At 32.5% G+C, this 144,179-nt stretch overlaps 1 protein-coding gene across 1 annotated transcript; it reads right to left on the bottom strand.

Annotated features, from left to right (window-relative positions):
- Positions 1–58,568: 58,568 nt before the first annotated feature.
- LOC114326224 (venom peptide BmKAPI-like) lies at positions 58,569–97,916 on the bottom strand. The gene is made up of 2 exons (XM_028274522.2): positions 97,812–97,916; positions 58,569–58,806 (listed from the first exon to the last, which is right to left on the bottom strand). The coding sequence occupies exons 1-2, from the start codon at positions 97,885–97,887 to the stop codon at positions 58,613–58,615; spliced, it is 270 nt and encodes an 89-aa protein (XP_028130323.2). The 5' UTR covers positions 97,888–97,916; the 3' UTR covers positions 58,569–58,612.
- Between the last annotated feature and the right edge of the window lie 46,263 nt (positions 97,917–144,179).

Here is a 144,179-nt window from a genome sequence, read left to right as displayed (position 1 = left end):
AACAAGCGGGATTTGTAAAGGGTAAAGGTACAAGGGAACAAATCCTGAACCTGAGACAACTCATTGAAAAGTCTAGAGAATTTCAAGTACCTATGATTATATGCTTCGTTGACTACCAAAAGGCATTTGATTGTGTAAGCTGGATAAATCTGTGGTCAATTTTAATAGAAATGGGCGCACCAATGCACCTGGTGACACTTATTAAAAATCTATACCAGTCTAATATAGCGACAGTACGACTAGATCAGAAGTTCTCAAACCAATTCAAGACCGAGAGAGGTGTTAGACAAGGATGCGTGTTGTCACCTGACTTATTTAACATTTATGGTGAACATGTCATGAGGATGGTTTTAGAAGGATGGGTCGGTGGAGTAACAGTAGCTGGTAAGAAAATCTCCAATTTAAGATTTGCTGATGACACTACACTTATAGCAGCAAATGAGCAAGAAATGTTTGATCTTCTGCGAAGAGTTGAGTACGAAAGCAATAGAGTTGGTCTGAAAATCAATAAAGCTAAGACAAAAATAATGGTGGTCGACAGATTTGACACTATTCAACTGACTAACATATTACAGGAATACCAGATAGTAAACACCTTTGTCTATCTCGGGTCTAGTATAACTAACGATCGTAACTGTGAAGCAGAAGTTCGGAGACGTATTGGTATGGCAAAAAATGCGATGAGTCGCCTAACTAAAGTTTGGAAAGACAGATCTATCTCTCAAAATATCAAGATGAGACTGGTGAATGCCCTTGTATTCTCAATATTTCTATACGGAGCAGAGACTTGGACTCTTCGCGCATGCGAGCGCCAAAAAATTGATGCCTTTGAGATGTGGTGCTGGAGAAGAATGCTGCGCATACCTTGGACAGCTCATAGGACAAACGTTTCCATTCTAAACCAACTCAATATTAAAAAAAGGCTGTCCACAATATGTCTGCAACGAATTCTGCAATTCTTTGGTCACGTAGTTCGCAGAGGTGACGACAGTTTGGAGAGATTAATTGTTTCTGGAAACGTTCCGGGGAGAAGATCAAGAGGACGATCACCAACTAGATGGTCTGACCAAATAAAGCATTCAGCTGGAAACTCATTCTGCGCAGCTCTTAGAGCAGCTGAAGATAGAGACCAATGGAGAAACATTGTTAGGAATATTGGAAGAAATCACGATCCTCAGTAATGGGGAAACGACAGGAGAGAGAGATATCCTAAAGTATAAAACAATCATTGTTTAACCAATCAAAACCAAATTTTACCCATATTAAAGTTAACAATGTTTTAATATAATTTTTGACAATAAGGGGTAGTTTACACCCCTAAAAATAATCAACGCCCTTAAGCATGATATAGAATATGAAGTACAGGGTGAGATGATCCTAATCCCAAATTTTTATATAAATCGATGCAAGCCGAAATTATTCTTTTAGGATAAGTAAATTTTTTATATATAGCTCCAACAAGGGTGGTTTTAAGGGTTGAAATATTATGATAGTATATGTTAAAGCATAAAACACTCATTATGTAACTAATAAGAACCAAATGTTGACAATATTAAAGTTTAAAATGTTATTTTATATTTTTTTAAAATAGGGGTAGTTTTCACCCTTCCGAAACCAAAAGCGTACAACGGCTCAATATATAAAATGAACTAGAGGGTGAAATGACCCTAATCCCAAATTTTTGTAGAAATCGATGCTGGACGAAAAACATGCGAGGTTTTGCCATTTTTTCAGCTTCATTTCCTCGACTAAAAGTTTAAAAAATTGATATTGCCTTTTCGCCGCTTTCTTTCCCTAAATAACTTCTACGTTACGGTAATATATCTGTTTCTACGTATCCAAAACATTCGACTACGCTTGTGTAATTGTCGCATGTCGTATCTATCAACTCGCCTTTTTCTTAGGCAGGCACAACTAATCTGAGACGTGTCTCTTAATCCACATTTTTTTTCTTTTAATTAAAAACGGATCACTGTCTCCGCCATTGCTGTTACGGCTGCTTAAACAATTTTCTGGGGACTTTTATTAGCTGGCGGTCATGTCAGTGTCGCCCAAAGCAGAAGGTGAGTGACAAAAAAGTAATTTCATCTGAATACAATTAAACTGGAAGTTATAACGGTATGAATCAGCATGCTGAATTTGGCAATTCTTTTCATTTTATCTCATTTTCTTAACCATTTTTATTACTAGTCCATTATCTTCTGTATATTGTTGTCCATAAATACTCTGGAAATGTTTATTAGTCAATTATCTCAGATATAACAGCTATGTGTTGCAAAATTTTCATTGTAACATTTTTCTGCAGTGGTCAAAATAAATGTAACTGTCCGTATTTGTACCATCCTTGAATAAGATTGTTTTGTTTTAATTGTGGTTTATGGCTGTTTGTAACCATATCAATCAGGATATTTTTGCGTCCTTTATTGACTATAATAAAGCATTCGATAAAGTACGACATGAACAATTATTAATGTCTGTCCTGAAATCAAAGAAGATACACTCAACGAAAAAGTACGTAATATTAATAAAAATGTTAAATTCAGAAAACAAAAGCGATGCTTAAAATTTGTCCAATTCTTGGTTTTATTGGAACAACAAAGCGATGTGCATCAATTCATTATTTTCGTTAGCTGATCCAATGTATTACGTTTATTGAATGGATGAACATCCATTTATTAATATTACGAACACTTCACTGAGTCAAAGAACACTATTCATTGAAACAACAACGTCGTTAATTGACGGACGAAGACTATTCGTTGTGTCAATAACAGTGTTATTTCTCCTAACGTATTTCGTTTATTTCTACAATTATTTCTGTTTATTCTTACAATTAATTCCTTTCATTCCCACAATAAATACGGTTAGTCTTACAAGCAATTCTATTCATCCCTACAATCAGTTTCGTTCATTCCTCCTATGAACGTATTTTATATTGATAATTACTGAATGCTTTAGCTCAAGGTATAATAGTAATTGATTAATAATAATTTTGCAAATCCTCCTTTTTTGTCGTAAACCCAATTGACTTTACGCTGTGTGATTTCTCATATGATTTCACTTATACAGTGCGCTGGAAAAAGTGTTGCCCCCTTATTAACTTATTTATTTTTAGCACATAAGCAAAACGCTCGGACAGGTCGATTTTAAAAATAATCAAAGTATATATTACAACATCAATGTTTCGAACTTTACGCGATCCCTCTTTAGGTCACAGCCACAACTTTGGTTTTTTTTTAATGGGAAAGTACATCATGTGACAGCTCATTTAAAAGCGTTTGAAATTGTGATTCCAATAATTTCGATCGAATTCTTTTTAAACGCATTCATTTTTTTTTAATCCTGAGAAAACTAATAAGTATTTTTGAAAAATTTAAACGCAGAATAAAAGATTACATAATTACCGAGGGCTGAAAGTCCCTTAGAATAAACAAAAATTTTCTTTTGAATGGTATATTTGAAATTAAAAATCATACTAAATTTTCTCTTTTTCACCATGTGACTTATTAAAATAATCATTATAGAAGTTCTCAGGCACCTCAGACCCTCGATAATACTGTAATATTTTATTTTGCGTTTAAATTTTTCAAAAATACGAATTATTTTTTCTTAGGATTCGAAAAAAATGAATACGATAATAGACATACGAAAACTTCCTTCCAGTACGGACTACACTTGGAAACGAAATGAAATTATTCGGCACTTCGGCAGAGGTAACAGCATTGTTTAACAAAGAACTATAAGGAAAAGCCGTTACATTTCAAATGGTCAAGCAAAACATTTGTTGTTTCAACAATTTCGTTTATTGTTACCATGAACGCATTGATTTTGGTTATTAAACGCAGTATTAAATTGATTAATGCATTCGTTATCACAACAATCAGTTTACATCTATGGAATAATCAAATATTACTCTATATTAACAACATTTGTACATTGTTTTAATGAAATCTGTACGTTGTCACGATAAACCAAGGTAATTGCTTATCATATACGAAATCAAGAAAGTGCTTTGCTGCCAGAATTACCAATATTTATTAAATATACGAAACTAATTTATTGGCTGAATAAATTGAGTGTTATTGATTAATGTACTCTAGTTATTTTCACAATTATTATTCAATCATTGTGACAATAACCAAATACATTGATCAATGTCTAAAAGTTTGTTAAAACAAAAAATTAAATTGTTGTTACAACGAAATACTATTCAATAATCACTGTTAATCAATATTACGAACTAAATTTTTTGAGTGTAGATTACAATACCTCAGGATCATATCGAATTTATACTACATATAAGCAGCGCCCAAAGTACGTGCCAACGAACAGCGGTCAGAAGAAATGAAAATTACGCGTGGGGTGAGGTAGGGATGCATATTGTCGCCAATTATTTGGAATGCCTACTCGGTAGAGATCCTCAAAACTCTTAAGGGTCAAACAGCTGGAATAAAGGTAAATGGAGTTCCCATTAACAACATTAGATATGCGGATGACACTGTCATCTTAGCCGAAATTATTGAAAAACTTCAGAGACTGGTGAACAGAATAGCAGTCTATAGCCAAGAATACGGTCTAACAATGAACATCACGAAGACAAAATTTATGAGAATATTTAAAACTCAGAGAAATAACGAGAATCTTCTCTTAAACGGAACCAATGTCGAACGAGTAGACCAATATGCATATATTGGAACAATTATCAACTCCAAAAATGATTACTTCCAGGAAATTAAAATTAGAATAGAAAAGGTTAGAGTAAATTTTAACAAAATGAGAAGAGTTCTCTGCATAAGAGATTTGAAGTTGGAGCTAAAAGTTAGATTGGCTAGGTGCTACCTTTTCTCTACTTTGTTTTATGGTATTGAAGCTTGGAACTTGAATGCGGCAGATATGAAAAAACGAATCATTTGAGTCGTCGGTAACCTAGAATCTAGAAGAATTCTGAAAATATCATGAACAGAACTCATGTCAAACAAGAGGTTCTGAGAAAGATAAGGTACATTGTAACTGCCCAAGTAGCACAATAAAAACATTTTAGTTTTATTTAAGGTTTATAAAGGTTTTATTGTGGTAAATAAGAAGATAGTGGTTTTAAAGTTACCTTGTAGATATACTGCCGGAACTTTAAAACTGCTAAGCATTTGTCACTAGTTTTAAAGTATCTAATAAGGGTATCAAATAAGACTAATTATATAGATAATTAAATAGATAATTTGTCTTACTGTAGTTTTAAAATGGTTTATTCTCAGTTCACTTTAAAACTAATCAGTTTTATGAAGAACTTCCGGACTGTTTGGTTTTATTAGATTCTACTTTTAGTTTTATTGCAGTTTTAAAGATTCTCCTAATATGACTAATAAAACCTATTATGAAAACTACTTGATCTTAAGACTTTTGTGTCAGTAAAACATATGCCTTAAAACTATTTTTTTAGTTGTAGTTTTAGTTTTCTTTAAAGTTGCTTTCTTAAAAGCAATTACTAGGCTATATTAAAACCAAACGCTCTTAACTGAATCAATTTGGTTATCGTAAAGACAAAACTATTCTTCTTGTTAGAAACAATTAAACTAAACTCATCCCCTCTTCTTTCATGTTCAAAATGGTCGGCCATTTGTTTTAGAGCGAAACAGTGGTGTAGTGTGTTGTAAAAGTGGAAGTACAGTTAGTATGGAAGAAATAAGTTGCAAGTACTTAAAATATTAACGAACTGGTCATTTTAAAAGAAAAATACAACACACACCGCACTACGACGCCTCGATTTTAGGTTAGATTCACATTAAAACCGGGTGACAACATTGACAGCAGCATTAAAACTAAATGGTTTTAATTCCAAGGCAACCTTGCTTTTATGTAAGATATATGCTCTTGGAAAGTTATAAAATAAAACCATTTGATCTTAACAATTCTCTGTCGATAGACCAAATAGTTTTATTTGGGTTTCGGCCAGATTACTTTCTGGGGATGTTGAAAGCCATGATAGATTACAATATAAGGCTTACACAAAAACTATAAATAAGCATCCTAAAGACATAAATTCGATTTATTTTAACATTAAAGCATTAAAATTGTAGATAAAATTATTTTTATTTTAAATTAATATTTTTCGGATTTAATTTTTTTTATTATGTTTATTTTTTAAGAGCCAAAAGTCAGAAATTTTAGGACACGTGAGTTATTTAGATCTATTTTTGTTAACATTATCAATAAAGTTGTGTGCGCAAGTGTTTTTCTACCTTGACAGTCCGAAATAACCAAGTACTTTTTATTATTTTATAGTTACAAATATCTACCTCTCTACCTCTCACCTCTCTACCTATCTACCTCTCATAACACATGTAAAAATTTGTTGGCCTATATGGAGTATAGGGTTTCAAGAATAATTTAATATGGTAAACTGTCTTTAAAAGTCTCCATTTAAGAAACCTTTTTAAGTTTGCTATAAAAGTGCCTGCACTTAAAGTGTTTTTTAACATGGTTTTAAAAGCACCTTTACAGCAGCTTTAAAACCAGTTGCTTAAGAAAACAAAGTTTTAGGGTTTTTATTTTTGGTTTTATTGACCTCTTTCAGAGTGGGCCCTTTTATGCTGAAAGCGGTTTTATTGCAACCTTAAGGTTTAAAAACCAGATGGTTTTAATATTAGTTTTAGTCTACAGTTTTAAAGCATCCTTAAAAGACTTAATAAACCCGTTCCGTGCTACTTGGGTGTTCACAATGATCTACCTCCTCAATATTTTCTCCCTCTTAAGGATATAGTGGCGTCATGTAATTAGTTTGACTATTTCTGTCCAATTATCTCTCTCCTGCGTGTGTTGTTTTGCTTCGGAGAATGAGTAACCAGTCATGTTCTTTATTAGGTCCGACCATCGTACTGGAATTTTTTCTCTGGATATTTTGCCTCCTACGTTGCCTTCAATTATCATTTTTTCCATGACTTCTCTTCTTCTAGTTTTATGTCCAAATTATCTCGGTATATTTTGGTTGATAGTTGTGGTGAGTCTAGTTTTTATGTTAAGTTCTTCTAGTATTGAATTATTTGTACGATGTGCGGTCCATGGTATCCGCAGCATTCTGCGGCAGAACCACATTTTAAATGCCAATATACACTTGAATCGGCTGTTTTGACGGTCCAAGAATTTGAAGCGTAGGTGGCGATAGGAAATATTAATGCTCGAATAAGGCGTAATTTTTATCACAATCATAGATCTACTTTCATTTATTATGCCATGAATTACAAATTTTAATTTACTTTAGACAAAATCTTGGCCATTTTTTTTATAATTTCTTAAGAATCCTATGGAGATATTAATTCCTGTTATATCTCTGAACCCGACAATAGTTCACTATCTGCAATCCAAGTTTATTGACACTGTGTACTCCTCTGTTTACTATGTAGCATAAATAGTGCCACAAAAATAGTTTAAAAATTATTTCCTCTCGTCAACACATATTGAAGATTCTAGTTTTAGATACTAAAAATAGAGATAAAAATTATTAGCATGGAAATGGCATGGAAATTTAGAGGTATTGTAAAAATGAGTTTATTTGACACTCAGGAATATTCTGGTTAATTTTCATACCATATTGGAGCTCAGGTGTTTTTGAAATAGTTGGTAATCAAAATAATTTATTGTACAGATAGTAATATTGAAAATATATATTTTAATTTCACCAGTACGTCGGTGTTCCACAATAAGTCCACATTTTGAATCCTTTTATACTTTCCAATAATAATCAATGGAAATACAGTATGTCCCAGAAGTTGTCTAAAAGTGACATTTGAATACTCACAATTAGAAAAAGAATTACTCAAAGAAAAGTTTTAATCAATTAGCAAATATTAATATATTTATAATAGTCAAAGAAATGAAGCTTAAATAAGACAAAATCTCGCAATTTTTACAGAATAGACCGATTTGCATAAAAATTTGGGTTTAAGTTCAGCTTACCCTCAACTTTAAAATCTATATTAGGCCGACGGCTGCTAATTTTTTTTTGGTGTGAAAACTACACCTTATTGCCAAAATCTATAAAAAAAGCTTAAAAACAGTGAAATTAGTTGAGGTGAATTAAATAATGATTGTCTAATACTCTAACTATAATTATTGACTATTTCAACACATCAAAAAAAAATTTTAAAGGTAGAAACTACAACTAATTTACTCAAATTTATAAAAAAAAGCTTACGGAGGATATCATTTTGATAGGATGATTAAGGTAATAATGGTCTTATAGTCTTGTAATTTCAAACCCTTAAAAATTTACTTTTTAAAGGTGAAAACTACCCCTCATTCCGACCTCTACAAAAAAGTTTATAAACCTTCATAAAACTCCAAAATTTAGTATTTGACGAAGAACATAATAAATTATAGCTCGGTTACTATTGGTTTTAAAGAAAATAAAAAAAATGTTTATTTTTTCGAAAGATACAGGGTTTCTCATTATATTTTGACCCCCACTTATTTTCCCTAATTTCGGGAATAAAAAAAAAGTTTCAAATAAAAGTTGTATTATCTTATCTGTACCGACCAACAGTGTAGCAACAGACCAAATTTTGTATACAGGGAGTGCCCAATAAAATGCATCTTCAATATTTAAAATGGGACACCCTGTATTTTTTATATTTTTGAGTAGCCCTGCATTTCCTGATTACAAATATATAACATAGTGTAGCATTAGTTTTGTTCTATAATGGGGTATGATACTACTATACTATACTAAGATAAGAAAAAAATATATTTAGAAAAAATATATTTAGAATGTCAACAAAATTAATGACTTACGATACTACATTTAAGATACAATACTACATTTAAGATACGATAATACATTTAAGATTACAATAGATGCTCAAAGTGTCCTCCATTGTTATCAATGCACAAGTAATATCTTCGTCTCAAATTTGCTAATGCGTCAGATATTGTGTTATTATGACCATTTAAATTTTCAATTTCCGCACGAACTTTTGCCGTGATAGCGTTAATATTTGTATTTGAATCAAAATACACTTTTTCTTTTAAAAACCCCATAAAAAGCTATCACATGGTGTTAAGTCGGGACTATTTGGTGCCCCTGTAATGGTACCCTTATTGCCGATCCACACATTAAATTGATTATTTACATGTTCTTGAACGGCTACGATATTATGTGGCGGTGTTCCATCTTGTTGCCATATCATACTATTTAATTGATTTTGTGTATAATTTTGATTTAATAACTCATCCACTTCTGTAATGACTGTGTCCAAATATGATTTCCCAGTTAATTTTTAATCATAAAACAATGGTCCGTTTTGTTTTGAAATATTCTGCACCATACATTTATTGATTTTCTTCCTGACTTTTTTATTTGCTTAATTTTTCTTTTTCTATTATTTTGCTGTTCCCACGAATACCTATTTCTTCTGAAGCTGTCCCTGAAACTGTACCTATTTCATATTTTGATGTTCCCACGAATACCTATTTATTAAAATCCCTGAAGTTAAAAAATTTGAATACCTATTTCTTCTGAAGCTGTTTCTGAAGCTGTACCTATTTCTTATTTTGCTGTTCCCACGAACACCTATTTATTAAAATGCCTGAAGTTGAAAAATTTGATTCATCTGTCCATAAAATGTTATAAAAATAATTAGGACCATTGTTCAAATTTGTAAGTATGTCTTGACAGAACTGTAAACGCTTTCTCTTATGAACATCGGTAAGTTCTTGTACCGCTAACATTTTGTACGGCTTATAGTTGTGTTTTTTTAAAACTCTATGTATCGTCAAGTCCTCTTTTCTCTAATGCATTAGTAGCATTGTTTATACTAGTTTCGGAATTTTCTAAAATAAAAATGTTATTATGGATTTAATCTATTATTTAAGTATTTAATTTTTACCTTCAAAGTAAAGCAAAGTATTAAGATCTTCATCATCATTTCCTACGATAGTACGTTTCTTCCGTTCAAACATTTTTTCATTTATGACATGACGATAAATATACAGGGTGTCTGCGTAACTTGGAACCATATGGGAAAATTTTTTAATATCAATTTTTCGAAAAAAGATCATTCTTTATAAAGTGCTTTGCATAGTCTAAAACCTAAGACGGAATCATCAGATATCAAATTTTGTCAACAGTATACGAGGTATGTCAAAAAATATTAATTTCGCTCAAGAGCAAACTACCTTTATATTTCAAAATATCAAAAAATTTTATTATGAAAAGTTATTTGTAATTAAAAACCATATTCAAATATGCAATAACAGCCTTCTACGTGAAAAAAAAATTCTGAGATTTTCCTGAATTATTGATTCCGAACATCATTTTTATTTATTAGACCTATAACTCTTTTATTAATAATTTTAGGAAAAAAAGTTATTTTTCATAAAAATATGTGCATGGTCTAAACCTCAAGATGCAACCATCAGTTATCCAAGTTTGTTAATTTTATACGAGGTGTGTCAAATAATATGAATTTAGAAAGAATTCTTTCTATATTCTTTCTAAATTCATATTATTTGACACACCTCGTATAAAATTAACAAACTTGTAAAACTGATGGTTTTACCTTAAGGTTTAGACCATGCACAGATTTTTATGAGGAATAAGTTTTTTCCTAAAATTATTAATAAAAGAGTTATTACATGTCTAATAAATAAAAATGATGTTCGGAATCGGTAAATTCGGAAAATCTCAGAATATTTTTTTTCACGTAGAAGGGTGTTATTGCATATTTTAATATGGTTTTTAATTACAAATAACTTTTTATAATAAAATTTTTTGATATTTTGAAATATAAAGGTAGTTTGCTCTTGAGCGAAATTAATATTTTTTGACATACCTCGTATACTGTTGACAAAATTTGATATACGATGCTTGCATCTTAGGTTTTAGACTATGCAGAGGACTTTATAAAGAATGACTTTTTTTCCTAAAATTGATATTAAAAAAGTTTCCCATATGGTTCCAAGTTACGCAGACACCCTGTATACAAATGTATTTGCAGAAGGAGTCTGTCGATCTGGATAAATCAGCCTATATTCTCTTCTTGCTGCTTGCTTGTTTTTATTATTTTTTACATAAATTGAGTATATATCTACTTTTTCATCTGCAGTTTAACCCATTTCGGTATAAGGACTGACAGTTTATAATAAATTAATAATTGTTTCATTTTGAAATGTCAGTTGCATAGCCTATGGTTAGCCTTTTGTATTACCATACGCCATTATAGAACAAAACTAATGCTACACTATAATATATATTTATAATCAGGAAATGCAGGGCTACTCAAAACTATAAAAAATACAGGGTGTCCCATTTGAAATATTGAAGATGCATTTTATTGGCCACTCCCTGTATACAAAATTTGGTCTGTTGCTACACTGTTGGTCGGTACAGATAAAATAATACAACTTTTATTTGAAACTTTTTTTTGTATACCCAAAATTAAGGAAAATAAGTAGGGGTTAAAATATAATGAGAAACCCTGTACATTTTTGTTAATTAGAGTTGTTTTGATAAAACGAATAATTTTTGAGTTATTAGCAGAAAACTGATTAAAACATTGATTTTTCGATATAAAACTAACATTTTCGATAGCGAATAAATCGCAAATTATTAATTTTTTTCAAAAAGTGTATAAAACATTTTTTGCTTATAATTAATTTTTTTCCCAATTTTTGCGGTCAAAGTATAATAAAAAAATTCTACTCCCGAGGTGAGGTGGCAACTATTTCCTTGGTAACTATGCTTTATCGGCATCATATAGATTTTGATCCATGGACTATCCACCACTTATTCTCAAATTTTCAAGCTAATCGATCTATTCTGTAAAATTGCGAGGTGAAAACCTTCGATTTCTGGACTAATTTACATCAAATCTAAAATCATGTGATCCACGAGCTTATCTACCAAAAGTTTTTGTATCTTACATAAGACATTTCAATGTATATTTTCCAGAAAGGCTCCTGTTGCTCAATATTCACATTTTTGTGAGTAACGTGATAAATTTCGGCTGGTAAATAAATTATTAAACAATACCCAATCGCTTGAAGGTTCAATATTGCAATCTAACATAATATATTAAATACTAGATTTGATCATAAGGTCAAAATATTCGGGTTCATATTTAGCGATTTTTTTGCCAGTATAAGTCAAAATTATAACAGTATCCGCTACTTCTCAAAAATCGCAAAATTTGTAGCGGAATCGAAAAAACCTACTTCCTACCGCGGAATAATTTTTCCTAAATAATAATATAAAACGTTTGATGATAATCGTAACAAACAAAATTTAAATTTAAAAAAACCTGCAACGACTTTTTTACAGATTCATATTCAACTGAATACTGAAATGCTGCACATTTTAATACCGCTCAGTACCATATTTACAGACCATATATCCTATTTATAAACCAGTAGAATAAAACTTATAATTACTCATGACGATTTAACAATTCGTTTTTAACAAGACGTTTATAATTTTTTATGGAAAGGATATTCGAAGTATACCTAATACAAAAAAAAAATTATGAATCAGTTTACTACAGCCTAAAATATACCTATATGAAATATTTTTCTTAAAATTAAAACAAATTTTAAGGGTTGAAAAAATAAATAAAGTTTTCAGTGATCTATAAATGGGACGCTAGCCCATAATAGGTTAATTCTAACTATTATTCTGTATTACCGAGTTTGACGATTGACCAGCAATTTACAATTTTTTCCAAAAGACTTGAAAACATTCTTCATAAACTCCGTCTTTTGTGAAAAAATCTTTACAATTCTATATAACTTTTGCTCCATTTAGAGTCTTACACATAGTTTGAATTAAATAGAGTAAATCAGAATGGAGCTAAACGAGAAACTTTGTAATTTAACTTTGAAATATATTCTTATACAGGTTCTTAAACACAACACAGATAAAATTTCTGCTTGATTTGAATTTTGACTTGAAAACTTTTAATGAAAATGGAAATAACTTTGCAGAATTTATATTTGAATGGGTCTCATTTTTACACCCAAAAGAAATATTCGTAATAAATGTTTGAAATATGTAAATTAATAATCACAGTGGATGAATTAGGATACAAAGAGAAAATATGTTGAATTTTTTCAAATGATCCAGTGTTACAAAGCACGGCTGTATCGTCGCCCCCGTTAGCCAAATTATTCTGATTCGATTTTTTTTGTACAAACTTACTCAAAAAGAGGTCCTTATAACAAATCCACAGGGTGCCAGGCGATGCCGTGTTCGAAAAATTAAACAACTTTTTTAAAACAAATTCATAAAAATATTTTTTTCATTCCGAACAAATTTTTGAAAAGGGCCATTCTGAACAAAAAACGTCCCTTGTTATTTTTCTCTAAAATTGATTGTTGTTGAGTTATACGCGATAGACTTATTTATTAAGCCTTGAAAATGACTATTTTCGCATTTTTCAAATGTTAAATTGCGTATAACTCGACAAGAATCAATTTTAGAGAAAAATCACAACAGGTTTTTTGCTCAGAATGACCCAAGTTATCTAAAAAATTTGTTTGAAATGAAAAAAATATTTTTGTTAATTTGTTTAAAAAAATTGTTTAAACAATTTTTCGACTAAGGTACCACCTGGCACTCTGTAAATTTGTTCGAATCAAAATCTGATCTAGTGCGGCAGATTCATGCAAATATTATAAGAATTGCACATTTAATGATACAAGCATATAATTTGGTCAACATATACTTCACATATAAAGGTTCAAATTTAGATATGAGGCCATCTCAGATTTTGCCTTTTACAAATATGGCGGTCATTTAAATTGGGCGATTATACATATGTGACTAATAGCACGATATCTTTTGAATGAAAAGTCCGATTTCAACCAAATTTACATAATATTCTTTTTGTGATTTACAAGATAGATGTCGTAAACTGGAAGAATCGGTTTACCAGAAGTTGTGTTTTTCCTGGTTTTTTATGTAAAACTATTTTATATTATGTAAATAATTTATTTTCAATTTTTTCACCCTGTATATATTAATTTTTCAAAATGGTAATACCACCATTAAAAAGAGCGTAAGAATATGTTCTAGGAAATATTTTGAACTTTTTAGTTGTGTTAATTACCATTTAATAAATGCATAACGTATCTTCACATATACCTATGTGTGGCAGATTCGTGCCAATATTATAAGAATTATTTTGAATTTAAAGGTAGAAGCATATAATTTGGACCACATATAACACACATACAAAAGTTCAAATTTAGATATGAGGCCATCTTAGATTTTGCCTTCTACAAAAATGGCGAGCATTCAAAATGGCGGCTATACATTTGTAACTAATAGCACGATAACTTTTGAACTAAAAGTCCGATTTCAGCCAAATTTGGCATCAATGTTCTTTTTTTGATGAATAAGGTCGAGGTCTTGAACCGGAAGAATCGGTTTACCAGAAATTGTGTTTTTACTGTTTTTTATGTAAAAATATGTCGTTCTCTTTTTTTAATTCTTTCACCCTGTATATATTAATTTTTCACAAAGGTAATACCCCCATTAAAAAGAGTGTAAAAATATTGTTTATGAAAGATTTTGAACTTTTTAGATATGTTAATTACCATTTAATAAATACATAACATATTTTCACATGTACCTATGTGCGGCAGATTCATTTTGAATGCCCGCCATTTTTATAAAAAACAAAATCTGAGATGGCCTCATATCTAAATTTGAATCTTTTTATGTGTAGTGTGTGTGGTCCAAATTATATGCTTTTACCATTAAATGCACAATAATTCTTATATTATTTACACGAATCTGCCGCACATAGGTTCATAGGTGCATGTGAAGATACGTTATGCATTTATTAATTGGTATAAAACATAAATAAACTAAATAACTAAAGAGTTCAAAATATTTCCTAAAAAATATTTTACGCTCTTTTCAACGCCGGTATCAACTTTTTGAAAAATTAATATGTACAGGGAGAAAGAATTGGTAAAAAACAAGAACCTATATACTTTCGTTCAAAAGTTATCGTGCTATTAGTCACATATGTATAGTCGCCATTTTGAATGCCCGCCATTTGTGTAAAAGGTAAAATCTGAGATGGCCTTATATCTAAATTTGAACCTTGATTTGTGTAGTATATGTGGTCCAAATTATATGCTTCTACCAATAAATTCACAATAATTCTTAGAATATTTGCACAAATCTTCCACACATAGGAACATGTGAAGATACGTTATGCATTTATTAAATGGTAATTACCATAACTAGAAAGTTCAAAATATTTTCTACAAAATATTTGTACGTCTTTTCAATTGCAGTATTATCGTTTTGAAAAATTAATATATACAGAGGGAAAAAATTAAAAAAAAAACATTTTTACAGGAAGAGCCAGTAAAAACACAACTTCTGATAAACCGATTCTTCTGGTTCACGACATGCATCTTGTAAATCAAAAAAAGAACCTATATACCAAATTTGGTTAAGATCGGACTTTTCGTTCAAAAGTTGTGGTACTATTAAACACATATGTATAGCCGCCATTTTGAATGCCTGCCATTTTTAAAAGGCAAAATCTGAGATGGCCTCATATCTAAATTTGAACCTTTATATGTGTAGTATATGTAGTCCAAATTATATGTTTGTATCATTCAATGTGCAATTGTTTCACATATCGGCCGTACTAATCGAATTAATTTCGCTAACGGGGTGACCATCTCGGAGTAACCTAGTTGAGTCCCAGAATTTATAATCCGTATTTTTAATAGCCGAGTTGAGTCCCGAAGATGGGTAAATTGAGTCCCATGTCTACCTGGGGCTTAGTCGGTGTACGCAATGATTTCTAGGAATTAGAAAACAATAATTTATTTTAGAGCATATAATTTTATTACAAGAATGTATACCTACAATATTTACAAAAAGCAATATAAGCTAGAATTACATGCTAATTCATTTATTTAACTATTCTAAATTTTTCACCTACACTTTTGAGGTAATCAAATTTTGTTATTAATCTAGTATTTAATTTTAAAATTTGTTTATCTACAAATTGTTTTGATGTAAGGGTTTGTGCAGAATAAATTTTTTTTACTTTTTTTTGTACACTTCTAATTTTAACATACGTTTCACTTTGAAAGTCTATTAAAACTGTTAAAAATTGAAAAATATGAGGATGAGCAAAATAAAATGACGAGTTAAACCTGGAATGAAAACTCTCACATGCGTTCGTCGTCCGTTGTAAACTGCTTGACATCTCCGCCCATAGTTCTTGGGGGCCGTCCATTAATCACGTGATGTTTTTTTGGCATTTTTTAACATCCCTCCCCCTTGGTGATACATGGTGAGGTTTAAAACTAACCCCCCCTATCCCCTATATCACGTGTATTTTTTAGTATCTACAAAAATTCTTCCTTTGTATATTTTTGTTTCCCGTTAACCCACAATTCATTAAATTCTTTTTGAGCAACACCAGGATTTTTTTCCTTTCTTATACTCTGTAAATTGTTCTTTATACAGATCACCTAGCTTAGACATTGTGATGAAAAAAGTACGCAGTTAAAAACAGTTTAAACGCATGTACTTATTCAGTGACAAAACAAGGGAATAAAACTGACAGGATTTTGAGAATTTCCAATTCATCAGATAGTAGGTAAAACACATGTAAGGCTCATAAATAAAAAGTCGGAGAGGCCGACAGAGTCCCGGTCAGTATTCCTATTTAGTGGAAACATATACTACATTCACAAAAAAACGCTTTGAAATGAGTCGCTTCTTATCATAACATTCAACATAATTTGGGTGGAACCAATTTGCTGGGTTGTGTATATTATGAAAGAGAAATGGATTTTTTTTAATATCAGTCACAGCAATGCCGCTTTCGATTTTTGTACGCATTTGACGAAAAAATAAATATACGTAACGGGTTAAGTATCGGGCATTTTCCGAAAAAAAAAATACACGTGATATATTACTACACCCCCTACCTCCTTGTGATGTTTCGTGATTTTTTATGGACCCCTCCCCCTCTTTCGAGCATCACGTGATTAATGGACAGCCCCTTGCGGAAACTTAGCCGATTCTGAGACATAATTATCGACCAGATAGTCGGCAAATTCTACTATTCTATGATTTTGTGGCTGTATTGATGATAAAGCTTCAACAAAACAATCTCCTTCATCTTCTGGGTTGAGAAATGGCATTCCAAAGCAGTATGTTAAATATTTTCCTACATCACTCTCTTTGTCTTTTTATAAGGATGTTAAACCTAGTGCCTGAATTTTGCGCCACCTGAAAAAAGAAAAAAACATCATTAGAATTACAACAGTATGACATATGGAAAATAAGTAAAAAACACCGGAAAACAAAAAGCATATATACACATCATCATCATCAAAAATACAATTCAAATACTCGTATGTTAAATATGACTACTTATCAGGACCAGGAAAATTACAACAACGTGACATATGGGAAATCAGTAAAAAACACCAAAAAACAAAAAGTTTACATACACATCATCATCATTCAAAAAAGGATTCAAATATGACTACTTACCAGGATTGTCCTAAATGGAATGGGCAGCCCTTCAATGAAACATTAGTCCAAACTTCAGTGACACTTTGCTGAATTTCTTATTCAAAATCTGCAAATACCGTTCTTAAAGCGAGTTTTTTATTGCATTGCTCAACTTGTTCTGTTAGGTATTTAAGTGCCAGTGTATATGTATGTTTTTGTTTATTTGGCAATAAGAAGAAAACCAATGGTATATAATGATCTTCTTTTAGACCATGGATGGAGAACATTTGCTTAAAAAACTTTGGGCAATATTCAAAAGTCCCATCTATATAAATGGTGTCCAAATCTGCTAAAAATTCTAAATTGCTGCTACAGGAAAACATAATAATTTGGTTTTCTATGTCGTTCACCATTAGAAAATCCTCGTTTTTGTTGGTTTTCACTGGAAATGTTTTTAATATATCATGAGTTTCCTCCATATTTTTTGGTAATTTAGGCAGAAGAGATCGTCGGGCGTTATACATATTTTTTCGAACCAATGCCACGTCTTTGGTAGTCAAGGTACTAATATCTCCATTTCGTAATTTCTTTTGCAAAATTTTCATAGGTCTTTCACCGATGTCTTCTACGGCCTTTCGTTTTAAGGAGTTACTTAACATTTGACGGGTAAGTGCATCTTCGTTTAATTCGCTATGGTTGTGTTATAATTTTTCTCTCGTCTGCGCACAGTATATCCAACGCTTGTCGTTATTCTTTAAAGATTTGTGAAAACGATATTTGAAGCCATTTAACACAATCAATTGTTTTCCTTTTTCACTAAGAACAATTTTCACTGAACTCATTTTGGCAATCAACTTAACACCGTATCGTATACAGATAGATCGCACCATACTAAATATTTTGTAGGATATTGCTTTTTTATATTTGATTACCATAAATGCATAACCAATAAAATCATTTCATTCCTCTATTGTTATTCCAGGTAATAACAATATTTCTAAATATGCTTAAGTACAAATTAGAAAGTACTTACAAATTAGAAAGCTATTAAAAGGTAATTAGAAGGATTACGATGCCCGGGACTCAATTCGACCATCTAAATATTTTGACCCTTCTTAATTCAGGTATATGGGACTTAATTTACCTATGCCCGACCATCTAGCCTGAACTATAGCGCTAATTGTTAATAATTAAAAATAACCGTTTATAAACATTTTCAATTTTTTTGCAATCCGAAAATGCAGCAGCATTATACTCTAGCTAAATCGGAGAGTGCAGGAAGAGTCTATACCGGTTTCGGGTATATTTTTACCCTCATCAGTAGTCCCATATCCTTCTCTCTCCAATTTAACCAGGTACCTCGCTTTGGGCCGTTCCGAATTGCAAAGAAAGAAATGCCGCGGATATCTTAGAGACATCTACCGAGAAACAAAATAAGGTATCAATCAGATACCTTATCAGCACAGAAAACGACAATAAATATCGTTCCGTTCCACCAAATCGATAACAGGTGGAACTTTCTCTGGTTACTACCTCCCGCGATTTTCAAATATTATAAATCATGCGGGTGCTGAGACGAAATTAAGATGAGGGAATTTTAAATAATTCACGTCCCATCTGCTTAGCGTGGTAAAAGTTCCAAAGAGAAAAATTCCGTAGTACTCCACAAAAGAGTAAATGAATTAAAAATGAATAAACATTTTCAATTTCTTTGCAATCCGAAAATGCTGCACAAATCAGGGACACTAAAAAATTAACAATGATAATGTAGACATTCCAAAAATAAATGCTTTCATATCTTTACCATTTATTAGAGAGGTTACACCAAAACTCACACGAATTGTAAAAAATTAGTTAAACATCAAAATAGCTAGTAAACCAGTGTTAACTATTAATAACCAGTTTTCAAGAATGAAAGATAGATCACCTAAGGAACTCTTGTCTGATGTAGTTTACAGTATACCATGTATTGATTGTGACAAACAATACATTGCCCAAACAACTAGACGAGTTAAAGGTGGTATTACAAGTCATTAAAGTGATTGTAGATTATATCCAGACAGGTGTTCTTTAGCTACACATGTTGTAAATGAAGGCCATAATATGGACATCTGTAAAAATTTTAGCAAATGAAAAGAACTATCACAAATGGACTTTTCTTGAAATGGCATTTATTTATCAGAATGAACAGACAATTAATAGAAGAACAGATATTAAACAATTAACCAAGATCTATTAGTTCCTTCTTGAAACTTACAAAAACTTAAATATCAATAATGATTTTAGTCTAGGTCTAGATTCTAGTTCTACCTCACACTAATCTAACTCTTTTCTGTCAAAATATTGAGAATATAGTGACATAATTGTCTCTAAAACCTTTCTGCGTGAATATTTTAAGAAGAAACAGTAGAATAGAATAGAAATATGCTTTATTGTCACTGAAAATTTTTACAATTTTATGGACAAAGCTTACATACAGTCAAAAGAAAAATAATATCAACAAGAAATAACAAATAACAACTACAATTCAATAAAATTAGATAAATCGTCAATATACAGTAAATAAGATATAAAACCAAAGACAAAAACAAATAATTGCAAAATTTATATACATTGCAAATTGAAAGTTGAACATACTTACAACAACTAAAATACAACATTAGGAATTGACAGTTTAAGCTACTGCGTATGAAACCCAATTTTCTTAGTTATTCATTAAGAAATTCTTCTATTGAATAATATGGTCGTTCAGATAGATAGGCTTTTGTCAGTTTACGGAATTTTGGGAAAGATGTTGCAGATTTAAGTTGTAAAGGCAGATGGTTGTAAAGTTTTTTTGCGAAATATAATATAGATTTCTTTACTAACTCAGTGCATGGGATCGGTAAATAAATATCAAAGATTGAATTTCTGGTGGAGTAAAGATGATTGGGCCTTGCTGGAAAGGCATGAAGGTGTTTACGAATTAAACAAACCGTTTCTAGAATATATAAAGATGGAAGTGTTAAAATTCCGTGATTCCTGAAGTAACTTCTGCAATGTGTAGATCTTCTGAGGCCAAACAGATACCTTATTGCTCTTTTTTGCAATTTAAAAATAACCTCAAATTGAGCAGCTGTACTAGAACCCCAAAAAGGAAGACCATCGAAGGTGAGACTCGAATAATGAAAAATATGTTATTTTAGAAGATGCTAAATTGAGTTCCCTTGAGACAGATCTTATTGCAAAGCAAGCTGAGGCGAGTTTCTTACTTAACGAATCGATATGAAGGGACCATTTGAGGTTGCTGTCTAAAAAAATACCAAGAAATTTTACAGAATCAACGGTACTGATCTGACTGTTATTAAGAGGCAAAGGTTGAAGAGCTCCTTTATAGGATAATGCTACTGTTTATCTACATTAAAAGAGAGTAAATTAGAGTCAGACCAGGTCTTTATCGTCAGTAGATCCGAAGTTATAGTTTCATGAAGAGATGCTATAGTTGAGTTGCTCCAAGTGATACTGGTATCATCAGCAAAAAGAAAAATTTTCCCATCGATTTTTAAATTAGTGATGTCATTTATAAAGATAAGGAACAGAAGAGGACCCAATACTGAACCTTGCGGTACTCCACATACAATGTTTTTGAGACTAGAGTCAGTATCATTTGCTCTAACTAGTTGTTTCCTATTATTCAAGTAGGATTGGAACCAATTCAAAGAAATACCTCTAATTCCATAGAAATTTAGTTTTTTAATCAAGATGTCGTGATTTACACAATCAAAAGCTTTGGCATAGTCACAGAAAACAGTGGCAGTATAAAAATTATTGTTTAGTGCTTGATAAACCTCATGTAGTACAGAAAACATGGCATCAGTGGTACATTTATTAGTTAAAAAGCCGAATTGATTTTGAGATAAAATATTGTTATCAACGATAAAAGACATAAGTCGAGTTTTAATGAGTCTCTCAATAATTTTGGAGAGTACCGGTAGTAAGGCAATAGGTCTATAGTTGCAGGCATTAGATTTTTCGCCACCCTTATGAAGAGGAATAATAATGGCTGTCTTTAGGCACTCTGGAAATTGACCTTTTTCGAAGGAATCATTAATTAGTGAGACGAGGATTTCCAACACATTTTCTGTGAGATTAGAGAAAATTTTTATAGATAGTCCATCAGTACTACAGGATGATTTGCTTTTGATACTATTGATTGTTTGGGTCAGTTCAGAGTTATCAACTGGTTTTAAAAAGAATGAATTCGAGACCTTTCTTGAATTAGGGAGATAGGAAATGGGATCTTTTTGCGGCAAAATAGTTGATGTTATATTTTTACTGACATTAACGAAGTAATCGTTTAGACTTTGGATTTGGAAGGGAAAATGATTGAGCTGTGTGAGTTTTCTTTCGAAGATCGTTTATTATAGACCAGGTTTCTTTTGCAACACTTTTAGAGCTTCCCAGACGATTTTGATAATAGGCTTTTTTAGCTGATTTGACAAGTTTTAGATATGTTGTCCTGTACTTCGTGATATATTCAGTGACAGAAACATTGGTAGTAAATTTCTTGATGTATAGAAGTGAACGCATATTCTTGGCTGATATGCGGATACCTTTCGTAACCCAAGGTTTTCGATGTTTTGGCTTAATAGGAATTAAAGGAAAAGCTTTATTGAAGATGCGGATAAGCTTATCTAGAAAAACACTGAAACTATAGTCCACGTCCATAGAAGGAAACTGCCACTCAGAAGTTAAGCATAAATTTTGGAATTTACGAAAATTCTGGGCGGAAAAAATCCTACCCAAACGTCTGGGTTCTGAGGAGGGTTTGCTGAAGATGTTAAACTTCGTATACACTGCTTCATGATCAGATAGTCCCGCATTAATAACTGTAGAGCAGACATCAAGGGGTGAGAAATCTGAGACAATATAATCGATTATGGTAGATGTAGTTTTTGTAATCCTTGTAGGAGAATTAACGTGCATTGAGAGACCATACGATTCAAATATGTTGACCAGGGATACTTGGGTAGCACAAGCAGCAGCATAATTAATGTTAAAGTCACCGCATAGAATTTTTCTGCTTTAATGAGGCAGGTCATCTAACAAATTTAGCAGGTTCTGAAAAAATAGTTCCACGGCAGAGTCAGGTGATCTATAAATGCAAATAATGTAAAGATTAAGATTTTTATTATAAACTAAGGAAAACTCAAAGACGGATTCACTTAACAAAAAGTCGTATTTTGTTACTGGAGAAAAATCATTATATCTAGAGAGAATTAGGGTGCCTCCATGAGCCGAACTTCTGCGATCATACCTGGCAATTGTGGTATATTTTTCTACAAAAAAAGGCTCGTTGACTTCAAGCCAGTGCTCTGTAACCGCAACTATCGGGGGAAATCCTAATTCCTCCAGAAACAGAAATAATTCATCAGTTTTATTTCTTATAGAACGAATATTAATCAGAACCATGCCAAAGTTGTCATCACTAAAATAATTTGAGGTTTCTAGTCCCTCAGAACACGTCGTGATGTTTAAAAATTTCGCTTTGGAGAGCCAGTGGAATAATAGCTTCGGTGGCATTCCCTTGACTTTTGTAGGTGTATAATTCTTTCCGAACTGAGGTAGGACCTATAAGCGGCAAGATCAGCTTCCACTTCAGCTGGACCAATTCCGTAGGCATGGTTAAATTCTAGAAGAACTTTTCGTAGTTCTTCGGTCGTAGTAGGTAGTCCTTCGGAAGCCAAAAAGAGTTTCACGCTGGTGTTGGTGTATCCATCATAAAATACAGAAGAAGGCTGGTCGTGAAGAAAAGCAAGATGTAGTTTAATTGCTTTTAAGATATCCGGTTCCCTTAATCTTGCAAGAAGGTATCGACTGTTCGAGTTATTAGTTAGTCTAACTCTTGGTGGTGTTAAAGGATCCAAATTTATGGATGGTTCCAAAGTATCTTTCTTAATAAAATTGATACGGGAACGGAAAGGCTCTTTGGATTTGCAAACTGTGATGGCCTGCTTGTCTGTAAATATATTTGTGTTTTCAACTTCATTTTTGTTGTTGCTTGGAATGGTAATTGGATTTTCCAAGCTAACCGGGCTTCTATTGTACTTCGGATTCATATTTTGTTCAGATGAAGTCTTTGGTTCAGAGTATGATGATTCTGTGGACCATTTAATGTTGACACCAGGTGGCCAAACTTCCTTATTAAATAATAAGTCGATGGACGTTTTTGATTTTATGCCTATTTTGAATGAGGAACCAGTTGCTGTGTTGGCGTCTTGAAGTAGGGCGTAACATCGAATATATTCCTTAATATCTAGCTTCTCTTTAATGTAGTGAACTACTTGAATAGGGGTGTAAATTGGGGTTAAGTTGCTAATAACGACAAAGTGACATCTATCTTCTGCAATTTTTGATTTTTTGACTGGACCTGCTTCGAAATGAGTGTCTTCAGTTTGGGTACCTGTAGTGGCATATACTATGTTTCTCTTCACTACCTCTTTCTTCGTTGGTATAGCAGGTAGTTTGTTTGAAAGGTTACTCATTTGATTTGATATTTCACTTATGTTTGAAGAGAGCCTCTCTAATCCCAATTTGATCTCAGATGAATTTGAATCTTGGACTTGGACTTTAATTGTGTCAGTGGAACAGCCGAAAAAAACTGACGATATATTGAAGATATCTTGTTCCATCTGCCTTATCGATTTTAAAAGATATTCAGGATTTAGCAGGTTATTTAATTTATGGATCTCGTCAATTTTTTTTGTCAGATAGTCTAATTTGCCGTCATTTTTGGTTAATAAATCATATGTCTCGATGAAAATTGGCAAATTATCATTAAGTTTTTTTGTCACATGAATTAAGGCGTCAAAATTCTCTTGTGGTATTTGATTTTTTGATAAATCATTTATTTTTTCATTTAAATATCTGAGGCTAGGAGACTCACATAAAGAACAGAAGAATCTTAAATGACAATTTTTTGGGTCCAGTAGAGTTTTTGCCGTTGTTTTGTTGAGAGTAGAACATTTGAGGCAAAAATACCGTTTGCAATCCCCATGGCAACGTAAAATATATTTTTCGTTTTGGGAAAATTCAGCTAAGCAAATTTCACAATTATTATTGTACGCCATGGTGTCAAGGTTGAAATGTACGCCATGGCGATACAGGCTCGTTTTTTTAATATTTTATTTAATTACAGAGTAATTTCCACATATTAATATATTTTTCAAATTGGGCTCTGTACTGCCATTCTTTATTATATTACGAATACGTGTGCCAAATATCTCGAAAAAATATTCAAAATTACAGCCGCAATCTTGGAACGCATTTTTGCTACCTGTTGATCGTTACTGTTTCCTCTTAAAATATCTCACTAATTAGTAGTTTTAGAGTAGATATTTATATTTAAATAGTTACATTTTTTGTATTTTTATATTTCTGCTTTAGTAATATTCATTGAAATTCTCTTTTTGTCAATGCTGCTTTTATATTGTATGTATAGAACACCTCTGACAAAAATTTCGCTCTAATGAGTTATTTTTTAATGCCTAATTTCACCATTTTACCTTTTATAATTTTTTAGCGTCCCTGATGATGTTAGCGACTGCTAACGAAATATTGCATCCGTAGAAAAGAGTACACGTAGTCCTCCATTTGAGCTGTTTACCCAATAATTTAGTGATTTTTATAATTAACTAAACAGCTGTGGTCGTACCTAGTTTTTATATAGACATATATACATAAATATATACAGCCTTTCGTATATCTATACCCATATGTGCCTCAATTGTCTATGCAGAAACCCAACATCCATAAATTGTTTTGTTTTGAATTTCGATGTAGCAAATTCTATTTACCCGATAAAGCACACGTTCACAACAGAATTAACGATTCATATCTGCTTATCCCTGAAAAATTAATGACCATCAAAATTTCAACACTTGAACATCATCCTCATTACTCTCCTGATATACTAGCGGGTACACAGTTCCGAACTGACTTTATTGTGTTAAGGGAAATGCAATATTGGATTAGTGAAATAACGAAATATCCCATAAATTCCCCAACAAATTACACGATCAATTTTATGTGCTACATGGTAATGTACTGGTCCATGTCTTGTATTTTTTGTATTCCTGACCCGGCAAAATACGTTGCGGAGGCAGCTGAAGACGAATATTAACAAACAAAAATTAAACAAGGGCTTATACCTTGTAAAAATATCTGGTCTTCTTAATCACAGCCACCTTAATATCATGAAATAATAGACTCTTCAATGTACCTTCTGTTGTCTAAGTCTTATGCGAAACTTGCCTAGGTGAAAACAAACCGCATGACAACATTAAACATACTTTGGGGGTCCTGGATCTCATAAAAGAGCGGTGATGCTGCAGTCAATTTTATCCATCGCACTGTACGGGGCCCCAGTATGGCACGAGGCTCTGGAGAAGAAGACATATAATGACATGCTTCTTAGAGTATAGAGAAAACCTCTGATCAGGGTGTGCAGCGCGTACAGAACTCTCTTATTCCGGATGTAATAAGGTGGTACGAGTGCAGTCACAGGCGCGTCAATTACTACTTTACACAGTTCTTGACGGGACATGGATAGATCAGATCATATACCTATCGTATAAAGAAGACCGCGGACGATCTATGCCCCAAGTGTGGAGTGGTGAATGACGCGCAGCATGTATTAATATGCCCGGCATTCCGTGCGGAGCGTACCGAGCTGCAGCTGGGTCTGGGGTCTCCTCTAGGCGAGCCTCACGCGCTTATGGATAAAGCTATCAATAGCAAGAGTAACTTCGGCCTAGTTATTGCCTTTGTTACCAAAACAATGAAGCAAAAAGAGAAAAAAGAGAGGCGAGTGCAAGCGGGATGACCCTTATTATTTATTTTTTAACGTGTTTGTGTGGGGGACACAAGCCAGTGGGGAAGTACCTTTTACATCCAACCTACCCTGACTGCCTTATTATGTTATTTTACTTTATTTGATTTATAGTCGAACCCGCTTATTGGAATAGTCTTCGTGCCAATCAGAAGTATTCCTATAACCGGTATATTCTAATAACCGATCATTGGTCGGTAGTAGAAACGTTTCGGGACCTCAGATTTCTATTCCTTAAACCGGGATATTCGTTTAAGAGGTATTCTACTAAGCGTGTTTGACTGTATTTGTTTATTTAATTTTATTTATACAAATATTTTATCGATTTTAACTTTTAATTTTATATATATTATCGTACCATAATTTTACCCATACAAAAATGTTTTATATATGTTTTCCCTTATTTATCATAAGGAAGTCTATTTACGTATCAATTTATGATGAATGAGTACGAGAGTGAGTGTGAGTAAAATGAAAATGAAAACATGAATGCTTGGAGTTACTCGTAACTGCCGACTGATATCTTCTTGCTAGTTTCATACTGGATGGGGGGCACCCCGGTTGCCTCACCCTCACATTGGTTGCACGGGACAGTCGTCTTCACTGGTCAGTCTTTTGCGAGGTCTGTTTGGGACGGGGCAGCTAGGTGGTCACTTGATCTGCGGAACGCACGCGAAAAGTGCCAGAGGGGAGTTGGGAGTAAGGTCGACGGGTCAGTGTATATACTCGCTAAGAGTGGTCCCACACCCGTCGGCTGCAGAAAGAGGGGGTGAGTTTAGTTGGTAAGCGATCCAGCATGGTGAAACGTGGCGGATTGAATCCAACACACCTGGGACACCTTCCCAGACGGTCTTTAGAAGATTCTCACCTCACAAAAAAAGGTAGTGATCTACAGTGATGAGCGCGAATAACCTGCAAAATAATGAAAAATATGGAAAACATATTAAGTTGTGAGATAAGAAGAAATGAAACCAGTAGAGTTGGTAAATTTAGCGATAAAAACTTATAAATTCACGTTCTATTTATTGTTCCCACTTTTAGACGTATCGGACGAGTTTGGTAACTGCCACTGTGACAGTAAAATTTTAGTGGACATACTCTGATACGTCTAAAGGTGGAAAAAATTAAATGAAAATAAATTTTTAGGTTTTTATCGCTAAATTTCCCAACTCCACCAGTTTCATTTCTTTTTATCTCACAACTTAATATGTTTTTTCGTCTTTTGTGTTATTTGGCCGGTTATTAGCGCGCTCGTCATTATATATCTATGTATAGTATGATACAGTTAATCCAAAAAGGGCCTAACCCAGACATCCAAAGTAACAGTTTCCCTCCACCACCAAATTGTTACATATGGTCCCCATATTGTTCAGTAAAAAGTTACACCATTTTGTGCATCGGGTTTGGTGGGAGGGGGAAGAAATCGGTAATTTAGTAGTTTTTTAGGTTTGTCGTCAATATTTCTAAAACTATGAGGTTTAGCGTGAACAATGTTTTGTACAAAAATGTTCTACATTAAATTTGAAACAAAAAAGGCGGTATCCATAATTATTCTAAAATTAACGGTTCTAAAGTTACGGAGGGTGTACATTGTACATGTAGACATTATTGTGATTTTTAAATTTTTCAGTAAAATAAAGCTGAACAGAAATAACTAATGATTTTATTAAACATCCATATTGTGCAATCATATTGTTGTCCCATAGAGGATAAGATGCACAACAGAGGGTTATCAAGTTGCATTTCATAGGACAATAGCCAGAAAATACAAAAGATGAAGAACACCTACTCAGAGCACGTTCTAGCATTGAAGTAAAAGACTTAATCCATGTAAATATAAACCAAAGCCAATTTTTCGCCAACGCTGACAACAAAATGGTCCCTATTTTCATACAATTCACTTTCAAAGATGTGGTTGCACCGTTCATCAAGCATCGGGTGAAGTATGCTTTATTGTCACTGAAAATACAAATTTTATGGACAAAGCTTAATTAAAGTCAGAAAAAATAAATAAATAATATCTAACAATAACAATAACAAATACAATTTTCTGAAATTTGATAAATCGTCAATATAAAAAAATATACATAAATACAAAATATAAGTTAATAAAGTAAAGAAGAAAAAAAAACAAAATCGATATATTGCAACAATTTATAGAAATTGCAAAGTGAATATACAACAAAGTAAACTATTTATAGACATAGGAACTAATAAGTTTAAGCTGCTACATGTGACACCCAAATATAGATAAGTTTGGTTACTTGTACATTACTGTAATTTCTTAGTTAGTCATTAAGAAACTCTTCTACTGAATAATATGGTCTTATAGATAGATGAGCTTTTGTCATTTTACGGAACTTGGGGAAAGATGTTGCAGATTTGAGTTGTAAAGGAAGATGGTTGTATAGTTTTTTTGCGGAATATAATATAGATTTCTTTACTAACTCAGAGGACGGGATCGGTAAATAGACATCAAAATTTGAATTTCTGGTGGAGTAGTCATGACGAGGCCTTACTGGAAAGACATGCATGTGTTTACGAATTAAGCAAACAGTTTCTAAAATATATAAAGATGTAAGGGTTAAAATGCCGTGATCTTTGAAGTAACTTCTGCAATGTGTTGTTCTTCTGAGGCCAAAGAGATACCTTATGGCTCTTTTTCGTAATTTAAAAATAACATCTAATTGGGCAGCTGTACTAGAACCCCAAAAAGAAAGACCATATCGAAGATGAGCCTCGAACAAAGAAAAGTATGTTAGTTTAGAAGATGCTAAATTGAGTTCTTTCGAAACAGATCTTATAGCATAGAAGGTGAGGCGAGTTTCTTACTTAACACATCGATCTGAAGGGACCATTTGAGGTTGCTGTCTAAAAAAATACCAAGAAATTTTACAGAATCAACGGTAGAGATCTGGCTGTTATTAACAAGCAGGGGTTGAAGAGCACTTTTATAGGATAATGCTACTGTCTTATCCACGTTAAAAGAGAGTAAATTAGAGTCAGACCAGGTTTTTATCGTAAGCAAATCAGAAGTTATAGTTGCATGAAGAGATGCAATAGTTGAGTTGCTCCAAGTGATACTGGTATCATCAGCAAAAAGAAAAATTGTTCCATCGATTTTTAAGTTAGTGATGTCATTTATAAAGATAAGGAACAGTAGAGGACCCAATACTGAACCTTGTGGTACTCCACATACAATGTTTTTGAGACTAGAGTCAGTATCATTTGCTCTAACTAGTTGTTTCCTATTATTCAAGTAAGATTGGAACCAATTCAAAGAAATACCTCGAATCCCATAGAAATTTAGTTTTTTAATCAAAATGTCGTAATTTACACAATCAAAAGCTTTGGCATAGTCACAGAAAACAGTGGCAGTATAAAGATTATTGTTTAGTGCTTGGTAAACCTCATGAAACACAGAAAACAAGGCATCAGTGGTACATTTATTAGTTAAAAAGCCGAACTGATTTTGGGATAAGATGTTGTTATCAATGAGAAAGGACATAAGACGGGTTTTTATGAGTCTCTCAATAATTTTTGAAAGTACCGGTAGTAAGGCAATAGGTCTATAATTGCAAGCATTAGATTTTTCACCACCCTTATGAAGGGGAATAATAATGGCTATCTTTAAGCACTCTGGGAATTTGCCTCTTTCAAAGGAATCATTAATTAGTGAGACGAGGTTTTCCAACACATTTTCTGTGAGATTTGAGAAGATTTTTATGGATAGTCCATCAGTACTACAGGATGATTTGCTTTTGATACTATTGATAGTTTGGATCAGTTCAGATATATCGATTGGTCTTAAAAAGAATGAATTCGAGAACACTCCTGAATTGGGGAGATAGGAAATGGGATCTTTTTTGGCAAAATAGTAGAAGTTATATTTTTAGTCACATTAACGAAATATTCGTTTGGATTTTCCGGGTCTGGAAGGGCAAATGTTTGAACTGCGTGAGTTCTATTTCGAAGATCGTTTATTATGGACCAAGTTTCTTTTGCAACACTTTTAGAGCTTTCCATACGATTTTGATAGTAGGCTTTTTTAGCTGATTTGATGAGTTTTAGATAGGTTACCTTGTACTTGGTTATATATTGAGTGACAGAGACGTTGGTAGCAAATTTCTTGATATACAATAGTGAGCGCATATTTTTGGCTGATATGCGAATACCTTTTGTAGCCCAGGGTTTGTGATGTTTTGGCTTAATTGAAATTAAAGGAAATGCCTTATTGAAGATAGAGACAAGCTTTTCTATAAAATCGTTGAAATTATAGTCCACGTCCGCAGAAGGAAAATGCCACTCAGAAGTTAAGCATAAATTTTGAAATTTTTGAAAATTCCAAGCGGAAAAAATCCTACCTAAACGTCGGGTTTTCGAGGAGGGTTTGCTGAAGATGTTAAACTTCGTAAATACTGCTTCATGATCTGATAATCCCGCATTAATAATTGTAGAGCAGACATCAAGGGGTGAGAAATCTGAGACAATATAGTCAATTATGGTAGATGAAGTTTTTGTAATCCTTGTAGGAGAATTAACGTGCATTGAGAGACCATATGATTCAAATATGTTGACCATGGACATTTGGGTAGCACAAGCAGCATCATAATTAATGTTGAAGTCCCCGCATAGAATTTTTCTGCTTCTATGAGGCAAGTCATCTAACAAATTTAGCAGGTTCTGAAAAAATAGTTCCACAGGGGAGTCAGGTGATCTATAGATGCAAATAATGTAAAGATTAAGATTTTTATTATAAACTAGGGAAAACTCAAAGAAGGCTTCATTTAACAGAAAGTCATATTTTGTAATCAGAGAAAAATCATTATTTCTAGAAAGAATTAGGGTGCCTCCATGAGCTGAACTTGGACGATCATACCTAGCAATTGTGGTATATTTTTCTACAAAAAAAGGCTCGTTGACTTCAAGCCAGTGCTCTGTAACCGCAACTATCGGGGGAAATCCTAATTCTTCCAGAAACAAAAATAATTCGTCAGTTTTATTTCTTATAGAACGAATATTAATCAGAACCATACTAAAGTTGTCATCACAAAAATTATTCGAGGTTTCTAGTTCCTCAGAACACGTCGTGTTATTTAAAAATTTCGTCTTGGAGAGCTAGTAGAATAATAATTTCGGTGACATTCCCTTGATTTTTGTAGATGTATGATTCTTTCTGAACTTAGAAAGGACCTATAAGCAACAAGATCAGCTTCCACCTCAGCTGGACCAATTCCATAGGCATCATTAAATTCTAGAAGAATTTTTCTTAGTTCCTCAGTCTTGGTAGGTAGTCCTTCGGAAGCCAAAAATAGTTTCACACTTGTGTTGGTATATCCATCACAAAGTAACGAGGCAGGCTGGTCATGTAGGAAAGCAAGATGTAGCTTAATTGCTTTTAATATATCCGGTTCCCTTAATCTTGCTAGAAGATATCGACTGTTTGAGTTATTGGTTAATCTAACTCTTGGTGGTGTTAAAGGATCCAAATTTATGGATGGTTCCAAAGTATCTTTCTTAATGAAATTAATTTGGGAACGGAACGGATCTTTAGATTTGCAAATTTCGATGGCCTGCTTGTCAGTAAGTATATTTTTGTTTGAACTTCATTTTTGTTTTTACTTGGAATGGTAATTGGATTTTCCAAGCTAACTGGGCTTCTGATGTGCTTCGGTTTCATATTTGCCTCAGATGAAGTTGTTGGTTCGGAGCATGAGGATTCTGTAGACCATTTAATGTTTACACCAGGTGGCCAAATTTCCTTATTAAATAATAAGTCAATAGATGTTTTAGACTTAATACCTATTTTGAATGAGGACCCTGTTGTTGTGTTGGCATCTTTAAGAAGGGCATAACATCTTATATATTCCTTGATACCTAGCTTCTCTTTAATGTAGTGAACTACTTGGATAGGAGTGTAAATTGGGGTTAAGTTGCTAATAACGACAAAGTGGCATTTATCTTCTGCACTTTTGATTTTGTGACTGGACTAGCTTCGAAATGTTGAGTGTCTTCGGTTTGAGTACTTGAAGTGGCATACACAATGTCTCTCTTCGATACATCTTTCTTCGTTGGTATAGCAGATAGTTTATTTGAAAGATTACTCATTTGATTAAATATTTCACTTACGTTTGAAGAGAGCCTATCTAGTCCCAATTTTATCTCAGATGAATTTGAATCTTGGACTTGCACCTTAATCGTGTCATTGGAACAGCCGAAAAAAAACTGACGATATATTGAAGATATCTTGTTCCATCTGCCTTATCGATTTTAAAAGATATTCAGGATTTAGCAGGTTATTTAATCTATGTATCTCGTCAATTTTTTTCGTAATATAGTCTAATTTGCCGTCATTTTTGGTTATGTTAATAGTTTTAACAGCTATTATTGATGAAGCTAAGAAAGATGTTAAATCTTGTGTTATGGGTGATGACACGGACCTACTAGTTTTGTTGACTGTCCACGCACCGTCAGAGAAAAAATTGAAAATGGTGATAGCAAAGAAGAGCAATCAGCAGGTAAAAGTCCACACTATTGATGACATTCAGCGAGGCATTGGGAATATGAAGAATGTGCTCCTTGTAATATAGGCCTTTACAGAGGGTCTACCCCGAAATCCCGACAGCCAAAATCCCGACAGCCAAAATCCCGACGGCCAAAATACCGACACGCCAGAATCCCGACAGGTTTGATAAGTTCCTTTTTAACACATATAATTACATTTATTTCTGGTTTTTTGTTTATGGTTATCTGTTTTTTATTTTTTCTTACTAAACAAAACTATTTACCATTTAATATGAACCAATTATCCAAATAAAATTTCTAACATGGGTATATAATATGAATTAAATTATTTTATCTACTCTATGTCATATTATGCATAAGTTTTTAGTTTGTGAAAACTGTCATTATAGATAGCAGTGCGTGAAGGGTTTAAAGTGTGCGTGAAGTAACAATGTATTTTAAATGGGACTTACTTTTTCGCACTGTTTACATATAATTAAATACACACTTTCATATATAATCAAATATTCTTAACTTTCACGTTGTCATGGTGATGACAATATGAGCAATAAATTACAGCAAAAGTTTTGACAGTTTCGTGGTTTGAAAGTAGTTAGAATTTTTAAATGTCAAAGTTTTAAAAATTGTAGAATATAAATGAATTCCAGTGGAGAAGAGTTACAGTTTTTTTATTTGTTTATCGTAGATAAAATATTGTATGAAATTGTGCGTGTGAAGTACTTTTTGCGAACTTACGCGATGTATAGCACTCGCTCCCTTGTCGCTCGTGATCTAAATATTGCGTGCGTTCGCAAAAAGCATACTTCACGAACTGTTTCATAAATACATAACTATTTCAATTTCAATACTATATAATATGATTTGTTATTGCATTTGAAAAGGAAACAATAAATATTCAAAATGTACTGGTCGGGATTCTGGCGTGTCGGTGTTTTGGCCGTCGGGATTTTGGCTGTCGGGATTTTGTGCGCCACCGCTTTACAGGATGTAACACGGTATCAGCTATCTACAAGAAGGGGAAAATTACAGCTTATAGGACAGTGCATGCCGTCGACGCTCTTCGTAGAAAAATTCTAGTCTTCAACGACCCCAAAGCTGACCTCAGTAAAGTAGCTGACGCCGAAAATCCCTTCCTTCTTGCGATGTTTGGTGCCAGAAACATGGAATTTCTAGTTTGTTTTCACTACAAGTCTTACTTGAAGGCTATTCCAAAGCAGCCTATACACTCTATGCTCAAGTTAGCTGCACTACCCCCACTTCAGGAGCATCCAGCCAGCATTCGTTCAGAACCTAGCACCAGGCATATCAGTGGCTGAATAATAAGACGAATTCGCTCGAGCGGGGATGAAAGAAGACTAACGAACACCTGACACCAATTGCAACAGTATGTGCTGCAGCCCCTTATAGTACGTTCTTTAAAGGTAAAATATTGCAAAACCTCTAAATTTTAAAGAACCGCTTGGATTAACATTAAATTTGGCATCCACATAGCTAGCAAGTGAAAGAAAAAAAGTGATATTGTGCCGATGTGTGCTTTTGCTCCACTGGTGATTTTCACCCCCTTGTGGGGGTGAAAAATATATGTTCGAAATAAGTACAGAAATGGATAAAATCACTAATTCTAAGCAACTTTTGTTTTATAAAGTTTTTTCACCAAGTTAACATTTTTCGAGTTATTTGCGAGTGAATATATTAATTTTCCTACAAAATAACCACGTTTTCAGACGGTTTTTCTCAAATAACTCAAAAAGTAAGTACATATTTGGTCGAAAAAAAAAAATTCCTATCAAAAATATAGCACGTAAAAAAGTGAAAAACATGGTGTATATGTTAGTTCACTATACCTAGTAAAAGCAGAGTTATAGCTAATGAAAAATAGGTTCATATTCGTCAAATTCCAAATCGAATATTTTAACGTGCCATAACGAAGAAACGAAGCACTGTTTTGGCTCATGTTTACTTTTTTAAAGTGTATAAAAAAATGCTTATTTTTGTTTAAAAAAAAATTTTAGCATCAAAAGTAAACAAGTTACGCTCAAAATTAAGTTGGTCCTTTTTTTTGGTAAGAAATCGGGAAAATCACCCCTTAATTAGCATTTCAAGTGAACTTAATTGTTACCACTTCACAAGTTTTTTACTCGCGAATGTATTGATCATATGATCTGTAAGTTTCATCGGTTTAAAGTCCTTATTTTTGGAAGAGCTCTAGTTAAAAGGGCTTGAACGAGTCACTTATCACGGGTGTATGCAAATTTAGAAACACCGAATCTTAACCAATTTTTGTCGCACAGAAAAACAAAAAATACAAAATATTCAGAAAAGTAAAGCCGACTTTTTTTATTGTTTAAGATTTTTGGTATCTCTAACAATTTTTAAGCTATTTTGAAAAAAAAATTTTTCAAAATTAAAATTTTTAAAAATTTTATTTTAAAACCAAATTTTTTCAAAAATAAGCACTTTGAATCAATGAAACTTACAGATCATATAAACACAACATAAGTAAAGTAACTTATGAAGCAGTAATGATTAATTTCATTTAAGTTTCTAATTAGGGAGTGATTTTTCTGATTTTTTTTTTGTAAAAGCAAAAGGGACCAACTTTATTTTAAGCGTAACTTGCTTACATTTGATGCTAGAAATTTTTTTATACAAACAAAAATAAAGCTTTTTTAAACACTTTAAAAAAGTTGTAATGTGTTTTTCCCAAGAATGCTTCATTATTTGGATATTTCACATTGAATTATTCTATTTGGAATTTTTCGAATATGAACTATTTTTCATTAGCTATAACTCTGCTTTTGCTAGGTATAAAGACCTAATATATACACCATTTTTTTCACTTTTTTATATGCTATAGTTTTGATAAGAATCCTTTTTTTCGACAAAATGCTTACATTTTGAGATATTTGCGAAAAACCGTATATAAACGTGGTTATTTTGTTAATGAACATATGAACATATTCACTTGCAAATAACTCGGAAAAGTATTGATTTGGTGAAAAAACTCTACAGAACAAAAGTTGCTTAAAATTAGTTTATCCATTTCGGGACTTATCTTGGACATATATTTTTCACCCCGAGATGGGGTGAAACTTACCCCCAGGGCAAAAGCACACATCCGCACCATATCACTTTTTTTTCTTGACATGTTAGCTATGCTTATGCCAAATTTCATGTCAATCCAAGCGGTTCTTTAAAAGGGCCTAGCCGGGTAAAATGATGAAAAGTGCCCCCAACTCGATTCGAATTCCATATAGGTCACCGTTTAGCATGTATAATGAAACTAACTTTCTGAAATTTTTAGCCCCCTAGGTGGTCATGTGACCCACCTAGAGCCTAATTAGGGTTTTTATGTTTTTATTTTTTATCTCAGTCGCATCGAGAACTAGCGAAAAATTATAAATAAAAATTTGTAAGCTTTAAAAAGTTCTGTCCGAATTTTTTTTTAATTTTTGGCGGGAAATTTAAATTTTAGAACGATTTTAAAATTTTAAATGGGTATAAAAAATAACTAATACATTCGTTTTCACGAAAAAAATATATAACGTGTATTTTTGCACAATTTTTCACCCTACATTTTTTAAAATTTTTAAAATCGGTGAAACGTACCTTTAAAAATAAAAAACCGCATTTCTTCGATTTTTTTTTTCGTTTTTTGATATAATTTTATACATGTTTTTCAAAAAAGGTAACACCTTCACTAGAATAGGTAAAAAACTGAAAAATAATAGGGATTTGCTTAATAAAAATTTTTTGTAACGCCATCCATTTTCAAGATACATGGCGTTGAAGAAAACAAAATTTTACACATTTTTTACGATTTTGCCGAAACTACTGGCAACATTGTAATAAAGCTTGCCGGGTTTTAAGAGATAATTATTGTGAATATTTTGACATACAATTAAGGATTTGATATTCATCATAGGCGCGCATAGGGGTAATGGTCTGAACTTTTCAAAGAAAAAAGATAGTACACCACTGACATATTTCAAATTAACAATCGTTTTTGAATTCCTCGTTCAATTTGTGACAAAAAATCTATTTTCCTATTTTTTCATACGACGCGCCATTTTTATTAAAAAAATAAAAGATCTTAACATCTTAACCCTTACAAAGTATTCGAACTTCTAGCAGTTTCTACATCTACATAAACTCGTAGGTACATCCATTATAAAAACTAATTCGAATACTTTGGAAGCGTTAATATATTTTATTTTTTGCAGCAAAACGGCGCGTCTTATGAAAAAATAAGAAGATAGTTTTTTTATCACAAATTGAACGAGGAATTCAAAAATGATTGTTAATTTGAAATATGTTAGTGGCGTACTATCTTTTTTTCTTTGAAAATTCAGACCATTATCCCTATGCGCGCCAATGATGAATATCAAATCCTTAATTGTATATCAAAACATGCACAATAACTACCTCTTAAAGCCCGCCAAGTTTTATTACAATGTTGCCAGTAGTTTCGACAAAATCGTAAAAATTGTGTAAAATTTTGTTTTCTTCAACGCCCTGTATCTTGAAAACCGATGGCGTTACAAAAAATTTTTATTAAGCAAACCCCAATTATTTTTCAGTTTTTTACCTATTTAAGTGACGGTGTTACCATTTTTGAAAAATATGTATAAAATGTATCAAAAAAAAAAACGAAAAAAAAACCGAAAAAATGCTGTTATTTATTTTTAAAGGTGCGTTTTACCAATTTTAAAAAATTGAAAAAATTCAGGGTGAAACATTGTGCAAAAATACACGTTATATTTTTTTTTCGTGAAAACTAATATCTCAGTTATTTTTTTATACCCATTTAAAATTTTATAATAGTTCTAAAATTTAAATTTCCCGCAAAAAATTAAAAAAGATTTTTTTTCGGACAGAACTTTTTAAAGCTTACAAGTTTTCTATTTAAAGTTTTTCGCTAGTTCTCTATACGGCTGAGATAAAAAATAAAAACATAAAAACCCTAATTAGGCTCTAGGTGGGTCACATGACCACCTAGGGGGCTAAAAATTTCAGAAAGTTAGTTTCACTATATATGCTAAACGGTGCCCTATATGGAATTCAAATCGAGTTGGCAGCACTTTTCATCATCTCACCCGGCTAGGCCCTTTACAGCAAAAACCGTGAAAGAATGTACTATTAGTAATTACTTTTCCTCATAGTATGTACTTGCAAAGACGAATGCGTTCGTAACTGTGAGTGTAGAAATAGTGGTCTAAACTGCTCCAGCATATATGCGGCAATTCCTCAGGTCTCGGATATGATAATAGGGACACAACCTTCATAGACGATGTAGAAGAGGACGATGCTGTATTTGAAGAGGACTGAAACTGATGAATGAATTTACTTAAATTGATGAACACTTAAATTATTACTTAAAACTCATTGCATTATAATCGTCATTATTATGCAAGAAATGTTTTAGGTATTTCAAATTATTTTGTTGGAATTTACTGTTGGAAAAATATTCAAGCGAAATTGTTCATAGAAAGTTCAGAGTGGGTTTCTCCGTACCACAAGTTTATATATGGCCTAGTCCTGTGGAAGCGTCTTTTCTCTTAAAAAGTAGCGCCCCTTAAGAAAGTGGTGAGCCTGACGTTTCTTCAAGGGCTAATCACTAACATACCACCGCTCACTGAAATAGCAAATTAATCTAACAAAAGACAATCTTGTTAAAGGATTAGTTTCCTCAGTAATACTATTATAATTTGTCAAAAAAATATAAAAAATATTATGGAAAACCTCCACTTTTACCCCTCCGTAACTCCGGAACCGTTAATTTTAGAACAATTATGCATGAGACCTTTCTTGTTTTAAATTTGATGTAGACTATTTTCGTTTAAAACCTTCTTTACGCTAAACCGTATAGTTTTTGAAATATTTGCGAAAAACTTAATAACTAGTAATTTACCGACTTCTCCCTCCACTCTCTCCCAAACGCGACGCTCGAAATAGTGTACCTTTTTACTGAACTATATGAGGACCATATACAACAATTTTTTTGTTGGAGGATAACTTTTATTTTGGATGTCAGAGTTTGGGTCTAATTGAGGGGGCTAGAAGTAAAAGGGTTTAAGTGCACTTTTTAAAAATTTCACTCTAAGTACAGATTTGCTTACTTAAATGGTATTAGAACTTGGTGGTAAAACGATTTAAGCATATTTCGCCCTACAATCGCCATCTATCGCCATTACATTTAGTTCACTGAAACAATTGCGGTTTGCTTTGGTAGTAAACAGGTTTAACCGTGCGCTTGAACCGTTTTACCACAAAACTATTTTTAATATTCTTTAGAAACAAATAGTAATAAACGGGTTTAAGTGCGCTTGAACCATTTTACCACAAAACTATTTTTAGTATTCAAAATTAAATAAATATCAGACTTGTGACCAATTTTGAAGACTAATTAAGTATTATGCAACGTGTCAGTTGTAGTTACACTGTGGATATCAACTGGGACAAAAATGATTAATAATATGTAGTTAACAGCTGCACTTTAACCGTTTTACCAGTAACATTTATTAACACTATGTAGCGATTCAAGTACATTTTTTTAATACCTAATTGAAAAAAAAGGAAGGATATAGTAAGAGTAATAATATATCAAAACGCATTGTTCCTACCACATTTCAAATCTATGTTTTTTTCTTGTAAATTTATATATTTTTTTTTGGAACAATAAACGTCTTATTATTATTATTACTATTATTACCCTTATATTATTATCATTTTTTAGTACATAGGTTGTACACTAGACATATTTTAGTTTAATGACTCCTAGAAACTTTGAAGCTGATTATCTCAGAACTATCAAAACTGTACTTGAACCCTTTTACGTCTGGCCCCCTCAATTATACCATACTAATAGACATATAGTCGATAATATAGGATGCAATATAATCTAATTAAGATCTTTTGATTTTTTTCGTTTTTCGAAATTTAGCTTATTGACAGTAAATTTTTACTCCGAGCCTGTCTTGTATGTATACGTATACATATGATGATGGGAAAGCACTAAATGAAAAGAGCAGAAAGCACTACCATACCGGCCAACAACACCAGCAGGAAGTGAGCTGCATGTTCCGGCCTGCGGAGTACATCCTAATGCTCGTAATTACCCTTTAATATGCCACTATCGCCCGGTTTAATTACGGATATGGAGCCTTTCTCCCGCCGGGCAGTTGAATCCCCCGAAAAAGAATAAATATTCTATTAAACCACTTAATGTTCAGCCTCTGATGATCATGTTTCTGTAATGCATTTTTTATAAAATTCCACGTAATACGAAGAACGCATCTTCTGAAAGTTATTTATATGCGATAGATTATTATTTCCCATAGAAATGATAACGAGGGCTACATACAATCTGTTCCAACGAAAATTTGACCCCCTCAGAAACTCAGAAACCAAGAGCTTCTTCAGAATTAAAAAAAAACACGTCAATTTTTAATGTAAGGGGGACGAATTTTCATGCAAAATTCATGCCCTTAAATGTAACCCCCTACTGCCCCGCATCGACCCCCACTTTTTTTAAATAGCAAGTGTGGTCGAGTGACACATCATTTGAAAGGTAATTTTTTTCTGTAAACGACACATTATTTTTTTATTTTACGTAATAAGTTTTAAGATAATTTTGGACAAATTTATTATACATTAGTTAAATCCAAAATTATCTTTGAGGTTATTCCGCAAATTAAAAAAAAATAGAGGGGCCTGTGGAGAAAACAAGTACCTTTCAAATGATGTGCCACTAGACTATACTTGCTATTTAAAAAAAACTGGGGGGCTGATGCGGAGCAGGGAAAGAGGGACGAATTTTGCATGAAAATTGTCCCCCCTCAATACAAATTGACATGTTTTTTTTGTAATTCTAAAGAAACTCTTGGTTTCTGAGTTATTGGGGTGGGGGTCAAATTTTCTTTGGAACACTCTGTATGTTTTAAAAAGCAATAAGCTAAATGACGCAACTAGGAGCAAAATTGAAAAAATAAATGGCATTTTATTATTGACGATAAATTCAGTTAGGCAAGGCAATGAAGCACAAAAATACACCAAACCCAGCAATTTTCCGCAGCAACATAGAAATAGAGTCGGGCAAGTGCCAGGAAAATTTGTGAACAAAATCGATGGTGGTAAAATAAAAATTGCATTTTGTGCATAAGAAAAATTCATTTCCACAGTGCATTAAAAATGAAAATTTGTTACTCGGAAAATATCGGAGGTTTTCGAGGTTGCTGAACACAAATATGATAACAGCAATAGGCCTCGATCTACCTGGTACCCAGGATAGATCTCTTCTGTAGTTTCATGTTAATTTCTTTCTAAATCAGTCGACAGTCATTACTCTCGGGAGGTTTTTGAGGTCGCTGAATACGAATATGATATCGACGATGGTCCTCGAGCTTTCTGGTAATCAGGGTGGACCTACACTCAGCAGTATATTGCGTAAGGATCTGTTGGTCCGTTTAGAAACTTTTCTTATTTATAGACTGGCTTTACGCAACCCGAATATTCGACCCATCTCAAAGTCCCCAAGTAGCACAATAAAAACATTTTAGTTTTATTTAAGGTTTATAAAGGTTTTATTGTGGTAAATAAGGAGATAATGGTTTAAAAGTTGCCTTGTAGATATACTGCCAGAACTTTAAAACTGTTAAGCATTTGTCACTAATTTTAAAGTATCTAATAAGAGTATCAAATAAGACTAATTAATCTTAATAGATAATTTGTCTTATTGTAGTTTTAAAATGGTTTATTCTCAGTTCACTTTAAAACTAATTAGTTTCATGAAGAACTTCCGGACTGTTTGGTTTTATCAGATTCTAGTTTGTTACCGTCAATTTCATTGCAGTTTTAAAGATTCTCCTAATATTACTAATAAAACCTATTATTAATCTAGTACTTGATCTTAAGACTATTATGTCAGTAAAATATATGCCTTAAAACTATTTTTAGTTTTCTTTAAAGTTGCTTTCTTAAAAGCAATTAGTAGGCTATATTAAAACCAAACACTCTTAACTGAATCAATTTGGTTATCGTAAAGACTAAGCTATGCTTCTTGTTAGAAACAATAAAAATAAACTCATCCCCTCTTCCTTCATGTCCAAAATGATCGGCCATTTGTTTTAGAGCGAAACAGTGGTGTAGTGTGTTGTAAAAAGTGGAAATACAGTTAGTATGGAAGAAATAAGTCGTAAGTACTGAAAATATAAACGAACTGGGCATTAAAAAAAAATACAACACACACAGCACTACGACGCCTCGATTTTAGGTTAGATTCACATTAAACCGAGTGGCATTATTGATAGCAACATTAAAACTAAACGGTTTTAATTCCAAGGCAACCTTGCTTTTATGTAGCATATATGCTCTTGGAAAGGTATAAAATAAAACCATTTGATCTTAAGAATTCTCTGTCGATAGACCAAACAGTTTTATTTGGATTTCGGCCATATTGCTTTCTGGTGATGCTGAAAGCCATGATATATTACAATATAAGGCTTACATAAAAATGATAAATAAGCGTCTTAAAGACATAAACTCGATTTATTTTAACATTAAAATTGTAGATAAACGTATTTTTCTTTCAAATTAATATTTTTCGGAATTAAATGTTTTATTATTTTTATTTTTTAATCGCTACAGTCAGAAATTTTAGGGCACGTGAGTTATTTAGACCAATTTTTGTTAACATTAAAGCAATTACCATTAGCAATAAAGTTATGTACGCAAGTGTTTTTCTACCTTGACAGTCCAAAATAACCAAGTACTTTTTATTATTTTATGGTAATACGTATCTTTCTATCATAACACATGTAAAAATTTGTTGGCCTATACGGAGCATATGGGTTTAAAGAATCAATTAATATGGTAAATTGTCTTTAAAAGTCTCCATTTAAGAAGCCTTTTTAAGTTTGCCATAAAACTGCCTCCACTTAAAGTGTCTTTTAACATGGTTTTAAAAGCACTTTCACAGCAGCTTTAAAACCAGTTGCTTAAAAAAACAACGTTTTAAGAAGGTTTTTATTTTTGGTTTTATTGACCTCTTCCATAGTGGGCCCTTTTGTGCTAAAAGCGGATTTATTGCAACCTTAAGGTTTACTTAAAAACCAAATGGTTTTAATTTTAGTTTTAATCTACAGTTTTAAAGCATCTTTACTTAAAAGACTTAATAAACCTATTCGGTGCTAGTTGGGTCACTTAGCTCGGACACCCGACGAATTTTAAGCACTCTAGGCATTTTGAGAAATCAAAAATAGGCTCTTAAATTAACCACAAAACATTTAAAAATGTGATTCCGAAAATTCACGAAAACCGAATGCTGCTTTATCACAAAAAAAAAAAAAAATCACGCAGCTTCCACAAAAGCTTAACAGACATACCTGAAAGTATGTTTTACAAGAACTTGTTTTTTTCATTTAATATTAAGCTCAAAGAAAATTCCTATTATCCAGTGAAGCCGATATAGCGATGGTCCTGGTCCACCAAGTGTTATGAGTTTAATTTTTTGCAGTTGCCAAAAAGACTGCTTTAGCTGTTGTGGTAAAACTGGTCCTGGTTCTAATTGCAGAAGAAGATGAGTAAGAAATAAATTAGAATGATACGACTATTATTTGTTAATCATTTTTTTACTTAATAAAAAAAATGTGTTGTATTTATTTTCAAGGAACCATATTTTAAATCTTATTTGATACCACACTTTCATAAAAATCTTAAATAACATTACCGTAAAACTTCAGGAGACCAGATCCACCCGGGGCACCAGATTGCTGGAGGATCATAATCGTTATCATATTCGTGTTCAGTGACATCTAAAACTCACAGAGTAATGACTTTGAACTGATTTCGAAAGAAAATTACATAAAACTCCAGGAAATGGGGTCCATCCTGGGACCATCCGGGTAGAGGACCATCGTCGTTATCATATTCGTGTTCAGCGACATCGAAAACCTCTGAGTAATGACTTTCGACTGATTTCGAATCAAAGCAACATAAACGTCCAAGAGAAGAGGTCCACCCTGGGCACTAGATAGCTGGATCTTTATCATATTTGTATTGAGCGATTCGACTCCAAGTAACAAAATGAAAGCCATTCCTGCCGATATTTTCCAAGTTGAAAATTTTTCATTTTCTATGCGATTTGGAAATGCATTTTCCTTGGGCACAAAATGCAATTTTCATTTTACCCCCACGAATTGTGTTCACTAACTTTCCTGAAACTTTCCCGAATCGAATGCAAAAGGTTGCATAGCGATTCATATTGCTGCGGATAATTGGTAGGTTTAGTGCTTCATTGCTTCGACTAAGTTGAAAAATGTGAAAACTAATGTATATTCATAAATAGATCGCATTTATCTCAAACCGCACATGAAGCAACTAGAAAGAAACCAGTTGTAAACTTAAGTTACCAATCAGTTTCTTATTAGTCGCTGTTCATGTAATTTAACCCTTATACGCCCAAGGGTGGGTAAAAAATGTCCACCTAATGCGTATTTCCTTGTAACATATTTATTACGTGTTTAAAAATTTTTTAAAAATTATTTATTGTTAAAAAGACAGCCCTTTATCGAATGTTAATTTGGTTCTACCGATATTTTTGAAAATAAAAGTAGCATCTTGAGTTAAATATGGGTGGGCATAAAAAGTACACCCTTGGTAAAACTTGTTACTAAAGGTTTCTCTATAATTTATCGTTGGCAGGAAGATAATTCATATAATTTTGACGTATAATTACATAATCTACATAATTATCCGCCAATGAGTAGGTTGAAAGGAAGAATGTGGTGAAAATCGACAAATCTGAATTACTGGCTTTTACTGGTATGTTAATTTTGATGTACATTGTAATTTTGTTGTAAGGTTTGTAAATTGTTTATATTAATATTTTAGAAGATGCTGTGTTTATTAAGCACAAGATTCTTAAGTTTAATCCATTTCTAACAACTCTCAATAAATATATTAGCTATTTTCGAGGTGGACATTTTTTATCCACCCTTGGGCGTACATGGAACCTAAAAAAGGTTGGGCGTTTAAGGGTTAATGAGTATTGGCACACAGCGTCACTAGTGAGTAACCGGTCTGAAGTGCGTCAGTGATCAGTCGACTGCGACTGGACGTGCAGGTCGCTTGGGACTTTTTAGTTTATTTTGATATTTTTATTTTATTATTTAAAATTACCAAGCGAAATGGCGAAACTGACAGAACAGTTGTTGAGTATAAAATTAGTACAAGAAGTGGAAAAACATCCGTGCCTGTACAGAGAGGGGCTAAATTATGGAATAAATTAATTTTCTCTAAAATGGACGATTTTGGAGAAAAATCCCGAAACAGGTCAATTGCTATTTTTAAATTACAATTTTTTGGCATAATATATTTTATACTAGTGACGGAATCAATCTGAGCGTGATGACGTAATTGATGATTTTTTTTTAACAGGAATAAGGGTCGTATGGTAGCTCATTTAAAAGGGTGTTCAATTCTCTATTTAATAATATAAACATTAATATTATTATTTATACAGGTAACCAAAAAAATAATTTTTAAATTAAATTATTTGACGCAAAAAGAAGAATGTGTGTAATTTATTTAACTCGAAATACATTCAATTGCTGGCAAAAAATAGAAAAAAATATTTATTTGGCAAATAAACATTGCTTTTCGCTTAAACTAAATGTTCGAACTGCCAAGAGGTAAGTGGGATGTTGTTTGTGATTTAATTGAAGCGAAAAGAAATGTTTATTTGTGAACTAGTTTTTTTCCTATTTTCTGACAGAAGTACACTGTATTTTAAGTTAAATAAATTACATACATTCTTCTTTTTGCGTCAATTAATTTAATTCAAAAATTATTTTTTTGGTCATCCTGTATAAATATTGATATATTAATGCTTATATCACTGAATAGAGAATTGAACACCCTTTCAAGCGAGCTACCACACGACCCCTATTCCTATTAAAAAAAAATCGATTACGTCATCACGCTCAGATGGATGACGTCACTAGTATGAAATGTATGCCAAAAAATTGTAATTTAAAAATAAAAATCGACCTGCTTCGGAATTTTTCTTAAAAATCGTTCATTTTAGAGAAAATGAAATTATTCCATAATTTAGCCCCTCTCTGTGTATGTAACTATACGTTGAATGAATATTCGCGCAAAGACGTCACCGAAAAGGCTTGGAATGTTATTCGAAGAGAAAAGGAGAGAAAAACAAGGATGAAATTTTAAATGATACAAATATTTGTTAATCATCTTTTTGTGATGATTACTATAAAAAATGTATTGTATTTATATTTTAGAAATCATATTTGAAACTTGATTTGATACCACATTTTGACAAAAACCTTATAACAGATTAAGATAAAACTTCAGGAGACAAGGTTCAAACGGGGACACGCGGGGCACTAGATTGCTTGAGGACCATAGTCGATATCATTTTCGTGTTCAGTGACATCGAAAACTCCCCGAGTAATGACTTTGTACTGATTTCGAACGAAAATATCATAAAACTCCAGGACACGAGGTCCGCACCAGGTAGCTCGAGGACTACAAGATCGTTTTACAGCATCTTTCACAACTTACTATTTGGCTGCTCATTTACTCAATACATTGTGTGTGTTCTATCACTACACATATTTTTTGTATTGAGTACTTTCTATAGTATTTTTACTACAAAAACGTTATTACGTAGGTCAAAATTTTTGACGTAAGAGAACTGTCAAAACATTAGAATGTGACTTTTCATTATTGCCATGTTTATTATATATATGGTAATAATGAAAAGTCACATTCTAATGTTTTTACAGTTCTCTTACGTCAAAAATTTTGACCTACGTAATGACGTTTTTGTAGTAAAAATACTATAAAAACCTATACATCGATAGCTCCTTACTTCCTTCCTTCTTACGAGTTTGGTTTGTTTCCTCTTTACGTTTAATAAAAATCGTCTGGATTTTTGTGTATGTATATCCATTTTTCTTCTTCTTTTTTGAAGCAGCCCTTTCGTTCCTTATACTTCTTAGGTGGTAATTCATTGGTTATTTTCTTTTATCTTACTGTACTGTTTTTAGAAAAACCCTTATTATATTATTAGGGGAGTGCATATAGATTTTCACTTCGGAAAAAATCAAACAAGATAGAACTTTTTGTAATTTCATTAAGAAATGTTTAATAAACATCATAATATCAAAAAAATCTACTCGAGAGGTGGGTGCTTCATTTTTTATTAAACAAATGAACTACGAAATTAGATGTTTTTTTTAAATAACTCCGAAAATATAAATTTTAGAAAAAAACTGACTTGACCATTGAAAAATTTAGAAAATTTTACAAAAAAAAACCTTATATAAAGAATTCTCTAAAATTAAATCTGTATCTTTTATAATTTTTATTTATAACGCTAAAGTCACCCTTCTTACAAACATTGGAGCACTGTAAACTAACGTACGGCGAAGTGCACGGTTGAGTTATTTTAATGTAATTTTTTAACTGATGGATCAAATGAAACTTTACAAATTGAACATGAAAGAAGAAAAATTAGGCTATCTTATGGTTATAATAAAAAGAAATAAAATGTATGGGCATAAGTAAGGTGTGGGCGGAAAATGAGCCTTACATGAATTTTGTTTAAAAATGATCTAAAAATATGTGTCTAATACAATTTTTCTTATAAAACTCTCAATTTTGCACAACTTACCTTTCAAAATCTTACTAAATGATGTTTCATTCAAAAAAAAATCTCAAAAATTTAATTCAAATGATATGACGTCTCAAAAAATGTAATTTTTGAAATCTTCGTAGTTTTATAGAACTACCACCACTTTAAGACGGTATTACTCAAGTTTGAACAGATCTATTACAGTTTTATAAGTGTTTTTTTAAAGCTTAGGATGTAATCTTTAAAATGCACTGAACTATTTTACTATAGAAATGAAATAAACTATTTATTTTTAAGAAAATTAAGAAAGATAGCAAAAATGTAATACAAAAGCCGAAAATTACCAGCTAAAAAAATATTTATACAAAGTGATCAAAACTTTTTTCTGTAAAACTTGCCTAAAATACATTTAATAATAAGCTTCAAGAATAATAAATGTTCAGCAAAAAAATTTTTTTTAGCTCTTATACAGTATGTATACAGTATGTATAAAAAAGTTATTCTTTATAAAATACTCTGCATCGTATAATCTACGATTCAATCATCAAATCAAATTTAATTAATGTTATACGAGATATGTCAAAAAATATGAATTTCACTCAAGAGTAAAGTACCTTTACATTTCACAATATCGAATATTGTTATTAAGAAAAGTTGTTTGGAATTAAAAAATTTGTTTTAGTGTTCAATTACATCCTTCTAATTAAAATATTGTGAATAATAAAGGCACTTAACTCTTAAAAAAATTCATATTTTTTATATACCTCGTATAAAATTAAAAAAGTTTGATATCTGATAGTTGTATCTTAGATTTTAGACCAGGGAGAGTATTTTATGAAGAATAACTTTTTTTCGTAAAAGTGATAATAAAATAGTTTTCATAATTGTAATAAAATGATGATGAGTATCCGTAATTTGAGAAAAAAATTTAAATTTTTTTTTTCGATTAGAATGATGTAATTGTATATTTAGACATAGTTTATAATTTCAAACAACTTTTCATAATAACATTTTCTGATATTCTGGATTATAAAGATACTTTACTCTTTAACGAAATCATTTTTTTGGCATAATTCGTATAAAATTGATAAAATTTGATATTTGATGGTTGAGTTTTAGATTTTTGACTATCCATAGCATTTTAGTAAGAATAACTTTTTTTGTAAAATTGACAATAAAAAGTTTTCCATGTGGTTCCTAGCTACGCAGGCACACTGTATAAGAGCTTCTGTATAAGAATTTTCAAATTGCAATGCCATATTCGGATTCAGCATAATCAAAAACAAAATAGAAACGTATTTGATCAATGTAAAATGATGAATTTAACGATATTTTTAAAATTATTTATACAAAATAATTGTTATTGGTTAAACAATTAATAAACAATTAGCGGCCAAATATGCGAGTAGAACTTTTTACTTTAACATGTATATAAACTAACAAAAAAAGTTTTAGAAAAATATAAGCTTGTTTGAATTTTTCCGAAACAATGCATATTTTCGTTCTAATTGCACTCCCCTATATAATATGTAAATATAAACATGTGTTATTTCGCTTTGGAGCCTCTAATAAATCAAGTAAAACATTCCCGTTTGAATATAAATCGTACGTGTTTTAAACACACTCTCTAAATAAAACGTTTTTGCCACTACGTATTTAAGGGGACAGGCTCAAACTTTCGGCTCCAATGCTATTTATATGCATTCATTTTTCTCGAGGCCTGAGAAAACTAATAAGCATTTTTGAAAAATTTAAAAGCATAATGAAAGATTACATTATTACCAAGGGCCGCAAGTGCCTGAAAACTTCTATAATGTTTATTTTAGGTGAAAAAAAAAAAGAGAATATTTAGTGTGATTTTTACTTTCAAATATCTCATTCAAAAGAAACTTTTTATTTATTCTAGGGGACTTTCAGCATTCGGTAATACATTAGTCTTGCATTATGCTTTTAAATTTTTCAAAAATATTTATTAGATTTTTAGGATTCGAAAAAAATGGCCGTGGTGATATTTTCCAAATCAAAGATTCGCCGATCTTTGTCATACAACGCACTCAGTCGAACAGAATGTGGTGACAAGACAGTGACAAACAAGGCTGCTAAATATTTGACAGACTTCAGGAATATTTTAAGCATATACGCCAGTCAATGGGAGCAAGAATAGGATATTACCTCCAAATTATATCCTACTGCATGGATTTTAATGAAATTTTGGGCCTAGCCTCTACTTATCTCCTAATTCAAAGTCTACCCTATGCCGATGTGTGCTTTTGTCTTGGGGGTGGCTTCCACCCCTTCTTAGGGGTGGAAAATTTTTTGGTTAAAATTACTACGGAATTCGCTAGAGAACCTAATTCTAAGCAAAAACTGTTCTATATTTTTTTTTGAAAACTCAATACTTTTTGAGATCATCATCATCATCATCAGCCCATAGTCGTCCACTGCTGAACATAGACCTCCTCGAAAAACTTCCATTCAGATCTATCCTGCGCTGCTGCAATCCAGTTGGTACAAATCCTCTTTATGTCGTCAGTCCATCTTGTGGGTGGTCTTCCCGGGTTTCGTCTATCCGCTCTCGGTCTCCATTCCAAGATTTCTTGGTCCACCTATCATCTCTCATTCTAGCGACGTGTCCTGCCCACTTCCATTTAATTTTGGCTATGTGTTTTATTATGTCGTCTACACCACTTCTACGAATTTCTTCGTTTCTTACCCTATCTCTTAACGTTATGCCCAACAATGATCTTTCCATTCTACGTTGCGTCACATGCAGTTTTCGTGCAGATGTCCTTGTTAGGGTAAGTGTCTCTGCGCCATATGTAAGAACAGGCAGGACACATTGATTAAAGGCTCTTCTTTTTAAGCTGATAGGTATATCACCTTTAAAATATCACGTAGTCTTCCATATGCTGCCCATCCCAGAGTTATTCTTCTTAGCAGCTCAGCAGTTTGATTGTCCCTGCTAATTTTTACCGTATGTCCAAGGTACATGTAGCTGTCAACAACTTCAATTTCAACGTCTTCTACCTTTAAAGGATGGCTCGGAACTAAATTCGTCATCATTCTGGTCTTTTGGTAATTAATATTTAGACCTACTTTACGTGCTGCATCGCGGAGTTCATTCAACATATCATTGGCAGTTTTTAGGTCATCTGAAATCAGAACAATATCATCTGCGAATCGTAGATGACTGAGCATCTCTTCTTTTTCTTATGGTGCCTATCCGTTACGGATGTTGGACACTAACATGGCTATTTTGACTTTGTTGACTGCTGCCCTGAAAAGTCCGGTAGTGGTTAAGTTAAACCATTTTCGCAGGTTATGCAGACAGGATATTCTTCTTCGTCCTAGACCTCTTTTCCCATACACTTTACCTTGAAGTATGGTCCGAAGTAGGTCATATCGTTGTTCATTGCGCATTATATGGCCCAGGTATTCCAGTTTGCGACGTTTTATGGTTACGACTAGTTCGCGCCCTTTTACCCATTCTATGTAGAACTTCTTCGTTGGTAACTCTGTCTATCCAGGAAATCCTCAACATGCGTCTATAGCACCACATCTCAAATGCTTCGAGTCTTTTCAGTGATGCTTCAGTTAAGGTTCATGACTCCACGCCATATAAAATAACGGAGAATACGTAGCATTTTAGTAAACGAACTTTTATTTCCAATTTTATAACGTGGCTGTTAAAGATTTTTTTCATTTTGACGAAAGCTGATCTTGCCTTCTCGATCCTTATCTTAATTTCCGTCGATTGGTCCCAGTGTTCATTTAAGTTTGCACCCAAATAACAAAAGTTGGTGATTTGTGCATCTCACCATCGATATTTATTCCTTTATTTTCCCATTCCAGTGATTTCAAAGCATGTTCAAGTACAGTTATGAACAACTTAGGCGGCATAGTATCTCCCTGTCGAATACCTCTCCTGATATATATCTTATTGGTAGGACCGTGCAGATTTATAGTTGTTGTAGCATTTCTGTATATATTTTCTATAATATTGGTGTACCTATGATCAATTCGACACTCTTCCAATGCCTTAAGTAGTGCGGGTAATTCGATAGTATCAAACGCTTTATGGAAGTCTATAAACGTTCGAACTAGAGGTATATTGTATTCAATTGATTTTTCAATCAAGACTTTGATGCACTGTAAGTGGTCATTTGTACCGTAGTTGGGGCGAAAACCAGCCTGTTCTTTTGGTGGGTACAGCTCAAATTTTGCTTCCAATCGATTGGTTATTATTCTGATGTACAGTTTGTATAAATGATTGAGTAGAGAAATTGGCCTGTAATTCTCTAGGTTCATGTTGTCACCCTTTTTATGCATAAGAATTGTAATTGAGTTATTCCAAGCTATAGGAATTTTTTAACTATACAAGCAGAGATTGAAGAGGTCTTGTATTTTTTTCAGAAGAGAAGTTCCGCCAAGTTTTATAGCTTCTGTAACTATTCCATCATCTTCCTCATCTCCCGGAGCCTTGTTGTTTTTCATTTTTTGGAGTGCATATTGCATCTCATCTTAAGTAATTTCTGGAATATCCTCAGATCCCTGGTTTTGTATCTTGTGTGTATCTTCTGGATTTATGACATTGTTAACTTAGTTTGTGTATAATATATTGTAGAACTCTTCGACTCTTCCTAGTATTTTCTGTCTGTCTGTTGTTATCTCATCATTTTTATCCCTAAGCTGGAAAATTTCTTTTCTACTTGTCGTTATTTTTCGTCTCATTACCTTCATGCTCCGGTTTTGCTCTATAGTCTGTACTATTTTTTCATGTTTAAATTTCCTAATATCTCTTCTCACAGCTTTCGATATGTCTTTATTGAGTGCCCTAATGGTTTGTGGATCAATGTCCCTTTCACTTTTTAACTGTCTTCTTTCTGTTATTTTGTGTTGTGTTTCTAAAGTGATCTTTTCATCTCGTTTGGTCTTTGGGCAAAAACGTGCTTGTGCCAGTTTAAGTGTATCAACTATTTGTTTGTTCAACTTATCGACATCGTTTGATATTATGGTGTGATCAAGAGTGTTATTAATGTAGTCTCCAAATGTTGTTTCGTCTTGTGGGCGTGTCCAGTGAAAGTATTTCTTTTTTAATATATGGCTTCTATCTAAATGAGTTGGTATCTCAATGGTAGCTCTAACCATCCTATGGTCAGTGTTTGTCGAGAATCTATTAAGAACGTTCACATCTTTAAATATATATTTTTTATCTTTAATAAAGTAATCTATTTCGTTGCGGGTATTGCCGTCTGGGCTCCTCCATGTCCAGCGTCTGTGTAGCTTTTTGTAGAAAAAGCTATTCATTTGATAAAGATTATTCTCTAGTAGAAATGACAAAAGCATTTCACCTCTCTCATTTCTACCCGGACTTCCGAAATTTCCCAGAGATATTTCCGATGCATCTAACTGTGTTCCCTTTTTTGCGTTGAAATCACCACCCATGACAGTGTAGTGGGCATTATTCTCTCTTATGGCCTCTAATATATCTTCGTAAAATTGTTCTACCTCTTCGTCACGATGGGTTGATGTTGGTGCATAGCCTTGTATGAACTTAACAGTACATTTTTTATTTAACTGTATATTTATATAAAATACTCTCTCAGATATTGCTTTTACTAACACCACATTTTTGGAGAGTTTCTTGTGTATTATGATGCCTACTCCTCCTACAGAGATGTGTTCACTTCCCATATAATAAAGTAGGTGACCAGAGTTTAGTGTTTCGAGAGACTCTCCTCGTCTTCTTACCTCACTGAGTCCGACTACGTCCCATTTAATATTCTGTAGTTCGTTTTCTAATTCCAGTAATCTGTCTTCCGACATCAGGGATCTAACGTTAAGCGTTGCAACTTTCATCGTAAATCGCTTTGTGTTTTTCTCAGGTTGTGTCAGAACTTTGTCCCCCCCAGAATCCGTGGGACAGACTGATAGATCAGTGTGAGACTCTGGGTTTTGAACCCTACTCACCTGGGGTAATCTTCCTTTATTATCTGACATTTCATTTTTCGAGGGAAAATGGCAATTTAAGACGCCGCGCTTGCCATGCGTGTTGGCGAGTTTAAGAGGAAAGAATAGATAGTGTGAATAAAATAGTGACCCGTCTGCCCTCGGAAACCTAATAGCCATTCGGGGTCGGAAGAAAACAAGAGTTAGCCATGGGAGACTGATAGGATAGATCAAAGAACATTTCACTTAAGACCAGTTGAAGAAGAGTGAAATGTGAAGGCCCTCTTGACTCGCCAGGTGCGACTCATGAGCGTATGAGTATTTATGCATATTGTGTTCCCGCTCATACATCGGGGTAGTGACTACAGACTGTATGGCTCGTCCAGCATGCCATAGCATGTACAACTGGCCTGACCGAACTTTTTCAGATATTCGTGGTTAAAAATTGCCCATTTTCATTGAAACATTATACCTTTTCGAACGGTTTTTTGCGAATGCCTTAAAAACTATGCATCTAACTAAAAAAACTATATTAAACATTTTTGTAGGTTATAAAAAAACAAAGAGACACGTGCCGTCATAAATCTTCTAGTTATAATACAAAAAGAGATATGGCAAGTGAAAATAGTTTTTTTTTGGTACATTATCAAATTGGTGTATTCAACTTGAAATAACAGAGAAACGGTCGATTTTAGGTGTATAATTCTACTAATAATTTTTGTAGTGCTTAAAAAGACCTTTAAAATTAGCTATATTAAAGGTCCATTTCATTAAAACTTAGCGGGATATGTTGCAAACAAAATTGATCACTAATATATTTTAAGAAAAAATTAGAAGTATATTTAACCCCCATCCACCAAAATATCAATGCATCGTTTTCCTTCCGCAATACCTTTTTTTAATATAGTGTTATTTCTATATCCAAGATCTCTTGGACTGGTTTGCGGTATCTCTTTCTAGCACATTGTATCGAGAAACTAAAATTATATTAAGTGTGAGTATAGGCACGGAAGGGGAGGACTACTAACTGTCGCAGCTTTACTATGCGTAAGAGTGAAACAGCACTAAGGCTAAGGCCATACGGGCGATAATTTACGGCGCCCTAAGAGCGCAATATAAACCTGACGAGGCATTGGTTAACTAACTACTCCACCAATTGTAGATGAAATAGGAGTTAGTCAATTAATGCATCTTCAGGTTTACTGCTCTTACGGCGCCGTAAATTATCGCCCGTGTGGCCTTAGCCTAAGTCAAATAAAAAAGGTGGAGTCGTCACTTTGCTCTGAATGACAGTCTGTCTATGATAATAAAATTAGTCCAGAGCAATAAGATTTTTCTCGTGACACATCGCCCTCCAGGCCAAAACCAAATTTTTTGAGTAGTATGGACATCTGTATTAATAATATTTATGTTTCCTGCAGCCGATTTTGATGATATACATAGTTATAAACAAATGAAGATCAAACAATGGTAAATTTTTGCTTTTTTCGTCTGTTACTAAAAAGTAAAGCACTCTAAAGAATAAGAAACTCATAAATTATATAAATAGCTTCAATATGGCGTTCGCTGAATATGTCTATCCTTTTTTGTTGCTTAGAAAATTGCAAAATAAATCATAAATTTTGAGATTTTATAAATGTTCATAACTTTTGTAAAAATTAAGTTAGAACCTTCTTATTACACGGAATGCTGAGAATTCTTGTGCTTAGATTATATTTTAATTTTCAAAGCAATTGGTCAAATAGTTTAAAAGTTATTTAATTTGTTTTTCCCAAATTCATTTTTTTGCAACACTATAAGTCAGAAAATTATGAGGTTACAGTAACACTTCTGACAGTTTATGAAAGAAGAACATTTATACTACAGTAAATCCTCGATAGAACGGACCTCTATTTAACGGACTTCGGATATAACGGACAAAAAATCAGATCAAATATAAAAAAATTTGAATGCAAAAAAATATGAAAAATCGAATTCTAGAACGAAAAACAACAAGGACATGATCTCTGGCACTGCTTTGTGTTAACGACGATGGATCGCATGGATTGATATTTGGTAAATCTCGTAAAACTAGTTTTGTCAAAAATATAATGATCAAAAGTCATCATCTTGCCGTTTCATATTATAGCTCTAATGTTGCATGGTTCGTCAGAGGTATTTTCAAAAATTGGTTTTGAAAGGATTTGTACATGCAGTGAGAAAATTTCAAGAGAAGAAACTGGTAATACCGTCTAAAGAGGTGAAATGTTTATTGATTTTAGAGAAAACTCCTGCTAATCCCCATGAAAGTATTCTAAATTCAGAAGATTGCAACTTTAATTGTATGTTTTGCCAATATGTATGTATGTATATCGCTTATTCAACCCATGAATCAGTGAATAATTTTGTCAACCAAATGAGTATATTGCAGAAAGTTTTTAGATGAAGTAGAAAAGTAAAAAAGTAGCGAACAAAACTTTATTCTTTTTTTAACTTACACATTTGTACACTGTATCTAAATACAGTACCTTAATATATTAAAAAAATTGTTTAATTATTGATTTTAAACCTGTTTTTGTATAACGGACTTCAGCTTTAACGGACATCACGTCGCCCCAATTAGTCCGTTATATCGAGGTTTTACTGTATTAACTTAATTAAAAAAAAAATAACAAAAATAATTTTAAACAGTGAAAGATTATTTTGCAAAAACATGTCGATTTTTTGCTTACTTATAAACAATTAGTATAACTTTTTGACCGTTACCCGTAGAAAAATTATATTTTCATATTTAGAAAGACTGAATTTTTATACACATTTAAAAATAAAAGCAATTGTCCTAGGACAATTAGGGACGAAGTTAGCCCCCCTTTTTTAATTCACATGTACTTGCAAAATAATTTTGCAATATTTTGAATTATTTTTTGTCGTTTTTTTAATTAAATTAATAGTGCAAATCTTCCTCTTTCATAAACTCTCAAAAGTATTACTGTAACTTCCTCATTTTTGACTTATATAGTGTTGTTAAAAAAAATTAATTTGGGATAAACAAATTAAATAATTTTTAAACTATTTGACCAACTGCTTTAAAATTTATGGTATGATTTAAGCACCAGAAGTCTCAGCATTCCGTGTAATAAGAAGGTTCTAAGTTAATTTTGGTTCGAATGGTTCGATGTTGTATATTCCCAGTACTACTTTACGGGGTTCAAGCATGGACCCTGACAGAATTGCTTTTAAAAAACCTAGAAGCATTTGAGATGTGGGCCTACCGCCGTATTCTGAAGATCAGTTGGGTAGAAAGAGTCAAAAACGAAAGGGTTTTGCTACGTTTGAATAAAAGTTGCGAAGTAGTGAACACTGTTAAAAGGCGAAAATTGGAATACTTTGATCATATAACGCGTCACCCAGAAAAATATGACATGCTTCACTTTGTCATGCAAGGTAAAATAATGGGAAAAGAAGTGTGGGCCGCCGTACAACTACTTGGCTTAAAAACCTACGCCAATGGTTTGGGAAAACTAGCACTGAACTATTTCGTGCGGCTGTAAATAAGACAGTGATTGTTAATATACTGGGCAACATGAGAGCCAACGATCGACAAGCGGTCTCGGCACCTTAAGAAAAAGAAGAAGTTAATTTTTGCATAAGTTATGAATATTTATAAAAACTCAAAATTTATTATTTATTTTGCAATTTTCTAAGCAACCAATAAGGATAGACATATTCAGCGAACGCCATATTGAAGTTTTTTTCCTTATTTCTCTGAACTAAATATATAAGTCTATGATTTTGAGTTGATTATTAAATAATATTGATAGTGTATTTCATATATTTGATCTAAGACATGAAATAAATACAAAAGTTATTTATTGTTTATTATTTATGGAGGATCCAAGAAGAGAATACATCAGGATATTATATTCTGTGATCCAACTATTTTGTTGTCAAAGATGTTCTCCAAATTTATCTAAGCGTTCCATAGTAACAATATATTAATAAAAAAATAACTTTTTCTCTTTTCTCCAGTATTAGTTTTTATTGTATAGTAGGTATATAAATTATTGTAATCACTGAATACATAGTTAGCTAAAAAATAACCATGTTTAGTAACTTAATTAATAATTTAGGCGATTAAACAAGTATTGGATATCCAAGAACATTCGGACATCTTGGATATTAAAGCACCCTATGTAACGCACAGCTGAATGCGGCTGAATTTTTATGTTTGTGCGTCACAGTGTTGCCATGCTGTTTTCTATATATTTCTTTCATAATTTCAATCAATGTTAAATGTACCTACAAGAATAATAGAATAATAACGTTTACTTCTCCGTCATTATACTAGGTATAATGACAAATGAGGTGTCAAGTTAAAGCTTTTAATCCAAGGATAGTACTAAAGGTGAGAAATTTAGACCTAGGTTGTCTGTCCGTCTGTCTGTCTGACCGCGAATATAACTCCTCCGTCACTATAGCAGGTTGACACCTCATTTATCATTCTACCTGGTATAATGACGGAGGAGATGAGTTTGCAAACAGACAGACAAGACGGACGGACGGACAGACGGACGTGAACAATTCAATGTTTTCACATTTTTTCAAAATTGGTGAAAACAACAACATAATAAACTTTACTTAATTGGTGTTTCAAAACTACTTACTTTTAACACATTACACAATATTACAAGGTTTCTAGCAAGTTAAACGTCACAATGATTTAAAATAATCAAGTAAAAACCTATATATACATAACATATTAGAACATACCTAAAATACATAAAAATGATACATTTCACACACAAATATAATATCACAAAAAATTGTAACGTGATAGTATGAAAAAATAGAGGATACGGCAACGGCGTTACATGTGACGGTCGGATCCAATGCCAATATCTACACAGACATATTAGGGTGCGCTAATATCCAAGATGTCCGAACATTCAAAAGCCATCTCCAAGTTAATGATGACAATGTCATTGTCAACTAATCCTCATACCAGTGAGAATTTTACTACACGTAATTTGCCGTGTAAGGAAAGAATAAGTAGGGATAGCCATAAAATTTTTGCGCCTACACTCTTAATAAAAAAGAAGATATTTTTATTACTAACATTTATTTAAATCCGAAAAAGTTCTTTAAATTAGGGGAAACATTCACAGGCTGGTATACAGCATCCGTCGTTGCGCCTAGCGTATCCCTTCTTGCAGTAACAGCCTGGTTGACAGAATAAACAAGAAGTCGTTACACATCTTTCATAAAGTGTATCACATTTCAGTGGACAGTCAAATATGCAATCATATTCTTCATTGTTGCTCTCATCACAGTGGTAGGTATCTGGAAATTAGTAATTTTATTTATGTAATATTTGAGTCAAAATTAAATAAATAGTGTTATATTATGTAAATAATAAAATTTAAAAAAGTGACTCATTTACAGAAGGATTTTGGACTTGCGGTATTATTTCTGCATATTGTCTTCTCTTTGTTACTTTTGTAAAAATGCTTCTAATAACCAATTGAAATAAAATCACCCCCTCTGTGGCTCAGTGGTAAGAGCGCCTACCTTTGAATCGAAAAATCAGAATGGTCGTGAGTTCGAATCTCACCAGGGTCAGAGATTTTTCGTTTATTATAAATTAAGAAATGAAAATGGTTTCTGTCCTTGTGGGATCCGTACTCACCGGAGGGACCGCAGACGTTCGGATACAATTAGCGTCTCTTTGCAAAGAAAATGACGTCGACTTTGCAAAGTAACAAGACACTTACTCAACACATACACTACACATGACACTAGGTACATAACCGCAAAAATTCACCGTACCTACCATGCCAATGGCCATTAGTTGTCGAGGCATTAGCTAAATAAAAAAAAAAGAAATAAAATCGAATAACTTACTAGTTTATTTTAAAAGACAAAAGCCACTTTAAAGTAGTATAAATACACACGTTTTCTTCTTGATTCGAAAAAGGCAGCTGAATGGGAATTATTAGATACTTTTAATATGTACACTTCGCGTCAAAAAAAAGTGGTACAACTCTTACAACCTATAATCGTGTTTTTCAAGTTGTGTAAGTTGATCTTGTCACAAGTGTCATTCCAATTTCTAGGGCAACGTTGTCAGTTCAACGAAAATATTATATCCAACTAGGTAAAAACGGGGCTGTGCGACAGGACCGCATTTTTTAATATACTAAAAACTAAAACAATTGTAATTTTCCGTCATCTCAATTAAAAATCCATACATTGATTCGTGTTTTATTATAATTTATGAAAATATTTCAATTCAAAAATATTGATAGATAATAAATCTTGACATGACTTTAAATTATTATGTTTAATGTCAAATCGAGAGGTGTGTTTGGTTTCTCGTAAATTGTAGGACAAAACTGCATTAAGTTGTGTAGAATAAATAAAACACACTGGAAAAATTAAAAATTTAATTTGAAATTAATACAAAATGGATATCCTTTACAGTGAACAAGTGTGTAATTTAAATATATGTATTACAATTCGAAATATACATTTTAAACGTTATTTTTTTGTATTTAGATTTAGTGCAATTCCGTTATCTGTGATGGCAACAACGAAGTGATTCACGAACAATAATTGTAAGTCTGAACACAGGTTTACATTGGGAAAAAAAAGTGTACCAGTTTTATATGACGCGAAATGTACTTACAGGGTGGGCCAAAGAAGAGAGTCCACCTAGATATTTGGCAGTACTTATTAGATTTCAAGGAAATGCCGAAAGAGGTCGATTTTTTTCTAAGGGGGACACATTTTTACGATACATACATCTGTCATTTGTCAAGCCCCCTCCCTTCCACGTCCCCAACACCTTATTTATAAATAGGGGATAGGGGTCGTGTGGTAGCTCATTTGAAAGGGTATTCAATTCTCTATTTAGTAATATAAAAATTATCATAATTAAAGACTAAGTTTTTCAACCTAATAAAAATATTTGTAAAATATTTTTAAAAGATTTTTAATTAAAAAACTTATTAGTCCATTTCCCTGGTGACACCTCCAAGGCTTCTACAATATGCAAGCCAAATGGATGCTGCAGTGAAGACAAAAGGGAAGGAATTCTACACTATGCAACTCACAACCCCTTCTGCAGCTTGGTAAATTTCCAACGGAAAATGGACCTAGTTATTCTATAGGAGTAATACTAATATAAAAATAAAAATGTATACCATTTTTATTCAGTTGCAATGCGAAGCCAAAACCGTCCAAATTTTTACTTAGATTAGAGAGTGCAGCCAGCACTCTTATCGACGATTTCACCTCTTGTTAGAGCCTCTTCAGAGAATGCATAGGCTGCTTTCTCTAATCCTGGTCAAAAATTTTTCGACATATTATTCCCCCATTGCAACTGACGTGAAGGTAGTAGGTGCGTAGCGGCATCTGCTAAATGAAAGACTAAGTTTTTCAACCTAATAAAAATATTTGTAAAATATTTTTAAAAGATTTTTAATTGAAAAATTTATTAGTCCATTTCCCTGGTGACACCTCCAAGGCTTCTACAATATGCAAGCCAAATGGATGCTGCAGTGAAGACAAAAGGGAAGGAATTTTACATTATGCAATTCACAACCCCCGTCTGCAGCTTGGTAAAGTTCCAACGGAAAATGGACCTAGTTACTCTATAGGAGTAATACTAATATAAAAATAAAAATGTATACCATTTTTATTCAGTTGCAATGCAAAGCCAAAACCGTCTTAATTTTTACTTAGATTAGAGAGTGCAGCCAGCACTATTATTAACGACTTCACCTCTTATTAGAGGCTCTTCAGAGAATGTATAGGCTGCTTTCTCTAATCCTGGTAAACATTTTTCGACATATTAGTCCCCCATTGCAACTGACGTGAAGGTAGGTAGCTATTAGGTTTAAAAACTTAGTCTTTCATTTAATATTTTTATTAGGTTGAAAAACTTAGTCTTTCATTTAGCAGATGCCGCTATGCACCTACTACCTTCACATCAGTTGCAATGGGGGACTAATATGTCGAAACATTTTTACCACGATTAGAGAAAGCAGCCTATGCATTCTCTGAAGAGCCTCTAACAAGATGTGAAATCGTCGATAAGAGTGCTGGCTGCACTCTCTAATCTAAGTAAAAAATAAGACGGTTTTTGCTTAGCATTGCAACTGAATAAAAATGGTATACATTTTTATTTTTATATTAGTATTACTCCTATAGAGTAACTAGGTCCATTTTCTGTTGGAACTTTACCAAGTTGCAGACGGGGTTGTGAATTGCATAGTGTAAAATTCCTTCCCTTTTGTCTTCACTCAGCATCCATTTGGCTTGCATATTGTAGAAGCCTTGGAGGTGTCACCAGGGAAATAGACTAATAAATTTTTCAATTAAAAATCTTTTAAAAATATTTTACAAATATTTGTATTAGGTTGAAAAACTCTAACAAGGGGTGAAACCGTCGATATGAGTGCTGGCTGCACTCTCTAATCTAAGTAAAAATTAAGACGGTTTTGGCTTCGCATTGCAACTGAATAAAAATGGAATACATTTTTATTTTTATTATTATCATAATTATTTATACAGGGTGTCAAAAACTTTTTTTGAATTAAATTAATTGAAAAAGAAAAAGAAGAATATATGTACTTTATTTTATTTAAAATATATTTTTTCTTCAAACGTCAAATAATGATGACATTACTTATCTAACTTGATCCTGTCAAAGTTTGATGTCTCCGCCGGCAGCAGTTTTTTTCCCATTTCTTTACGGCGGAGGGAAAAATGTTGTCATGGCAACAATATGAAACATGTCACAAAGCAACAATACAAATGTCATTAACAACAATTAAACATCATTTTTATTTATAGTAATATTAAAAGTACAATTAGTTAATGAGGCATTTTCAAAATTGAAACCGTGCAAAAATGTTCCCGACTCTTGATACGCATTGGTAATTGTTGATGACACTGATGGTCGAGCACAACTTTCAGCAATCATTCCCGATGTTGGCGAATCATGAGGGTTTATCCCACCGACGACTTAATTATTTTAATTTCTAACATCTAGACGACTTTGATAGTTGTCACAGTTAATTTCGAGTAAAAATAGCGTATGAATTGTACTATTTATGGTTGAAAATTGCTACGTTTGAAGAAAAAATAGTATACTTTATTCGGCAAAGAAGCGACTTTTCTTGACTTGCCCTCTATTACGCGCCTCATTTCGTTCGGCGCGTAATATCGGGCGCGTCAAGAAAAGTCATGCTTCTCCGCCTCATAAAGTAATATACTAAGTAGATAACCAAAGCGGGCATGACTATCAGGATAGGGAAATCAATGTGTTAGAGAGAGAAGTACCTTTCCAATGAGTAAGAGTGAGATAGATGCTGACGTCACAGCGATGGAATAGTGTAGTTATTTTCCACTAGATGGCGCCACCAATCCGCCATTTTTATTCCATTTCAGTATTTTTCCATTTCAGTATTTTTCCATTTCAGTATTTTTATTCCAATTTTCCTTGACATTACGTCAAAGGAATCTACCATAGTTTACCTATTATTCGCTAGATGGCGCCACCAATTCGCCATATTTATTCCAATTCACCATTTTTACTCCATTTCAGTATTTTTATTTAAATTCGCCATTTTTGATCCAATTTTCCTTGACATTACGTCAAAGAAATCTACCATAGTTTAGCTTTTAGCCGCTAGATGACGCTATTTTTAAATTAAAATAGTAAATAAATTAAAAATAAAACAATTTTCCGTTCTGTGCTAGTCGCCACGCTCTTCTTCTTTTTGTCAACTGTCTATTCTTCTTCTTTTACATAATATGGTATTTAAGCCAGTCACGTGCAGAAATCTAAGCTCTACGTGTTACATACTATATTTTATCTACTACCGATAATTTAGTATGTTTAAGCGACGATGACATTACATCTGCATTGGTCTGATTGGAGATTGTCATATGTTAAAGGTGTGGGGAGTATCGAATATGTTATTTAATCCATAAACTAACCGTTACGAGCTGCATACTATATTTTATCTACGACCATAAAATAATATGTTATTTAAACCAGTCACGTGCAGAAATCTAAGCTTTACGAGTTACATACTATATTTTATCTACGACCGTAACTTAATTTATGTTTAAGCGATGGTGTAATAGAAAAATTAAACATCATATCATAAAGGCATTAGATATGTATCTTTACCAAAACAAATTTGTTAGTAGCGTCATGTCTTTAAGTGAGTACAGACATAAAGTTGAACAGTTTCAAGATAAACTCATTGAGTTACAGAAAGATATTAAAGTATATCAGGATTTAAGAAAAATTATCAAAAAATTAGAGAACCTACATATTAGCGATAGAACATATCCACTAGGACATATTCAACCATGGACGATAACACCACCAGCGAAAACATGAAAAATGAAATTAATAATATATTCGCATTGACATGTTTAATTTTAATACCTGTATTTATCTTAATTTTAAAAATTATTTTTAAAAAAATTGTAAATAGAGGATTTGACACGTAATATAAAAATTGATGAGTAAATAAGGAGTTTTAATTAAAAGTCAATAGTTTTTATATATTTTTATTATAAAACATAATTATACAGGTAATATCGTATTACAAAACCATTGGCGTAGGCGGTCCACATTTCTTTCGGTACATAAAAACACTCCATTGGCGTGACAGGGGTTAGCATCAGGAGCAAATTTACAAACGCAAGGTGTGTAATCAAATTTGCAGACATCAATAATTGCAGGAAGAATTCCAATCATATTACATTTCTGTCGTAAAAACTCTGCTTTTTGTTCTCCTCGAACGTAAATGTAATCGGCAGCATACAATAACTTGGATTCTAGTATTTGATTTATTTTGGAATATTCCACATCACCATTGGAATACCGAATGCCATGCACATTTTTCTCCAAGAAGAATACAGTCTTCTTATCTTGATTAGTTAATGAAGCAAACGGTTGCGGAGACGTAAATATGTAATGATATCGTTTAAAACCAATTTCAATGCTGAGTTCCTTGGGTATAAACAATCTATCTACCATAAATCCCTGTATGTCAACTAAAGCAATCCTCATGATTGAGCGTGATGAATGATACTGAGTGACATACTCTTTAAACCTACTTAAATAATATTTTTGATAACTTCTGTTAGAGGAAAGTATTCGAGTAGGCTGTCGTGAACAATTAAACAGTAGGCTCGAGTGCCTGCCGGAAAACCTTCATCTGCTTCGATTTCCAGTTTAACATCAACCGTTCCTGATCTGAATGACATATCATCCTGCTTAGAACAGTCAAAAACAAATAAGGCATATTTCTTGAAAGCAGCATAATCTAAGATGGGATGTTTTGTTAAGGAAAGAGTATAACTAGGAAAGAATTCCGTATAGTTATAGTGAGCTATAGCATAGTCATTTTTTGCAAAATCCAATTGCATTCTCTCGTTAGGCCAGTATTCTCCATTAATAACCAATCGCACGCTGGACATTCTAATGTGATCAAATAACGTTGGATCAGCGTGTATGTCATCTCGTTTAGAAGTTTGAAAAGCCACAATGACATAGCGTGGGCGTTCAACAGATGAAGTTGTCTTTACACTCCATATCTCGCGTCGAGATCCTGACGTAAGTGAAGGTAGTTCATTGAGCTCCCATTTACGGAAAGGTATAGTTATCGGCACATTATTCTTAATCGGAGTCATTAATTCAATTTTCATATCATCATTGGGAAAGACATGCTTGACCTTGAGTTCCATGCTGGAAACAGTTAAAGATACTGTTGTTGTTGTTGTAGCATTAGGTTCTTTCACTAGAATACAGTCTCTATCATTGCGTGCTCGAACAAATCGAAACACTTGACGGCCATAGGTTAATTTATTGTAGTCGTTGAAAATGTTGAATATATGTTTTATCGGAATCAGTAGACTAAAGTTGTCTCCCGATATATGTGGATTATTCGGATAGTTCCATCCTGCAGTACTGAGAAACTTGGAATCTTCAGGAGTATAACATAACAAACTGCGAATAGTGCTAACTACACCTGGGTCTCTAACTATTTCCATATCATGTGAACTTTGGATATACGTACATGTATCAAACAAGAAAGCTCCAGCATTCGGTGCAAGAGAAACCACTCCATCACCTACTTTCTCTATACTTCCTTTAATTTCCAACAGCGTTTCGTGTATCCCAAAAAATGCATCTGATTGATTTATGATAAATTCGACAACGTCACTATTATTAAATGATTTGATGTATGGTGTATATGTCCGAAATTCTTCTTTTCTAATAGTATTATCGAACAGAGGTTTTTGGTAAAGATCGAAAATATGAGGTTGAGGCTCCTGCTGTTGAACCCCCCGTCGAATGTATTGACGTTTTGACATCTTTCAGCTTTAATCCAATGGCAACAAGAAAGGCTTTATTGGCGGCAGACACGTCACGTCGCATGCAGGATCTGTGTGAGACTAATGGATATTGACTTGTAGAGTTTTGTTTTATAATTAAACCCATTTATATCGTTTCCTTAAAATCCAAATGAAGCGTACTTTTCTCTCCTCTAAAATTGACAGGTCTTAATTCCTGATCGACTATACTAACAGTAATTTTGGTAATTTCACGTATACTGCTGCTTATTGGTATGTATATAGGGTTATGAGGACGTTCATCAATAGAAAAACCTGGATCAACATTTATCGGAAAATGCAGAATGGTGTGTACATGTCTGTCTTCGTAGAAGGCTCCTTCAGTAATGTTGCATTCAAATAGTAGACTTGATACTTTTATAATATTTACAGGTTGGTCTGAAGAATGCATTTTTCCTGATTTTAACACTCTATTTGAGGAGAAACCCAATAATTTACCAAGACTATCTTCTTTCTCGAAAGTAATGGTATGATCGTGACAGAAAATTTCACATTTAAGCGTATTGTTGTTCGGTTTTAAAGTGAACTCCTGAACCGAATTGTATATACCCATTAATTTATTTCGAATGTATGCTTCGATATCGGTAATTTCATACGATCCTGATGGAATTTCGATATAACGCAACTTTGTACGATCATTCTGCTCATAGAAATAAAACTTTTCACCATCAATGTTTGGAATTGAATTAAATGTATGAAATCCCAACACTGCTACATAATACTGCCGTAGCGGATCAAGCACAAGAGGCACTTGAGGAGTAAACGAAAACTCGTTTGTAGTACTTGTTAGGGTCAATAATCGAGACATGACTGATAGGAGGTAAAAGGTGCAGTAAGTTAAATACCAAAATATGTTAAACATTTCTTTATTTTTCTTAGAATAACGTTACATGTTTTTCTTGTTTTATTTATATTTTGTTCATAATACGGTATTCTACAAAATACACATACACTTTCCATCAACCCACAAACATCGCACCATACGTGTTTCTTATAGTCTTTCTTACAGGGTAAATAATATTCTAGTGCATGACGAATATCTTGTGGTAATTCATACCAGACATCAGCGGTTATATTTTCCATTATACAGAAACTTTAAGCACAAATGTCCACAGTTTATTTGGTTATAACTTTGATATTGATCGTTATTATAGGCAATTCTTCCACCATTCAAATAGGAAACTAGTTCTTGAGGTGGCTTCAAGCAACCATATGAATCAAAATACTCTATGTCTTTGTTTATCTTTCTGTAAGCTACCCAATGTGTACCAGGGTTTGTTGAAATGTCGAGATTAATTATAGCACATTCATGTTTACGAGGGTTACGAGGTAAATTATCTCTCATAAACACGCCTCGAAAATTTGGAATTTTAAGTAGTTTAACAAATTTATTCAAGTCAACATTGGTTAAAGGTCTATTAGGTAGCTTTAGCGGTAGTTTTTTGACTTTTTTAAGTACAATCCAAAGCCTCCTTTACCGTTTTTTCGAAGGTATAATCCTTTGCCTAGATGTTCCATAGCTTTATTGTGACGTTTGTCCTCTTCCAGTTTCTTTTTAGCATTCTTTGAATCAATTACAGTCTTTGCGATGGCACTTGCACCACCAGCCAAGCTACCAAGAGCTGATAAGCCTGCAAAGATGGGGATTAAAGGTAAAATACCACCAGATTTTGATTCGAATGGAATGATTCTTGGAACTCGTACATTTCTTTTCCCACCTATATTCTTCACGGCTGTTCTAGCTGCTGCAAGTGCAACTAGGGCTGATTTACGCAAATTTGGTGACGGAGGAGTTCGTTTCAACGTTCTGATAATTGGTTGTATCACGTGTCGCTTAAATGAACTAACACCTTTACCACGTTTCATACCCATACCTAGTTTTCGTTTAACTTTCATTGCTGTAGTAGTCAACCAGGCAGTGGCTTTTTCACTCAAAGATGCGTCGTTTGCTGTAACTCGTTCCCACGCTTTGTTTTCCAATACCCAATCTGCTTTATGTCTATCTTTCAATGAATTACTATGAGAATATGCAATATCATGATCTCTCGCAGCTCGATCTAATGGATTTATCCCTGGATCTCCACGAGCTAGACGTTTCTGTAATTTAGTTCCAGGTCCTAGATACTGGTAACCAGGGGCATGCAATTCAAACGGTATATTGTTGATCAGAGAATTCAACACTCCTTCACCTTGAACGACTAACATTGAAATGAATCGCTTCTTGAAAAATTTCTTTATATAACCAAGCGTATAAAATACATCTTAATCACAATATGAAGGTCATTCAACAAGATAAGACACTAGCAGTGGAGAACTTGGATTTTGTCGATAACGTGGCAAGAATCAGTAAACATGGTGTATTGCTACCACATTCTTTTCGTGCTATCGTATGTGGCCCAAGCGGATGTGGAAAAACGAATGCTATGCTAGCATTACTGTTTGATCTAAATGGCGCTAAATTCAAAAATGTTTACGTATATTCAAAATCGTTGTTTCAACCCAAGTATCAGTTTTTGAAGGAAGTGTTGGAATCTGTGAAAGAGGTTGGTTATTTTCCATTTAAAGACAATGATGCCGTAATAAGTCCTGACGAAGCTAAACCCAACTCAGTATTCATATTTGATGACGTATCTACGGATCCACAACAAACAATACGTGAATATTACTGTATGGGAAGACATAAAGGTATCGATTGTGCATACATATGTCAATCATACAGTCGAGCAGGCAAACAACTCCTGCGTGATAATGCCAACCTTATTGTATTGTTTAAACAGGATGAGCTCAATTTAAAACACGTCTTTGATGATCACGTCTCACCTGACATGACATTTGTTCAATTTAAAAAAATTTGTTCTGAATGTTGGCAGGATAGGTATGGCACGTTCGTAATTGTTAAGGATTTCGATATTTCTAACGGACGATATCGTTTAGGCTTCGACAAGTTTATAAAATTGTAGTTATGATCGAAATACACGCATTCCATAACAACATGTTAGACAAAGAGGTAGCTGCACGCAAGCGTAAAGTTGCTGAATTAGCTCGAGTCATTCGCAAAAAGTATTTGGCATTAAAGCTAGGTAGGACAGAACAAGACGAGACGCTAAATAAACTCTTTGAACCCATAACTAAACCACTAAAAGATATTGCACAATCCTCACATAATGCTATTAATAAGAAGCTTAAACACGTCAAAAAGGAAGAGATGAAATCAGAAGAAGAGGTGAAAAAAGAAGATAGCGATGACGATGTTTTTTCCGATACAGTATCAACGAATCATGAAAATGAAGATTTAAAACAATATAAAGAATTAAATAATACTGAAGTTCATCACACTTCCATAGGCCATCTTAAAGGTGCAACTGCAGAAAAATATCTTAATATTGTCAAACCGTTGTTTAAACCTAAAAAAGCAAAGAAGCAATCACCGAAAATTAAATCTACTACATTAAAGAAACTGTCTCTCGAAGGTCAAGAGAAAACGACTCGTTCACCACCGAAAACTCGGTCTACTACATCAAAGAAATCGCCTTTAGAAGTAGTAAAAGCAACTCGTTCATCATCGTCAGCAACTTCATCTACCTTCAAAGGATCAGGGTTCATCGATGCTTCTCATTTGATTTACAACGATAATCCTATTGAATATGTATATTGGGATGATCCAAATGAACTATGTGATAGACTCGAATTGTTGATTGCTTCCCAAGAAGCAGGAAACACATCCCATAGTAACGAAATTGTTGCCATTATCAACGAATTACGTGAAGCAGATATTATATATTAATGTTAGGTCAGATTAGACATCATTTCCAACATGAGTGTTGATAAGTTTGGTCGTCATCATTATCGTTCTAATGAACAAGCTATTCAAAAGCTGCGTGAAGGATTCAAACAATCCATTTTAGATTTACAAAACCAGATACATGCAGTAAATAAGGATATTAAACGAGATCCTCCTGTATCAGGTATACATCTTTCCAACAAGAAATATGTAGATGACCACATTGCAGATATAAAAAATTTTCTGCGAAAAGAGATTAACTTGATGCAAAAAGAATATAGTTCAAAAGATACTCAACTTGAACAAAAAATTTTTGACTTTCAAAACTCTATCGGTAAGATTGAAAGCAAGTTTAATAAAAAAAATAATGAGTTATCTGATGCAAATAAACTGGCTGTCTTGAAAATATCTGATTTAACAAAAGAAATGAATGATTTACAAAAAGCAGTAAGTGCCCAGAATGCAATAAAACAAGAATCTGTTGGAGAAAATACCGTGACAGTAGATAGGATTAACAAGGCATTGAATCTACAAAAAGCTACAGAAAATACCTTGACAGTAAATAAGACTAACAAGAGAATAAATCAAATGTTGTCCTGAAAAATAATTTCCCATCGAAAATACTTAATAAATCAAATGTAACCTACATTACAGAACGCAGTAGATGACATTACTTCATGGGACAATCGTCTTACGTTTAAATTCGTAATGTCTAAAGAAAAACAACAATTGGTCAACGAATTACATAAACCAGCACGAAAAAATTATCCTCGTCGACGAACCGTCATTAAAGGACTAGATGATTTATGGCAAATGGATATTGCTGAGATGCGATCCTATGCCAATCAAAATAAATCTTACAAGCTCATTCTTGTCGTAATTGACTGTTTTTCAAAATTTGTGTGGACTCGACCATTAAAGACAAAAACAGGGGAGGAAATAACAAAGACGTTTGCAGATATTTTAAATCAAACTAGACGAGTTCCGAAAAATTTACAAACAGACCAAGGTACAGAATTTTTCAATTCCAAGTTTCAAAACCTCATAAGAAAGCATGGTATTAATCACTATAATACCTTTAGTGTTAAAAACGCAGCCATATGTGAACGAATTATTCGAACATTGAAGGAAAAACTTTACAAGTATTTCAGTCTTAATGGTACTTACAAATGGATAGATATATTACCTCAAATTACAAAAGACTACAATAACACGAAACACAGCAAAATTCGACTTAGACCTATTGATGTTAATAAGTCTAACGAAAAAGAAATCTTACGAAAATATTACACTCACTTGAAAATTTCACGTAAAAGAAAATTGAAAGTTGGTGATATGGTGCGTATTAGTAAAAATAAACACCTTTTTGATAAGGGATATAAGCCAAATTGGACAACAGAACTATTTAAAATTACTGAAATTAAAATAACAAATCCCACAACATATTTGATTGAAGATATGACTGGAGCGCCTATTAGAGGAGGATTCTACGAAGAAGAATTACAGAAAACAAAAAATACAGACATTTACTTAATTGAAAAAGTATTGCACAGGCGTGGAAATAAGATGTTTGTTCAATGGCTGGGTCTCGATAGTAAACATAATAGTTGGATTAATAATAAAAATGTGGTTTAGTACTTTTTACGAATGCAACCTTGAAGAGGAGGGACGCAATATAAAAGACCGCTCAGCAACCTCGCTCTCAGTTAGTCCCCCTCGCTCTTCAACATGAGTTCTCAAGATAGTGGTTATAGTTCATCAAGTTCTATTGTGGTATTCGATGATTCATCAAGTGAAATCAATTATGGTGTCGAACTAGACCAAGTTTTAGCAAAATTCGAAGAAGCTGCGAAGAATGAGCCATACTACTTGTTAGAAGCCTCATTTCCACTAGATAGTTACATAATTAAAGTTGGTCTATCTCCAGCTAGACAGTTTACGGCATCCGTCATTTTATGTCAACATGCCATAAAAGAAGAATTATTCGACGGTCGAAGAATTAGTATAGACAAATTTGAGTGGAGTGACATAATTAACCTATTTTCACAAAAGATGAATGACTTTTTCTATGCAGACGAGTTTGATCCTGTCGAGTTTCAGTGTGGAGACTACTGCAAGATACGACAATTGTTGTTGGATTCAATCAAGTTCCTTGTTATTGAAAAACATGGTGTGGAATACTATTTAGATGAAAATGATGTTACGCAAATTCTACAAGTACACCACAGTATAGTGACTCATCGCATATCGTTGTTGGAAAATTTAAACTTTCATGCATATTATACAAATGTTGTATATTTTTTGCAACAGAATTTTTGTACAGATACTAGTTTATGCGGTCCGATTGAAGCTATGACTGCGTTTTGTGAAATTTCTCCAGCAGATACTTTGTTAAGCCATGCTATGAGAGAATATGTATATTATTATAAAATTAAAGTTGTAAATGACTTGAATAACTTTATTTGTTAATAAATATTATATATTTAACAGTTGTGTTTTATTTTCGTAATATATTTACAAAAGGATAATGAAAAAATAATATTGTACAATAGTCATTTTATTAAATATTACTGAGGAAAAGTGATTGTGTCTTTTCAACAGCCATACACATTTTTAATATCCAAGTAAATGCCCTCAGCGTCTTAAAGCGATTATATTTTTGCTAAAAAATTATGGTATATCACAATGCCCCCAGGGAAGCGTCTTAAAGGATTCTGGTATTAAATATCGTTTATCATCATAAGGACTTAGGGCCGTTTTTGTTTGCTCTATGCTGAATACTGAATGTTGATATGACCGAATACACCTTTGGTTTGTGCTTTTAATCTTGTATTCTTTTAAACAATTTTCAAAATCTTCAAATGTGATTATATTTTTGACTACATTATATTTTACACCTTTTACTTTTTTGGTTATACCTAAATTTTGAATACCACAATCAATTTGTTCCTTGTTTAGTTTCAGTCTTAAACGTTCTCTCTCTTTTTCTCTCTCTTCATCAGTTGTTTGTAATTTAAATGTATACATTTTTGATCTTAGACCAATAAAATGTGTAATAATTTTTCCATTAGCTTCATCCTTCATTAGACCGGGGATTTTTTTATTTAACCGTTCTATCATGTACGGGTTATCTTCCGAATAGTCAGATGTATCGAATTTAGAGTTGTGTGCCTTTAAAACCTCCTTATATGCATCTAAACACTGTAATTCATAGATAAAGCTATCTGTATCCATGTACAATAACATACAATTTTCTTCTCCCATCGTTGGAAGCATGAAGGAGTAATGAAAATCATACATACATAATTTTGATATGTCTAGGATTGCTGCACCTATATACAGAGGTTTATTAAAGCACACTACTGATTTGGTTAGTTCGATGGCTACTAGGTTTTCACTAAAGATAGTACGACTGTGAAACCGAATACTTGCAATCAAGTTTTTGGCTCCATACCTTCCATTCCAATTTTTACATATTTTTACAGTTCTATGCCTCCTTATATTCTCCATGGTCTTACCGAACACAGCATTGTTCATCATTTTATAGAGATTTTTCTCAAAACTGCTCTTAGATGCAGCCCGTAAGTTAGTATTTAACTCAATATAGGGTCGCAGCCATGCAGATTGATTAAATTTCAAAACTTTATGTATTTTAGTTAAAATTAATCCGTTGGATAAAGCCTGCTTTAAATTTCTATAATGAATAATATATTTTGACTTATTAAAAAAAGTTGGCAATAATTTTGGTAGTTTTGAACCGGGAGGAATGCGGTGTTCGGCAGCAAATGGAAAATCTTTATGTTTGTCGTGTAATTCACGTGGATACTCTAAGTCAACTTGAAAGAAATAGCCCTCCTTCGCAGCATTCGGAATTGACATAATATCAATATGACCCTTGGGAAGTTTAGTGGATTTAGATGCTACACCAAATTTGGTTACATCTTCAATCCACTTAAATCCTCCAAAAGGTAAATATTCACTCATAGCCCAACCATAGAGATTATTTACATCTAAATACATGATGTACTTAGAGGGCTGTATGGGGTCATATGTCGACATGTACTTATTGTTAGCTTCCGAAAATCGGTTACTACATACAGATATTCCGCCTCTTATGCCTTTTTCAATAAACAAAATCATATCCACATCTTTTAATAACTCTAATCTACATTTTGTATACCTAAGCATACAGTCCCATGTATAACCTGGTATGGTATAATACCACGCAGGATCTAAATGGTACGTATCCCTACATTTTTGTCTAAATTGTTCAAATACATCAGCCAGAAGCAAAATATCTGTTTTTAGGTACAAATCGCTATACTCTCCCAAATTTTTACATTCAAATGTAGACCAAACTTTCTGCGCATGAGCATACTTCTGTTCGCCAATATGTTCATCACATAATTTATTATAAAAATGACTAATTGTAGGTAAAGAAGTTTCCTCTAATTTTTCCAAACTATCTACATAATCATAGCAAAATACTCCTTTGCAGGTTAATAAATTAAATGCATCATCATCTAAACTATTAAATTCTTGTTTTAAAATCTTCTTCTCCGAAGTATCTAAAAGTGATGCTAATTCATCGAGTGAAGCTCCCATAAATCTCATAGTATCGATAAATCTTAGTCTAATTTTATGCTCATCTGAATGTAGAGTAAAAGAAATATATTTTTCTTTATTAATAGGAAGTAAGCTCAGGTGCCCATGTTTGCATAAATCGATAATCATGAAATGTGAGTCATATCCACTAAAATTATGAAAGGCTACTGGCACAACAAACACCTTTCTGAAGTTTAAATTACATGCTTGGTGTGCAAAACCTCTTACCTCTCCGGTAAAATGATCATGATCTACAACAATTATATCTGTAGCTAAAAAGCGTTTCTCACAAATATGACAGGCAGTTGCCTTACTTGTACTAGGCTTTTTAACCATAGGTACAATTGATTTTATTTTAGAATTGACAAATTTGGATATTTCAGCCATTTCTTTTGCAAACCACTCCATGCAATTTTCACCTCTGTAGCTTCGAAAGTATGATAAGCTGTCATTGTAAGCACATTTAAAGTAATAGCCTGCACTATAAGGTACATGCTTTTGGTATTTTGCTGTTTTGCTCAGTTTTACATTAGAATCTGTAAAATTATGTAACTGACATTCAAAATCAGCATATATAATAAAGGGAGTGGTTTGTTTGTATGTGAAATTTCTAAAAGCAACATCATCGTATTTGGGAACAGTCATTTTACATTTGTTTATGTCTCTGCAGAACTCTTCGTGCTCCGCAAGTTTATTCCCGCTGGAAAAATAATTCATGCAGCGATCACAAATATATTTTTTACTTTTGTCCTTACTTAACTGAGAACTTACCAACCTAGACATATCTTTAATCCAGCAATAATGATATTTTATTTCAATATTTTCATCGTCACTAGGAGGAGCGTCGTAATCATTTAACTTTGGAAAATATTTATCCTGAATAAGAAGCAAATTTACATGTCTATCAAGCTTGTTTTGTGCAAGTCTAGCAGGTACTACTTCGTAAAATTGTTTTTCCTTAATTTGATTTAATTCCAAAGCATAAACATTCACTGATATAGTATTTATTTTTTCAAATTTTGTAATATGACTTAAAGGCATTGGAGCTTCTAAGTCCTCCGTTTTCAACGCAGTACTGTAATATGGATATGTCGACGTACGTTCTGTATTTATTTTAGCAGGATAAAGAGAGCTAATAATCGCCCAATAAAAACAATTTTGATCGTAATTTTTGATATTTATACATGCTCGACGCTTTTGAATTTGCTCAGGAAGTTTAATGTACGATGATCCGTTCCCAATTTCGACTTTATTGATGTTAACTTCTAATGAGATTACTTTAGAGAGAGCAGCACCTGAATCTTTTTCTGCAAACTCAGACATTTTTTTAAAAATTTTATCTTTGACATTTTCGCTAAACCAAATGTGTAAATCGGTTGAATAACTATCTATAATGACATTTTTAGTGCTAAAATGCATCAAATCTAAACTCTCACTGTCACCTGTCTTTTTAATAAATTCCCCCCACAAAGTAGTGTTGACTTTAAGTACTCTATTAGATTTCAATACAGTTTTAACTTTTTGTTTAAATACGGTAAAAGCATCATCCAAAAACGGTCCTACATCCTTATGATATAAATTTATTATAACCCCTGTCTTAATCCGGCTTGCAAAACTTGAAGCGACATTTTCCCATTTTACTCTATTACGTAATTTTGAATTAAGTCCTAGACCAACACGTCTATTAAAATTTAAAATTATTCTTCGAAAATGTTTAAAATGTCCTACGTTTGATTGTAATTTTCTAGCAGTTCCAATGGGTAATTTTTTAGCTTTAATTAAATTATTACATTTGCAAATATGTGCATTTAGTCGCTTTAACCACACTTTAGCATCATTTTGAGTAAATTTATCAAAAATTATTTTACGAAGTCTTTTAATAGTTAATAATAGATTATCGGACTGCTTAACTATTTCCTTAATCATTTCAATATTATATTGTATGGCTTATAAAAAAACAAAATCACTTACCCTCTTTTTTATTCTAAGTTTCAACGATTTCGAATTTGGCTGCTGGATGTTCGTTTCCACTGCAATGGATGAAACCTTGCTTATTTCTTGCTAAATCCACCTAAAACAATAACAACTTGCTATACTAAAATTCACTCTCTTCGAAAAAAGCGAGAAACAAAAAATGCATTGCTAGTGCGATTTTCGAACCGGCTGTAGAAAACACACAAAAAGACAAAAAACATATCTAATAGGAGGCTCTCTAATAGAAATATGTTGTAAAATTTCGATGCAAAAAATGTAATTCGGAGCAAAACTCTCAATAACAACTTGCTATACTACAATTAACTCTCTTTGAAAATAGAACGAAAAAAATCGAAAAATAGAAGAAAAAATGCATCGCTAGTGCGATTTTCGAACCCGCTGCTTAAGTATTTCACTACATTATATGTATGGTTAAAAAACAAAAGCACTTACCCTTTTTTTTATTCTAAGTTTCAACGATTTTGAATTAGGCTGCTGGATGTTCGTTTCCACTGCAATGGATGAAACCTTGCTTATTTTTTGCTAAATCCACCTAAAACAATAACAATTTGCTATACTAAAATTCACTCTCTTCGAAAAAATCGAGAAACAAAAAATGCATTGCTAGTGCGATTTTCGAAACGGCTGTAGAAAACACACAAAAAGACAAAAACATATCTAATAGGAGGCTCTCTAATAGAAATATGTTGTAAAATTTCGATGCAAAAAATGTAATTCGGAGCAAAACTCTCAATAACACCTTGCTATACTAAAATTCACTCTCTTTGAAAACAGAACGAAAAAAATTAAGAAATAGAAAAAAAAATACATTGGTATTGCGATTTTCGAACCCGCTGCTTAAGTATTTCCTTAATCATTTCAGTATTATATTGTATGGCTTATAAAAAAAAAAAAACAAAATCACTTACCCTCTTTTTTATTCTAAGTTTCAACGATTTCGAATTTGGCTGCTGGATGTTCGTTTCCACTGCAATGGATGAAACCTTGCTTATTTTTTTTGCTAAATCCACCTAAAACAATAACAACTTGCTATAAACAACTTGACTCTTCGAAAAAATCGATAAAAATAGAAAAAATATTGCGAGATTTGAAGCAACGCTACGAGACTCTGAATAGAACCGACACAAAACATATATCCAAACGAAGGGTCTCTAATAAAAAATTCAAAGCAAAAGTCTTTTAGTTTAGTTAGAGTAATTCGATCGAGAAAATTACACATACATAAGTTACGAATGTAAGCAAAGATAGAACTAATATGTATGAATAAAATACTAAAAATTCTAATCTGCTGCAACGCTATGAGGCACTGGACAAAACAGAAGAAAAAGAACAAAAAAGTTCTAAGAGAAATACTAAAAACTAAAATATAGGATTTTAATCTGCTGCAACTCTAGATACAACAGAAACAAAACAACAGACGACTTTTATTTTTTGCTATATACAACTTCATTCCCTCCGAAGTGGTTCAAGCACTTCAAAAATAAAGACAGGAAATGCTGTTGAGTCAGAACAGAAACAAAAAGACAAAAATATATATCTAAAAGAAAAGACGATATGGAGAATGTCAGCACAGAATGGACTGGAGACGTTGGATGAAAGAAGGAAGGCGGTGACAGCTGTAAAAATCCTATGATAGATAGAGGAAGGACTCTAATAGAAAGAATATTGCAAAATTTTTAAGCAAAAGTCTTTTAGTTTAATTAGAATAATTTGAAAAAATAGAGGATTTATCGAAATTTTGGATAGATTACGGTTCAAAGATAAATAGAATTCGACTAAAAAAATTACATATATCCAAAGTTACGAATATAAGCTAAAATCAGACTAAAATATGTTGTGAATATAAACAAAAAATCGAGAAATTAAGACTCTGCAATGCAAGACTCCATTCCCTCCGAAGTAATTCAAGCACGTAAAAAATAAAGACAGGAAATGCTGTTGTCAGAACAGAAACAAAAAGACAAAAATATATATCTAAAAGAAAAGTCGAGATGGAGAATACCAGAACAGAAAGGACTGGAGGCGTTGGCTGAAAGGAGGAAGGCGGCGACAGCCATGCTTTTTATATGGGTGTCCTGTACCAAAGCTCACACTCTAAATACAGTATTTTGAATAAGATATTATTTGAAAAATATTTATTTCTTTTTATTATCAATATGAATGTCGTAACATGTGAATATCATCGTTATTTTTTAGAGCAAAGTTCCAAAGCCACGTTGGTCGAGTGATTTAAGGCTTTGTTAAATTGCATTGAAAATAAGTAAGTGTTAGACCATAGGTTCAAATCTCCTGCACTGCAAAGCTTTAAACCAGTCAACCAACTTGGCTTTTTTATTCCAAAGAAATAAAACATTTTTTTCTTATTTTTGTATATATCTTATTCTCATCACGTAACTAATTAGATCATTTTATTAAGAATTAAAAAAGAAAAAGCGCTGGAAACCACAATAAAATCGAATGCCTCTGACACATTGTAAGAAAGAGAGAGATATGAATTGCTGCAACTCGTTTTCCATGCTATTTATATAGGTATATTTAGTAGAATTATGGAAGTTGGACAAAGCCAGACGAATGGAGAAGCAGTATATTTACAAAAAAAGAGACAACAATGTACAAAGAGCAATACAATTATCACATATGGGCAATTGATATACGGATACGTGAAAATCAGTTCAGCTTCAGGAACAAAGAAGCAAACTCTCATATATAAGAAGCCAAAAATATCGAGAAATACTAGAAAAATAAAACAGAAAAAATGGCATATAAGGTACGAATATAAATAAAAAATCAGAATAAATTAAAAATAGTACTCACCTTACTGCTATGTTGACTGCAATATACCAAATGTACTTAACTGTCTCGAAAACTCGAATACGATATTTTCACTCCTTTTCTCGTTTTTATATCAAAGTCCAGTAATTATATTGATGGGTCTTTAATTACTGTATTTTCTCCATCAATTAGTGTGACGTATTTTTTAAATTACCTTCTAATTGCTTTGCTATTAAGCAAAGTTTCTAATATTTTTCCATATATCATTTAGCTATTAAATAAAATTAAATAAAGTTTCTAATATATCTTTCCATATTAGCAGTGGCGTATCTACGGAGAGGTAAATTTCATTTTTCTGTGTCATTTTATTCTGTTAAATAATCATGTTGACCAATAGGACTGAAAATACTAAAGCCTTTTTACATGCTGTTGTATACAAAATACTGAAATGGAAAAATACTGAAATGGAAAAATACTGAAATGGAAAAATACTGAAATGGAAAAATACTGAAATGGAATAAAAATGGCGGATTGGTGGCGCCATCTAGTGGAAAATAACTACACTATTCCATCGCTGTGACGTCAGCATCTATCTCACTCTTACTCATTGGAAAGGTACTTCTCTCTCTAACACATTGATTTCCCTATCCTGATAGTCATGCCCGCTTTGGTTATCTACTATACTATTTTCTTCAAACGTCAAATAATGATGACATTACTTATCTAACTTGATCCTGTCAAAGTTTGATGTCTCCGCCGGCAGCAGTTTTTTTTCCCATTTCTTTACGGCGGAGGGAAAATGTTGTCATGGCAACAATATGAAACATGTCACAAAGCAACAATACAAATGTCATTAACAACAATTAAACATCATTTTTATTTATAGTAATATTAAAAGTACAATTAGTTAATGAGGCATTTTTAAAATTGAAACCGTGCAAAAATGTTCCCGACTCTTGATACGCATTGGTAATTGTTGATGATACTGATGGTCGAGCACAACTTTCAGCAATCATTCCCCATGTTGGCGAATCATGAGGGTTTAAAATTGTTTGAGCATTATCGTTCTTATTTCGTATTGAATCCTCTATATATCCTTCGGCAACCGTGCTTGATTTCCAGCCCCCATGTCGTCTGAGGCATTCTAGATTTCCGCCTCCATCAATTAAAAGTGTTGCTGAAGTTCGTCGTAAAGGGTGACCCGTGTATGCGCTTGCATCGTTTAAATTTAAATAACTAGCTACTTTTTGGGCCACTGCGCTGATCGAATTTATTCCCATGACGCTTCGGTAACACTTTCCATTTTGGTACTTGATAAAAAATCGGATTTCTGTGAAATTTTCAGGCCGCAGTGATGCATACTTTTTATACAGGTTAATGTAGTTTTGACCAATTATCGTAAAAGATCTAATTTGTCGTGTTTTACTGTCTGACATTTTGATAATTATTACATTTTCTTTATCCTCAATGTCCACAGTCTTCATTTTTACCATTTCGTCGCATCGACAGGCGCCGGTAACCCCAATTAACAAAACAATCTGAAATATTTTTATAATTTAGTAGAGTATACTACATGCTTTGCAATATAATTTTTTTTACCTTTAATCCTAAATACAACTTATCTGGCGCTTCAAACAAAAATTTATCAAACTCGTCTTTAGTGAAAACTTTAGACTTCTTTGCAGTATATCCTTTGCTTGTCTTTTTCAGAAAGGCACGTAACTCTAAAAATTTGTTTATATCCACATTTTTTCTAATAACTAACTCGGATTTTATCATAGAGTATCGTGACCACATTGTAGAAGATTTCCATTTATTTTCCATTATATTAAAATATGCCAGTAAAACGTCTTCGGTAACTTGCCGTACTCCTCTTGTATCGCACTACTCTTGGAAGTGCTTGTACGCTAACCGATACTTTATTCCGGACTTGGAGGGCCCCAAACGTGCTACTGCATCATTAGCCGCGGACTCAATTTCGTTTAGGTTTTCTCATTTTCGCACTAAATTTGCGCTTGCGGTTGCAACAACAATAAGCTGTCTTTAATAATTGCAAACAACTGTGAAACAAATGTAACCAGGGAGACGCAAATCCCACCGACGACTTAATTATTTTAATTTCTAACATCTAGACGACTTTGATAGTTGTCACAGTTAATTTCGAGTAAAAATTGCGTATGAATTGTACTATTTATGGTTGAAAATTGCTACGTTTGAAGAAAAAATAGTATACTTTATTCGGCAAAGAAGCGACTTTTCTTGACGCGCCTCTATTACGCGCCTCACTTCGTTCGGCGCGTAATATCGGGCGCGTCAAGAAAAGTCATGCTTCTCCGCCTCATAAAGTAATATACTATTATTTTTGTCAGAAAATAGAAATAAATGTTTATTTCACAAACAAACATTAGTCCTGTCGCCAGTAGGGGTACAACGGCCTCCTTAATTCAGATGGACTTACCCAAGTTTTCTTTATGTATTTTGACCCGTAGAACACGAATTTTTTGGGTAACAGTCGATCCGGATGTCGATAAGATTGTTATAAACAAAGAACTTGAGGAATCACATAACAGCGATTTTTCGCAAAACAAAACATGTTTTTGTATTCTTTGGGTCATTCTAAGCAAAAAATTATTTTACAAGTTTTTTGATAGGATGCATAGTTTTCGGCATAAACGGGGTTGAACTTTCAAAAAATCGAAAAATTGCAATTTTTGAACCCGAATAACTTTTGATTGAAAAATAAAATAGCAATTCTGCTTACCGCATTTGAAAGTTCAAGTAAAACTCTATCAGTTTTGATTATTTTCATTGCTAGAAAATAACTTTTTTATTGTTAAACAAAGCTATCAACAGATAGTGATTGAATGATGTTTTCAATGCATTTCTAATTTGAAATCGAACGAGTAGGCGCGCATACAGAATTTCTACGTACATTACGTCCATTAAAACACATGCATTTGGCCCGGGAAACACTATGTGTTTATACCTTTATTTAACAAATAAAAACTTATTTTTTAGCAATGCAAACAATCAAAACCGATAGAATTTGACTTGAACTTTCAAATGCAGTAATCAGAATTGCTGTTTTATTTTTTAATCAAAAGTTATTCCGGTTCAAAAATTGCACTTTTTCGATTTTTTGAAAGTTTAACCGCGTATATCTCGAAAACTACGCGTCCTACGAAAAAACTTGTAAGACCATTTTTTGCTGAGAATCACCCAAAAAATACAAAAAAATATCTTGTTTTGCGAAAAATCGCTGGTATGTAATTCCTCAAGTTCTTTGTTTATAACAATTTTATCGACATCCGGATCAACTGTTACCCAAAAAATTCGTGTTCTACGGGTCAAAATACAAAAAAAAAAACTTGAGTAAGTCCATCTGAATTAAGGAGGCCGTTGTACTCCCCTGGCGACAGGACTACATTGCTTTTCGCTTAAATTAAATGTTCAAGCTAGCTCCTGCCATCCATCTACCTCTTGGAGGTTTGTAACATTTAATTTAAGCGAAAAGCAATGTTTATTTGCGAAATAGAACTTATTTCTGTTTTATGACAACAGTAAAGGGTATTTTAAATAAAATAAATTAGGTACATACATTCTTCTTCGTTCTGCCAATTAATTTAATTAAAAAAAATTTTGGACACCGTGTAAAAATAATTATAATAATGTTTATATTAAAATCAAAAGGAAAAAATGCCTCTCATTGGCTGTATACCATAATAAAAAATTTACTAAGGAAATAAAACTTCTCTTGTAAGTAGATGTTCTAAAAATTTATTTAAATTTTTCTAAAAAGATCCAAGTTGGATTAAAGTGGATACATCACTAGTACAAAACAAACGTTTTTGGACTAATCAGTCCATCATCAGGTTGAAACCTAAAATAAGTAAACCACTGTATAAAAAGGCAAAGTTGAAATTTTGACTGTTAAAATGTTAGGAAAAAAAATTAAAAATTTGGTTACTTACTTCAGATCCAAAGTAGTTGGAACTCTACATAGTTAGGTCGAATGCCCTTAACATTACAAAAATTAAGCCATTTCGGCTACAACAATGTCGACAATAAGTCGGTGTTAAAAGATAACGATAAAAATAAGATCTTTAGCGATAACGATAACTTTAGATAACGATTTCGGCTACAACAATGTCGACAATAAGTCGATGTTAAAAGATAACGATAAAAATAAGATCTTTTAATAACATCGACTTAACATTGTCGACATTGTTGTAGCCGAAATGGCTTAATTTTTGTAATGTTAAGTAACTCTCCAACTACTTTTGATCTGAAGTAAGTAACCACATGTTTTAATTTTTTTCCTAGTTTTCTAACAGTAAAAATTTCAACTTTGCCTTTTTATACAGTGTTTTACTTATTTTAGGTTTCAACCTGATGATGGACTGATTAGTTCGAAAACGTTTGTTTTGTACTAGTGATGTACCCACTTTAATCCAACTTGGATTTTTTAGAAAAATTTATATACTATCTACTTACGACATAAGTTTTACTTCCTTAGTAAATAATGTTTATATTATTAAATAAAGAATTGAATTCCCTTTCAAATGAGCTGCCACACGTCCCCTATTCACTTCATACCGTCGAGACTAATGGCTAATTTATCTTACAACGGGACGTAGTGGGCACCGGGCGTAGAACAAGAGATGACGCACGTCCCCTTTGTTGCTCCGTCTCGTTGTACGATAAGCTAGCCAATGATTTTCATATCAAACGATTCTTCAACGTGCCCCCGTAAGACAGTCGTGTCATGTACGTCAGTTCATAAGATAAAGCGATAAAGCCGGATTTATGTTACACCGAGACGTGAACGGCCAGAGCGCAGAACAAAAGAAATCGCACATCCTCGGCACTTCCCGGTCTCGCCCCGTTTCGTCGTAAGATAAATCAGCCAATGCTTTTTATATCCTAGTCCACGTCCTGGTGTAACATACATCAGCCGTAATAGAGGTAACAGCACTTACAGTTGAGTTCAGGGTTCTTTACCCGTGCGTCATTAATACCTGACGAGATAACACATACTTTTTATTTAGCATCGTTTTCTTTCACGCATTAAACTAAAGACAAACTGGGCAGTGCCTATCTCGGCCCAAGAAACAGGTAGGTCTTTTAAAAATGTCCCAAGTCGGCACAAAGATTAAAACTGCCCAATATAAAATATACCAGCTCGGCTCATGTGATACTAATTGTTACTATCAAATAATTTTACATCTCAATGGAAAAAATAGTATTGGGACCGTGCAAGTTCGGAAGAGCGACACCTGGTTTCATTTTTAGCACTTTTAATTATAGTGGTCAATTATAGTAGTCCTGGTTACTGGATATTTGTCAAGGCCATAGCCCAAAAGAGAATAAGAAGAAAAAGTAAGATTGAGGTTACGTCGGACTAATGAGCAAATTGCCTAAGTCACAAATTGAACATTTGACAGGAGAGACAAAAAACTTTTGAACAAAAGTAAAAATATAGAAAATTGCCTAACTCCACGCAATACATAATTGACCAAAATTAGGTAAACAAAATATTTAAACAAACTTTCTACTTATATACTATATCCATATTAATAATAATAGTCAAAATATATTTATTTACTTACATTTTCTAATGTTTTCAATCAAAACAACTTCAGAAACACTGACATAGGCAATATTCGTCTGAATGGGAAAGAACTTTTGGACTTCATCAAAATTAGTTTAGCAAAATTGGAGCGAAATAAAAAAATAATGGCGCTTGTGGAAATTGTCAGGCGGTAGCTTTTACCGTCTACTACTAGATGACACCAAAAAACAATTTTCGGAAAAAATGGACTTAGGCAATTTGCTCATTAGACTGACGTTATGTTATTACAAGGTAAACATTGTACTACAAGCAAAATACCATTGATTAAATTCCACAATGATAAATTGATTCCAGTACGAGGTGTCGAGCGAGTAACATCGTTTTGTATTTTGTCGTGCTTTGTAAAACATAGTGCAAAAACAGTGACATTAGTGTACCTTTAACTAGAAATAATAATTGTTTTTTACTACATGAGCAGTGGCTTAGCAGATACCCAAAGAGTCAATATGTCTCAAACATCTAACCAAGCTTTATCCTATTATCAGTAGCGTAATCGGTTCCACGACCAACCTTTCCAACCAAGAGAAACTGTTTCTTAAATTCGCAAAAAAAACCAAAATTTCTATACAATATTGAAGGAGTGGTCTATGTTCTTACAATATTCGAATTTTGACGGACGACAATAGATACCCAGAAATAGAAAATGAGCTAAAGGATATAAAATGGGATATCCTGGGTGTATGCGAAACCAGAAGAAAAAGTGATGAGTATGTAATACTAAAAAATGGCACACATTTTATGCATAAAGGTGGCGAATACACTGGAGTGGGATTCTTGGTAAAACAAAGCCTCACACAGTGTATCGAAGAATTCAAGCCCATATCAGACAGAGTAGCGCATACCTTATCATCAGAATTAATAAAAGAACCACTCTGAAAGTGATCCAAGTATACGCCCCAGCCAAAAGCCACGATGAAGAAGAAGTAGAAATATTTTATGATGAAATAAGAACAGCTATAGAAACAAATAAAGCAAACTACGAAATACTATTAGGAGATTTTAATGCCAAATTGGGCAAAAAAGAAGAAGATTATGAACATTTAATTGGCAATTATGGCTACGGGCAAAGAAACGATAGAGGAGAAATGCTTCTCAATTTCATGAATGAACATAACATGTACTCAATGAACTCCTTTTTCAATAAAAAACCAAGCAGAAAATGGATATGGATGAGCCCCGATAAAAAGACAAAGAATGAAATAGATTATATCTTAACGAAAAATAGAAACCTAGTAAAAGACGTATCGGTATTAAATCAGTTTGACCTAGGAAACGACCATAGACTAATAAGAACAAAACTAGTAATAAACAAAAATCTAGAAAGAAAAAGAATACATGAAAAAAGATACAAATGAACATCTGAAGAAATAAAAAATAGTGAATTTAATAAAAAGATAATGCATGCATTAAATCAAGTTAACATGCAGCAGATAAACTCCAATGATATTAATGCTTTGAATAACCTTATAACCGAAACAGTGAACAAAAGCATTCTGCAACTGAAAAAACCAAAAACAACACACAATGAATTAGATAAAGAAATATTACAACAAATAGAAAAAAGGAAGATCTTAAATAAATCTAACAAAAAGGGAACCGCAGAATATAGAGAACTTAATAGGCAGATTAGAAAAGGAATCAGAAAACAAAAAAGAAAAGAAGAAGAAAAATTAATAACAACAACTATTGAAAAAAATAAGAGTATGAAATGCCTCAGACCGACACTAGGACGACGTCAGATAATATCATTAATGGGAAAAGACGAAAATGAAATTACAACTAGAGAAAACATACTGAAACGAATAGAAGAATTTTACATGGACCTCTACAGAACACATCAACAAGACGATGAAATGAGACCAGCACGGAAATTAATAAAAAATCTTGGATCGGAAATAATGCCAAAAGTAACAATTTCAGAGGTAACTATAGCATTGGGAAACATGAAGAGAAATAAAGCTGCAGGAGAAAATAGTACTACTACAGATATGATATTAGAAGGAGGTAAGGAACTCATTGCAATTGTAACTAAGCTTATAGACAGTTGTTTACACCAGGGCAAAGTCCCTAAGAGCTGGAACAACTCTAAAGTAATCTTATTACACAAGAAAGGTGATAATCGAAAGTTGGAAAACTACAGACCCATCAGTCTATTGTCACACCTATTTAAAATACTCATCAAAGTCATAACTACCCGACTAACAAGAAAATTAGATGAATACCAACCATATGAACAGGCAGGTTTTAGAAATGGCTATTCAACTTCCGATCATTTGTTAACCACAAAAATATTAATAGAAAAATGTAACGAATACAAGTTTCCCGTTTTTATAGCATTTGTAGACTACGAAAAAGCTTTCGACACTATAGAACACACGGCCGTAATAAACGCAATGCAAAATTGTAGAATAGACAGCAGATATATTAACTTAATAAAAGAAACTATGAACCAAGCTACAGCTACATACTACCTAAATGAAAATGAATACTCGAACCCTGTACCATTAAACAGGGGAGTCAAACAGGGAGACACTCTATCACCCAAACCATTGATTATAAATATTCCAGATTGTAGTTATTAATCAATGCCCAAACTGTTTACCTTAGTTTTGGAGGACGTTTTTAAAAATCTAAATTGGAAATATAAGGGAATAAACATCAATGGCCGCCATCTCAGTAATCTACGATTTGCGGATGACATAATCCTGATAGCTACTGACCTACAAGAACTGCAAACCATGCTTTCAGAACTACACACAAAATCTTCTAAAATAGGACTGAAAATGAATTTAAACAAAACAAAAGTCATGCACTCCGAAGAAACGATGACAATAATAAACAACAAAGTTATAGAAAAAGTTGAAGAATATATATACTTAGGACAAAAAATAATACTAAATAGGGAAATTCAAACGAAAGAAATAAAAAGAAGAAGAAAGTTAGCATGGGCAGCATTCGGCAAACTGAACTATATACCCAGAAATCAGCAAATTCAACTACATCTTAGATCTAAAGTCTTTGATGCATGCATTATTCCGATATTAACATATGGGGCACAAACTTGGACAATCACAAAAAAGAATATCACTTAAGGACAGAAAAACAAACACATGGATAAGACAGAAAACCAAAGTCACCGATGTGGTACAAAAATCACTAAAATTGAAATGGGAATACGCTGGACATGTAGCTAGGAGCGATCTTAACAAATGGCACAGAACAATTCTAACCTGGAGACCATACGAACACAAAAGACCCAGAGGCAGACCTCCTATGAGATGGACAGATGATCTGAAACGAACTGCCGGGAAAAATTGGCTACAAGTAGCGTACAACAAAAAACAATGGAAAGGAAGACTTGAAGAGGCTTATGTTCAGATGTGGGCGTGAATGGCTAGACGAAGAAGAAGAAGAAGGGCATTGAGGGTAGGATGTTTTTTTTTAATTTTAATAAGAAATTATCCCTAATCTATAATTCCAAGATAAAATTATTATTATACCTACTAATAGGGTACTAATACCTACCTGTTAATTTTCGAGCCGACCTGGGGGTTTTTAAAATGTACCCGTGGTATCATAAAGGACCAAAGGATAATAGTGAGCCGAGATGGGAATACCCGACAAACTAGCTACCACCTGTTATTAAGTAAAGACACATGTTTTTTTTACGAACGCTCAACGCTCGAGACTCAGTAGATCGAAAAGAGATAGGTATAAAAAAGACGCTTCGGGACCTTCTCAGTTTTAAGTACAAATTGTGAAGTTTCTTGTTTGTTTACTTACTTGTCACTGTCAGTTTGTTGAATTTTGCTGTTTTTTTGGCGTGTTTTTGCATTTAGAAGTTATTTATATTACACAAACAGTTGTTTTCACAACTAAGTTTTGTATTGGAGTTTGAAATTTTATGGTAAGTGTATTTTATTTTGCCATTAATTTACATTCAAAGTTAACCTCACGAAACAAGATGAAGAACTTCTGTTGGAGTTAAAGTAACGAGAGTGATAAACTACAACAGAAGTAAGGAAAATGCAAATAACTAGATGTATGCTATTGGAACAAAAATGAAGGGAGCTTCTCATTGGAAGCCGAAGTAATAAAAATATTAACAAAAAGCTGAAGTATTATGTAGGGGGAAATAATAAGGTGATGAAGTTGAGGAATGGGAAATTAAAAGGGATAGAAGTAGAAGTATGAAGAGACAGAGGCAAACTGAATGGAGTTGGCTAGCAAAAGATACAAGAGAACAACTTGACACTCAAGGATAGATACGGCTCGTTTGCATGCCTGTCTAAGAACAGTAGCTCAAAGTAGATAATGATGACTAGAAGAGGTATATATTAAGATAAGAATAATGTACTGAAAATGTATAAAGATGAATACCTGCTAAAGAAGAACAAACTGAATAAACCTAACAAATCATGGGCGCCAAGAAAATGATCTTCGATCACTCTCCCAGGTATTTAACACTGCTGTCAAATATTAAATATATAAGTAAATGTAAATATAAAGGGAATAAGAATAAATGATGTACAAAATAAATAAACATTTATTAAATTTAACTACCAGATCTTTAACAATCTCTGAGTTAGATCAAATTGAAAATAATGTGACTCTAACATGACAAAGTTATACACAAGTTATATATAAGATAACAATAATGTTACCGGTTACAAAATTATATAAGTACCTCTTACTTACATATAGGGTACAACTCACATGAGACTTTACCAAATGGTTATAGTACGCTTGCTACGTACAACTAAATTTAAACCGATGAATATAAGAAACTATAAATAAGCAGGCACAAGCCTGAATAAGGAAAATACAATAATGAATTAAGCAAAATAAAGAATGAAAGTTAAAGAAATGAAGTTAAGCTAAATACCTATACAAACGACTTGAATTGACCGAACAAATGAAGAAAAGCTAATTAACACAAAATATTTGGGAAACAAGCAACTTATACAACCTAAATTTATATAATGACATGAAATCGACCTAAATAAACAATAAAATATAAAAAGTAATACCTTTTGGGCAAATACGCAGAGCTCAACGTACAGTACCGCAAAATCATACATCTTTGGGAACCTAATAAACTTATGTGTACCTATATTAAAAACCAAATAAATGCAAGCTAGATTTTAAACAAAGTAATTAATAAACATAGTGCAATAAACCAAAATGTCTGAGATAATATGGATCATAATAGTTACTTAAGGCACAACACTAAATGTTCCCAAACCAAACCCAAACGGCTCCGGAAGAGGGTGCTGCTGCATCCTCAGAAATGAGCACCAGGATGGTGCAAAACCATGCTTCCTGTAGATCCAGGTGCGAAGATAAAAAGGAGCTGGAATGTCCCAAAAAACATTGTTCCCCCAAGTGACTAATGGTTGGCTCTCGGTGTTGTGAGATATTTTAAGTTTTCACGTGAGTGGCATGAGACTAGATGATTTTATACAGAAAACCCCATTGGAAGAATTACTTACTTCTCCCAAATAATCCTCAATAGGTTTGGTGATCCATATTTAGAAATTCACATTTTTAACTGACACTAGGTATCGTTAACCTCCAAACTGGACTTAAATTTGCCCCACGCCACTCACTTAGAAGTTCCAACCAAAGTGAAAGCTGAGGTTCTTTTCGTCTGTCACAAGGACGACCTAGGAACACGAAAGAATATTTCTCTATAGGTGGCGTATATAGTACGTTCCATCACCGAAGTATAAATTTAATCAACTAGATCTCTCTACTGGTGGAGGGGTGTTACTTGCTGTAGACGGAACTATTAAATCTGAACTGGTTAACTCTTCTGATTTTAATACTAATTTTCCAAAGGTTGATTTTTTAGTATGTAAATGTCATCTAGCTTTTAAATCTTTTTTTGTAGCAGTTTTGTACATTCCACCATCTACCGCAGTTGATGAGTTTGAACTCTTTTTAGAAGCACTAGAGAACTGGGATGTACTAAACTCTGATGAAGTTATTATACTAGGTGATTTTAATTGCCCAAATTTTGTAGTCAATAATTTAAATGGCAGGAAAGCTGCTTCAGTAAAAAATTTATTAGCTTTTTTAAATATGAGGCAATGTAAATAACTACATCTTAAATAACTACAATAGGATGCTTGACTTAGTAATTAGTAATACAAATTGTACTGTTTCTAGAGATTACGTGCCATTAGTAAACGAAGATCTCTACCATCCATCTTTATCCATTATAATGAGTGGGCTTCGTAAAAAATGTGATAATATTAACACAAATGTCAACAGTAAAACATATAATTATAAAAAAGCTAATTTCATATCTTTGTACAACGATTTCATAACAACTGATTGGCACATTTTAATTAATTGTACGGACGTAAATACTGCAGTTCAACATTTCTATGATAAATTTTATAAAATTCTAGATGCTAATGTACCGCTTTTTAAAAACTTTAAGCATAAATATCCGGTTTGGTATACTAGTGAAATAATTAAACACATCAAAGTAAAAGCAAAACTTCATAAAAAGTTCAAATCTACAAATAATATTATTTATTATCACCAATTTAGTCGATTTAGGTAAAATATTAAGCAAGAAATTGAAAATGCTTACCAATCTTAGGTACAAAAGATACAGTACTCACTACGAGATTAACCTAAATCTTTTTGGTCATTTATACATAACAAAAACAAGTCTTCAAGAATACCTGGTAGAATGTCTTATAACAATGAACAAATTGATAACCCCCAATCTATTGTTGACGCGTTTGGAAATTTTTTTCAAAGGGTATTTTCGCCTCCTGAAAATCAAGATCAGCACTTTGCTATTAATTTCGATCACAACATACTTTTATACATTAGTTGTGAACCAATATCAGAAGAAGAAATTATACAAGCGGGTAAAAAACTGAAAAACAAGTTCAGAAGTGGTCCGGATAAAATACCGTCCTTTTTATTAAAAGACTGTCTACTAGTGTCTACCATCTTTGCTTTGGCCTTTGAAAGTAATTTTTAATCTTATATTGAAAACCTCAATTTTTCCAGATAAATGGAAAGTAGCAAAAGTATGTCCAATTTATAAACAATTGGATCGGGCGAACATTAGTAATTATAGACCCATATCTATATTACGCAATGTCGCAAAGCTCTTGGAGACAATCTTATATAGCCGCATTTATCTGTGCACGAAAAATATTATATCTGTCCATCAACATGGCTTCATGAGTTCTAGATCAACAATTAGCAACTTATCAATTTTCAGCCAGTATTTGTGCGAAACATTAGACAGAAGAGGACAGGTTGATGTGGTCTCTACCGATTTTTCCAAGGCCTTTGATAAAATTAGCCATGTCATACTTCTTAGGAAGATTTTCTTGATGGGTTTTCCTGAGGCATTCTATCAACTTCTTAAGTCTTACTTACATAATCGTAATCAGTATGTTTGTTACAATGGATATAGTTCAGACACTTACCTTGCAACTAGTGGCGTTCCACAAGGTTCCAATTTAGGTCCGTTATTGTTCCTGATATTCATTAACGATTTATGTAAGTCCATAAACTGTAATAAATTAATGTTTGCTGACGATCTAAAACTTTATCATTCGGTATCCAATATAAATGATTGCAATATGTTACAACAACAAATTGATTTGTTGCAAAGGTGGTGTTTGAGCAATAGACTTTATTTAAACATAGCTAAATGCAAAGTCTTAACATTTAGTCGTAAAACAAATACATATTTTTTTCGTATGTCATTGATAATACAATTTTGGAGAGAACTGAAACAATTAGAGATTTAGGGGTTCATTTTAATATTCATTTAACATTTAACGTTCATATTAACCTCATTGTCAGTCAAGCTTGCCGCACATAGAGCCGTTATATTTAGAAATTGTGGGAATTTTACTGATGTAACTGCGCTGTCGTGTCTATGTTTTAGTTTAGTGAGAACAAAATTGGAATATGGATCTCTAATATGGAATCCTATTTATGCTCAATATACAACAGCTGTTGAGAGGGTGCAAAAGAAATTCTTAAAATTTCTTAGTTTTAAAGTTGACGGCGTTTACCCTGCTAGGGGTTACAATTATTTTAATTTATTAGAAAGATTTATCTTTGTCTCTCTAGAAAAATGTAGAAATCAGGCATCAGTATTGTTTCTACATAAGTTATTAAACGGTGGGATAGACTGTGCAGTGTTACTAAATCAATTAGATTTTTTTGTTCCGAGGCTTGACTCAAGACAAAATGAGACGTGTCTGTGCAAAAGAGCTCAAACAAATCTAATGTTAAAAGCGCCGATTAATATGTGTGCTAATGCAAACAAACTTTCATCTGTTTGTGACATTTTTTGTTGTAGTGTCTCGGAATTGAAAAACAAATGCAATACTTATTTGTAATTTCTAATCAGTTACCACATATAAGCATATAAATTTTCTGTTTTATTATCTCTGTAATATTTACCTATATTTTATTCTTTTTCTTTTTGTTTTATTGTTCTACTTTAAGTTGCGCAACCTTAGATTTTAAGTTCTATTATTTGTATTAAGCATGCAGTGCTGTTATAACTTCTTATTCTTTGTATTCCTCTGTAAATGGGAAACTGTTGGGGAATAATGGCTATTATTATTATCCAGATTTAGCCATACGGCTCACACTCCCTCTAAGGGGAAAATTGACTTATCCCAGATACCTACGGTATCAAAAGGATTGAGCTCTGGTGGGACTCTTTCCATGTTATCGAGCCCTAGGTGACTTGGTATGCAGGTGTATCTCCCAGAAATTATCGTACGCATCTGGCCGTCGCGAGTAGTACAGTTTTCTGCATGGTCTTATAAAGATGTTCATTCAGACCCAGCTTTTTTATGCTTTCGAGGAGGGTCTTCGGAATGACTCCAGTAGTAGACATATCAGTATCGTCTGGGTACTTTGCATTCTCCATTGCTTTCGTATTTGAATTTCTAGATCTCTGTACTTGGCGATCTTTTCAGTAAATTTACTACGTAGATTATTGTTGTTAGGTATCGCCACATCAATTAGTGTTGTTTGTCTTGTTAATTTATTAACTAGTACGAGATCTGGTCTATTATGTGCCACTGTTTGGTCTGTGAGCACAGTGCGGTCCCAGTATAGCTTGTAGTTGCCATCCTCAAGCATACTCTCAGGGACGTATTGATAATACGGGAGATGGTCTGTTTGGAGAAGTCCCAGCTTGATAGCTATCTCCCGATGAAGGATTTTTCCCACTGCGTCATGCCGTTCCTTGTATTAAGTTGCAGCAAATGCCTGGCAGCCCCCTGTAAGATGTTGGATGGTTTCTTGGGTTTCTTCATCCATATCGGCATCTGTCGTTTTGAACCTAAGGGTCTTTGATGATATATTTCAGGTAATTTCTGGTTGGTATAACCTGATCCTGAATGGCCAGTAATGAACCCTCCGTTTCGTGGAACATCTTTCCTGATGTCAACCAGTAGTTCGACGCTCTATTGTCGACATAGTCTTGGCTGACCTCATTGGGATGTCGCTCGTGCAGAGGTTTACCAATCCAGGCGCGCACTTTTTTATCCTTAGTAAGGTGTTTTATGCGCATTTCTGGTTCCCTCAGTTTGTCCGGTGTTGTGTCATCTACTGCGCAGATAGCGCGATGTAGAGTAGATGTCTCAGCCTGCATCTGAAAATTAGTTCTTAAATTAGCAATTTGTTTATCTAATTGCTCACCTACATCCATAAGTCCTCTTCCTCCTAGATTCCGTGGTAATGTTGTTCTTTCTACTGCACTTTTAGGATGGTGTTTTTGTGCCTTTGTGAGGTGTGTTCGTACTTTTCGCTGAAGAGCTTCTATATCTGTTTTTGTCCACTTAACAATACCAAATGAGTAGCTAAGCGCGGAACATGCGTAGGTGTTTAGTGCCTTAAACAAATTTCTACTGTTAAGGTGTGAGCGAAGCAGCTGTTTTATCCTTCGTATAAACTAAGTAGTTATCTCTGTTTTCATTTGTTTATGGTCAATTTTCCGCTCTTGCTTTACTCCAAGATATTTATACTTATCATTTTCACCCATGGCCTCGATGTTCTGGCCATTTTGCATATCGAATCCTCCGGGCTGTACTTTTCCTCTGACTATATTTAAAAGACGGCACTTATCTAGTCCGAAGTGCATACTAATATCATTAGAAAAAGTTTCTACAGTTTTTAGCATCTCGTTGAGTTGGTTTCGAGTGGAAGCCATTAATTTCAAATCATCCATGTACAATAAATGATTAAGCTTCGCCACCACATTGTTGTTATTTTTGATGCTAAAACCTGCATCTGTAGAGTTCAATAGTTGAGATAGTGTGTTCATTGCTAGACAGAACCACAGAGGACTCAATGAATCTCCTTGAAACAGACCCCGGCTGATTACGATATTTTCAGTTTCGATGTTACTTTCACCAGGTATTTGAAGGTGAATTCTAGTTTTCCACTATGTCATTATATGTTGTAAAAAGGTCATTATATTATCATCGACTTTATATATTCTCAATATATCTATAAGCCATTCATGCGGCACTGAATCAAAGGCCTTTTTGTTATCAATAAAAGCAGTAAATAGATTCCTCTTTTTGGAATAGGCTTGATCAAAAATGACTGAGTCGATGATAAGTTGTGCTTTGCAACCCATGGAACCCTTAGCGCATCCTTTCTGTTGAGGCTCTATGATATTGTTCAGAGCACAGTGTTGGTAGATACACCGGGCTACACAGGAAGGCAAGTAATTGGGCGGTATCTTGCTGGATCTTGGGTGTTATTTTGATCCTTCGGTATTAAATAAGTGGTTCCCTGAGTTAGGAATGATGCTATATCCTGCGGATTAGAAATAACATGATTAATTAATGTTGATAAGCATTCATGAGCACTCCAAAACTTCTTGAGCCAAAAGTTTTGAACTCCATCTGGTCCAGGAGATTTCCAGTTATGAAGCTCTTTGATGATATTTGAGACTTCTTCAGTGGTGAAGGGTTCGTAGAGAGTAGTAGTGTAGTGCTGGCAGTTCTGTGCCGTATCTTCTATCCATCCAGCATTGTTGTTAGGAGCAGCTGGTGTTTAAAATTGATTTCATCAAAACTCATGAATTTCTTCTTGGCTTGGGTAAGACTTATCGAGATTTTCTACGGTGGAATTGAGTTTTCGATAGAACGACTTCTCAGCAGTCTCAAAAAGGGCATTGTCGAATTTTCGGTTGTTACTCACTTTGTACCTTCTTAGTCGTCCTGAATAAACTGAGAGTCTTTGTTTTAATGTATCCAGGCACTGTTGGGCTGTGTTGTTTTCTGGATCGTATCTTGAGTGTCTTGCAGTATTCCGTATTATTTCTTCAGCTCTCCTGATGACTCTTGTACTTCTTACACCTCGTATATATTCTGTGACTTGACCAATATCCCTACGCAGCAATTCAATCTTTCCGAGCAGTCTTTTTTCCCAGGGTGCAATTCTGCTAACAGTCCTTCCGTTATTAGTACCCCGTCATGTTCTGATCTTAATGCCCATTACAGTAGCAATTGCTGTTGCTGCACAGTAGATTAGCATGTGCAGATACTCTAATGTGTGGACTTCTACGACATAATTGAGTAGGACTTCAGTGTTCACAATTTGTAACAGCACACCTAGTCTCTTACAAGAGTTTATTCGTGGTAGCGGTGGTCTGCTAAGCTATTATTATTATTATAACGTCACGTAAATAGTCCTTTACGAGAAAATGAGAGAATTTGAAAGAAATCAACAGAAAATAATTTATAAAAATAACTAAAGGGTTCAAAACTGATTTCGTAACGTCAAACCGTTACACTCATTCACAGTTAATGGTTTTGTTTAAGTTTCTGCAAAAATTAAGTAAATAACAAATAGAAAATATTTGATTGTCAAGTATTTATATATTATAACAAATATTTAATACCACTAATGGTATTAATGATTTATGATGTGACGAGGTCACTGGTCAAGAACAATTTGGCTTCAGAGAAGGTATGGAGAAACGAAAAGCAATATTCTGTCTTCAAACTCTGGCACAAAGATGCAAAGATCAGAAAGCAGACCTTACTGTCTGTTTTATAGATTTTGAGAAAGCGTTCGAAAGGGTGAAGCGAAAGACCTTAATAGAAAGATTGAACGACATCGGAGTCGACAAAAGAGATTCTACAATTATAGAGGCTATTTATTGGAACCAGACAGCAATCATAAAGACCAATGGTAACACGTCAAGGTCAATTGAAATAGAACGAGGTGTTAAACAGGGTTGTGTGTTATCACCCATACTGTTTAACGTCTACTCTGAGGTAATATTTGCGAACGCTTTATCGCACTCTTTAAGCAGAGAACTGACAGAGCGTGGAGCGACATTCTGAGTGAAATAGAAAAATGTAACAGAAACAGATAAAAACTGAAGACGGGATTCAACCCAACGTGAAAAAGATTAAACGCAACGAGAGATAGAGGAATTTCTGTCAAAATTTGGTATTTATGACCCTTAAAATAACACCAAATGCTAAAATTTATTGGCCTGTGGATGTCTCGTCAACCGAGGGTACGATCAGTGGCGTGGTAATTTTATGTTCAAACTAATCTAATTTCTGTTCTAATTTTTATCATTGTGAGAATTAAAAATTTTTTCCACTATTATATATTATATCTCTCTTTGCCGACGCTTAAATTAGGCCCACTTGAAGCTCTCTTCAACACGCGCTTTGACCTCCTCGTGAGATTTCCCCTTTAGAAGGAATCAGGATAAACGGTCAAAAAGTAAATAACATCCGCTATGCAGATGACACGGTATTGACAGAGACATATTTGCCAGTGTAGTCGCTAACCTCCACTAAAGGAGAAAGCACAACAAGAAGAAGAATGATATTAAAAGAATTTATTAAGCTATTTCAAATGTAGCTGTCATTCTGCACCAAAATGTTAAAGCAAGACATTTATAATATCATCTGTAATCGGAGCAGTAGCCACTTTCTGTCACTTGCTGTTGCTTGAAATAGATTTCCGACTTTTTTCGTGTGCTTTAAATGATGACGCACGGGTAAAGAATCATGGGCTCAACTGTACGAGAAGTAAAAAGTATTATTAAGTATAAAAGCATAAATAAGTACTTACCCTGTTGAATCCAAGTCGCCCATGCTAGGCTGATATTTATAAAAAATATAACGAACACTCGCACTGAAAACTTCATTGTTGCAAGTGTAAAATCAGCAGTGAAAATGATTTAAATAAACTATTAAGATAAATGCGTGTTAAATTGTTTTTCGGGTATAGTTGAAACACATCGAAACATGTCTAATCGATGTTTTGAAAAATCTATAAATTATTACCTATATTATTAAACGCTTTTCTTTAGTTCAATAGTTTGCGTCAAATCGTTAGACGTTAATTTGACTGCCTTTTCTTCAATGCAAATGTTTAAAAAATAAAGTTTAATATTTTTTGCCGATTCCGACTACTTTTCATGTTTGTACATCATATGTTTTATACATATTTTAATAAACATGACGATATATTTTAATGTTTGAAAAGTGTAAGACTAATAAGAAAAAAAAAAAAAAATAAAAAAAAAAGATGTTTAAGAAACGCTTTTCTTTAGTTACGAGTGACTAAAATTAAAAATATTATAAAAAAAATCAACTAAAAAGCAAAAAATAAAAAAAATTGAAAAATTCTAACACATTTGTTAAAGAAAAGGTTGGGGCAAAAACCGTTTATTCGATGAAGACGCGCCACACTTTTCTTTGACGAATGTGTTAGATTTTTCAATTTTTTTTATTTTTTACTTTTTAGTTGATTTTTTTTATAATATTTTTAATTTTAGTCCCTCGTAACTAAAGAAAAGCGTTTCTTAAAAATATTTTTTCATATTTTTTTATAGTATCCACAGAGAACGGCAGTTCTCACCAGTGGCGCACAACACCCCTACATGCGACACTATATATACACGAAATTTTCGATTTTCTAAACCTGACTGAATTGAAAATTGGGCCAAACTCCATCTTAAAGTTTAGGAAAATACTCGTCCATCCATATGTTACTTCTCCATTTTAATCCAAGGGTGTGGATTTTACGGCCCTTCCCATTTAAAGCCTCTTTTTCGTTCTCGTCCCCAAAACTCCCAAAAATTTCAAAAATTTAAGCTCGACCTTTACGGCTTCTGATAGCACAGCTCATTACCTTTCCAACGCATGTTTAATTTTGAAAATCGGTTATACCATTCAAAAGTTATCGAGCTCAGAATTATGACTCAATTTTTATTTAAAAAATGGAAAATGTTTATGGATATGTATTGTTGTGATCTGCTTCTTATTAATTTTATATTGATTATTATTTATTTAATTAATCATTTAATTGTCGCAAATCTTATATCAAAATTGAATAAAAAATCTCAGGGTGCCTTTTAATATATAAAAAAAAACAAATTATCTTACGTTATATTTATCTTCTCTCGTGGGTTCAGTATCTCTGAGTTTATCCTAATCGGGATAAAATAGGGAAAAGAAATAAAGCAAACTATTAAAATAAAAATACAGAATTGTCTTTTATTTATCAAATTAATACTCTGAAAACTATCGAATCTAAAAAACCTGTGGACACAGATGTCCGAATGAAAACCACTTAAAATTATTATCTTTACAAAAAACAATTTATCGGTTTGTTCCCGATGACTTTGGTAAAACAAACTAAACCAAACAAAATTATGTCTTCGCAAGGTTACCTATATTTACTATTTATATTTTGAAATATTGGAACTTTAATACATATGCTTTTTTACTCAAAAATTTATTTCCCGAACATAAAAATCTCTTTCACATAAATTGACTGACCTTTTGCTTCCCTCACTCGGATGTCTTCTCGTGACCCCAAACAGCTCTCCCTCGTTGATTATGTTAAAGGCTACTCATCAAAGCCTCTCTCCGTTGTCCAGCTTCAAAACTGTCAGCATACCAGCACTAATTCTCCAACAAACCATGTTTCTTTGACACGTTCTCGTTTCAAACAAAACTCCAAAAAATTCTCTGCTCTCCTTCTCACAATACTACAGAATCAAAGAGGTATTTCGTCTCGATTTGATCTGTCGCTCGTTCCACTTTTCAACACTATCCTCCACTATCAACCAGCCACTGATATATGCTAACTATCTACTCCACTTAACACGTCGAAAACCGCTTCTTCTCGCTGCCAACAACATAATGAATTATTTTTCACTCTCTCTCAATCATCCAATCCATCTTTTCCCCTTCCACATTCCAAGAATCAGAACATTGACTTTTCCATTTGACAAACAACAGTCACCCTCAAATTTGTTCCGACAATCCTAATTACTTTCGGAGAAACTCTCCCACATATACTCGTATTGAAATGAAGATATTAAAATTCCAACTTTCTTTTCAATTATCACTTTCGAGAAATTATACAGTAAACAATTTTTTCCATTTTAAATCTAAATACATAGTTCTTTTCACTTTAATTATTCACAAAAGTCTTTAATGGTTCCGCGGAAAGCTCGTTAAAAGAGAAATCTATTTACATCCTAACTAAATTCTAATAACTTTTAAAACAGCTCAATATACAGGGTGTATCAAATTTATGTGCCCGCGTTATTTAAAAAAATTTAATTTAATTTTCATTTTGCTTTTGATTGATAAAATGCAAACACAATAGTATATATGAATGTATGTATGTGGAAAAGTAAAACCGATCTGAATTATTTTCTTCTGTGTTTCAAAAGGGTGTGAGGGCCGATTCAGAACCGGTCTAATTTTTGACTTCTGACTACCCGTAAGTCAGCTAGAGGGCTAGGTAGATACAAAATAGCATATTTTTTGGGCATATATATCTTAGGTTTAAGAAAAGACAGGAAAACCAGAAATACACCAAATCAATAGGGTTGAGTTAAGCTTTCAAATGGCGCCTAATCGATCAAGCTGAGATATACACACTGCTCACCATAACCAAAAAACTGAAAAATTAAACTTTGAAAATTTTGGTTTTTCGACAATTACTCAAAATTTCAACCTACGAATTTCGCCAATAACAGCGTTTGTAGAAGGACTCAGAACGCGTCTAACGGTGTATACCTTATATCTGGGAAAATTCGAATTTTTAAGTTGTAGGTTTCATAAGTATGATCAAATCTATTTCTTATGGGAAAAACGGTTTTTCAAGCTCCATAATTCCTGTAATACGTTCAGTTATCATACTCGATCTTGGATGCATCAGATACTACTTATCAATACGTTTCAAATTCATGATTAGTGATCGACATCAGGTAAGCCGTTCAGAAGTTATAGAGCTCCAAAAGTATAATTAGTCCAGGAACTGAAATTTTTCACTTCGCAATTTTGACAGAATGGATAGATTTGCTTAAAAATTTGACAATAAGTAGTGGATAGTCCAAGGATCAAAATCTATATGATGCCGAAATACGCTTTTACCATGGGGTGGTTGCCACCTCATCTCGAGGGTGGAAATTTTCTTTTATATTTTGACCGCAAATGCTGGTAAAAATATTAATTATAAGCAAAAAATGTTCATTATACATTTTTTTGATAAAGTTAATAGTTTTCGATTTATTAGTTAGCGAAGCTGTTAGTTTTATATCGAAAAGATTACCAGATAACAGCAGTTCTCGCCAGTGGCGCAGAAATACAACCCCCTACACGCGACACTATTACATATATACACGAAATTTTCAATTTTCTAAATCTGACTGAACTGAAAATTGTGCCAACTCCCATCTTCAAGTTCAGAAAAAGACTCACCCATTCATATGTCAACCATCCATTTTGGTCCAAGGGTGTCGATTTTACGGCCCTTCCTATTTAGAGTCTGTTTTTCGTTCTGGTCCCCAAAACTCCCAAAAACTTCGAAAATTTAAGTCCGACCTTTGCGGCTTCTAACAGTACTGATCATTACCTTTCCAACGCATGTCTAATTTTGAACATTACCAGAGAACGGCAGTTCTCGCCAGTGGCGCACACCCACACCCCCCTACACGCGACACTATATATTTACAAAATTTTCGATTTTCTAAATCTGACTGAATTGAAAATTGGGCCAACTCCCATCTTAAAGTTCAGAAAAAGACTCACCCATTTATATGTCAACCATCGATTTTGGTCCAAGGGTGTAGATTTTACGGCCCTTCCTATTTAGGGTCTGTTTTTCGTTCTCGTCCCCAAAACTCCCAAAAAGTTTAAAAATTTAAGTCAAACCTTTGCGGCTTCTAATAAAACTGATCATTACCTTTCCAACGCATGTCTAATTTTGAAAATCGGTTATACCATTCAAAAGTTATAGAGCTTAGAAATGTGAATTTTTATTTAAAAAAGGGAAAATGTGGATATGTATGTATGTGTGTTTGAAAGTTAAACCGATTTGATATTTTTTCTCTGTGTTTAAAGAGGGGGTCAGGGCCGATTTAGAACCGGTGTAGTTTGTGACTTTTGACCACCCATAAGCCAGCTATAGGACTTGGTAGGTACAAAACGACATATTTTTTGGGGGAATTTATTCGGATCAAGAAGAGACAGGAGAACCGCAAATACATCAAATCAATAGTGTTGACAAAGCTTTCAAATGGTGTTTAAGCCGTCAGGATCAGATATACACACGGCTCAGTATAGCCGAAAAACTGAAAAACTAAACTTTGAAAATTTTGGTTTTTCGACAATTACTCAACATTTCAACCTACGAATTGCGCCACTAACTGAGCGTTTGTAGAGGGACTCAAGACGAATCTAACGGTGTATACCTCATATCCGGGAAAATTGGAATTTTTAGGTTATAGGCTTCATAAATATAATAAAATCTATTGTTTCTCAAGCTCAATAATTCCTGTAATAGCTTCAGTTATCATACTTGACCTTAGATCCGTCAGATACTACTGGTCAATACGTTTCAAACTCATGTTTACTGATCAAAATCGGTTAAGCCGTTTAGAAGTTATTAAGCTACAAAATATAATCCAATTAACGATTATTCCCAAAATGGTTTATGTAGTTGTAGTGGTTGCGACGCTAAATTTGATCTGGCAACGGGCAATTTGACTTCATTTACCGGCCCTCTCAAAATTTTTTTTCAATCTATTTCGAATAGAAAAAAATTTAGTGTACATTCGATGGACACTAGATCATTTGGGAAATAATGCAACAAAGGTGACCATTTATAAAGCTTGACGTGTAATAGATGAACATTGCATGCAACTTCATACATTTAATTTATAAATAACTTTGAAAAACTCCTGATACAAGAATAAAAAACCGCTAAACGCCGTAAAAATGAGTGGCGCATAAAATATTCCAGCTACAAAAGATCTGATATGAATGTTACGTGGCGCGAAAATGGATTTTCATTTGATGCAAAACAAAATTCTAGTTTTATTTTAAAAGATTTTTCCATAATATTTGCTAAATTTGAAGTAAACGCGCCACAAAAGAGTTTCAAAATTCAAACTGTATCAAAGTTACTCTTTTGTGGCGCGTTTACTTCAAATTTAGCAAATATTATGAAAAAATCTTTTAAAATAAAACTAGAATTTTGTTTTGCATCAAATGAAAATCCATTTTCGTGCCACGTAACATTCATATCAGATCTTTTGAAGCTGGAATATTTTATGCGCCACTCATTTTTACGGCGTTTAGCGGTTTTTTATTCTTGAATTATAAGTCAGAAAGCGGATACTTACACAAATTTGTACATTATGAATCTTGTATACTACTTGATAAAATAATTACTTACATAGTAACATTAGGAAGTTTTGGCTTAGAAATGTTACTCCTTTCATACCTATTCGTTATTTCTTATGACTTCGTTACTCTCCAGATAAATTTTTATAAATGTGCTGTATTTTTGCTTCCTACTACTTTTTCGATAAGCAAATTTTTATCGGTTTTTATCGAGATATTTCGAATTTTTCTAAAATCCTCCACATATTTGTAATGATTAAATAAGATTATGGAGACCTCGTAATAATATGCAAATTTACTTACAATTTACATTTTTTAGGTAAATTTTGAAAAATATTAAAAAAGAAGCCGCAAAACTGGCTTATCGAAAATGTACTAAGAGGCAAAATGTTTTGAAAACATTGTGTTTAACTAATGGTACCCCAATAATAATTTAATTGAAACGTACACAAAAGTTTGGGAAGGGGGGTTAAGGGAACAAAACCCCCATAAAATTTATAGGGTGCACAAATTTCACTGTTATTTTTTTCAGATTCCTCTAATAAGAATGCCACATGTCCATTTTCAATATAAAATCTCTAACAGTTTTCAGTGCCTACCTATATTGGAAAAAACGGTTTTCATTTTGCAACTTCAAAGGACTGTAACTTTTGTTATGTGCACATGTTTGTACTACGGTAAATTATGTTCAATCTCATGTTATCTGAATATTGGGTGCAGATAATTCAGTTGACTAATTGCTGTGACGAGGCCCCGGTACACGATATACACGAAAAATAACGTAATTAAGAAATATCAAATAATGAACTTGTATGGACTGAACAGGAAATTTCCAATGCAGACAAAAGTTTATGGAAGTCATCGCCAACTTTCATTATGAGATCACCTGAAGAAGTAATGAATAATTATATTAAAATCACTTAAAATTTTTTAATTTTAATATTAGAGTTTAATAGTACATTCTTGATCAAATTTATTGTGGCCGGTATGAAGTAATATGGCTAAACGGGCTTTTCCTGCATCGGTCTATAATTTAAAAGATATTAAGAATATCCGTCTAAGCATAAGAGTATAAAAGTCGACTAAAGTATGCGGCCCAGCTAAACGTTCGAATGCCCATTAAAACAAGATACATATAATTGAAGGATGGCCGATCGTTAGACATTATTGCTTTTAATAACAAAAAACACTTGAAGGGATTATTTATTTAATCGTTAGAAATTTACATAATTTCACCGGTCCATTAAAAAGCTTATTAGGTTCACTAGTCAGGTCCGTGGGTATCTGCTTTTGGAATCTAATTTTGACGACTCGTCGAACTCGTGGAAAATATGGATAGTGATAAAATACCAAATAATAGTCTCTCAATATAAAATGCCCAATGATTTGACCCAAATAATTGTATTTACTTCAATTGGTTGAATTTAAGCAAATTATTGAATTTTTGAATTTGATTGAATGAATAAACAAGTATGGTATAACTAGATCCAAACCCAGACATTCAAAGTGAAAATTATCTTCCAACACCAAATTGTTCTATATGGTCCACATATTGTTCAGAAAAAAGTCACACCCTTTTAGGCGTAGGGTGTGGGGGGGGGGTAGAAATCGGTAAATTCGCAGTTTTTTAAGATTTTCGTCAATATTTCTAAAACTATGTGGTTTAGCATGAACAACCTTCTATACAAAAATGTTCTACAATAAATTTGAGACAAAAAAGGCCCTACGCATAATCCTTCTAAAGTGAACGGTTCCAAAGTTACGGAGGTAGTATAGTATAATTGGTCCAAAAAAGGGTTAACCCAGACATTAAAAGTAAAAGTTTTCCTCCAACACAAACTTGTTCTATATGGTCCATATATTGTTCAGTAAAAAGTTACACCACTTTCAGCGTCCGGTTTGGGGGGGAGATGGGGGAGAAATCGGTAAATTTGATTTTTTTTTATGTTTTTCGTCAATATTTCTAAAAATATACTTTAGCGTAAACAATGTTCTATACAAAAATGTTCTACATCAAATTTAAAACAAAAATACGTCCTATACATAATTGTTATCAAATCAACGATTCCAGAGTTACGGACGGTGAAAAGTGGAGGTTTTCGATACTTTTTATATTTTTTGGGCAATTTATAATATTTTTACTGATTGAAAGAAATTTTCTTTAACATGATTTGCTATTTCAGTGGCCGATGGTATGTTAGTGATAAGCCCTTGAAGAAACGTCAACCTCACCACCCAAAATCATCATCAATTGCCCAAAAAATATAAAAAGTATCGAAGACCTCCGCATTTCACCCTCCGTAACTCTAGAACCGTTGATTTTATAACAATTATGGATAGGACCATTTTTATTTTAAATACTATGTAGAACGTTTTTGTACAGAACATTGTTTACGCTTAAACATGGTTTTAGAAGTATTGACGAAAAACGTAAAGAAACTACTAATTTACCGACTTCTCCCCTTATCTCCCCCCCAAACCGGACGCTCATAATGATGTAATTTTTTACTGAACACTATGTGGACCATATAGAACAATTTGGTGTTGGAGGAAAACTTTTACTTTGGATGTCTGGGTTAGGCCTTTTTTGGACTAATTATACTATACTACCTCCGTAACTTTGGAACCGTTCATTTTAGAAGGATTATGTATAGGGCCTTTTTTATTTCAAATTTAATGTACATTTTGTATAGAAGAATGTTTATGCTAAACCTCATAGTTTTAGAAATATTGACGACAAACATAAAAAACTACGAATTTGCTGACTTCTCCCCCCTCTCCCCCATCTCCCCCCTAAAGCCGACGCTCAAAAAGGTGCGACTTTTTTCTGAAGATTATATAGACCATATAGAACAATTTGGTGTTGGAGGATAACTTTCACTTTGGATGTCTGGGTTATGTCATTTTTTGAATCAATTCTATCATACTAATAATACATACAAAGGTTAATATACATAGAGTCTTCAAAAATGCAAACCAAAAGAATTCTGTTTAAAAATGCATTAGAACAGAAACTAGCAGAAAACGAATTACTATAGCACGGAAACGTGAAAGAAGAGCATCAGAAGAGGCACCAGAAAGAAGAAAGGTAAATATAAACCATAAAAAACCAATTTACAGAAGAAGTAAAAAAAATATTTCTCAAACTAACAGCCCTGAAATTAGTCTTCCAACTACCACAGAAAAAGCCCAGTACCTTCTGCTTTATCATATAATCATGCAAGATATCATCAAAAAATAGCCAAACAGATAAAAAGACAGGAATAACACCAGATTTCAGAACCAACAACAGCTTAGACAAATATATTAAGAACAATTTGAGCCAAAAGAAAAAGCAGTTAGAGAGTAGTGTATACAAGCTGACATGTGGTGTCTAAAAATTTACATCGGTCAAACTGGCAGGACCTTTGAGAAACGCATAATAGAACACAAAAGGGCTTTCAATAATAGAAAAACAGATTCTACGTACGAACTTCTAGATCATAATTATTCTTTTAATGGACAGTATCAAATTTTTCATTAAATTAATAAATTAAAAAGTACAGATATAATTCTGTGGCCGTTTGCCAAAAGCAGATATGTCCTTCTTCTTCATGTGCTGTGCTCGATTATCGAACGTTGGCTATCAAATTGGCTATAGCAATTTTGTTAACGGCAGCTCGAAAAAGGGATGCAGAGGATCTGTTATACCATTCTCTCAGGTTTTTAAGCCATGACGCTCTTCTTCGGCCTGGCCCACTTCTTCCATCTACCTTGCCTTGTGTTATTAAATGGAGTATATTATATCTCTCTGGGTGCGCATAACAGTGCCAAAATATTAAAGTTTTCGATTTTTAACTGTTCTGACGACTTCCGTGACTTTTCTGGTGCAAAACAACTTCGTTACGAACTCTATCCACCCAACTTATTCGTAGGATTCTTCGGTATACCCAAATTTCAAAGGCTTCCAATTTCTTGAAAAGAGTATCTGTTAAAGTCCAACCTTCGACACCGTACAAAAGAGCAGAGAACACATAACATCTCAGTAATCTAATTTTAAGATTCAAAGTAATGTTGTTTCCACATACAAGTGTCTTTATCTTAAATAATGCAGCTCTGGGTTACTGTATACGTATTCTAATTTCTTTGCTCATGTCCCAGTTCTCATTTAGATTACAACCAAGGTAGGTGATACTGTTAGTTCTCTCTAATTGTTCACCATAAGCTGTTACTACTTCCAGTTGTATTGGCGTCTTACTGACAACCATCACCTTGGTCTTTGGGGTGTTTAGCTTGAGTCCATATTCATCACACGTTGTGGTAATCCTATTAATCAGATGTTGAAGTTCTTCATAATTGCTCGCAATTAACACCGTGTCATCCGCATATCTCAAATTATTAATATTGACTCCATTCCTTTTGATACCACATTGAGCATTATCCACTGCTTTATTGAAAACAAACTCCGAATAGATGTTAAATATTAGTGGGGACAAAATGCAGCCCTGCCTTACTCCTCTTCTGATGTTTGCCTCCTTATGTTTGCACGTTGATGCCAGTAAAGATTTTTAATAATGCGTAGGTCTTTATCATCAATACCCACTTTCTGAAGAATAGCAATCATTTCAGTATGTTTTACCCGATCAAAGGCTTTCTCAAAATCAATGAAACACATATAAACCGGATGTCCGACATCTCTGCATCTCTGTACCATAACCTGAATACTAAACAGTGCTTCTCTGGTCCCAAGGTTATTGCGGAATCCAAACTGTGTATCACCAAGCTGTTCTGCTATTTTTTGGTACATCCTAGAGTGCAAAATTCGTAGAAATATCTTTAAAACATGACTCATCAAGCTAATGATTCGGTAGCCACTACATCTTTTCGCGTTTGCTTTTTTAGGTATCGTCACAAAAGTCGACAGCAGCCAATCCGTTGGTATATAGCCAGTTTGATAAACTTTATTAAAAGGATCGTAGATCTTTTACCTGAACCTTCGAAGAGCTTTATTATTTCACTCGGTATTTCGTCTGGTCCCGTCGCTTTTCTGGTCTTTGGTAATCTTATTGCTTGTTCAATTTCGTCCATAATTATGTCAGGTCCTGTAACTACTTCGTTAATTTCAAGCTCGGGCCTTTCATCATTAAACAGTTCCTCAATGTAGTCTTTCCATCTGTCTATTTTATCCAAATCAGTGATAATCAGTTTTCCGTCTCTATCAACGGTGTTATTTGCATGTTTTTTGTTCTGACCGGTGAGTTCTTTTATTACTTTATACATATTAAATGAATCATGTTTTCTCTGTAACTATTCAATTTCTAAACATTTGTTTTCAAAGTATGTTTCTTTTGCCGCTCGTATTTTAGTCCTTTAGTTTTGGTTCTTAAATTTGCGTCTTTTTTCCATCAAACTCAAAATCTCATCGTTCATCCACTGTTGCTTCTTTTGATATTTCTCTTTGAAGTTTGGAGTTGAGTTGCTTATAATCGTTTTGATTTGGTTCCAATGATCCTCGATGGATTCTTGTTGTTCGCTATTCTCTAAATTGTTTGCAATCCGCTGACTGTTGTTTCTAATAAAATCGGTATTGTTTTATCCGTTTAAGTTTTAATTTTATTTCGGCTAACAATAGATTGTGATCAGATGGCACATCGGCGCCAGGATAGGTTTTTACAGACTTTACTGCATTTCTGTAACGCTCACTAATGGTTATGTAGTCAATTTGGTTTCTTACGATATTATGGGGGGTATCGGCTGGAGATTTCCACGTATATAATCTCCGTTTAAGTAATTTGAAAAAGGTATGCATTATACATAGATTCTGTTCTTAGCAAAAATCTGCGAAATAGTCTCTCCTTTTATTTCTATCGCCCAGTTTATAATATCCAACAATATTACTTTGTCTGCCTTTTCCTATCTTAGCATTAAGGTCACCCATCAGAATGGTGAGATCTCTAGTCTTGAGTTGGTCGGTAACAGTTTTTACATCGGCGTAAAACTTGTTAAGTTCTTCCAGTTCACTTTCCGCTGTCGGTGCATACACTTGTAATAAATTTATGTTTCTGGGTTTCGCGTTCAACTGAATCATTATGACTCATTCATATACCTGGCATACCGCCCTAGCACATTTGCTAACCTCCTTTGAGACTATGAATCCTACACCATGACGATGGTAATTACTCTGTTCTCCTGCATAATATACTTCATGATCATCCACATGACATTGGCCAGATCCGGGCCATCGCATTTTACTGATATCCAGAATTGATATTTGCAGCCTTTCATCTCATTTATGGCATTGTGTGTTTTTCTTGGTTCATATAAACTCCGCACATTCCATGTGCCTATTCTACAACTGCTCTATATATCAAATTTGATAGTGGACAGTGGACAGATATGTGGACAGATATGTCCACTTTTTGTGAGTCGGACTTTTTTATGCCAGTTGATAGTGTGTGATTATATGCTCCATCTGCCCAAAGCAGATATGTCCAGTGTATTGTGAAATGTAGTTTACCCTCCATTTTTAAATGTGGATATGTCCACATGACCAAATCGATGTTTGCCAAAAGCTGATATGTACCCTTGTCAGTTATAAGTCATAAAATATTGCGCATGCCAAAAGCAGATATGTACACTTAAAGTGGACTTATCATAATTTGGCAGACATTATTTTCTATATTTCTTGAACTTATCTTGTTTCTTTAGGAGCAGTATTTTTTATTTTGTATAAAGATTTTGTTTTAAAACTGTTTAACTCTATTATGCTGGCAATATTTTTTTATTTAGGAGGCTTATATTATAATATAGATTTAGAAGAAATGAAAAAGGATACTTAATACTAAATAAACACAAAAACTCACTGAAGCTAGGGTTACCTTTTATATACAGGGTGTTTCTAAATAAGTGTGACAAACTTTAAGGGGTAATTCTACATGAAAAATTATGATAGTTTGCAAATGTTTCGTTTACGAGATTCAGGGTGTTGAAGTTTTTTTACGAACTGACGATTAATTTCTGCTCTAAAATCGGTTGACATATGCAAATGAAATTTGATACGTTTTAAGATGTAGTTATTGCTCATTTTTTGACATACAATTAAGAATTCTTTATTCACAATTGCCGCCGCGTACGGGAAACGATCTGCATTAAGAAAAAATAGTACTTACGTCAATGAGATATTGCAAAATAAAAATCATTTTTGACTTCCTCGTTAGTGTAGGAAACAGAGGTTGAACCTCGCAAAATGGACAGAAGTCCGGTTTTATTTTTTTTTCTGGTATATCAAGGGGTGCTTATTATGAGACTAACATTTTCTTAAAAAATTTCGCCCCGAACCCCCTTTTCATCCCTTTAAAGGGGGTAATTTGTGGTTTTTCCGAAACGTAGCCCTTCCTGTACTATTTACAAAAAATTACTTAATAGTAAAATGAAGAGGACTATGTTTCTTACTATTTGTTTCTCGACAGCATATGCCTATCACCCACCGTTTAGCGGGGGTGACCCCTCAAATTTGACAAATTTTTAAAAAAGATGTTTTAAGAAAAAATTATTTTTCCCTAACTGTAACGAAAGTTCAGAAGAAACACTGCGGCAATTAATCACAAATAAGTGGCTGATTTTTTGGTATAGGTTTCATTTAAGGTCAATTTCAAATTTTTTAATTACAGGGTGATACATTTTAAAAAACCCCTTTTTATACCATCTGAACCGCCTATGCTAGAGTAAAAAACTTTCAGCGATTATCTATGTACTGGTGTTATTTACAAATTTGTATAATACACCCCCATCTTTTCCCCGGAACCACCCCAAAAAAAGGAGAATTAATAAAGAAAATGTTGTTCTGAAGCTATTTTCTTGTGGCATTTTTATTATTAACAATTTATATGGGCAATAAGCCACAATTAAATTGAAAAAAATAATTTTATTTAACGTTTCGACGCCCAAATCGGGTGCCGTTGTCAAAATACAAAATACTGATTAGTATTTTGTGTTTTGTCTCTGTCATAATATCGTATAATTCGTGTATAATATTAATGTACCAACTATGACAGAGGTTCGAAAGAAATGACAAGCGTTGGAAAGCCCTATTATATACGTTGATATCTGGAAAATATTCCTTTGTTTTATCCATAGCACACTACTTTTCCTTAACTTCATTTATCGGTGACAGTAAGAGTTACATTTTTAAACTTACACATTTCGTAAGATATCTCGAGATAGAAAAAAGGTATCAATCAACATGTGGTTTTCGCTATTCTGTTGCTAATTTGGTCTAATTTTGTAATATAGGATTAAAAATGTATACTTGTATTTGATATTTTCCAAAGAAAACTAGATTTCTGAAAAAAATTAAATAACGCCTCCTAGCTGGCATATTACTTAGTAAGCTGGTTCGAAATTATAACTTTTACATTGACGAAAAAGAGCTGTTTTCAACAAGACCAAGTTTGCAAAATTCGATTTAGCAGAACCGGACTTACAGCCACTTTTTCATAACAAGGTTCCCACTCACCCCTACCTCTTATTTGCAAAGGTAGACTTAAACTTGTGAAATCAAATATGCGTAGAATTTTATGAAGAATACGATGATCTGATTTCCAGTGCACTTTCATTAGGCAAATTTTGTAAAATTTAGATTTTTTAATTTTTTATATTCAATTACGCCCTCTAGGGGTGAACCTACAATTATGAAAATAATTTTCAGGCTTTTCCCGAGACAATTTTTGTTATAAATTTTTTTTTCTGCAAGCTGTACTATAAACGGTTCCTGAGATATGGCCGTGAGCCATTCTTATTGGGACACCCAGTACATATTCGGCACACATATTTTAATATTGTTCTTTTTTATATGAGGAATGTGTCAAGACACAGATATATTTACACAACTACGTCTCATCAATTTGGTTCCCGGATCCTACATCAATGACAATATACTGATAATATAAGTGTGAAACCATATGAGACATTCTTCTGTACAGTGGAATACGTAGAAACCAAAACAGTATCACGATACCGTCTCTAATACTTACAAATAAATCTCAAATAATGTAACAGGCTTCCTCATTATCGTCGGCAAAGATTGAAATAAAGAAACCGCATGCGGTAAAGAACTGGCCTAAAACTTTTATGTTCAATGATACTCCTCCGATCCGTAGGCTCTAAATAAACAATAAACAATGCTTCAAACGTCAGACGCTTGCCTGATTTGATAAATTCGTGATCATTAATTTCCTTTTAGAAACGACTAATTATTACGTTGAGTTATCATTTATAATGGTCAAATTAAAATGGCGGCATTCTTAGACACAAATAAATATCTAAGAAGCTATTTAGATAATAATAAAATTGAAGCGGCATACATGTGTACCTGTGTATGTTTTTAAAATGATGAGTGCTCCTTTGTCACTTAAGTTAAGTCTATGAGGTTTTGATGGAAATAAACGACTTTTAATAAAATGTACAGTCGGAAAAATGAAAGAATACCCATGAACGATCACATCAATCACTTATTTTGTATTTACTGTATTTTTCTATAAATAACAAAATGAAAGAATACCCATGAACGATCACATCAATCACTTATTTTGTGTTTGCTGTCTTTTTCTATAAATAACAACCGTTTGTTATAGAAAAAGACAGCAAATACAAAATAAGTGATTGATGTGATCGTTCATTGGTATTTTTTCATTTTTCCGACTGTAAGATGTATGTATAGTAGAAACAGAAATCGGTCAAAATGCACAACAAAGTGACGGTATCAATGTTTGGTACAAATGTTTAGAAATTCGAGAAGCCGCTTTAACGATATTTTTTTTATTCTCATGCTATAATATATCAATTATGATTTCACTACCTGTATCATATTGAACTGGTATCATAATGAACTTCATTATGATACAGATTTTCATTACGATACATATTTTTAACCAATAGAATCGCGATATGGCATTTTCTATGAAGGTGGCACACGCGCTGTGACCAATGGCGAGTCAAATACATAATATGCTTATACGGTTCTCAATATGTAAACAAACTGTCTAACAGTTCCAATAACAAAATTGTAATAATTAATAATTACTAATAATTTGTTGATTATAAGTTCGGTCAATTGGTTCCAATGGGGAGTTTTCATAATCCAAATGTCTTTCTCATCAGCACACATATGTTCTATAGACTGAGCATAGGTAAATCTGAATCTCTTTCTGCATTGTTGGTTATTAATATTCCCAAATACTTGAGTTTTTCGTCTTCGACTTCTTCAAAAATGTATTCTCCTACTCTAACCTATTTGTTTTCAAAGTCTTTATCAAATCTCATTATTTTTGTTTTTTCTTGGCTTATATTTATTCCCATTACTGTTCTTTCTGTTACCATTTCGTTTAAAATTTATTCCATTGTTTTTCTATTTTTTGTTATTAGCACAATATCGTCAGCGTTTGCTATTATTTTTTGTCCTTCTCTAGTTCTGAGGTTGATTTTCTTTGTTGATTTTCCTAACGAAGTTTTCCAGGGCAAGGTTAAACAGAGTGATAACGATCTTCTTGTTTAACCCCTTTATTTACGACAAATTCTGTTGTCTCTCCTACTTGAGTTTTTATACTTTCTACAGTTCTACTCATTGTCATTTTTATTAATCGTCTAAATTTGTTTTGTATTCCCATTTATTTTAGAGCTACCATTAATTTTGACCTTTTTGTTGTATCAAATGCTTGCAAAAAATCTATAAAAACCAGTTCAATTTCTATTTTATCTCCATGAGAGTTTTTCATAATATGTTTAACCGTATGTATGGCATCTGTTATTTGTTATAGACTTGGTAATTTAACAGAATCAACTGTACTGATCTGGCTGTTATTAAGAGGTAAGGACTGAAGAGCTCCTTTATAAGATAATACTACTGTTTTGTCTACCTTAAACGAGAGTATAAATTAGAGTCAGACCAGGTTTTTATTGTAAGTAGATCAGAAGTTATAGTAGCATGAAGAGTTGCAATATTTGACACTGGTATCCAAGTGATACTGGTATCATCAGCAAAAAGAAAGATTTTTCCATGGATTTTTAAACTAGTGATGTCATTAATAAAGATAAGGAAAAGTAGAGGACCCAATACTGAACCTTGAGGTACCCTACCTACCTTTAAAGGTAACTAACAAACTTAACAAACAACTTAATTATAGAGAACAAAGGGTTACTTTATTCTGCTCGCTAATTTTCTTATAGAATGCTTTTGTGATTCTGTTCCTACTTTCTTTTCTATTTCTTTTATCTTATTTTCATCTAAACAGACACGTCTAATTTTTCTTATTTTTTCTTACATTCATTCCTTATTCTATTGTATTCTTTCCTATAATCCTGTATATTTCTTCTTATCCACAGTTGTCTCCTTTCTACCTTCTTTTTTATCAATCATGTTATAGCATTTTTCATTGAACCATTCTTGTCTTTTTTTGTTTTTTATCCCTATGTATACATCCCCTGTTTCATTCGTACATTTTTTTATATTTATCCATTATGTTTCTATATCCTTTGTATGTTTACCTACATTAGTCCTTCAGTTTTTTGTTCATGGCATCAGTATACTTAATCCTTATGTCTAGAGTAATCAGTTTTTCTACGTACCATTTGTCTTTTGTTTTTTTAGAGTTCTTTTGACTTTTTGTCTTACGTTCGCAGTCACCATAAAATGATCTGTCTCTGCATGTACCCCTCTATAGCTTCTTACGGCTGTTACCGATGTTTGCTTCCTTCTTGTAAGCACTATATTGTCTTTTGGGACCATGTTTTTTGGTCTGTGGAAATCCATATTACTTTATGGTATAACATCATATAATATGGTAATATAACAGCATAGTTAATTCGATAATGACATGGTGCGGAGACATAGATTGTGCAAAAAAACCACATGAGATGAGATGAAATACACGAGAAGATGACTATAAGAAATTTCTTAATATTAAATCTTAAATTTTGTGATCTTTACAAAACTCGTGTAAATAACAACCTAAATACTTACTGTATAAAAACTGTAGAATTACTATTGTATATATCCCCCGATTTCGATTTTTCATTAAAAATTATAATTCGATATTCTAAAATTTCGATTTTTTTTTCATGTTATCTGAATTTTGGAAAATGTGATCAGTATATACTGATAGCAGTATAAAAGTGAAGTACATAATATCCAAACCCCATAGGAAACGTTTAGGAATAGAATTGGGTAAAACGATCTAAATATTTGCCATTAATATATAAATGTTTACTTCGTATGGAATGGAATATGATATGCCATTATCGAATAATTGCAATTCGCTTTAAAGGATATTGTCCAACTAAAACTAATATTGACAAATTGTGCAATTCACAATTTATAGTATTTGCGGCTGACAGGTTGTTCGTATTCATCACGTTGCTTTGTCGCATTTGTATCAAATTTAATTAGAGAATATCCGTAAATTCCATCCATTCCCCGTTAATACCGCTTTACAAGTGCATTAATTTAGTTTTTTTTTCTTGGAATGAATTAGTCTTATTGCCAATGCTGTATAATAGGGCTTTTCATTCACAGTCATTTGTTTCGAGCTTCTGTCATGTGTCACATAATATTAATATATCTAAGTCATACGTTATTGGTATATATCAATGATACAAACCAAAGACGTATGACGTAGATATATTAATATTATGTGACACATGACAGAAGCTCGAAACAAATGACAATCGATGAGAAGCCCTATAGACGAGAAGCTAATTCGTACACTTTAACCAACGTTGCCAAGTCGCTAAAATCTCGATCTTTGACACCAATTTGATAATTGACAAATGATCGACGGTAAATTGTAAATGTAAATATAAATAAATACAATAAATTAATAGTTATCCTATCCTATTATGACAATAACTTAAATAACAAAGTCAGGAACGGGAACAATGGATAAAAGCCTAAAAGCCATAAGGACAAAGGAGAACAGATCTAAACCTTTACAGAACTAAAATTAAAATATGGAAGAGTATGCTGTGAACATTTTATAAGTGGTAAGTTTAATGTAATTCAATTAATAAGGTTTTTAAATGTCTACAATAATGATAAAGATGTAATAATTAAAACTTAATTATTAGGAAAGTCAGCCACTTTAAAGGATATAAATAATGAAGATTGAATTCCAAACAAATACATAGTGTACCAAAGCCAGGCAATAAAACGAAATGGTGATCTAGAACGCAAGGAAATAGCTGATAAAAGAAATAAATGTAAAGAAAATAATGCTGAGACTTCTCTCAACTATGTAAGTGTAAGATATGGTTTATTACAATATGGTTAGATTCAAAGCTCACAATGTTTTGTACCGCTTTAAAGCATATAATCTAAACTGTCCTCAAATCTTCTTCTAATGGTGATACAACCTTTTGTGAGTCTTGACCTGCTTAACAACGTTCTTCCATTCTACCCTGTCGGATATTCCTTCGCCACTATCTGATGTTCATGGTCTTAAGATCCTCTCTACGTCGTCTATCCATCTTTTATGGGGCCTTCCTCTTGTTCTATTTTTTTGGGGCTTCCATCTTCGGATTACTTTCACAGCTCGATTATCTGGCATTCTTTCTAAGTGACATTTTACAAATCTAACAATATCTGCGCTCTGCATTAGTTACCCAGCTCGTCGTTCATTTTAATTCGCTATGAACCATCGCTGCAATGTGTTGGACCCTTCCTTGTTATTTTGCGCTCACGTATTCTTAGTTGTGAACAGGACACTAACAAAAAATGTATAGATTTAAGTAGTGATAAGTTTAGAAATAGGAAAATAAATATTAATTATTATAATAGTAATATGATTGGTGGTAAGAATAATAATGTTAGGAATAGTATTAAAAATCAAAACAAAAAGAAACAAAAAAGAAAACAGACAATAATGAAAATATGTACCTGGAATATAAGAACAATGTTAACTGCAGGAAGAATGGAAGAGATAGCAGGAGAACTGAAAAGATACGGAATAAACGTAGCTGCCATACAAGAGACCAGATGGAAAGGAAGCGGCGAATTAGAAAACAAAAACCTCAGCCTCAAATATTCAGGGAGCGAAAGACAAGGGCAATACGGAGTAGCGTTTATGATACTCGGAGATGTAAGGCAAAAATACTACAATTTAGACCGATAAGTAACAGACTTGCATACTTGCGCATAGAAGCAAAGCCAAGCAATATGTCACTACTAAAGGTATATGCGCCTACAGAAAAAAATACGAACAGAGAATAAAAAGAAAAATGGTACGATGATATAGAGGAAGAAATAGAAAAGATAACCAAAGAATGCACGATCATGGTACTGGGAGACTTCAATGCCCAAACAGGAAAAGAAAAATACACAGAAATTGTAGCAGGAAGATACAGAATACATGAAAGGACAAATGACAATGGACAACGATTATGCAACCTAGCAACAAGAGCAGACATGGTCATAAGCAGTACAAAGTTCCCGCATCCTGACAAACACAAAATAACATGGATATCACCAAATCAGCAAACTAAATCTCAGATAGACCATACTTTGATAAACAGGCGGAGACAATCTTCAATTAAGGTCGTAAGATCCTACAGAGGAGCCTCTGCTGACTCCGATCATTTCATGGTAACAGCAAAAATAAAACAAAAACATGCAGGAGTAAAAATAAAAGCAAACAAACGAAATGGGACACTGAAGAACTAAAAGAAGAGCAAGTAAGAAGGAGATATCAGGAAGAACTGGAAAAATATTTAGTAATGGATGACAATCAAGAATGTGTTGATGTGAAACGGGAGTGGAGCTACATAAAAGACGCCATACAGGAAGCAGCAGAAAAAACAATTGGCAAAAAGAAGAAGGAGAAGAAAAAATAATGGTACAACATCGAATGTCAAAAAATTATGGAAAAAAAAGTGGAAGCGAGATTAAAATGGATAAGAACGAACACGGCAGAAGACAGAGAAAACTACGAACTACTGAGAAATGAGGGCAAAAAAATTAACAGAAAACAAAAACGACAATGGATAGATCTAAAGATTCAGGAAATAGAGAACGAAAAATATAAGAGCAATTCAAAAAAATTCTATAATAAAATAAAAGAAAACAATAGAACATTCAAAGGTAAATTAAAAGGAATAAAAAACAAACAAGGTAAAATTGTAGAGGAAGAGAAAGAGTATAAAGAAATATGGACAAGTCACTTTAAAGAATTACTGATTGAACCAGTTATAAATGATGAAATAGAAGACGAGAATGAAGATGAAACGAACGCACAGGAACCAACATTAGAAGAAGTAAAAAACATTATAATGAAAGGGAATAATGGAAAGGCACCTGGGAAGGACGGAATAAATCTAGAACTAATAAAATACGGAGGGGACATATTACATGAAAAAATACATGAATTGATTAAGAAAATATGGAAAGAGGAGACAATGCCGAACGAGTGGGAAATTGGACAGATTATAACGATCCATAGAAAAGGTGACCAGCATGAGTGTAAGAACTACAGGGGTATTACACTATTAAACGTTGCCTATAAAATACTATCGTCAATAATACAAAAAAGGTTAACAGATGAAACAAAAAATATCACAGGACAATACCAATGCGGTTTCGTAAAAGGCAGATCAACAACAGATGCAATACATACCATTAAACAAATCATGGAAAAAGCACATGAACATCAACATGAAATAGAAATATTATTTATAGATTTTGAACAAGCCTTTGACTCAATAAAGAGAAAGGAAATAATGAAAGCCCTAAAATATCAAGGAGTAAGTAAAAAACTAAGAAACCTAATAAAAATGTCTATGAATAAATCAAAAATCAGTATCTTAAGACAAAAAGTGGAAACAGAATAATTCGAAATAAATAAAGCAGTGAGACAAGGTGACTCACTGTCAGCAACACTATTTAACCTGACAGTAGATTTTGTGTTAAGAAAGATCCACAAGGGAAACCTAAGAGCATCAAGTTACCAACTAATCGCCTATGCAGATGATATAGCGATAGTAACAAAAACACGAAAAATCATGAAAAAATTATTAATTAGAGATAGAAGAAGAGGGAAAGAAGATGGGACTGATAATTAATGAAAAGAAAACAAAATTAATGAGACTCGGAAAAGCAGAACAAAACAGAGAGATAAGGATAGGAAATAAAAAATTCGAGGAAGTACAGAAATTTAAATACCTGGGCGTTATGAAAAATAACAAAGGGGAAAGAAAATCGGAGATCGAAGAAAGAATAACTGCGACAAACCGGTTATACCAAGCAAATAGAAATCTACTAAAGAGTAAAATATTGACCAAACAAACAAAAATGAATATATATAAAACAATAATTAGACCAATAACGATGTATGCAGCAGAAACCATGACTATGACAAAAAAAGAAGAAGAGAAATTAAGGATAAATGAACGAAAGATAATAAGGACAATACAGGGTCCAGTGAGAATCGAAGAACAAGACTATAACAGGAGAACGAATAAAGAAATTTTAGAAGAATTAAATGGTGAAAATGGTGAAGATATAGTAAAGAAAATAAAAGTACAACGAACCAAATGGCTAGGTCACATATGGAGACAAGGACCAGAATCAGTATCAAAAGCATATTGTGGCAACCAGGAGGAAAAAGGAGACGTGGTCGACCCAGATCGAAATGGTTAACTGAAGTAGAAGAGGACCTAAGAGGAGCAGGAATTACAAAATGGAAAGAGAGGGCAATAGACCGGAAGAAATGGAGACAAATTAATGAACAATTACAATGATCATGGGGACTGATCCACCCCGTAAAATGGATTTAGAAAGCGAAAGCGGCAAAACCCCACATGGGGTGTTAAGCCATGTACTGTACTAGTATTCTCAGTTGATTTTCATCAGTGGTTGAGAGGGTAAACGTTTCACATCCATATGTGACCACTGGTCTAATTACCATTTTGTAAATTCTAAGCTTAGACTCAAGATTCAGTAACTTAGTTTTCATTAAGTCCTTGTATGCATAAAAACACTTATTACTGCTGCATTTATTATTGAGCCTAGGTAGTGAAAATTGGAGGCATATTCTTAGGTATTGTTGCCTACCTTCAGATTTTCATGTTGATTCGACTTTGTGCACTCAATATATTTTGTTTTACATTCATTTATATTATAGACCAAACGTAGCAGCTTCCCGTTTCAGCTCTATTTCGCTTAAGGGCACCCAAAGTCCAAAAATTGAATTTTTTAAGTTTTGTTGGGTTACGATTGAAAATCATTCTCTGAAATCTTCTCTTTCCAACGGTATATAACACATTATAGTATAAAATTTCCATGGTTACAAAACTATTTGTTTTCTGAACGTCTGCACTCAACTTACCGTGTACCGGTAGCTTTATAGTCCATTAGAGTGTTTTACGTGTTTGCGATTTCCCGAATACTAGGTTTTTAACTTTTGATGTCAGATATCTCTGGTTCCTTAAATGATCGAAGGTCCAAATTTTTACAGTAGTTGTAGATAGATAATATCTAGTCCCGCGTAAAGTTTTATTAAAAAATGTACAAAAACAAGTAAGATAAAAAATAAAATCTTAACTTTTTTGGATTTTTTTTGTAAGAGTATTTTAAAAAATTTTAAAATAAATGTTTCTTTTACTCTAACTTTACAAAAATCTACGCGGGACTAAACAATACATGTAGTTTCAAAATAAAATAAAAATTAGGTCACTAAGTGCTTTGGTTACAGAGCTACGTGACATAATGTTAACATTGTCGTTAAATGGGAGTTTGGGTGCTCTTAGTACCTTTTTGTTGTGTCTTATTATGGCAACTGTTTTTAAATAATATTAAAATAATCTTGTATGTTTTCTTATGGTACACAATGTAGAGTTTTTATTTATGTATTTGTTTTTAGGAATAAACACCGGATATTTTAAATGCAGGAAAAGGAGAAACTGCTGGAACTTAACACAAATGGGTTTGACTAGTGAAGATTTACATAAACAACAGAAATTACTTTGGGCTATAGCTACACGCAGATTTATTTCCTTGTGGCTTCCTATGTATATTAGGTCGGGCCGAAAAAACTTTCTTTTAATTTTTCTGCACGGCTAGTTGCCAAAAGTTGGAACTAGTATTTATATAATCCTATACCAAATTTGGGCCGATTTAAAAAATATTTAACCGGCCCCCTGGCCCTTAAAATTTTTTGGGGGGTCAAATTTTTTTTTGTTTAATTCTTGTACAAGGCTAGTTGTTAAAAGTTGGAACTACTATTTATATTATCCTATACCAAATTTGTGCCGGTTTTAAAAGTAATTAACCGGGCCCCCTGCCCTTAAGGAATTTTTATTTGGTTAAAAAAACGTTTGAGGCAATTAAAAAAGCTTTTGTTGTCATATTCTAGTGTTAAGCGAAAGAAAGATAATACAGTCGACAGGAAAATATACTTAAGCTTTTAAATGCCGTTTTAGAAGATCTAAACTAAATTTCCAAAGATAATGGTGCGCTGGTCATCGGCAGGCGGCAATTCCAGCATGAGAATAAAAATTTAAACGAGTCAATTGAAGGGCTATACTTTGATGAAAGAAAAGATTAAACCATGGTCTTCGGAAACGCGAGATGAATTATTAAAACTGAAAACCATATAGCTTTAATTGAAAGACCCGGTAGTTTATATTTTGGGTACTTATCTCTTAGCCCGTCTCGTGTCATAGATATTGTCGAAGTAATATTAGACTACTTACAAAGCCATAATATAGATCTAAACAAATTAAGTGTTATGGGATGTGATGGTACAAACGTCAATACGGGCTGAAAGGTGGAATGATTCGAATTATAGAATGGAGAGTAAATAAACCATTACACAGTGGAGTGTAACCCCGTTGCACGCTAATGAACTTCCCTTGCGATATTTTCTGCAAAAACTAGATGATCACACAAAAGATCCCTATTCATATTCTGAGCCGATTGGATCCCTTCTTCCCAATTGCGAAAAAATGCCTGTTATTAAATTTAAACCCATAAAAGCTGTCCTGCGTCTTGCAAATGAAAATGATCTAAGATTCGAATATGGTGCCAGGCATCTATGGAAATTAATGCAGGCTTCGAGATATTTTCTGAATACTGTCTCATCAATTATTATCGATAAAGTTATTCAAGACAATGCTTAATTTGAGCACCCGGAAATCGTTCAAATTTATACATTAACAGATTCACGTCAACGTATTAGAGAGGTTACTGTCAGAAGAATTTTAAAATGTAGGAAGGCTGGTATAAAAATTGAGTTTTCATAGTATCCCAAATCCCTAAATCAATTTCGATGCAGAAGATTACATAGACCTCATAGACTGGATAAATAGTACTGTAACAGCTCCTCCTCTAATAGAGAATTTGACCGACGAGGAATTGTGGGACATGGAGAAACAAGTTCCAAAGTTTGACAATTTCCCTTGCCATACTCAAGCGGTGGAGAGCTGTATGAAGATAATTACTGATGCGTCAATAAAAGTGTGTGGTGAAGAATCTAGAGATGGTTACATTTGAGCTAAGCTTGATGCCAGAAAAAATTAGCCAATATTTGAAAGTAAATAAATATATTTCACAGTGCAAAAATAGTGAATAAATATGCATTGCTTACCCCTCTTTTATATTTTTAGTCCTGGGGGCCGGTTAAATTTTTTTAGATCATGATGAAAATATTTTAACGAGATAGTAGCATCGATATTAATATTTTAGACACTAGCTCACCCAAAAAATAAAGCAAAAAAAATAATATTTTTTAGGCCCCCGGGGGCCCGGTCAAAACTAATTTAATTCGGCCTATGTTTGGTACACAGTATTAGGACTACCATACACAACTTTTTTTTACTAGCCCGTTTAATATTTCCCAAAAAAAATTTTTTTGCCCTTTTTCGGCCCGGCCTAATGTATATTCTTATTAACTATACACTGTGATGTGTTTTTAGTCTCATGAAGATTTTATAATGTATTATTTTATGTATACATATTGTTATATTTATGATGAATAAACATTATTATTCTTATTACCTTAATTTCGATTAAATAAATTAACTGTAATCAATAAATTGATTTTAATGTTAATAAATTATCGATAATGATTCTCAAATATTTTATTTGTTTGACAGCTACTATGGGCTGATTGTTGAATCATGGACCTTGAACGAAGATTTGTGCCGAAAAGTGGAAGCATAAGAGATGTGGCTGTATCGGAGAATTCTTAAAAGCATGGACTGATCGGGTCACAAATGAGGAGGTCCTTAGAAGAATGGCTAAGAACCGGGAGGTACTAACCACCATCAAATCCACCATGCATCCAGATATGCCATCCTGCAATGAAAAATATTTGGAAAGCGAGGTCCAGGAAGAAGACATCCTGGTTAAAGGACCTCAGAACCTGGTTCAACACAACATCTGTGCAGCTTTTCCGCGTTGCTGCAGATAAAGTGAAGATTGCCATGATGATTGACAACATTCTTCACGGATAGGCACATCAAGAAGAAGAATAGGTTGATTGTGAGATTAATATTGATTATAATTATTTTGTATTAATAATTAATGCTTGGGTTTAACAAATAGACAACTTATAATAGAAATATGCTTTATTGTCATTGAAAATTGTACAATTTGATAGACAAAGAGTCATAAAAAACAAAACAATAATAAATACAAAAAACTAAAACAAAAAACAACTAGTTTAACTTGAATCGGTGCTCTACAAGGTTATTAGTGAGTGAAAAACAGTTTCAAACCCAATGATAGCGAAAACTTTCCATAGAAAGCCATAATTTTTAAATTAATCATATTTTCTTTTAATTGTAAACAGCTATTATCGATCGTATTCTAGACCGCTTATTTTTTTTTTTATAACAGTCTGTATAGCATTAATTCAAGTATTTTTTTACTTTGTATTAGGGTTTTTTTTTAATGTGTAATTGTTTGATTGCTCTTGACCAACCTCATATTTTCAAAATAAATTAATGAGTACGACTATATAGTTCGTTTTATTGTATTTCTTAAGCCTTACGATATTATTTAGTTTGAAAAACACTATTTTTTATCACTACGCAAATACAATATGGAAATTTTATATAAACTTTTACTTTTTTTTTGTACATATCGCTTAAAAGCTTGAATAAACTTATGTCATATGCTTGAGCTTTATATTATATAAGACATAAATTGAACTTGAAAATATAATCTGTATGACGCACGCCATTGACTACCTTTAATAATTAAATTAATACATATACGTCTTTTTTAAATTTACCGCGCATTGACTGGTACCGGTACAATTGGCAACGTTGGTTAAAATGTGCGAATTAGCTTCTCGTTATAATAGTGTCATACGTCAAAAGCCATATCTGCATTTTTTCACTATCTCTTCTCGTACTCACATAGCGATTATACATACAAACAACCAAACCTGTATGCTATAACATATATACTATTTCGTGCTTATTTAAAAAAACGAACACACGAAGTCAAACAATATTTATTTTATAGCAATTGAATAACAAATACATACCAATTAAATAAAACAATAACGAATTTAAAAAACAAATTGAAACTAGTTGTTTTAAAGTCAATAGCATAAAAAATTTCAATGTAAAACAAATAATGTTTAAATTGTTTTTATTTATTTTGTTTGTTTTTTTTGTAGTCAGTGTTATCACCTCTAGTCTATATGCAAGCTTCAGTTGGCGTGGGCACGCTCCTAATAAAATTATCGATATTTTGTTGTGGTAGGTTGCTTCATTCTTCAAGAGCAGCTTGTACTAGCCGTGCAGTGTTTTGTGGATTATCCCGGCGAGATCAAATTTGTCTTTTAAGCATATCCCACAAATACTCTATAGGGTTAAGCTCAAGTGAGCAAGCAGGCCACTCCAAATAAGGAACATCTGCGTCAATGATGTCTCTAGTCAATCTAATGATAATATGGAGGTCCATTATCATAAATGAAAATTAAATTTTCTCCTGTTGCACCTTTCCAGAGCCTAACTACAGGTTATTAACATACCTGTGAGCAGTTAAAGTTGATTGGATAAAAATTAAAGGAGTTTTTTTACGGATCACAATTCCTCCATAACATTACACTTCCTATTTTATATGTTGAATGGGTTGAATGTGAGAGTTCATTTTGAAAGAAGTAAAAAACAGACGTACTCTCAATCATTTATTGTAACTTCCGACGACCGGTTTCGCTCTCTACAATATGCAGAGCATTTTAAGGTCAACGGTTACAAGTCACTTAATGCTTCGGCTACAAGGAGCTACTTCCTGAGTATTCATTAATATGATATCTTGCTTAAGTTATGCTAACGGGATATGGTGGAATATTTTGTGTTGAATATTAAAATATGCTTACCGTACTTCCAATATGTATAGGATGTTTTATATTAATAAATAATTAATAATATAAGAAAGATTAATTTATTTTTGATTTCATATATTATTATTTATTTCTTGTTATAAAGATAATACCCAAAAAACGAGCAAATAATAATTATTCTTTTTATAACAAAATTATATTCAGATTTTTAATATTACTACAAAACTAAATACTAGCTCTTTTATGAGTTTTTCTCAGTTGTTACGAATGGATCATGAATAAATGAAACTTTTTATAAACAGCCATAAAAACAGTTCACATGTTTAAATTTTAATTAAATATCCAGTTGTAGATGGGATTTAACTGTTTCTGGTTATCATTTTCTCATACAAAAAGATATTGAATCGTTTCTCTGTTTGTGTGTTGTTAAACCGTCATTAGAAGTAAGTATGTATGCATGTTGTGCGACTCACTTGACTTTTACATTTATATAGAAATAAAATTCGTTCATAATTTTCAGTGCTGAATGCCATTTTTACTCTTTCATTTACATTTCCCAAAAAATATTTGTTATCGATACAGTGATAGCCAAACAATGAGAAACCATAAATATGACGTCATTCAGAATGTTGCTAATGAGTCATATAAACTGATTTTAGTCTGTAGGTGCCGTCTCACAATCGGAGGTTCGATATCATCATCATCTTTACTCTATCTAATATGATCGGTCATAATACCCGTTTTGCGTGCCAATGGTGAATATTAAATTCTTAATTGTATGTTAAAAAATGTGCAATAACTACGTCTTAAAACCCACCAAATTTGATTTGCATATCTCAACTGGTTTTAAAGCAATAAATAAATCGTCAGTTTGTAAAAAAAATTAAACATCCCGTATCTCGGAAAGGAAGGGCTTGCGGACATATGATTATAAAGCAAACTGTCCTTATTTTCTCATGTTAAATTACCCCTTAAAGTTTGTCGCACTTATTTAGATACACCCTGTACTGATGACGAACATGGCCAGTTGTTAAAGGACCTAACTTTTTTTATTATCTAACATAAGCGAATGAATCTAAAAAGAGAATGCTAAGAAGACCTGAGGCTATAGTTGGGTTTTAATTTTAGTACTTTATAAATGCTAGAATGGTCCACAGGGTGATGCGAACTTTGAGAAAAAAACACAGTTTGATTCGTACACCCAGTATACAATGACAATTTACCTGTCTAACAACAATATTATTACAGCGATATTGTTAATGAATAAGGATATAACATGATAAAAAATCACTTAAATCGGTCAACGGGTTTAGGAAATTCGTGACATCAAATTGACCAAACTTTTAATAGTCCAGCGCCCATCTGTTTTGAGATGGACGTTGAGAGGTGACTCAAATTTTTTTGCAGAAATTGCTTGAAAATAACTCAAGTAATAATACTCCCACATGAGTGGGAGTTATCCTCCCACTCAAAATGGTCCGGAACATTGTTTAAATAATGAAAATGTCAAAATATGAAGGAAAAATTCAATTTTTTTATTGATTTTTTGATTATAACTTTAAAGCTGTTCATTTTTGAGAAAAGTTGTATTGATATAAAATTTGCGTAATTAAATTTCCTACAATATAGAGTTGGTTAAAAATTTAAGAAATAGTCACCCTTGTTGCAAAATAGCAATAATTGCGAAAAAAACATACAAAAATAAGTATCCGCATTTTACGTTTTTCAACCATTTATGCTACACTTAGGATCTTCATATTTTACCCAGAAAAATTTTATGATATAGTAAAACAACACTGTAAATTTCATTAAGATTGGTTTAATAAATTTTGCAAAATAAATTTTGCAATCCAGATTTCGCAAAAAAATTCATTTTTTAAAATGTTGCAGGACTGAAAATAAAGCTTATAACCATTTGAATTTTTTTTTGCTTATAGAAGTGTACTGTACACTTGCAATTTGCAAAATTAAAATCAATTAATTACCACGGCGTCAGGAAATTTATTAAATAAATGTTAATTTTTGGTGCTACGCGCAGGACAGCGGTGTTCGATTCACACAAATTGATTTCCACCTAAATTTCTTCCAATATTTATCTAATATATTATTTTCTTACTCTACATTTTGTTGTATTTTAAAATTTTAATTCCACAAAAATCAAACTAATTTTATTATTGTGTGTGAAATATTGTTTAAACAATTGCATATGTTTAAAAACAATTAACTTTTATTCTCTAAGTTAAAATATATAAAAAAAGAAAGTTTTTGCTAAAAAAAGTGTTATTTAAAAGGATAGAGTATGTGTTTTTATTTTGCAATAGCAGCTATTTATGATATAAGTGTTAAAAGTACACGTTTAATGCACGCATGTGAAAGTTTGCAGAATGAGCGGCAGCGAATTCTGCAATTCACATGAGTGCCTTAAAAATGTACTTTTTAACACGCATATCATACAATATTTTTTCTATAAACGTAATTACAGGAAAATACCTACAAAAACTTTTACTTGAACTTGACTGACGTTCCATTTTTATATTTTTTTGACATTACATCAAAATTGTCTATACGGTCAATACAAATTGCAGTGCCTTAAAAATATTTTAAAGCACTAGTGCCTTAAAGTAGCATTTTTAACGCACGCATGGAGTGCTAAAAATTGTATTTTTAATACGGTTGTAGAAAAACAAATTTATTTACTTATATCAAAATGTAATAAAAATTAAAATGTATCAATTATTATCAAAGGTCATTGGAATGCCCAATCAGAGCAAACTATCCGCTGTCCTGCGCGTAGCACCAATAATTATTGTTTATTTAGTTAATCTATTTTAGTTTTGCAAATTGCAAGTGAAAGGTATAGTACACTTCTTTAAGCAAAAAAATTTCAACTTGCTATCTGCTTTATTTTGAGTCCTGTAATATTTTGAAAAAATGAATTTTTTTTTGCGAAAGCTGGATTGCAAAATTTATTTTGCAAAATCTATTAAACCGATCTTAATTAAATTTACAGTATTGTTTTAGTTTATCATAAAGTTTTTCTGGGTAAAATATGAAAATCCTAAGTGTAGCATAAACCGTTAAAAAAGGTAAAATGCGAATACTTGTTTTTGTATGGTTTTTTTCGCAATTATTGCTATTTTGCAACAAGGGTGACTATTTTTTAAATTTTGAACTAATTCTATATTGTAGGAAATTTAATTACGCAACTTTTGTGTCAGTACAACGTTTCTCGGAAATGAACACTTTTAAAGTTATAATCAAAAAACGAAGAGAAAAATCGAATTTTTCCTTCATTTTTTGACACTTTGATTATTTAAACAATGTTCCGGACCTTTTTGAAAGGGAGCATAACTCAAATAATATTATTTGAGTTATTTTCAAGGAATTTCTGCAAACATATTTGAGTCACCTCTCAACGTTCAAATGTACTAATATTTTTACTGATGCGCCCTGGTCTATAATTGGATCGATTTTTTTGCACGTGAGTGTATGATGTAAAGTGATAAAGTACTTAAATTAGGTTTTTTTTGCGATCTAATGATATAATATTTAGTAATTACACAGAGACCTACTTTGTAATTATTCTGATATAAATTGTATAAAACAGTCTCTCAGAGCGCTACTCCTTTTTGGGTACAATTAAGATATTAGAAACTCTCACCATCTCTAATTATCTTTTTTGTAAACCTCTTATTAATTTATTTAATTAAACAATCTAAGAAAAATGAAAAATGTAACAAGAAAAAGCAGAAGTGGGTAACTCTAAACGTCAATTCATCATCCACGCTCGCTAATTATTTCATTCGGGCCGTTTGAAATAACAATCTCCTGATTATACGAGCACAACACAAGTCATTCTTTTTCGTCATAGCGGGTGTTTCGGAAAACGTTTTCACGGAAATGTGTCTATCAACACGTCAACGGTGTTTAAATGTTTGAAAGATATTTTTTTACATTACGTCCCTTTTTACTCACAATACCTAAAACTGTCAGCTGCTTGTTCGTTCGTCATCAAAGAACGATAGCTAGGACAGGTTGCTTCTTTACTGTCAATTTCTACTAATTGTTTAAACAAATAAATTTTCGTTAAAATACCATAAAAACCTTGTAGTTATCGTTTTTGTTTTTCATGCATAGTACTCTAAAAGACCCCAAAAGCGCAAATTTCATATAGGCATCAAAAACAAAGGCAAAAGACCACTCGGACGTCCCAGAATGCGATGGAGAGATAACATCCAAGTAGATCTCCGAAAAATGAACATCCCATTTGACCCTAGGTTGATGGAAGACCGAACAAATTGGAAGAAAGTTGTACAGTCAGCCAGGACCCACCCAGGGTTGTAGCGCTACGTGGTGATGATGATCAAAAACACCGGTACCCCGTCAAAATATCCCCGTCTATAGGGTCGATTTCTCATACCTGCGGTAATCTATGGTTCACTTGAACCAGGTTCACCGGTGATCTACGGTTTTGTTGGGATTGCATTTCTCATTGCTCGTTCATGTCAGCGCTCGTTCTACAGCTTTCGAGAAATGCCAATAGATGGCAAAAGGTAAAAAACTGTCGCCATTTTGAATTACCTTTTTTATGCTGTTTTTGAATAAAGTTAAATTTAAGTATTTATAGTCAAATAGTCATTTTAATAATTATAAATAAATATTATAAAAACAAAAATAATGTTATCATTTATCGTTAGGCTTAATATAGTAAAATAGGATATATTTATATATGACAGCGTTTCGTGTTAATACAACGCATGCGTAGTCCATGAAATCATCTGAACTGAGTTCTGAAATCTTTGAACGGCCGAATTCCACCGTTCAAGCATCGTTCAAGTTTAAACTGACATCGGTTGAACGTGTGAATTGAGAAAGACGATTTTGACTTTAAACTGACGTTTAGTAGAAGTTCAGGTTAAACTGGAGTTGAACTCGATATGAGAAATTGGCCCTAAAATGTTCCGACGAAATAGCACCGATCCCGCCCACAAAATAGCCCCGACAAAATAGTCCCGACAAAAAAGCTCACTTCAGAAACCATCATGAAATAATCCCTTAAAAATACATTTTTGCGGAAATGGTAATAATTTTCCTCTATTCAAATGTTTATATTAACGATGATTCCGCAGTTCTGGATTATCTTAGAAGGATTTCATACAATCTGGAATCTGAAAATATAAACGTCAATTCTTTATTATTTTGTTTTATAACTATTTTTATCATATTCGAATTAATATACTGAACCTTTTAATATTTATATTGAATCATTATCTAATTATTGTTTCTATTAGTATTGTTTTACTAATTTTTTGGGATATGTTGTAATAATGTTTTGGACAAGAATGTATTAAATTCTTGATGCCATGATAAAATAAATGGTACTCCTTTAAAAGGTAAAACTTTTTATTGGGTGTGTTTTCGCCGGATCTGTTTTAGCCGGGGGTGTTTTAGCCGGGGCTGTCATGGCCGGGGCTATTTTATGTGCGATCTATTTTGTCGACGCTATTTTGTATCCATGCTATTTTGACGGGACTTTTTTGACGGTCTGTTTTGACCGCGCCATTTTAACGGATCACGAAAAACACCTTCAGAAACAAAGTAGACGAATACGACATAACGACAAAGCAAAATAAGCAGAAGCAATAACAGAACAAAATGGTCAAAAGAACAAAAACATTGTTTTGCATAAAGTGTGCGTGCAGTTTTGCAAAAAAAAAAAAACACTAAAAAGGGAATCGGCGCAAAAGAGCAAAGAGTAAGTTCTTTAAGGGCATCGGCGCAAAGTGTTGCCTGTCAAAATATTCAATGTGTTTTAAACTGTATTCATTTTTTTTGAATCCTGAGAAAACTAATAAGTATTTTTGAAATTTGAAAAATATAAAAGCAGAATGAAAGATTGCATTATTACCGAGGGCCGAAAGTCCCCCATTAAAATACGCAAAAAGTTTCTTTTGAAAAATATTTGAAATTAAAAGTCGCGCTAATTTTTCTCTTTTATTCGCCCCTGTAACTTATTAAAATAAACATTATAGAAGTTTTTAGCGACTTTCGGCCCTCGGTAATAACGTATTCTTGAATAAATTCAAAACACATTTTACATTTTGACATACGACATCAGTTTATTTAGAAGTTCTCCTAAAAATTATTAATTTTTAAGGTTTTTTCTTAACTTTTTGAGTATTACGAGTAGTATAAAGAAGTACTAAACCAGTGATCTGTAAGAAAGTGTGAAATTTAGCGCCTAGAAGTTAAATTTCAGGAAACAAATAATATGGAAGGTATACCACCCGAACCTCCAGATAAAGGTAAATTTTATGTAGAAATGGAAGGAGATGGGATGATGGAATATGAGGAATTACATAAAAATAACAATAGAGTAAATAATAAGGTAACAAACAAACAAAACCAAACAAGTAGTACTATTGAGGTAAGTAACAAATTTAGTTGCAATAACGATGAAACTTTGACAAATTTAAATCAAACAGATAAGTCAGGTAAGCAAAATTTAAATAAAGTAATAAATTTAAGATTAAAACATAGATATCAATTTGGAGATAATGCACCTTATATAGTACACATAGAAAATAAAAACGGTAACATTGGTCGATTACACAGGATCGGCACGGCCCGTTTGATTTTAAGTGCAGTACCTGAAATTGAAAATAATATCACACAAATTACAGTAGTTGGTAGAAATAAAATCAAGGTAGAACTAAATAATTTTGCTAGTGCTAATAAATTAATTGATTCTCAAATTCTTAAAAGCAAAGAGTATGAGGCATATATTCCAACGTTTTTTACTCAAAAGAAAGGTGTTATAAAATTGGTAGATAAAGAGATAGAAGATAATGATTTATTATCATTAATTAAACCTAGATTTGGAATTAAATTCGAAGTATTACATGTAAAAAGAATTATGCGGAAAGTGATTCAAGATAATGGTAATACTAATTATGTAAAAACAGGAACCGTAATTGTCACTTTTAAAGGTCAGTATATACCAAAAAATGTAATAATAGAAAAAATGATATACGAGGTGGAAAATTATACACCCAGAATAATCCAATGTTTAAAGTGTTTGAGATTTGGGCATATAAGTGCCCAATGTAGAGGAAAAGATAGGTGTGAAAGATGTGGCGAAGAACACAACAAATCTAATTGTTCCAATCCGAATAATTTACTTTGTGTATTGTGCAAAGGAAAACACAGCGCTACTGACAAGGGAGCAGATTGTACAGAAAGACAAAAACAGGAATATATTAAAAAAGTTATGAATAATGAAAATATAACATATTATGAAGCTAATAATAAATATAAAAAATGTTATTCAACAGTAAGTAAAGACCAAGAAAATACTTCAAATAAATATACAATATCTAAACGAAAAAGATCAAGTAGTATTGATTCTAGTAGTGTAGATAAAGAAACAATGGAAGCACGCAGAAAAATTTTGCAAACACCAAGAATACAAAGTCAGCCTTGTTATAATTTTAATAATCCCATTTATTCTAACACAACACAAACACAAAACGATAATCAAAATAATATAGGAGAAATAATAGTAAACTTTATTTCAGCAACATTAAATCAAATTAATCACAATTTAGATAAAAAAACGTTGGAATTATTAAAAAACAATATTTCACAATTATTATTACCTCGTGATGGCTAACGTTTCATTTCTTCAATGGAATGCGAGATCAATTAAAACAAATAAGGGTTATTTAGAAAAATTCTTGTATGACAATAAAATAGATATAGGATTAATATCAGAACCTTGGTTAAAAAAAAGTAATTTTATTAACTTTACTGGTTATAATGTCTTTAGGAATGATAGAGATGATGGATATGGTGGAGTAGCCATCCTTTTGAAAAAATTAATAAAATTTTACAACAGTCCTACTTTTCACCAAATTAATGACATAATGTGCAATAGCATATCAATTAAAATTCAATCCGGAAAAAAGTTAAACATTTATTTAATATACGTAAAACCAAATCTTAAAATCACTCTAAATGAATGGAAAAAGTTTTTTAATAGTCTAGAGAAGCCTTTTATAATTGGTGGTGATTTTAATAGCCACAATTATGTTTGGGGTTGTAGTACTGTAGATACTATAGGAAAAAATCTGTTAGAAGCTATTGAGGACTGTAATCTTGTAATTTTAAATAATGGTAAAGAAACTTTGATGCGTAGACCGAATAGCAATAATAAATCTGCAATAGATCTTACAATATGCTCAACAAATATTAGTCATTTTTTCGATTGGGATGTTGTGGACGAGACATTAGGATCAAATCATTTTGCTATTATTATTAAGTCAAATATTAATGTTAATAAAGCGGAATGTGTAAATACAAAATTCCAATGGAACATAAATAAAGCGGATTGGTCTCTTTTCTCTTCTATCACTGATAATTTCATGGAAATAGATAATAATTTAAATTACCAACAATTTTTAAATAAATTAAACGAATATTGTAAGATATGTATACCGGAGAAGAGAACAGGGACTAATCCACGATTTAGAAAAACTTGGTGGAATGACAATTGTAAAAAGGTAATAGAAGAACAAAAACTAGCTTTACGCAAGTTTAAACTACAGTCTAATATACAAAATTATATAAATTATAATAAATGTGTAGCGAAAACCAAAAAAGTTGTATTAGAGAGTAAGCGTAATGCATGGAGAAATTTTTGTAAAACTTTAAACAAAAATACACCAATTAAAGATATGTGGAATCAAGCCAAACGATTACAAAACATTTTTAAACCACAAGTAAATCCAGTGACTGAAGGAGAATGGGTTGAGGAGTTTTTAAGAAAATTATGTCCAGATAATATATTTTCAAAAATTAATGTAATGGAAAGAAAAAACTCTATGCATCCACTTTCAATTCCATTTAGTTTCTGTGAATTAGAAATAAGCCTTAAGAATAAGAAAAATACTTCTCCAGGTATAGATAATGTACATTATATTATGTTGGCCAATTTACATCAAAAAGGGAAAGAAACACTATTAAATTTTTTTAATCAAATATGGTTATCAGAAGATATTCCAGATAACTGGAGAGAGTACCGGGTGATTCCTATTCTCAAAACAAATCGGAATCCTGATTCAGCAGAATCTTATAGAGGTATTTCATTGAGCTCCTGCATAACAAAAACACTGGAAAGAATGATAAAACTTAGGCTCGAAAGTTGGCTAGAAAAAAACAATAAATTATCACAAACACAATTTGGATTTCGAAAAAATCATTCTACTGTGGAAGCTGTGAGTCATTTGGTAACAGATATAAATTTAGCGTTTACGAAAAGTTCTTCAGTAATCGCTCTTTTATTAGATGTTGAAGCAGCATACGACAACGTTAATTTAAATATACTATATAACAAAATGATACAAATAGGTCTGCCAGAATGCTTCTGTCAAAAAATAATAAAATTGTATGACTGTAGAAAAATTTATATATCGGTAAATAATAACACATTTGGTCCAAGACTAGCGATGGGTGGTTTACCTCAAGGAGGAATATTAAGCCCTTTGTTATATTTAATTTACACTTCTGATATAGAAAAAAATTTAAACTCAACAAAAATTTTACAATTTGCAGATGATATAGTTATTTATCAAGAAAACATTAAAATAGAAAATGCAGTCAAATCCATTGAAGAAGGAGACAAACATATTAAAATATGGAGTGAATTACATGGACTAAATATATCTGATTCCAAAACCAAATTATGTATTTTTACAAGAAAACGAAAAGAAATACCCAATCACATCTTAATAAACAATATATCCTATCCTGTACAAAGTTATGTTAAATATTTGGGTATTACTCTGGATAGACAGCTTCTCTGGAAAGAACATATAGACCATATAGTTAAAAAAACAGAAAAAGGAATAAACCTTCTTCGATTCGTATCACACTTACGTTGGGGAGCAGATCCAAATATTTCTTTGTTGTTATTTAAAAATAATATAAGAGCTATATTCGACTACGGATCAATATTATACAGCGACGCATCACAGTGTCATTTAAATAAAATAGACAAAATCATTAATAAATCCCTTAGATTGTGTATAGGAGCCCTAAGAAGTACACCGATAAATAATCTACAAGTTGAATGCTGTGAAATGCCGATGGATATAAGACGAAAAAAACTTGGCATCAACCTTTTAGTTAGATTGTATGAAAAAAAGGCAAGTTTAATTTCCAAAATACATCAACTGTTTTTAGCAGACTTGACAGAAAAATATTGGATAAAAAAGAAAACTCTAAATATGGTAGATTTATATTCAAAAATGACAATATATGATAAACAACTTTATAAATATGACATAAACCCAAATTATAATATTGACTTTAATAGTATGGAACAAGTTCAGGTATACTTTTTAAGGGACTATAGCAAGTTGCCTATATCTTTAAGAAAATTAGTGTTTATCTCCGACAGTTCACAAATCTTCAAAGATTATTGTATGCTATATACAGATGCATCAAAAAATATTGAAGGTGTGGGATGTGCCTATTGGGATAGCAGTAATAAAATTAGTAAAATGTTTAAACTAAATTCTATTATGAGTATATACACAGCTGAATTAATAGCGATAATGGAAGCACTAAAATATTTATCTAATATAAATCATTCAAAGTTTATAATTTTTAGTGACAGTAAAAGTTCTCTTAGTAAAATTAGTGCTATAAATCCTAAATCAAAAGTGAACTACATTGAATTATATATCATAAATAAAATTAAAGAACTTCAGCAACAAGGAAAGTCTGTTAAGTTGGCATGGGTTAAAAGCCACTGTGGAATAACTGGAAATGAAATGGTAGATGAATTGGCTAAAAACGCGGTGACACAAGGAGTATTAACCCATTATCTTTGTACGCCAAAAGATATTGAATCAAGTTTATTCAAAGAGATTAAGAAAGAATGGAAAGAAAGGTATATTGATGAAAACGTAAATACAGGAAACCACTACAGATCAATCAGAAACTATATAACGGATAAACCTTGGTTTTCTAAAATGGAGTCGACAAAAGATATGATAAGAACCATATGCAGAATGAGATTTGACCACTGTCTTACTCCATCATATTTATTTAAAATTAATATAGCTGATAGTCCACAATGTATTTGTGGACAGTTGGGCAATCTACAACACAAAATTTTGACCTGTTCTCTTATCTCTAATAAAGTTAATATGTTTTTAAATTCACTGTATTCTTTGACTGATGTCCACCATCCCATTAATTTAAATTATTTATTAACATTAGAAAATAATGAGTTGGTATACCGACTATTGTATAAACATATTTTAGATATTAAGCTTAAATTGTAATTGTAAAATATAGAGTAAGTATTTTTTGTAAATTGTTATATGTTAAAAGAAAAAGAAAAGAAAAGAAAAGAAAAAAAAAAGAAAAGAAATATAAAAAAAAAAAAATAATAAAATAAAAATTAAAAAAAAAAAAAAATAAAAAAAAAATAAAAAAATAATAAAAAAAAAAGAAAGAAAAAATATAAAAAAAGATATATAAAAAAAAATAGAAAAAAAAATATAATAAATAAAAAAATATAAAAAAAATATGTAGATAAAAATGAATGACGAACTTGGACAGTCCATAGTAAAATAGCTTTCGAATGAAGTAGAGGGCTAAAGAAGAATGTTGCAGTTTTTGCTGTGGAACTCTGAGAACATCATTTGGAAAAAAATTAATAAAAATATATATATATAAAAAATTATTAAAAAAAAAAATACAAAAATAATTATTTATTAGTAGAATTGTTTATTATATTAGTATTAGTTTTAGGATAAGATACGAAAAAATGACTAATAAAATAAAAAATAGTAAAATTGGCGAATGGATTTAGTGTCCGCAGTCATATAAACCCAAACAAACAACAACGACATACGACATTTTGCACCAATGCCCTTGAGGAGAATTCGCCAATAATAATAATAACAAGCAATTAGACTTCGCAAGTCCTAGATTTTTATCTAAAGTGACCATAAGTATGACTGGAAGTCAATATTTGAACTCTTCGTGATACCTTGCTTCGATTGATATACGATTTCAATAATTTTTATATCTGCGCGCAACTTTCGGACATATCACATGTAGATATAGATTTTCACTTCGGAAAAAATCAAATAAGATAAAACTTTTTGTAATTTCATTACGAAATGTTTAATAAACAACATATCAAAAAGTTCTACTCGAGAAGTGGGTGCTTCATTTTTTATTAAACAAATGAACTACGAAGTTTGATGTTTTTTAAATAACTCAGAAAATATAAATTTTAGAACAAAACTGAGTTGATCATTAAGAAATTCAGAAAATTTTACAAAAAAACCCTTTATACAGAATTTTTTAAAATTAAATTTGTATCTTCTATAATTCTTTATTTATAACGCTAAAGTCACCCTTCTTACAAACATTGGAGCACTGTAAACTCACGTACGGCGAAGTGCACGGTTGAGATATTTTAATGTAATTCTTTAACTAATAGATCAAATGAAATTTTACAAATTAAACCTAAAAGAAGAATAATCAAGCTATCTTATGGTTATAATAAAAAGAAATCAAATGTATGGGCATAAGTACGGTGGGGGCGGAAAATGAGCCTTACATGAATTTTGTTTAAAAATTATTTAAAAATGTGTAACTAATACAATTTTTCTTATAAAACCCTCAACTTTGCATAACTTACCTTTCAAGCATCGTGCTAAATGATGCTTTATTCAAAAAATATCTCAAAAATTTAATTCAAATGATATAACGTCTTAAAAAATGTAGTTTTTGAAATCTTCGTAGTTTTATAGAATTACCACCATTTTAAGACGGTATTACTCAAGGTTAAACCGATCTATTACAGTTTTGTAAATTTATATAAAATTATTTTACTTTAGAAATGAAATAGACTATTTCTTTTTGAGAAAATTAAGAAAGATAACAAAAATATAATACAAAAACCGAAAATTACCAGCTAAAAAAATATTTATATAAAGTGATCAAAACTTTTTTCTGGAAAACTTACCTAAAATACATTTAATAATAAACTTCAAAAATAATAAATGTTCAGCAAAAAAATTTTTTTTAGCTCTTATACAGTATGTCGGCCTAACTTGGAACCTATTGATAACTTTTTTATTATCAGTTTTACGAAAAAAAAATATTCATTATAAAATACTCTGCATCGTATATAATCTAAGATGCAATCATCAAATATCAAATTTAATGAATTTTATACGAGGTATGTCAAAAAATATGAATTTCAAGAGTAAAGTATCGTTAAATTTCACAATATCGAAAATTGTTATTGAGAAAAGTTATTTGGAATTAAAAAATTTGTTTTAGTGTTCAATTACATCCTTCTAATTAAAATATTGTGAATAATAAAGGCACATACCTTGTATAAAATTAAAAAACTTTAATATCTAATGGTTGTATCTTAGATTTTAGACCAGGGAGAGAATTTTATGTTTATGAAGAATAACTTTTTTTCGTTAAAGTGATAATAAAATAGTTATCATAATTGTAATTAAATGATGATGAGTATCCGTAATTTGAGAAAAATTGAAAAACAATTTTCGATTAGAATAACGTAATTGTATATTTAAACATAGTTTTTAATTTCAAACAAACTTCCTCGACACCTAATGGTAAAAGAGGCAATCGATTATGTATGTATGTTTAATTTCAAACAACTTTTCATAATAGCATTTTTTGATATTCTAAAATATAAAGGTACTTTACTCTTTAACGAAATTCATATTTTTGACATAACTATAAAATTGATAAAATTTGATATCTGATGGTTGAGTTTTAGATTTTTGACTATCCAGCGTATTTTATGAAGAATAACTTTTTTTCGTAAAATTGATAATAAAAAAGTTTTCCATGTGGTTCCTAGCTACGCAGACATACTGTATAAGAGCTTCTGTATAAGAATTTTCAAATTGCAATGCCATATTCGGATTCAGTATAATCAAAAACCAAATAGAAATATATTTGATCAAAATAAAATGATGAATTCAACGATTATTTGAAATTATAAATACAAAAAAATTGTTATTGTTTAAACAATTAATAAACAATTAGCGGCCAAATCCGCGAGTATAACTTTTTACTTTAAAATGTATATAAACTAACAAAAAAAGTTTTAGAAAAATATAAGCTGGTTTGAATTTTTCCGAAACAATGCATGTTTTCGTTCTAATTGCGCTCCCCTAATGTAATATTTCTGCGACTATAAAGTGGCACTTCCGGCTACGACTTTTTAACCAGAAGTAGGTATATATTTGATCTGCTCTTGTTAAGAAGCTTCAAATATTATATCGCTTGTTCTATTTCGGCGACATTAGTACAGTACTTTCGGTTTCAACTCTGGAATCGGAAGTTCGAGGTAAAATTTTTCAACTTTAATACGATCTTGGTTTTATAAGCTCTTATTCGACATAGGGGTAACCATACCCCTCCTACGATCTCTTATAAGTCTGAAACATACGTAAGGGCGTTTATGGTCTTTCATGAACGAACTGAAATATAAGATGTCTCTTAATTTGGTTTTACAGCGAATTATTATACAAAAAATACAAATATCGATACCTTCTAGTCTTATTTTTGTGTAAGAATAATATGACCACCCCGAAAAAATTCAAAACATAAAATTGAAATGAGCTCGGTCATACAAACTGTGTTATTAATAACTTTCAAAAATAACAAATTTTTGTGTGTTATAATAGCTATAAAATAAAAATACATGTTAAGGGCATAGGCGCAAAATGTCGCCTGTCAAAATGTTCAATGCATTTCAGATGTATTAATTTTTTTCGAATCCTGAGAAAACTAATAAGTATTTTTGACAAATTTAAACTCGGAATCAAATATTGCATTATTGCTTTGTTACCAAGGGCCGAAAGTCCCTTAAGAATAACCAAAAAGTTTCTTTTGAATGAGCTATTTGAAATTATAATCACACTCAATTTTATCTTTTTTTTTTCACTTTTGTCACTTATTAAAATAAACATTATAGAAGTTATCAGGGACTATTGGCCCTAGGTAATAACGTAATCTTTCATTCTGCGTTTCAATTTTTCAAAAATACGTATTAGTTTTCTCAGGATTCCAAAAAAATGAATACATTTAAAACACATTGAACATTTTGACAGGCGACATTTTGCGCCCATGCCGGTAAAAATGGAACGTTGGGTACTGCAAACATACAGATAATAACTTTTGGAACTTTTACTTCAATTATCTCGAAAACTGTTTTCTATTTTTTTACATTCGTTAGTTGCTAAATTTATGTACGAAGAATTCCCACAAAAGTCATTGTTTGAGCTATCTCTCTTTACGTCAGCGTATCTACAGACACTGCCTTTTTTCCTAACACAAAAACTCTTCTGCTTCCAATAAAGAATCCTCGTCCGACATAAAGAGGTAATTAGCAGTCTCAGTTCCTGTCAAGTAGCTGGACTCTTTCAAGAGTGTATAGAGAACAAGGCATGTTTTTTTCGAAAGCTGCAGTGGAACAGATAAGAATCACTACATCGAAAAACTTTTCTTTCATATGTTCGCTTTAGGATAGTTTATTCTGAAAAACACTATTCCTTTGAATATTATTTAAAGATATATCGCTATCTTTTGTATCGCCAAAATATTTGGTAAAAAGTGGGAAGACGATTAACAATATAAATAGTAATCAAATTGAGTTCATTTTATATTGCATACTAGTTTTATGTATTTTAGAAAGGAGTTACAACGTTAACGGGGTTTTATTATTTCATATGGTCAAAGGATCTCTAAATATGAATAAACCGTGGAGACCTACCATTTAAAGAGGTGCGTTTTTTAGAAAGGGGTGAATTAGTCCCTAGGCACAGGTTGAATTAGGGTGAGTTTGACGCACTTTTGGTACAAACACGTCTACAGATTTTTTTGTTTTGACACTTTTGTTTAAAAATAGTCCTAGACTTGTTAGTCTAGGCGCCAGAGGGGCGTCCTTTTTAATTCTAATGAACAATGTCAACGATTTCTTATGGATTTCGAGGGTGGATTTCGATCCGAGTGGTCAAAAAATTGTTATAAACAATTTAATTGTTTATGTCTCTAGCTCATAAACTAAGAGATAAAAAAATATGTTTCAAATAAAATTTGTTCCTTAATAAAAAACGAAGAAAATAGTTATTTATGAAACAGTTTCTGAAGTATGCTTTTTTTGAACGCAAGCGATTTTTAGATATATACATCGCAAAAGTTCGCAAAAAGTACTTCACGCACAGTTTCATACAATATTTTATCTACGATAAACAAATAAAAAAACTGTAACTCTTCGTCACTGGAATTCATTTCTATTCTACAATTTTTAGAACTTTGACATTTAAAAATCCTAACTACTTTCAAACCACAAAACTGTCAAAAATTTTGTTGTAAGTCATTGCTCATATTGCTCATATCACCATGACAAAGCGAAATCTAAAGATATTTGGTTATATGAAAGTGTGCCAAAAAACCCATTGAAAGTGTGCGAAAAAGTAAATCCCATTTAAAATACATTGTTACTTCACGCACACTTTAAACCCTTCACGCACTGCTATCTATAATGACAGTTTTTACAAACTAAAAAGTTATACATAATATGACATAGAGTAGATAAAAACGTTTACTAAACTTAAATCAAACAATTTGAACTCAAGATATCGTAAAATTAGTGCACAATGCAAATTCCAAAATAAGTATTTTTCGAAGATTTATCGATCGTAACTCGGCTTCTACCCATGCAAACGAGCCCTAGGATGTCAAATTTTAAAGCTTGATTAATAAGCTTCCAAACAAAGTTTTTTAAATTACTTTATCTTTATTTGTTTTAAAGTTATACCCGTTTGAAGTTATAATTTTCTTTAAAAAATTGTACATTCATTTGTTTATAAGGGTTTCAAGTAAATTTGAGCTGTAAATGTTTATACTTTAATTAACAATAATGATAAAAGAACTCAAAGAAAACAATTTGAGCTTAGGAAATTGTTCGTAAGTTTATTTTTTGGCCAAGATATCGATATTTTAATGGCGCTCTATGAGGCGCAAGATCGGCTCACTGTCAAGTATTTTTCGACGCTTTATCGATCGTAACTCAGCTTCTACGCATGCAAATGAGCTTTTTAAGGTCTTATTTTAAACCTTAATTGATAGACTAAGCACATAATTAATAGACACTTTCCTAACCTCAAAATGTCCCTTTTGAGTTCTTCTATTATTAATGTTAATTAAAGTATAAATGTTTATTGCTCAAATTTACTAAAAACCCTTATGGACAAATTTTTAACTTCAAACGACTGTAACTTTAAAACAAATGAAGATACAGTATGAGACCTTGAAAAGCTCATTTGCATGCGTAGAAGCCTAGTTACGATCGATAAAGCGTCGAAAAATACTTGACAGTGAGCCGATCTTGCGCCTAATAGCGCGCAATTAAAATATCGATATTTTTCCAAAAATAAATTTACGAACATTTTCGCAAGCTCATAATGTTCCTTTTGAGTTCTTCTATCAATATTGTTAATTAAAGTATAAATGCTTATAGCTCAAATTTTCTTGAAACCCTTATAAACAAATTATTGTACAATTTTTTTAAGAAAATTATAATTTCAAACGGGTATAACTTTGAAACATATGAAGATAAAGTAAATTAACAAACTTTGTTTGGAAGCCTATTAACTAAACTTTAAAATGAAACCTCTTAAGGCTCATTTGCTTGCGTAGAAGCGAAGTTACGATCGATAAAGCTTCGAAAAATACTTATTTTGCAATTTGCAATTTGCATTTTGCACTAATTTTACAATATCTTGCGTTATAATTCTTGGATTTAAGTGTAGTAAACGTTTTTTGCTTCGTTTTTTATGAAGGAACAAATTTTGTTTGAAACATTTTTTTATCTCTTTTAGTTTATGAGCCAGAGCCCTATGAACAATTAAATTGTTTATAACAAATGTTTGACCACTCGTATCGAAATTCACTCTCGAAATTCGTAATCAGCAGACAAAAATCCATAAGAAACCGTTGAGTTTGTCAATCAGAATTGAAAAAGATACGGTGACCTCTATTTGGCGCCTAGAATATTTTTATAATACACCATTTATACTATTTAATACTATAATACACCATTTATAATACACCGAAAATAAGCTTTCTTTTTTGTTGAACAATGTACAAGAAAAAAGTTATAATGAGAAATTTATAAAATAATTGTAAAAAATATCAAAAATCATTAAAAGTATAAAACTTTGAAAACCCATAACTTGCTTAAAAATAGTCGTACAACCTGATTTAATAGACCATTTTAGAGGTAATTGCTCTTCCTACTAAATGTTCTTCGTAAAAATACAATAATATATTTATGTATATAGTCCGTCCGCTATAACTTTTCCCATGCGGTACGATTCATTTTCAATAAAATT

Source organism: Diabrotica virgifera, chromosome 1 (genome assembly GCF_917563875.1).
Source record: "Diabrotica virgifera virgifera chromosome 1, PGI_DIABVI_V3a".
NCBI lineage: Eukaryota > Metazoa > Arthropoda > Insecta > Coleoptera > Chrysomelidae > Diabrotica > Diabrotica virgifera.
Note: the sequence above shows the minus strand (reverse complement) of the source record. Positions and strands in the feature narration are given on the sequence as shown.

Excerpts from the sequence above, each read along its gene's own strand:
- LOC114326224 (XM_028274522.2), bottom strand. The coding sequence starts at position 97,887 with ATGAAGTTTTCAGTGCGAGTGTTCGTTATATTTTTTATAAATATCAGC. Across the intron at positions 58,807-97,811 it reads GGCGACTTGGATTCAACAGG|ATACCTACCACTGTGATGAG; the intron begins GTAAGTACTTAT and ends ACTAATTTCCAG.